This window comes from Bufo gargarizans, chromosome 3 (assembly GCF_014858855.1).
Source record: "Bufo gargarizans isolate SCDJY-AF-19 chromosome 3, ASM1485885v1, whole genome shotgun sequence".
NCBI lineage: Eukaryota > Metazoa > Chordata > Amphibia > Anura > Bufonidae > Bufo > Bufo gargarizans.
This window is the reverse complement of record NC_058082.1, coordinates 114,881,348-115,025,526: the sequence shown is the minus strand read 5'-3', so window position 1 is coordinate 115,025,526 and position 144,179 is coordinate 114,881,348. Positions and strand designations below refer to the sequence as shown.

Genomic DNA, 144,179 nt, shown 5'->3' with positions numbered 1-144,179 from the left:
ACCTAGGATCAAGCCCACAGGAAAACAGAAATAAACAGACTTATCTTGTGGATGCAGCAGTAAAAGCTTCTAGCATCATCACACTCCAGGAAGTTGTATAAACCGCAAGGTAAGGCAGTATGGGGAGGAGATATATAGGGAGGCAATCACTGCTAATAGATGACAGCTGGGAGAGGGAGGAGAGATGTCAAAACGAAAGCAAAACAAAAGAAGATCATGCAGAAGGTACTGAAGAACGTCTAACAGAACTTCTCAAAGATCTGGTGGTGACATATACAGGTGCAATAATGTTTTGTAACATAATAATCATGGTATAATGTGATTTGGTGTACTCACTGTGTTATGTATAGGGATATGATAATTATGTGCACAATTGTATGAATACATTATTATGTACTATGGCACTATGCACTTTTCATGGCACTTTACTTTTGTTTTTTATGTTAAATTATGTATATTTATTCATGATTCATTGTACATGAACTTTGTGTGTGTATATATATATATATATATATATATAAGGAAAAATGATGGCGGCACAAGAAAAAACAAGAAGGGTGCTAGGTCCAGGGATGTAGCAGCTTACCCCGTCAAATAAAGATGAAACACGGACAGCACTCCAGATAACAGATAATGGTGTTTATTCACCCATGTAGATGGCAACGTTTCAGCTCATGCACGAGCCTTTTTCAAGCCTTGAAAAAGGCTCGTGCATGAGCCGAAACGTTGCCATCTACATGGGTGAATAAACACCACTATCTTTTATCTGGAGTGCTGTCCGTGTTTTATATATATATATATATATATATATACACATACACAATTTATATATTTTCCATAATTTTTTCTTTTCTCCTTCTGTTTCTTTCCTTTTTTCTTCTCCTTGGGCCCCTATTAAAGCATTTAGATGGTTTTGTGTATGTGTTTTTTGTATTGTGGCTACAGAGACAGCTAACACTATTTCTGGCCACTATATTACTTGTACTGTATCTGGCATTTCTTAGCAGTTTTCCCCTGTGCATGCTGAATGTCTAGTTTGCAGTTCTTTATATAAAATAATATCAAGGATACTGCGAACTACCTCACCGGCTACTTCTCTGATTCCCCTGCCTTAAAATAACCGCAAATATACAACTAAATAAAATCTGAGATTACCTTGCTACTGGTTTAGTGGCGTGTACTTTTTCTTATATGCAGTGTTGGATCCAGGGTACATCAGGTCTGGTATCTATACTACGGAGCGTGCCCCGGCCAAAAGGAGTCTTTGTGTGCAGCAGGTAGTGCGGTTCTGCTGCAAAACTGCAGCACAAGATAGACCAATAGAGAATAGTGGGTTATGAGTGCCAGTGGACTATAGAATTGAAGTTTGCAGTTCTCCCAGAGATGGTGGGTGGAGACTAGTTGCCACCCACTGCACACAGAACGTAGAGGAGAATTTACTTCCTAACCTTCTCTTCTTATTTACTCAGAAGTAGACCCAGGATTATGGAGGATATTAGAGAGAATTACTGACCTGTATGGTTGTGAATAAAACACTAGGGCTGAGATATAAACTTCTTATTTAGCTGGAACAGTCTCTTTGGTGTCTCTTCTGGAGTTCTGTCTTACTTTGCTCCTGCTCACTCCTCCCCCATATGCTCTCCATAGACTTGTATCGACATGTGCAATATGATCCTTCAGTGGAGCTGATCTGTCCTGGACAGACACAAAGCATATTTTTAACAGAAAACCAATTAACAAGGTGGGCGGGGGGGGGGGGGGGTGTAAACAGCTTATTTAACGAGAAGTAGACATTTCTTTCTGATAACATATATTACAAAGTTTTGTATGGTTGCTTTTACTATTGATTTATACAAAGGTTGTATGAAAAATTAGTGAACATTAGATAAGTTGTAGATAGCTACAGATTACTATTAGATACTATCTGGGACAAAGACATAAGGATGGTGAAAAAGTATATATGTAAGGATAGAATTATCTTTCTTCTAACTTTAATGAGGAGTCATTCTTGGAGGATAAGATTTCTAATATGTATGCATATATTATTGAATAGCTGGATGTATTTTTATCCTTGCTGATAAATGTAAGAAATAAAAATAAATAAAAATATTGTACTGGAACCTCTTTAAGACTGCCCATGTTTCCATACAGTAAAAATCTACATGTGTCTATGTAATTTTGACAGACACTTCAAAATGCAGTGTGAAAAGCGCCTATGACATTAGCTTCATCATATTTTACAAAGGATTAGGCTAGTCTGATTTAGAACTGTTTAGACAGTCATCAACATCCAGCTGGTTGGTAGTATATTCTGCAAGTGATGTTTTTCATCCTTTTTCGTCCTCATAAAACAAACGATCTTTGATCTGATGCCTGGAACTTATCCTATCCATCTACAGACTTAAAACAGGCAGAGTATTGGCAAATTGATTCTGCAAATTCAATCAACTCCTTTGAAGAGCAATCACACCACAAATCCATTGATGAAGGGGAGCAGTAGCACCCTCCTGTGCACATTAACTGCGCTATATTCGGCCACCTAGCTGACCGATTCATGTTTAACCCCTTAGGGATTGGGCTAATTTTCACCTTAAGTACCAGGCCATTTTTTGCAAATCTGACCAGTGTCACTTTATGTGGTGATAACTTTAAAACACTTTTACTTATGCAGGCTATTCTGAGAGGCTTAGAAGTAAATCTTGAAATTTTCAAAAACCCACTTTTTAAAGGACCAGTTCAGGTCTGAAGTCACTTTGTGAGGCTTACATAATACAGGGAGTGCAGAATTATTAGGCAAATGAGTATTTTGACCACATCATCCTCTTTATGCATGTTGTCTTACTCCAAGCTGTATAGGCTCGAAAGCCTACTACCAATTGCTGCTGCACGCAATGTTGATGGTGAACAGATCAAAACACTGACAGAATCCATGGATGGCAGGCTTTTGAGTGTCCTTGCAAAGAAAGGTGGCTATATTGGTCACTGATTTGTTTTTGTTTTGAATGTCAGAAATGTATATTTGTGAATGTTGAGATGTTATATTGGTTTCAGTGGAAAAAATAAATAATTGAAATGGGTATATATTTGTTTTTTGTTAAGTTGCCTAATAATTATGCACAGTAATAGTCACCTGCACACACAGATATCCCCCTAAAATAGCTAAAACTAAAAACAAACAAAAAACTACTTCCAAAAATATTCAGCTTTGATATTAATGAGTTTTTTGGGTTCATTGAGAACATGGTTGTTGTTCAATAATAAAATGAATCCTCAAAAATACAACTTGCCTAATAATTCTGCACTCCCTGTAGAAACCACCAAAAAATGACCCATTCTAGAAACTACACCCCTCAAGGTTTTCAAACTGATTTTACAAATGTTATTAACCCTTTAGGTGTTCCACAAGAGTTATTGGCAAATGGAGATGAAATTTCAGAATTTCAATTTTTAAACAAATTTTCCATTTTAATAATTTTTTTCCTGTGACAAAGCAAGGGTTAACAGCAAAACAAAACTCAATATTTATTGCCCCGATGCTGTAGTTTGCAGAAACACCCTATATGTGGCCGTAAACTACTGTACGGGCACACGGTAGGGCGTAGAGGGAAAGGTGCGCCATGTGGTTTTTGGAAGGCAGATTTTGCTGGACTGGTTTATTTACACCATGTTCCATCTGAAGCTCCCCGATGCACCGCTAGAGTAGAAACTCCATAAAAGTGACCCCATTTTGAAAACTAGGGGATAAGGTGGCAGTTTTGTTGGGACTATTTTTAGGGTACATATGATTTTTGGTTGCTCTATATTAGATTTTTGTGAGGCAAGGTTACCAAAAATAGAAACTCTGAAATTTTATCTCCATTTGCCATAAACTGTTGAGGAACACCAAAAGGGTTAATAAAGTTTGTAAAAATCAGTTTTGAATACCTTGAGGGGTGTAGTTTCTTAGATGGGGTCACTTTTATGGAGTTTCTACTCTAGGGGTGCATCAGGGGTTCTTCAAATGGGACATGGTGCCAAAAAAATAGAAGGCCATCAAAATCTGCCTTCCAGAAACCATACGGCGTTCCTTTCCTTCTGCGCCCTGCAGTTTGGTCATACAGCAGTTTATGACCATATATGGGGTGTTTCTGTAAACTGCAGAATCAGGGTAATAAATATAAAGTTTTGTTTGGCTGTTAACCCTTGCTTCGCTACTGGAAAAAAAACGATTTAAAATGGAAAATTTGCAAAAAAATAGCTGTTTTGGCACCGTTTTTTTTTTTTTTTTGACCGTGCTCATCTAAGGGGTTAGGTCATGGGGTATTTTTATAGAGCAGATTCTTATGGACGTGGCGATACCTAATATGTCAACTTTTTAAATTTATTTTAGTTTTACAAAATAATATTTTTGAAATTTTTGTTTTTTTGTTTTAGTGTCTCAAGTCTGAGAACCATAGGTTTTTTTTTTCAATTGACCGTGCTCATCTAAGGGGTTAGGTCATGGGGTATTTTTATAGAGCAGATTCTTATGGACGTGGCGATACCTAATATGTCAACTTTTTAAATTTATTTTAGTTTTACAAAATAATATTTTTGAAATTTTTGTTTTAGTGTCTCAAGTCTGAGAACCATAGTTTTTTTTTTTTCAATTGTAGAGGCCTGGATGATCGGGGCACGTGTCACACTGAGTAGTGGTGTCCTTCCGTATCCCCCTCCTGTGACAGTATGGGGGACCACACCTGGAAAGTGTTGGCCAGGGACGATCCGGGCACCTCCAGTTCCCGAGGTACTCCGCCCTGCTCTTTCCCGGTCAGAAAAGATCAGGGCCTTGAGGACTGCCTCATAGAAATTAAGGAAATTCCCTGTGTTGCCAGTGCTCCGGAACAGCACAAAAGAGTTGTACAAGGCAACCTGTACTAAGTAGACCGCAACTTTTTTTGTACCATGCCCGGGTTTTGCGCATGGCATTATATGGCTTGAGGACTTGATCAGAGAGATCAACTCCTCCCATATACCGATTGTAGTCGACGATACAATCGGGTTTGAGGACCGTTGCAGCGGTACCTCGCACAGGGACAGGGGTGATGCCGTTACTGTGAATTGTGGACAGTACAAGGACATCCCTCTTGTCCTTATATCTTACCAGCAACAGGTTTCTACTGGTAAGGGCACGGGTCTCACTCCTGGGGATAGGTACCTGGAGGGGATGGATAGGGAGGCGGCGTTGATTTTTCCGCACGGTCTCACAAGAGGACGTGGATCTGGCGATGAGGCACTGTAACAAGGGGATACTAGTATAAAAGTTATCCACGTACAGGTGGATGCATAAAGTCCCACACAAGTTTCCTGCTAACACCCAGAGTGGGGGACATTCTGGGGGTTCAATACGGGAATCTCGCCCCTCATACACACAAAACTTGTAAGTGTACCCTGAGGTACTCTCACAAAGTTTGTACAGCTTCACACCATATCTCGCTCACTTAGAGGGAACATACTGGCGAAAAATGAGTCTCCTCTTGAAAGCAATGAGAGACTCATCAGCCACGACCTCCCTTCCAGGTACATAGGCCTCCGAAAATTTGGCCCCAAAGTGATCAATAACCGGCCTGATAATGAAGGCATTTCTGGATGGCCTCAAACCGGGTACGTGTCATGGCTGTACTGTAAAGTGGGGTCTGGTAGAGGACGTCTCCACTCCAGTAATGCCTGACACAGTTTTTTTTTTACTAGGCCCATGTGCAGCACGAGGCCCCAAAACGTAATCTCGGCTGCACTGACCGGAGTCCAGCCTCCAGCCCTAGCCAAAAAGCAGCCCGGGTGTTGAGCAATGAACTGTTATTCGAACACGTTCGTTTGCTCCACCATCAGGTTTACAAAGTGGTCACTAAAAAAAAAGACTAAAATAGCCATATTCAGTGAAGCCCACTGTGGGAATCTGTATTCCTGGTTGGCCAACAAAATCAGGAATCGCAGGCTCAAAATGCTCCGGTGGACTTAACTGGTGGGCCGAAAAACTAGTACGAGCCCCAGAGCTTCTCATACTAGTGTGGGCCACAGGGTCCCTAGCATGGCGGTCCCCTTGCTCTGCCGGCGTTGGGGGCTCATCGTCATCGCTAGATGATGAGGAGGACGCGGATGACAAAAGGAAAGTGGGGTCATCCTCGTCCTCACTGGGGCTCTCTGAGTCGGAAGCAAGCTGGGCGTATGCCTCCTCGGCCGAGAACATCCGGCGGGCCATAGGGGAGTGTGTGTGCGTGCGTCAAAATCTTTATTTAGTGTGCGTTGGGGCACGGGTGTTCACGTACTTTGCCCTAAAACTAACAAAAAAAATAAAAAAAAGGCCCAGAAATGTGAAAAAATTAAGTAAAAAATTCAAACTCGCTGATCAGCCATCCGAAAGCTGATCAGCGGTGGGGTGTGCGATGCGCTAACAGTGGCCGGACGCTAAGAGTGCGCCCCAAAAAATGTGTGTGTGTGTGAAGGGGGGGGGGGGGGGGCAAGCTGCAGTACACCTGGGGGGGGGTCTAGGGTCACACAGCTGTGGATCCCAGACACCCGATTAGGGTGATGCAACAGTTAAAAATATATTTCCTGTATTATTCCTGCTGGAAGTTTATAGAAAAATCTAAAGCGGTCTGCAGTAAAGGTACCGCTGGGTGTTACCAGTAGTGGGTGTGTCTGATTCTGTCCAATGCTTCTTGTGTCAGGGCCACCCCCCAAATGGTAACACCCATCTGTACCGTTATTACAAGCTGCTAACAATTCATTCAACGTGTAGTAGAAATAACCAAGGAACGGCACTACATAAGAACAGATGCTCCAGAACTGTTATTACATGGGGAATGTAAGTAGTCAGTAGAAGAGAAAGGTCCTCTTTAAAAAATGCATTAAGTCACTTTGTTTCGCAGCAATATCTCTGGAATTTAGGCAGGCTACTCATATATGTGAGGAACTATTCCAATGTATTAAAAGATAAACAATTATGATAAAAAATGAAAAAAGGAGTCCTAACTGTTGTGAAAACTAAAAGCAATCTTATATAACTAAGTTATTTTATGAGAAGTACATACCTTTAAAGAAAAAGTAGTGGAACGTCTTTGTTAAAAGTTCCATTAATAGAATAAAAAACATGAACTAAATATTTTACTGCATTGTTGTCTGATAAAGAAGAATGGGAAGAATTTTTCTGCCTTTGGCCCTAGGACCATTTTTCTTTTGTAAGACAACTGAAATCTATGGACTGGTTGCTTAGAGTCCCAGTACGCTTTTGACAACACTGAGCTAAGACCTCAAAAGAAGAGTGGACGGCTACAGGGATACAGAGACGGAAACTATTCCTAGGATGAATTCACAGTGTTCTGCTTTCATGGTGTTTTGTTCTATCAAAAACACTGGCCAGAGGTTACTTTGCAGATGATCTTTTCTGCACAAGCATGACTGTGCCTCTGTGCACAAAGTAAGGCCCATGTAGATGCTGATGGAATTGGTATGGAGTAACTCAGATGACTGGCACAGAGCGCTGACCTCAAACTCATTAAAGGGGTCCTCCGGGCTTTTAATATTGAAAGGTCATCAATATTAAAAGCCTGGAGAGCCCCTTTAATCATCTTTGCATGACCTGGAAAGTCAACTGAAGGTTAGACCTTCTAATCTAACCTTGGTTCCAGACCTCATAAATATTCTTTTGGTTGAAGGGGCACAAATTCTCATGGATAAACTCCAAAATCTTGTGGAAAGCCTTCCAGATTAGTAAAATCTTGCCATAACCACAAAAACTCCATATTAACTTCTGTAGTTTTGAAATGGGATTTACAACAAGCTTGTATAGGCGATGGTCGGGCCCACCACCTTTTAGCCATGTCATATATGCAATGGTTTCAAGAGCTATAATCAGATATGGATGTAAGGGGTCAACTTGATCTAGAAAATGTGTCTGACTGCCCTTAATGGCCAGAGAGGGATTTTATTCTGTTTGAGAGACAAAGTTAGGTACAATTGACCAGGGACGTGCACAGATATTTTGAAGGGCAGGGGCTTAAGTAAAAAATAAAAATAAAAAAGGCACTTGTCATAATTTCTAAAAATGTTTGTACCACAAAGCTTACTTTTCTAGAAGTCCTACCTTGTTCTCCATGAATTTTTTGATACTGTAATTGTAAACACAACAGAATCCACAAATATTACTTTTTTGGTTTCACCGTACATATTATGGTAAAATTATGTCATTAGAAGACCCTACAGACTCTAATATGCAAAAAGACAAAGCACTACAACCCCCAGTATGCAAAGGGGCAAAGCACTACAACTATTGTTCCTTTGCATACTTGTTTTGTTCCTGGACTTTAAATTATATACAATATATTACCGGGGCGGGCACTGAGGGCAGACAGGCAGTAAAGGAACTTAGGCAGCAGACGGAGTCACACAGGCCGGCGCTTGATCCCCTGCATTAATTCCGCTGGGGGGTCACGTGATGTTGCAGACGTGCGTCAAGCACGTCCGCTACCCAGGCAGCCCCTGCGCTAGCCTTTAAGGACCCTGTCATCCTGACCCTGCACTGGTGATCGGGCGGACTGGTGAATAAATTGTATCAGTGAATAAATTGCGCTGCCGCCGGCGGGATGAAGGGAGGCATTAAAGGGGCAGAAGGGGGCAGGGGCTCAAGCCCCCTTTGAGACCTATGTGTGCACGTCCCTGCAACTGACCTAGGGGTTTTGTCTTCTCTTCCTCTGTATCAAACAGGCAGTTCTCAGCCTGAAATTCATGGAACTTTTTTTTTTTCAAACAAGGCAACTATGTTCAGTTTATCCCAATTAGAGGGGATAAAAGTGGTCTTATACTTTGCATTGGAATAAAAACATAGATTCATTTGATCTTGTTAACATCATGTGTTCAAATGAAGTCTCAATGCAGAGATTACAGCTGGTCATGCGACTCTCATACAGGAAATTAAAGGGAGTCCGTCATCTAATTTACCCATGTAGAATTGCTCAAATCACATGGTAAGTCACATGCACAGTTCACAAAGTGTACCTTTTATTGCCTTGTCTGCTGCTCTGAAGGTCCAAAAAAGTAGTTTGAAGCCATATGCAAATGAGCTCACAACTGACCAGGGGCATTGTCTATTGCTGCAAGTGTCCAGGCCCCCAGGTGTTTCTTGGCAATAGCTCCTCCCCTGTCTGGCTGTAAGGCAATCTAGTACCCTCTGGAAGTCACTGTCCTCTATTGCTGAAATCCCACGCCTATGCACATCACCGCTGGCCCCATAAAATGCCAACTGTGGGCAATGGCATAGATGTAGAGACTGCGCATTTGCAGGATTTCAGGTGCAGAGGACAGTGATGCAGGAGGATATTGGCTGGCTTATAGCTCTGGCACTTGTGAAATCATTTGCATATGGCTTCAAAGTTAATTTTAGGACCAGCAGACAAAGCAATAAAAGGTGTGAACTGTGCATGTGAGAGACTGATTTGAGCAGTTTAGTAAAATAGATGTCAGGCTCCCTTTAAGGAGAACTTTAACATATACAAGCAGCCGTATCCAAATGGTGTGGCTAGGGAAGGTATATGTACAGTTGCAAGAAAAAGTATGTGAACCCTTTGGAATGATATGGATTTCTGCACAAATTGGTCATAAAATGTGATCTGATCTTCATCTAAGTCACAACAATAGACAATCACAGTCTGCTTAAACTAATAACACACAAAGAATTAAATGTTACCATGTTTTTATTGAACACACGATGTAAACATTCACAGTGCAGGTGGAAAAAGTATGTGAACCCCTAGACTAATGACCAAGAGCTAATTGGAGTGAGGTGTCAGCCAACTGGAGTTGAATCAATGAGATGAGATTGGAGGTGTTGGTTACAGCTGCCCTGCCCTATAAAAAACACACACCAGTTCTGTGTTTGCTTTTTACAAGAAGCATTGCCTGATGTGAATGATGCCTCGCACAAAAGAGCTCTCAGAAGACCTACGATTAAGAATTGTTGACTGGAAAGCTGGAAAGGGTTATAAAAGTATCTCCAAAAGCTTTGCTGTTCATTAGTCCACGGTAAGACAAATTGTCTATAAATGGAGAAAGTTCAGCACTGCTGCTACTCTCCTTAGGAGTGGTCGTCCTGTAAAAGATAAAAAGTAGTGGTTTTTCTGAACCTTTTTTACGGCGCTGAAAACAGGAGGCAAGTTCTCATGTAATATTGTAAAATAGGAAAGTAGCTATTTATTCTTTTGTCAACGCGTTTCAAGGGTGCACCGCCCTCTTTATCAGGACAATAAAAGCATATGTTGAGTCATATTAAAACATCGTCTTTTAAAAAAGTATTTTGGCGCGCAGGCCAGTGGTTTGCTGGGCAGGGAGCTGGTGTGTACAACGTCATACACACCAGCTCCTCGCCCAGCAATCCACTGGCCTGCGCGCCAAAATACTTTTTAAAAGACGATGTTTTAATATAACTGTATTAAGCCTTAGGGAGACTCCCGTTCATCCTTCCTTTTGGAGGAACAGGCTGTCTCATCCCCTTTCTTTTACATCCTGTAAAGATGACTGCAAGAGCACAGCGCAGACTGCTCAATGAGGTGAAGAAGAATCCTAGAGTGTCAGATAAAGACTTACAAAAGTCTCTGGCATATGCTAACATCCCTGTTAGCGAATCTACGATACATAAAACACTAAACAAGACTGGATTTCATGGGAGGCAACCACAGAGGAAGCCACTGCAGTCCAAAAAAAACATTGCTGCACGTTTACAGTTTGCACAAGAGCACCTGGATGTTCCACAGCAGTACTGGCAAAATATTCTGTGGACAGAGGAAACCAAAGTTGAGTTGTTTAGAAGAAACACACAACACTATGTGTGGAGAAAAAGAGGCACAGCACACCAACATCAAAATCTCATCCCAACTGTGAAGTATGGTGGTGGGGGGCATCATGGTTTGGGGCTGCTTTGCTGCGTCAGGGCCTGGATTGCTGATTGCTATCATCAAAGGAAAAATGAATTCTCAAGTTTATCAAGACATTTTGCAGGAGAACTTAAGGCCATCTGTCCACCAGCTGAAGCTCAACAGAAAATGGGTGTTGCAAGAGGACAACGACCCAAAGCATAGAAGTAAATCAACAACAGAATGGCTTAAACAGAAGAAAATACCCCTTCTGGGGTGGCCCAGTCAGAGTCCTGACCTCAATCCGATTGAGATGCTGTGGCATGACCTCAAGAAAGCGATTCACATCAGACATCCCAAGAATATTGCTGAACTGAAACAGTTCTGTAAAGAGGAATGGTCAAGAATTACTCCTGACCGCTGTACATGTCTGATCTGCAACTACAGGAAACGTTTGGTTGAAGTTATTGCTGCCAAAGGAGGTTCAACCAGTTATTAAATCTAAGGGTTCACATACTTTTTCCACCTGCACTGTGAATGTTTACATGGTGTGTTCAATAAAAACATGGTAACATTTAATTCTTTGTGTGTTATTAGTTTAAGCAAACTGTGATTGTCTATTGTTGTGACTTAGATGAGGATCAGATCACATTTTATGACCAATTTGTGCAGAAATCCATATCATTCCAAAGGGTTCACATACTTTTTCTTGCAACTGTATGTGTCACGCTCTAATGTGGTAGGGAAACCCCACACCAAACATAGAAGGAAAAGGGGAAAGGAAATAAGCCCTGAAAACTAGGGAAGGAAGATGGATACCTCCTAGTGAAAACCCTAAACAAAGCCCTGGCTGACTACCAGTATGAACAGACCCCAGAGATAGGTGAGTTCATACACAGGAATACCTAAAGTCCTATCTAACCCTAAAGGACCCTGGTACTAATGACAGGAATGAGACAGCCTGTTCCTCCAAAAGGAAGGATGAACGGGAGTCTCTCTAAGGCCTAATACAAAACAACAAAGAAATGCAAAACAAAGAAAAGTCTAAATAAAATACAAAAGGAAAATGTAACACTTAATTTCCAAGAAGCTATGGCAGCACCAGGAACTTAGCCGAACTCCAAACAACAGCTATCCACAGGTCCAACTTGTGGCAGAAACTATAAATAGGGAAAGCTAAATGACCATAATAGCAACACCTGGAAGTTAAGGGTGTGGCCAGTACCAGAAACAACACAGACGCCTATTGATCCACAAGGTAAACATGTCAAAACAAACCACGTGTTGCCAGTCTCAGATCTCCTGCCACTCACTGTTGCAGTGACGTATGTATGTCTCGGTACGTCTGTGTGTGTGTATGTATGTGTTCCATAAAAATAGAAATAAATACATGGGTTGCACACCCACATACTATGCATTGATCTACTGCTTCTCAGCATCATTTACTGTATGAGACCTTTATCTATTTTTTTTAATCAAAATGCATAATCCCACACATTGTGTCAAGATGACCTCTTTTGAGTAGGTGAGCGCTACATAGCGACCACTGCCAGCGCAACACAGCACCCGCCGTTGCCGTAAGCCTGCTGTCAGACTAAGTCCCCATGGCACTGGGCCCCATCTACCCGCAGGTACAGCGCTACAGCAACCACAATTGAACAGATCTCAGAAGCTCACCTTTCTACATGGGCTCAGAAACTAAACTGAGGCCGAGTAGGTATTAACCCTTGTGCAGGCTCCTGCTAATTAAAAAGGACTGCTTCGACTGGGCCTTCTTTAGCAGTGCTGATACCATGAGAAAACCATAGCACTAAAGTAAAATACAAAATAAAGAACATGGATCGCACATCCACATACTGTGCATAGATCTGCTCCTCAGCCCCATAGCAGGAGTGCTGTTAGGCTGCTGGGTCTCACCACCTGCGGTTAGTGTGTTGTCGCAGCGGTGGTCACCATGTGGTGCTGCCCATAATTTGAGTTTAGACCCATTCATAACAGGCCACCTTGACATGGTAAGTGAGCCTATGTATTTTGATCAAAACGCATTAAATGACTGAATGGAGATAGACATGGCATGTGGAAGTGCGATCTATGTAATGCATGGCATGTGCGATCCATGTAATAAATGGCATGTGGATGTGCGATCCATGTAATAAATGGCATGTGGATGTGCGATCCATATAATAAATGGCATGTGGATGTGCAATCCATGCAATAAATGGCATGTGGATGTGCAATCCATGTAATAAATGGCATGTGGATGTGCGATCCATGTAATAAATGGCATGTGGATGTGCGATCCATGTAATAAATGGCATGTGGATGTGCAATCTATGTAATAAATGGCATGTGGATGTGCGATCCATATAATAAATGGCATGTGGATGTGCAATCCATGTAATAAATGGCATGTGGATGTGCAATCCATGCAATAAATGGCATGTGGATGTGCAATCCATGTAATAAATGGCATGTAGATGTGCGATCCATGTAATGCATAGCATGTGGATGTGCGATCCATGTAATAAATGGCATGTGGATGTGCAATCTATTTAACCACTTCAGCCCCGCTAGGTGAAACCCCCTTCATGACCAGAGCACTTTTTACACTTCGGCACTACACTCCTTTCACCGTTTATTGCTCGGTCATGCAACTTACCACCCAAATGAATTTTACCTCCTTTTCTTCTCACTAATAGAGCTTTCATTTGGTGGTATTTTATTGCTGCTGACATTTTTACTTTTTTTGTTATTAATCAAAATGTAACGATTTTTTTGCAAAAAAATGAAATTTTTCACTTTCAGCTGTAAAATTTTGCAAAAAAAACGACATCCATATATACATTTTTCGCCAAATTTATTGTTCTACATGTCTTTGATAAAAAAAAAATGTTTGGGCAAAAAAAAAATGGTTTGGGTAAAAGTTATAGCATTTACAAACTATGGTACAAAAATGTGAATTTCCGCTTTTTGAAACAGCTCTGACTTTCTGAGCACCTGTCATGATTCCTGAGGTTCTGCAATGCCCAAACAGTAGAAAAACCCCACAAATGACCCCATTTCGGAAAGTAGACACCCTAACTTGCGACAAAAAATAAAAAATTCTAGGAACTCGCCATGCCCCTCACGGAATACCTTGGGGTGTCTTCTTTCCAAAATGGGGTCACTTGTGGCGTAGTTATACTGCCCTGGCAATTTAGGGGCCCAAATGTGTGAGAAGTACTTTGCAATCAAAATCTGTAAAAAAATGACCGGTGAAATCCGAAAGGTGCACTTTGGAATATGTGCCCCTTTGCCCACCTTGGCAGCAAAAAAGTGTGACACATCTGGTATCGCCGTACTCAGGAGAAGTTGGGGAATGTGTTTTGGGGTGTCATTTTACATATACCCATGCTGGGTGAGAGAAATATCTTGGCAAAAGACAACTTTTCCCATTTTTTTATACAAAGTTGGCATTTCACCAAGATATTTTTCTCACCCAGCATGGGTATATGTAAAATGACACCCCAAAACACATTCCCCAACTTCTCCTGAGTACGGCGATACCACATGTGTGACACTTTTTTGCAGCCTAGATGCGCAAAGGGGCCCAAATTCCTTTTAGGAGGGCATTTTTAGACATTTGGATCCCAGACTTCTTCTCACACTTTCGGGCCCCTAAAAAGCCAGGGCAGTATAAATACCCCACATGTGACCCCACTTTGGAAAGAAGACACCCCAAGGTATTCAATGAGGGGCATGGCGAGTTCCTAGAATTTTTTATTTTTTTTGCATAAGTTAGCGGATATTGATTTTCTTTTGTTTTTTTCTCACAAAGTCTCACTTTCCGCTAACTTAGGACAAAAATTTCAATCTTTCATGGACTCAATATGCCCCTCACGGAATACCTTGGGGTGTCTTCTTTCCGAAATGGGGTCACATGTGGGGTATTTATACTGCCCTGGCTTTTTAGGGGCCCTAAAGCGTGAGAAGAAGTCTGGAATATAAATGTCTAAAAATGTTTACGCATTTGGATTCCGTGAGGGGTATGGTGCGTCCATGTGAGATTTTATTTTTTGACACAAGTTAGTGGAATATGAGACTTAGTAAGAAAAAACAAAAACAAAAACAAACAAAAAATTTCCGCTAACTTGTGCCCAAAAAAATGTCTGAATAGAGCCTTACCGGGGGGGGGGGGGGGTGATCAATGACAGGGGGGTGATCAATGACAGGGGGGTGATCAATGACAGGGGGGTGATCACCCATATAGACTCCCTGATCACCCCCCCTGTAAGGCTCCATTCAGACATCCGCATGATTTTTTACGGATCCATGGATACATGGATCGGATCCACAAAACACATGCGGACGTCTGAATGGAGCCTTACAGGGGGGTTATCAATGACAGGGGGTGATCAGGGTAATCAGGGTGATCACCCCCCTGTCACTGATCACCCCCCCTGTAAGGCTCCATTCAGACATCCGCATGATTTTTTACGGATCCATGGATACATGTATCGGATCCACAGAACGCATGCGGACGTCTGAATGGATCCATGGATACATGTATCGGATCCACAGAACGCATGCGGACGTCTGAATGGAGCCTTACAGGGGGGTTATCAATGACAGGGGGTGATCAGGGTAATCAGGGTGATCACCCCCCTGTCACTGATCACCCCCCCTGTAAGGCTCCATTCAGACATCCGCATGATTTTTTACGGATCCATGGATACATGTATCGGATCCACAAAACGCATGCGGACGTCTGAATGGAGCCTTACAGGGGGGTTATCAATGACAGGGGGTGATCAGGGTAATCACCCCCCTGTCACTGATCACCCCCCCTGTAAGGCTCCATTCAGACATCCGCATGATTTTTTACGGATCCATGGATACATGGATCGGATCCACAAAACGCATGCGGACGTCTGAATGGAGCCTTACAGGGGGGTTATCAATGACAGGGGGTGATCAGGGTAATCAGGGTGATCACCCCCCTGTCACTGATCACCCCCCCTGTAAGGCTCCATTCAGACATCCGCATGATTTTTTACGGATCCATGGATACATGGATCGGATCCACAAAACGCATGCGGACGTCTGAATGGAGCCTTACAGGGGGGTTATCAATGACAGGGCTGATCAGGGTAATCAGGGTGATCACCCCCCTGTCACTGATCACCCCCCCTGTAAGGCTCCATTCAGACATCCGCATGATTTTTTACGGATCCATGGATACATGTATCGGATCCACAAAACGCATGCGGACGTCTGAATGGAGCCTTACAGGGGGGTTATCAATGACAGGGGGTGATCAGGGTAATCAGGGTGATCACCCCCCTGTCACTGATCACCCCCCCTGTAAGGCTCCATTCAGACATCCGCATGACTTTTTACGGATCCATGGATACATGGATCGGATCCACAAAACGCATGCGGACGTCTGAATGGAGCCTTACAGGGGGGTTATCAATGACAGGGGGTGATCAGGGTAATCAGGGTGATCACCCCCCTGTCACTGATCACCCCCCCTGTAAGGCTCCATTCAGACATCCGCATGATTTTTTACGGATCCATGGATACATGGATCGGATCCACAAAACGCATGCGGACGTCTGAATGGAGCCTTACAGGGGGGTTATCAATGACAGGGGGGTGATCAGGGAGTGTATATGGGTGATCACCCGCCTGTCATTGATCACCCCCTGTAAGGCTCCATTCAGACGTCCGCATGTGTTTTGCGGATCCGATCCATGTATCCGTAAAAATCATGTGGACGTCTGAATGGAGCCTTACAGGGGAGTGATCAATGACAGGGGGGTGATCAATGACAGGGGGTGATCAGGGAGTGTATATGGGTGATCACCCGCCTGTCATTGATCACCCCCCTGTAAGGCTCCATTCAGACGTCCGTATGCTTTTTGCGGATCCGATCCATGTATCCGTGGATCCGTAAAAATCATACGGACGTCTGAACGGAGCCTGACAGGGGGGTGATCAATGACAGGGCGGTGATCAATGACAGGGGGGTGATCAGGGAGTTTATATGGGGTGATCATGGGTGATCAGGGGTTTATAAGGGGTTAATAAGTGACGGGGGGGGGGGGTGTAGTGTAGTGTAGTGTAGTGTGGTGTTTGGTGCGACTGTACTGACCTACCTGAGTCCTCTGGTGGTCGATCCTAACAAAAGGGACCACCAGAGGACCAGGTAGGAGGTATATTAGACGCTGTTATTAGAACAGCATCTAATATACCTGTTAGGGGTTAAAAAATTCGGATCTCCAGCCTGCCAGCGAACGATCGCCGCTGGCATGCTGGAGATCCACTCGCTTACCTTCCGTTCCTGTGAGCGCGCGCGCCTGTGTTTGCGCGTTCACAGGAAATCTCGCGTCTCGCGAGATGACGCATATATGCGTGACTGTGCGCCAGCCTGCCACCTCCGGAACGCACATGTGCGTTAGGCGGTCCGGAGGTGGTTAATGTATAGCATGTGTGATTAATATAATAAATGGCATTTGGATGTGCAATCCATGTAATAAATGGCATGTGGATATGCAATCTATGTAATGCATAGCATGTGGTTGTGCAATCCATGAAATGCATGGTATGTGGATGTGCAATCTATGTAATAAATGGCATGTGGATGTGCGATCCATGTAATAAATGGCATGTGGATGTGCGATCCATGTAATAAATGGCATGTGGATAGGCGATCCGTGTAATGCATGGCATGTGGATGTGTGATCCATGTAATGTATGGCATGTGGATGTGCGATCCATGTCTTTTTTCTACAGATTGGCATGTTTACATGAGGATACTGTCAGTGTATGTGATTTCCCTGATGGAACAGTAAATGGTCATACCAGTCAACAGCAAGGATATGTTTTATGCAGTGGAGAATCCACAGCGGATCTGGCCAAAAAACACCCGCTGGCTAGTTTCTGCAGTGGTATCACTGTGCATTGCAAAGGTCGAAAGCTGTCGGTCATAACACCTGACATGCTGCGAATTGAACAAATGCAGTGCAAGTCAGTTTACACAGATTTCTAAAATCTCATCCACTTTGCTTGTTCTCTGTAGAGAATCCGTGGGAATTATAGTGTGGTCGTAACCCTGAAGATACAAAGTAAAGGAAAATCAGAACAGAACAATTAGGCCTAGTTCACACGACAGTATGGCTTTTATTGTTTTTTTGCGGTCCGTTTTTCACGGATCCGTTGTTCCGTTTTTAAGTTCCGTTGTGTTTCCGTTTCCTTTCCGTTTTTCCGTTCGGCTTATACAGTATATAGTAATTACATAGAAGAAAATTGGGCTGGGCATAACATTTTCAATAGATGATTCAGAAAAAACGGAACGGAAACGGAAGACATACGGATGCATTTCCGTATGTGTTCCGTTTTTTTTGCGGACCCATTGACTTGAATGGAACCACGACCCGTGATTTACGGCCAAATATAGGACACGCTCTATCTTTCAATGGAATGGAAAAACGGAAGTACGGAAACAGAATGCATACGGAACACATTCCGTTTTTTTTTGCGGAACCATTGAAATGAATGGTTCCGTATACGGACCGTATACGGAACACAAAAAAACGGCCCGTACACCCGCAAAAAAAAACGTTTGTGTGAACTAGGCCTTAGGCAGTTTTAGGGCTCGTCCACACATAAAGGATTTGCTTTAAATATTACATCTGGATTTGCTGTTGAAAATCTGCAGGGGATTACAGGACCAGCAAAGTGAATGGCATTTGTATAAAATCTCATTCACATGCTCATTCCTTTTAAGAACTGTGGATTTGGTGCAGAAAAAAATTGCAGTAAATCTGTTGCATGTGGACATACCCTGACAGACAGAATGGAAGGAATCACCAATACTGAACTGAAGGTATAAAGTGAATCTACCACCAGCGACCTCCCTATCACACTGTTTGCATAGACACATAGCTCCACTTCACCTGATTAGCCCCTTCTCTACCAGTGCCGTACATGTATGGCTCTGGAGCAAAGTGCAAACATGGCACCGCTCGAACGTGCAGCGGGCGTCATGACCGGCGGGTCTCTGCTATGTCAAACAGCAATAATGCCGATCGTGGTCATTAATGCCTTTAGATGTCGTGATCAAGGCATCTAATGGGTGAAAAACGGCCAATGAGGATGCCGGTAATTGATTTAAATGTGCTAGGTCTCTCTGAAGAGACCCAGGGCAATGAAGCTGCAATTCTTATTTTGGTCAGCAGGTGACAGGCCAACATAAGAAATGAGCAATTCTGTACAAATAATGCATCTATAAAATCCATAATTGTTCAGAATAAAAAATAAATAAATAAGGATTTTGTAGGCTCAAATATGATCTTCAAAATCATAAAAAAGTAAAAAAAGAAAAACGGTAAAAAAAAGTTTAAATCAGTAGAATAAAGAAAAAAAATACATAAATAACAAAAAATATAAACATCATGAGTATCACCGTGACTGAAAACACCCGTACTGTTAACATATAAAAATATTTTTCCAATACGGCGAATGGCGTGTCAATTAAAACTACAGGTTATCCGGCAAAAAATGAGCCCAAACACAGCTCAGTAGATATAACTATAAAAAAAAGTTATGGGTCAGAATATGGTGATGTATAAAAAAAAAATGTTTTCTTCAAAGTGATTTTTTTTTTTAACACTATTTAGACATAAAAACAAATACATATGTGGTATAGTTGTACTGACCCAAAGAATGAAGAGCAAAGGTCAGTTTTGCCGCAAACGGAACGGAGTGGGAACAAACCCGTTCTTTCCCCCAATTTCACCCCCCATTTGAATTTTTTTTTCCCGCTTCCCACTACATCATATGCCATATTAAATGGTGGCATTAGAAAGTACAACTTGTCCTGCAAAAAATAAGCCCTCATACAGCTACGTGATCGAGAAAAATACAAAAAGTTATGGCTCAGGGATTTTTGGAAGAAAAATTAAAACGCATAAACCTCTGGTATCCCAAGGGTTAGGCTACTTTCACACTGGCGTTTTGGTTTCCGTTTGTGAGATCCGTTCAGGGATCTCACAAGCGGTCCAAAACGGATATGTTTTGCCCTAATGCATTCTGAATGGATAAGGATCCGCTCAGAATGCATCAGTTTGGCTCAGTTCCGCTTTGGAGGTGGACACCAAAACGCTGTCTTTCTTAAAAAGCTCCATTCCTGAGTTATGATATTTTGTCTTAATATACAAATTAAGTATTTGGGACAATGAAGGTGTTACCATTGCTCTTGTTGTACCCAAGCTCCACTCCTTTCTGTGACCAGCCCCTCCTTCCCTGATTTGATTGAAAGGGCTGGGAAGTTGGAAGGCAGCAAGGGAGGAGCTGGCCACAGAAAGGAGTGGAACTTAGGTGCAACAATACCAATGGTGACGCCCTCATTGACCAAAGCCCTAATTTGTATATTAAGAGAAAGTATTATAATTCAGGAACAGAGCCTCGAATCAAAAGAAAAAGTGCTTTAATTGGGTGAATCACAGCTATGAGTCTTTGCAAACAGCTGGATACAGAGGTAGCTGGTACAGATTCCCTATAAAGGGGTTATCCCATGGTGATGGACCATGTGATTGGAGCATGTGATCTGAAATCACCACAGGTCATTTAGCCGGCAGTTCATCATTAAAGAAGTAAGAAGAGACCTGCAACTACGCGATCAAGAGGAGAAGGTGAGTTAATTATTTTTAACCCTCATTTAACCACCTACTAAGCATTCTGTATTCAGAATACTATTATTTTCCCTTATAACCATGTTATATGAGAAAATAATAACATCTACACAACACCGAACCCAAACCTGAACTTCTGTGAAGAAGTTCGGGTCTGGGTACCACAGTCGGTTTTTTATCACGCGCGTGCAAAACACATTGCACCCGCGCGATAAAAACTGAACATCGGAACACAATTGCGTACCTACTAGCGCAGGTTTTGCCGCAATACATCGGGACACATCCGGACACGCCCGTGTGAACCCAGCCTAAGATTCTGGCCACCAGAGAGGCCGGCACTATTTCCTATAGTGTGCAAGCATGGCCACCGCTTATCACGACCGGCGTGCCTATCACATACGTGACACAAAGGGAGGGAAAAGGGGAGGCTCTGTCCAAGGGAGAGGGAAAGGTGGTGACCCCTATCTCACCTTGAGGCTGGCACCTGACTGCCCTGACGTCCCTAGACGGGTTCCTCACCCGTACGCCGATCGCGTGCCTAAAACCCTGGCTTTCCCTAAGATGAGCCCTAGATAGTGAATAGGGCGGTGGGAACACTAGTCCGCACCACTAACTCTAAAGGAAAACACCAAGGGGAGGACAGACAATACAGACAACATATAATCCCAGGTGGGCGACAACAGAAGACAACAAAAAGCCCAACAGGGATCCGGAGGGTAACACTCTGGAACAACAACCAGGATTCACAGCTCCAGTGGGTCAGTATAGAAGTCCAGGCAGGAAGCTCTATATCTGGCAACCAGAGAAGTGAGAGAGGAGAATATAAGGAGATTGGGAGTGACAGACAAGAAACAGCTGAGGAGGAGAAGCTACGGATCCCCGAGTGAGACAAAAAGGATAGTAAGGCAAACACAGAAAACTATCATTAAGAAACAGCGTAATCTTTAGACATAGAGCGCGCAGCCACCTGCTGCGACTTCCTGACCCCGGGTATAACGGAGTCAGACGTGGCTCTTGACACCCTCGTGACAGTACCCCCCTTTCTACGAGGGGCCTCCGGACACTCAGGACCAGGTCTCTCAGGATGAGAGGCATGGAAAGCCTGAACTAACCTGTTGGTGTTTACCTGTGACGATGGAACCCACATTCTTTCGTCTGGGCCGTAACCCCTCCAATGCACCAGATACTGAAGAGAGCGGCGGACCAGACGAGAATCAACAATTTTGGATATTTGAAATTCCAGATTACCATCCACAATAACAGGAGGGGGTGGCAGTGGTGATGGTTCTAGAGGTGGAACATACTTCTTGAGTAACGACTTATGGAAGACGTTATAGATCTTAAAAGTCTGAGGTAGCTCCAGGCGAGAAGCCACGGGGTTAATGACGGCTACTATTTTGTAAGGACCAATGAACCTAGGACCCAGTTTCCAAGAGGGAACCTTCGACTTAATATTCCGAGTAGATAACCACACATAGTCATTCACTCCTAGGTCCGGACCTGGCGACCGTTTCTTATCAGCCATGCATTTATATTTACCTCCCATATTTTTCAAGTTAGCTTGCACCTTCTGCCATACAGATGAAAGAGATGAAGAAAACCGTTCCTCTTCGGAAACCCCAGAAGACCCCCCCCCCCTCTTTGAAAGTACAGAATTGGGGATGAAAACCATATGCACCAAGAAATGGTGACTTGCCCGTGGATTATTGACGGCGATTATTTATGGCAAACTCGGCTAACGGTAAATATGATGACCACACCTCTTGATTTTCAGACACAAAACACCTTAGATATATCTCAAGGTTTTGGTTGGTACGCTCAGTCTGTCCATTCGACTGAGGATGGAAAGCTGAGGAAAAAGATAAGTGTACCCCCAAACGGGAACAAAAAGCTTTCCAAAAGTTAGAAATAAATTGGGTTCCCCGATCCGAAACCACATCGGAAGGGACCCCATGAAGCTTCACGATTTCACTGAATAATTTTTAATGAACTTTCTATAGAAATTTGCGAAACCCAAAAACCGTTGTAGAGTTTTAAGGTTCTCAGGAAGATCCCAATCTAAAATTGCCTGGACCTTCCTAGGATCCATACGGAAACCTGAAGCAGATAATAGATATCCTAGGAACTGTATTTCCTAAACGGCGAAGACACACTTTTCAATTTTCGCATATAATTTATTCATTCGTAGGACCTGCAGTACCTGTCTGACATGTACTTCATGTGTTTTCAGATCAGCCGAATAAATTAAGATATCATCTAGGTCATATCACTAACCTGCCGATAAGATGACTAAAAATATAATTAACGAAATGTTGGAAGACAGCAGGAGCATTGGTCAGACCGAAAGGCATGACTAAATTTTCATAATGCCCCTCAGGGGTGTTAAAAGCTGTCTTCCACTCATCCCCTTCCTTGATACGAATCAGATTGTAGGCCCCCCTAAGATCAAGTTTGGAGAACCACTTAGCACCCGCAATCTGATTAAAAAGGTCAGGAATGAGAGGAAGAGGGTATGGGTCTCGGATGGTTATCCGGTTTAGCTCGCGGAAATCTAGGCAAGGACGCAGGCCCCCCATCTTTCTTTTTAAACAAAGAAAAACCCTGCAGCCACAGGTGAAGAAGAGGGTCTGATGTGTCCCTTAGCCAGACTCTCGGAGATATAATCTTTCATGGCTTGTCTCTCGGGACCCGAAAGATTATATAACCTGGTCTTGGGTAATTTTGCACCGGGAATCAGGTTAACCGGGCAATCATAAGGACGGTGAGGTGGTAACTTCTGACAACCCTTTTCAGAAAAAACGTCCTCAAAGTCCGAAATAAATGTAGGTAGGGTAGCTATGGAGGCGACTAAGCAATTGCTATTTAAGCAATTTTCTCTGCAATGCTCACTCCACTCCAATATCTCCCTGGCCTGCCAATCCACCACAGGATTGTGCGCTACCAACCAGGGAAGACCCAGGAGAGGGAAGGCCCTCCAGAACGTAACATGAAAGACACTCATTATGGTGGTCCCCTACCCGAAGGTGTAAGTTATGGACAATGTGAGTGAGGTTGAGGAGCAGAATCAATAGCGAATATGGGAATAGGTCTCTGCAGCGTACAGAGAGACAAACCCATAGTGCGGGCAAAATGGGCATCAATCAAATTTACCCCTGCTCCACTGTCTGGCCAGATATAATATCACGACCGGCGTGCCTATCACATACGTGACACAAAGGGAGGGAAAAGGGGAGGCTCTGTCCAAGGGAGAGGGAAAGGTGGTGACCCCTATCTCACCTTGAGGCTGGCACCTGACTGCCCTGACGTCCCTAGACGGGTTCCTCACCCGTACGCCGATCGCGTGCCTAAAACCCTGGCTTTCCCTAAGATGAGCCCTAGATAGTGAATAGGGCGGTGGGAACACTAGTCCGCACCACTAACTCTAAAGGAAAACACCAAGGGGAGGACAGACAATACAGACAACATATAATCCCAGGTTGGTGACAACAGAAGACAACAAAAAGCCCAACAGGGATCCGGAGGGTAACACTCTGGAACAACAACCAGGATTCACAGCTCCAGTGGGTCAGTATAGAAGTCCAGGCAGGAAGCTCTATATCTGGCAACCAGAGAAGTGAGAGAGGAGAATATAAGGAGATTGGGAGTGACAGACAAGAAACAGCTGAGGAGGAGAAGCTACGGATCTCTGAGTGAGACAAAAAGGATAGTAAGGCAAACACAGAAAACTATCATTAAGAAACAGCGTGATCTTTAGACATAGAGCGCGCAGCCACCCGCTGTGACTTCCTGACCCCGGGTATAACAGAGTCAGACGTGGCTCTTGACACCGCTGCTGGATTACAGGTGGTTATAACCACTGGATAAGAGCAGTGTATAATGTGATGGAAAAATAAATCTAGCCAGCAAAGAATGCAATATGGACAATCACAATACATTAGTAAGTGCCTGGTATTAGCTTTCTCTACAAATGCCATTTGCTGAAGTGAGACAACCCCTTCTTCTTCTTAGGCCCAAGAGGACCTGTATGTAATACTGCATTATACGACTCGACTGCACCCCGTTTCTAGATACTTTTGGAAAGTGTCCAGCAAGGGGAAAAACATCTAATGGCACATTAAGACCGACGTTTTAGACGCCGGTCTTAAAGATGACCTTTCATGGGTCCAAACATTGTAAACTATCAGGAAATGTAGAGCGGCGCCCAGGGATCTCACTGCACTTACTAATATTCCTGGGTGCTGCTCCGTTCGCCCACCGGTATGTTCTCCAGCTCTGTATGCTAATTGCTAGCATCGGAGCAATGGGGAGGAGACTGCCCCTTTTCTCAATGGGCGTTCCTTCTCCCTGGCTGTAGCGCTATCCAATCAAAGCGCAGAGCGTCATAGCCAGGGAGAAGGTGATTTTTTTTTCTCTCCCTGGCTGTGACGCTCTGCACTTTGATTGGACAGCGCTACAGCCAGGGAGAAGGAACGCCCATTGAGAAAAGGGGCAGTCTCCTCCCCATTTCCAAAGCTTTTTAAGGACCAGTTCAGTTCTGAAGTCACTTTGTGGGGCTTACATAATAGAACCAACCCATAAATGACCCCATTTTAGAAATGACACCCCTCAAACTATTCAAAACTGGTTTTAGAAATCTATATTTTTTTTTTTTTTTTCTGGCTATGGTCTTGTGTGGGGTCTAATTTTTTTGCGGGATGAGGTGACATTTTTATTGCTATAATTCTGGGGTACATACGACTTTTTGATTAACATTATGTTTTTTGGGAGGTGAGCTCACAAAAATATCTGTTTTGGCGCAATGTTTTTTTTTTTTTTTAAGGCGTTGACCTGATGGGGTAGATCATATGATATTATTATAGAGCCAGTTGTTGCGGATGCGGTGATACCAAATATGTCAATTTTTTGTTCTTCAGTCTCCACCAGAGGTCTTTTAATGACCATATTTTTCGCTTTATAAAACGCACCTACGCTAGGTTTTTGAGGAGGAAGATAAGAAAAAAAATCGTTTTAACCAAATGGTGTGTTTTTGGTGGGTTTAGAACTAATGGGGGTCTGTGGAGGACACACTGTTATGGGGGCAGCTGTGGAGGACACACTGTTATGGGGGGAATCTGTGGATGACACACTGTTATGGGGGATCGGGGGATCTGTGGATGACACATGTATGGGGGATCTGTGGATGACACATGTATGGGGGATCTGTGGATGACACATGTATGGGGGATCTGTGGATAACACACTTATGGGGGATCTGTGGATGACACACTTATGGGGGATCTGTGGATGACACACTTATGGGGGATCTGTGGATGACACACTGTTATGGGAGATCTGTGGATGACACACTGTTATGGGAGATCTGTGGATGACACACTGTTATGGGGGATCTGTGGATGACACACTGTTATGGGGGATCTGTGGATGACACTGTTATGGGAGATCTGTGGATGACACACTGTTATGGGAGATCTGTGGATGACACACTGTTATGGGGGATCTGTGGATGACACTGTTATGGGAGATCTGTGAATAAAGTACTGTTATGTGACTATAACCCCTATCATCCTAAAGAATTCACCATGTACTGCAGTACATTGGTGTATTGTTAAGGATAAGGGGGATTATAGTGACATTAATATAAACACTGATCAGGGGCTATACCATTATTGGCCTGGGTTTATATTACATATGACTATAACCTTCCCCATCCATAGGAATGCACCCATGTACTGTAGTACATCGGTGCATTCCTATAGATGAGGGGAGTTATAGTCATATTTAACACACATTTAATTTTTAGACTGGCCCCTGAGCTGTCGGATACCCAAGATTTTAGGTGACAGGCCAGAGAATAACGACAGAGGGCCAGTAAAACTCTGTTTCTTTCTCTCTCACAGCAGAAGCTGCGGAGCTCTGTAACAGTGGCGCTAGTGGTACGGCAATGGGAGGGAGTAAGCTGATTGGTGGAGGCAGGGAGCAGCAGTAGTTCCCGATGGCGCACACCACCAATCAGCGTTACATGCATGCGGGCGGCAATGCAGAGGAGAAGAACTGCTCTCCTCTCTTCTCCTCCTCCTCTGGTATGGAGCGGACCCGGCAGGCAGATCTGTGGTAAGGACGTGATGGCTGGCAGCATTCAGCATCACTGAATGTTTAACTGTCGCCACCCGCCCCACACTTAATAAGCACGCTCAGGAGCAGGCCGAGGGTGGGTTCACATCAGCGTTATGGCTTTCTGTTATAACATGGTTATAACACAAAGTAACGGAATCCATAAGACGGAATGCAAAACGGAAGCCTTTGAAAGGCATTCCATTTTGATCCTTCATAATAGAAGTCTAAGGGAATCATAACGGATCCGTCTGGTTAAGATTCACATAGACTTCTATTATGACGGAAAGCAAAATGGAATACCTCTTAAAGGCTTCTGTTTTGACTTCCGTCTTATGGATTCCGTTACTTTGCGTTATAACCATGTTATAACGGAAAACCATAACGTTGATGTGAACCCACCTTTAGCAACAGCTCCTGCTATCCTGCAATAGGGCCGGTCTTCTTGATTTGAGGCACATTCGCTTTATAAGACTGACTATTTCCCCCCACTCTGGAGGGAAAAAGTGCGTCTTAGGCTACTTTCACACTAGCGTTCGATCGGATCCGTTCTGAACGGATCCGATCATATTAATGCAGACGGTGGCTCCATTCAGAACGGATCCGTCTGCATTATATTGGCAAAAAAATTGTGAAATTAGTGTGAAATTAGCCTGAGCGGATCCGTCCAGACTTTTACATTGAAAGTCAATGGGGGACGGATCCGCTTGAAGATTGAGCCATATTGTGGCATCTTCAAACGGATCCGTCCCCATTGACTTACATTGTAAGTCTGGACGGATCCGCACGCCTCCGCACGGCCAGGCGGACACCCGAACGCTGCAAGCAGCGTTCGGGTGTCCGCCTGCTGAGCGGAGCGGAGGCTGAACGCCGCCAGACTGATGCAGTCTGAGCGGATGCGCATCCATTCAGACTGCATCAGGGCTGGACGGAGGCGTTCGGGTCCGCTCGTGAGCTCCTTCAAACGGAGCTCACTAGCGGACAGCCGAACGCTAGTGTGAAACTAGCCTTATAAATCGAAAAATACGGTATTATGTTCCAAAAATAAATTTTAATATAAGTAAAAAAAAAAAAGAAATGAAATAAAATATACATGTTACATATGAAAACGATCATCACAAAATACAGTCGGATGCGAAAGTTTGGGCAACCTTGTTAATCGTCATGATTTTCCTGTATAAATCGTTGATTGTTACGATAAAAAAAGTCGGTTAAATATATCATATAGGAGACACACACAGGGATATTTCAGAAGTGAAATGAAGTTTATTGGATTTACAGAAAGTGTGCTATAATTGTTTAAACACAATTAGGCAGGTGCATACATTTGGGCACTGTTGTCATTTTATTGATTCCAAAACCTTTAGAACTAATTATTGGAACTCAAATTGGCTTGGTAAGCTCGGTGACCCCCGACCTACATACACAGGTGAATCCAATTATGAGAAAGGGTATTTAAGGGGGTCAATTGTAAGTTTCCCTCCTCTTTTCATTTTCTCTGAAGAGTAGCAACATGGGGGTCTCAAAACAACTCTCAAATGACCTGAAGACAAAGATTGTTCACATCATGGTTTAGGGGGAGGATACAGAAAGCTGTCTCAGAGATTTCCGCTGTCTGTTTCCACAGTTAGGAACATATTGAGGAAATGGAAGACCACAGGCTCAGTTCAAGTTAAGGCTCGAAGTGGCAGACCAAGAAAAATCTCGGATAAACAGAAGCGACGAATGGTGAGAACAGAGTCAACCCACAGACCAGCACCAAAGACCTACAACATCATCTTGCTGCAGATGGAGTCGCTGTGCATCGTTCAACCATTCGGCGCACTTTACACAAGGAGATTCTGTACGCGAGAGCGATGCAGAGGAAGCCTTTTCTCCGCCCACAGCACAAAAAGTGCCGCTTGAGGTGGGCTAAAGCACATTTGGACAAGCCAGCTTCATTTTAGAATAAGGTGCTGTGGACTGATGAAACTAAAATTGAGTTATTTGGCCATAACAAGGGGCGTTATGCATGGAGGAAAAAGAACACAGCATTCCAAGAAAAACACCAGCTACCTACAGTAACATATGGTGGTGGTTCCATCATGCTGTGGGGCTGTGTGGCCAGTGCAGGGACTGGGAATCTTGTCAAAGTTGAGGGACGCATGGATTCCACTCAATATCAGCAGATTCTGGAGACCAATGTCCAGGAATCAGTGACAAAGCTGAAGCTGCGCCGGGGCTGGATCTTTCAGCAAGACAACGACCCTAAACACTGCTCAAAATCCACTAAGGCATTTATGCAGAGGAACAAGCACAACGTTCTGGAATGGCCATCTCAGTCCCCAGACCTGAATATAATTGAAAATCTGTGGTGTGACTTAAAGAGAGCTGTCCATGCTCGGAAGCCACCAAACCTGAATGAACTAAAGATGTTTTGTAAAGAGGAATGGTCCAAAATACCTTCAACCAGAATCCAGACTCTCATTGGAACCTACAGGAAGCGTATAGAGGCTGTAATTTCTGCAAAAGGAGGATCTACTAAATAATGATTTCATTTCTTTTTTGTGGTGCCCAAATTTATGCACCTGCCTAATTTTGTTTAAACAAGTATAGCACACTTTCTGTAAATCCAATAAACTTCATTTCACTTCTCAAATATCACTGTGTGTGTCTCCTATATGATATATTTAACTGACATTTTTTATCGTAACAACCAACGATTTATACAGGAAAATCATGACGATTAACAAGGTTGCCCAAACTTTCGCATCCCACTGTAATTATCCCGTATGGTGAATGGCATAACAGCAAAAAACAAAAATGTCCAATTCGCAGTTTTCTGGGTCACTTTACCTCCCAAAACAAACTGAAGAAAGAGAAATCAAAAAGACATACACAGTCCAAAATGCTATCAATGAAAAATATAGATTGCCCCGTAAAAAATTTACTTTGTAGACATAAATATAAAAAAAATTACGGGAGGTTATAGACTAGGGTGATACACATAAAAAAAAAATATATTAAAACAAGAAAAACCATAAAAATGTGGTATCGCTGTTATTGTACTAACTGCAGAATTAGGGCTCCTTCACACTTGCAGCAGGACGGATCCGGCAGGCTGGTCTCCCTCCCGGTGTTTTGCCGTATGGCCGGACCGCCGCTCCGTCCCCATTGACTATAATGGGGACAGGGGCTGAGCTCCGGCGCAGCACGGCGAAAGCCGCCGGACTAAAAAGTCCTGCATGTCCGACTTTTTAGTCCGGCGGCTTTCGCCGTGCACCGCCATGCTGCGCCAGAGCTCCGCCCCCGTCCCCATTATAGTCAATGGGGATGGAGCGGCGGTCCGGCGAAACAGCGGAAGGACGGATCCGACAGGGAGACCAGCCTGCCGGATCCGTCCTGACGCAAGTGTGAATGAGCCCTTACTCTAACAGGTCATTTTTACTGGATAGGGAAAACTGTAAGGCCTCTTTCACACGGGCGTCATATTTTTGGCTCGGATAAGAGGCGGGTGCGTTGCGGGAAAATGCGCAATTTGGTACCCAAACCGAACTTCTTCACAGAAGTTCGGGTTTGGGATCGGGGTTTTGTAGAGTGTACTATTTTCCCTTATAACATGGTTATAAGGGAAAATAATAGCATTCTGAATACAGAATGCATAGTACAATAGGGCTGGAGGGGTTAAATTTTTTTTAACTCACCTTAATCCACTTGCTCGCGCAGCCGGCATCTTTTCTGTCTTCTTCTTTGCTGATTGCAGGAAAAGGACCTGTGGTGACGTCACTCCGGTCATCACATGATCTTTTACCATGGTAATGGATCATGTGATGATCGACGTCACCACAGGTCCTTTTTCTGCAATCAGCAAAGAAGAAGACAGAAGAGAAGCTGGGCTGCGCGAGCAAGTGGATTAAGGAGAGTTAAAAAAAAATGTAACCCCTCCAGCACTATTGTACTATGCATTCTGTATTCAGAATGCTATTATTTTCCCTTATAACCATGTTATAAGGGAAAATAATAAAATAATCGGGTCCCCATCCCGATCGTCTCCTAGCAACCGTGCGTGAAAATCGCACTGCATCCGCACTTGCTTGCGGATGCTTGCGATTTTCACGCAACCCCATTAATTTCTATGGGGCCTGCGTTACGTGAAAAACGCACAAAGAGGAGCATGCTGCAATTTTCACGCAACGCACAAGTGATGCGTGAAAATCACCGTTCGTGTGCACAGCCCCATAGAAATGAATAGGTCAGGATTCAGTGCATCGCATCCGCGCGGAATACTCGCCCGTGTGAAAGGGGCCTAAGAATGAAACCTACAAAACTATAGTGGAATTGTGTTTTTCCCCCCAATTTCTCCCCCTTTAGAATTTTTGCCAGCTTCCCACTATATTGTATGCAATAATAAATGGTGTCATTAGAAAGTACAATTTTTACCTCACAAAAAAAAAAACGTGAATGGGAAAAAGAAAGTTATGGCTCCTGAAAAGAAGGAAGAAAAAAAAAAAGGCTAAATTACTGCGTCAGGAAGGGGTTAAGACGCACTTAAAGGGATTCTGTCACCAGATTTCACCTTATTACGCTGGCTGACATTAGCGATGTGCTAATGTCAGCTAAACCTAACTAGCCTATTCCAACTTTTATCTATGCCCCCGTTACGCCAGAAAACTAACTTTTATATAATGCTAATTAGCCTCTAGGAGCAGGGAGGGGGGGTGGCGTCGTTCCTGCTCCTAGAGGCTTCGTTCTCCCACCTTTTTCGCCTCCCTCCAAGTCCTGATTGACAGGGCCTGGCAGCGCTCGCATCTGTCTGCCAGCCCTGTGCTCTGGTGAAATCTCGCGCCGTTCAGTATTCGGTGCAGGCGCGGTGGGGAAGCTGGCAGCCTGCGAGCGTCCTTCCCTCACCGCGCCGAATGCTGAGCGGCGCAAGATTTTACCAGATTACAGGGCTGGCAGACAGATGCGAGCGCTGCCAGGCCCTGTCAATCAGGACTTGGAGGGAGGCGAGAAAAAGGTGGGAGAACGGATCCTCTAGGAGCAGGAACAATGCCCCCCCCTTCCCCTGCTCCTAGAGGCTAATGAGCATTTTATAAGTTAGATTTCTGGCGTAACGGGGGCATAGATAAAAGGAGGAATAGGCTAGTTAGGTTTAGCTGACATTAGCACATCGCTAATGTCAGCTAGCTGAATAGGGTTAAATCTGGTGACAGAATCTCTTTAACCACTTCCCAACCGCCTAACGCGCCGATGCGTCCGGGAGGTGGTTGATTTGTTCCTCCTGGACGCATCGGCGCGTCATCTCGCGAGACGCGAGATTACGTCACAGCCGGCCCGCGCATGCGCATCGCGGGCCGGCATTTCGCAGCAAAGTATTTCGTCAGCAACCTGCCGGCCACGATCGTTGGCTGGCAGGTTGCTGATTTTTAAAAAAAACCAATCAGCAGCCATTTAACCCATCATATTAGTAAATATGATGGGGTTATATGGCTGCTGTGCTCCTCTGCTCCTTCTTTTGGTCGGTTGGTTCCAGCAGAGGAGCACACATCACTGTGAGTACCCACTACACCACACTTAGCCCCCAGATCACCCCTATTAACCCTTTGATCACCCCTTCTTGCCCCTGTCAATCACTAGTGAAAGTCACTGGTATTGACCGTTAGGTTTTAGGTATAGTTTAGGCCCCTTGGTTAGGTAGTTTAGGGATCAGTTAGCGCCCAGCCCACCGCACCGCAGTCCGTTATTCGCTGATTAGCGTATCGCTAATCAGCATTTGTACTTTTATAGTATCTGGAAGTGATCAAAACTGATCACGGTCAGATCTATAATTGTATTAGTGTCACTTTAGTTCTCCCTCCACCCAAAACGCAGTGTTTGCCCGATCAGGCCTGATCGGTCGCCCACACGTGCGTTCGCCCACGCTGCACATTCACTTTACACGCACTGCGGCGATAAAAAAATCAGTTTTGATATTTTTTATCAACCGCAGCGACCTCCGGTACTTCGCTAGCCTCCCATTTGTAAGACAGGCTTGCTTTTTTTTTCTTGGGTAGTCTCAGGGAATACCCCTAAATTTAGTTGCCCACATGTCAAACAGGGGGTATTGCTCTGAAGAGGCCTACAGGCTTCTGACCCAGTCGGATGAGGAGTGGGAACACTCATCTGATGAATCCAGCGGGTCAGAATACGAACCTGTAGAAAGCAGTGGCTCTCTGACCCAAAGTTCGGACGAGGAGGCTGAGGTCCCTGATAGCAGCAGGCGTACCCGGCCCCGTGTCGCTAGACCGCGGGTTGCGCAGGATCCGCTTCAAGAGCAGCAGAGTGGGGCTGGTGCTGTCGGATTACGTGGTGAGGCATACACCAGCAGCCCAGCCCTCCCTGGACCTAGTACCAGCACTGCCGTAGAACATGGTGAAGTAGCGAGCACCAGAAGGGCAGTTGAAGCTGGTACGGTGGCACGTGCAGTAGTGACCCCGTCGCAGCCACCACAAAGACGTGCCCGTAGAGCCCCTAGAATCCCAGAGGTGCTGGCAAACCCTGATTGGCAGTCCCCAACTTCAGCCGCACCTGTAGTTCCCCCTTTCACCGCCCAGTCTGGAGTTCGGGTTGAGACAGCTCAGATCGGTTCGGCCCTGGGATTTTTTGAGCTGTTCTTGACTGCGGAGCTCTTAGACTTAGTTGTGGTGGAGACAAACCGGTATGCCACACAATTTATAACCGCTAACCCGGGAAGCTTTTATGCCCAGCCTTTCCGGTGGAAACCAGTCCAAGTTTCCGAAATTAAAACTTTTTGGGGCCTCCTCCTCAACATGGGTCTAACTAAAAAGCATGAATTGCGGTCATATTGGTCCACGAACCCGATTCATCACATGCCCATGTTCTCTGCTGCTATGTCCAGGACACGATTTGAGACCATCCTGCGTTTCCTGCACTTTAGTGACAACACCGCCTCCCGTCCCAGAGGCCACCCTGCTTTTGACCGGCTCCACAAAATTCGGCCCCTCATAGACCATTTCAACCTGAAATTTGCAGATATGTATACCCCAGAGCAAAACATCTGCGTAGACGAGTCCCTTATACATTTTACCGGGCGCCTTGGCTTCAAACAATACATCCCAAGCAAGCGCGCCCGGTATGGGGTGAAATTGTATAAGCTCTGTGAAAGGGCCACAGGCTATACACACAAATTTCGTGTCTATGAGGGAAAAGATCAGACCCTGGAGCCGGTCGGTTGCCCTGACTACCTGGGGAGCAGTGGGAAGATAGTCTGGGACTTGGTGTCACCCTTATTCGGCAAGGGGTACCATCTTTATGTGGACAATTTTTACACAAGTGTGGCCCTCTTTAGGCATTTGTTTCTAGAACGGATTGGCGCCTGTGGTACCGCGCGAACTAGTTGCGCGGGCTTCCCCCAACGGCTCGTTAGCACCCGTCTTGCAAGGGGGCAGAGGGCAGCACTGTGTAACGAAGAACTGCTCACGGTGAAATGGAGAGACAAGCGTGACGTTTACATGCTCTCCTCCATTCACGCAGACACGACAATCCAAATTGAGCGAGCAACCCGTGTCATTGAAAAGCCCCTCTCAGTCCACGACTATAACCTTCACATGGGAGGGGTGGACTTCAATGACCAGATGTTGTCTCCGTATTTAGTTTCCCGCAGAACCAGACGCTGGTATAAGAAGGTGTCTGTATATTTAATTCAATTGGCTCTGTATAATAGTTTTGTTCTCTACAGTAAGGCTGGGAGAACTGGATCCTTCCTCAAATTTCAGGAAGAGATCATCGAGAACCTCCTGTATCCAGGAGGTTCCGTGGCCCCATCCACCAGTGTAGTTAGCCGTCTACACGAGCGACATTTCCCCAATGTCGTTGCTGGTACCTCAACCCACCCGTCACCCCGAAAAAGATGTTGTGTCTGTAGCAGGAGTGGAATAAGGCGTGACACCAGCTATTTCTGTCCTGACTGTCCTGACCACCCTGCCCTATGCTTAGGGGAGTGTTTCCGGAAGTACCACACACAGGTACACCTAGCATAGGGATCATCTCACCAGGACAGGCACACAGGGCTATTAGGGCCCATTCACTCACAGCTGCTGCAAACGTCTCCTTTCACATGGGACAAAGTGCATAACGCACTTCGCCACATCTTTGGGCGATTTGCGCTTTGCACATTGACCCATGGGGAAGGAGAGGTTTGTTCTATAAAGGTAAAAAAAAAAAAAAACACCAGTAAGCAAACACGTTAATGTTTAGTTCAAAAAGTTAAAGTTTACATGTTCTGTTCCAAAGTTAATAAAATTATTGCGTTGTGGCCTGGTTTTTTCTTTTTTTACCTTCCAGGTGGACCAACCGATCGATTAGCTGCAGCACTGATGTGCATTCTGACAGAAGCATTGCGCTGCTGTCAGATTACACGCAAGTTGGTGTATGCGGCGCTGCAAGACGAGATTTTCTCCTCTGCAGTGACAGATACGTTTGCCAAGGCATACGAGCTGAGGAGGAGGCGGCGTTCCTATGCTTTGGCAAACACTTTGTATATATATATATATATATAAAAAAAAAAAAATCCCGGCAATGATTTATTCATCCACATCAATTGATGCGAATGGAGAAATCTGGTTTGCCAGGGCATACGAGCTAAGTGGGTATGGATGTTGGGCGGAGCTCCTATGTCCTGGCAGACGCCTTTCCCCTCCTTTTTTTTTTTGGCAGAGATTTTTTCATCCACATTGATCGATGCGAATGAAGAAATCTGTGCCGTTCATTTTTTTCTTTCAGCCCAGAGGCTGAACGGAAAAAAAAATCTCATTACCTGTATGCTCAATATAAGGAGAATAGCAGAAACTCCTAATGCTGGCCATACATGTAATGATTGCGGAGACCCTCAAATGCCAGGGCAGTACAAACACCCCACAACTGACCCCATTTTGGAAAGAAGACACCCCAAGGTATTTGCTGAGGGGCATATTGAGTCCATGAAAGATTTAAATTTTTGTCCTAAGTTAGCGGAAAGTGAGACTTTGTGAGAAAAAATAAAATAAAATCAATTTCCACTAACTTATGCGAAAAAAAAAGAAATTCTATGAACTTGCCAGGCCCCTCATTGGATACCTTGGGGTGTCTTCTTTCCAAAGTGGGGTCACATGTGGGGTATTTATACTGCCCTGGCTTTTTAGGGGCCCTAAAGCGTGAGAAGAAGTCTGGGATCCAAATGTCTAAAAATGCCCTCCTAAAAGGAATTTGGGCACCTTTGCGCATCTAGGCTGGAAAAAGTGTGACACATCTGGTATCGCCGTACTCAGGAGAAGTTGGGGAATGTGTTTTGGGTTGTCATTTTACATATACCCATGCTGGGTGAGATAAATATCTTGGTCAAATGCCAACTTTGTATAAAAAAATGGGAAAAGTTGTCTTTTGCCAAGATATTTATCTCACCCAGCATGGGTATATGTAAAATGACACCCCAAAACACATTCCCCAACTTCTCCTGAGTACGGCAATACCAGATGTGTGACACTTTTTTGATGCCAAGGTGGGCAAAGGGGCACATATTCCAAAGTGCACCTTTCGGATTTCACCGGTCATTTTTTACACATTTTGATTGCAAAGTTCTTCTCACACATTTGGGCCCCTAAATTGCCAGGGCAGTATAACTACGCCACAAGTGACCCCATTTTGGAAAGAAGACACCCCAAGGTATTCTGTGAGGGGCATGGTGAGTTCCTAGAATTTTTTATTTTTTGTCGCAAGTTAGTGGAATATGAGACTTTGTAAGAAAAAAATAAATAAAAAATCATCATCATTTTCCGCTAACTTGTGACAAAAAATAAAAAGTTCTATGAACTCACTATGCCCATCAGCGAATACCTTAGGGTGTCTACTTTCCGAAATGGGGTCATTTGTGGGGGTTTTCTACTGTCTGGCCATTGTAGAACCTCAGGAATCATGACAGGTGCTCAGAAAGTCAGAGCTGTTTCAAAAAGCGGAAATTCACATTTTTGTACCATAGTTTGTAAACGCTATAACTTTTACCCAAACCATTTTTTTTTTTTTGCCCAAACATTTTTTTTTTATCAAAGACATGTAGAACAATAAATTTGGCGAAAAATTTATATATGGATGTCGTTTTTTTTGCAAAATTTTACAGCTGAAAGTGAAAAATGTCATTTTTTTGCAAAAAAATCGTTACATTTTGATTAATAACAAAAAAAGTAAAAATGTCAGCAGCAATAAAATACCACCAAATGAAAGCTCCATTACCCTGGGTTCAGACCTGAGCGTTTTACAGCGCGTTCCTACGCGCTGTAAAACGCACAACAGGCAAGAACCAATGATTCCCTATGGGAATGGTTCTCACCTGGGCGTTTTACAGCGCGTACGATCGCGCTGTAAAACGCCCGACGCTCAAACAAGTGCTTGAGCTTTTTTTTGGGCGTTTGTCGCGCGTTCCCGCACATAGATATTCGGGAACGCGCGACAATGTGTGCACGGCTGTCTCTGTATGCGCGCTTGTAAACGCCCGTACAAGCGCGCATACAGAGCGCTCCTTTCGGAACGCTCAGGTCTGAACCCAGGGTAAGTGAGAAGAAAAGGAGGTAAAATTCATTTGGGTGGTAAGTTGCATGACCGAGCGATAAACGGTGAAAGTAGTGTAGTGCCGAAGTGTAAAAAGTGCTCTGGTCATGAAGGGGGTTTCAGCTAGCGGGGCTGAACCGTTTTTTTTTTTTTTTCTTTACTAATAATTCCTACACTGCGATCTCATCATACATAAGCTAATTAATGATTTTCGTTCAGTAGAATTAGTTAAAAATCGATTTTTGAAATATGTAAATTATCTTGCTACCAGCAAGTAGGGCGGCTACTTGCTGGTAGCAGCCGCATCCTCCAATGGTAATGACGCCCCCTCTGCTTGTTGATTGACAGGGCCAGCGGACGGGATCTTTCTCTGCTGGCCCTGCCTGTTTTGATTCAATATCTGGCGCCTGCGCCGCAGCCCTCTTCAATCTGCGCAGGCGCACTGAGAGGCGGCCACTCACTCGGCCGCTCCATCCTCAATGCGCCTGCTCCGATGACGTCACATCTACACCCGGCGCAGGCGCATTGAGGAGCGAGCGGCCGAGTGAGTGGCCGCCTCTCAGTGCGCCTGCGCAGATTGAAGAGAGGTACGGCTGCGGCGCAGGCGCCAGATATTGAATCAAAACAGGCAGGGCCAGCAGAGAAAGATCCCGTTCCCTGGCCCTGTCAATCAACAAGCAGAGGGGGCGTCATTACCATTGGAGGATGCGGCTGCTACCAGCAAGTAGCCGCCCTACTTGCTGGTAGCAAGATAATTTACATATTTCAAAAATCGATTTTTAACAAATTCTACTGAATGAAAATCATTAATTAGCTTATGTATGATGAGATCGCAGTGTAGGAATTATTAGTAACTCAAAACAGTTTAAAAAACGGTTTAATGGGGTGACAGAAGCCCTTTAAGATCGGCACAAATTTCCGTACAGATTTATGTGCATTTCTGCACCAAAATCTGCAACGTATAACAGTGTTTTTTTTGGTGCAGACTTGATGCAGTTTTGCCTCATTGAAAAGGGTGAAATCAGCAGCTAAAACCGCAAACATAATTGACGTGCTATTTAATTTGTAAACCGCAAAGCAGGTCAATTTCCACATGGAAAAAATCAGCTAAGTGTACCTAGGATTAGTGTAATCTCGTACACTTTGCTGGTACAGGAATTTTTCCAAAAGGAATCCGCGGTAAAAAAACGCACATATTCCGCAATGTCGGCAGATAGTTGTTCACACAGCACAATCTGCTTCCCAGAAATGATGATCTAATGTGCCGCATAAGGCCTCTTTCACACGGGCGAGTTTTCCGCGCGGGTGCAATGCGTGACGTGAACACATAGCACCCGCACTGAATCTGGACCCATTCAATTCAACGGGTCTGTGTATGTGTGTGTTGGTTTTCACGCACTTAGGCGTTGCGTGAAAATCGCAGCATGTTCTATATTCAGCAATTTTCACGCAACACTGGCCCCATAGAAATGAATGGAGCTGCGTGAAAATCGCAATGCATCCGCAAGCAAGTGCGGATGCGATGCGTTTTTTCACGGATGGTTGCTAAGAGATGTTGTTTGTAAACATTCTGTTTTTTTCACGCGCGTGCAAAACGCATTGCGCCCACATGATAAAAACTGAACGAGATCACAGGCAAAACTGAACGACTTTGCCTGCGAAATCGCGCATCTTTCACTGAACGCATCCGGACCTAATCCAGACACGCTCGTCTGCAAGGGGCCTAAAAACTTCATTTTTGGGCGCCCTCCCCTTTCAAATTTTGCGTTTGCCACTAAAGAGGTTACAAATTAGCGCCGCGTGCAGAGACCCCGTAGGCCGGTCCTATAGGGACTCCTCGCGTCGCTATATGGAGCCTCTGTACGGCATGGTAGTATGTGACAGAATCTGCCAGGGAACATTCTGATAGAATTGCTGACAATTTATTAGGGTGTGACCCCAAACTGCAATCTGGCAGAGAGCTCAGGCCCAAAACCAGCTCCCTTCCCCCTTCTCTGTGGCTCCCACTGGCCCAGCACCTACTCTCTAGCCTCCTGTACCATGTATCACCCTCCACCGGTTGCCATGTCTACCAAATGCTCAGGCACCCTCAGCACTCCCCCCTCACAGGGCGGTTCTATGGCAGGAGCCGCAGCATCAGCAAAACCGCAGCCTCCAAACCTGGCGCTCCGCTTCCTAGAATGCACTGCGGGCGGCGCATGCGCGGTTCCAGGCTATACTAGCGTGGCAGGTCGCGAGTGCGCAGCCTCAGTCACACGTGGTTCTCCGGTGCTGCTGCTGCTCGGTGCTGTGCGGGAGGCTCCGGCTGCAGGTTCCTGTGCGGCCACGCATCATGTTACCGTTCTCATTGCGGCGTCTGGTCCAGGTGAGTGGCACGGAGGTGGGGGCAGCACAGCGGCCGCCTGTCAGTGTGCAGCATCCTGCCACCAGCTCGCTCATAGGGCAGTGATGCAGTCCCATCAGTTCTGCTAACTTTTTGCACGTGACTTGGTCTCTTTGCCATTATGGAATTGTGAGCGATGATGCGATCCGGTCAGTGTACTCCGCTGCGGTTTATGTTGGCGCTGTATAGAATAGAATATTTATGGTGGCAGCACATTTCTTATGTGCAGGAAGGATTGATGCACTTGCTGCAGTCAGTACTATGCGAGTGCACCCTGTGGGACCCAACAGTAGGGGGTTCCAGGTCTTTATCCTAAGGGTAGGTCATCAATACCCATCAGTGGGGGTCCGACACCTGATACCGCTGCCGATCAGGTGTTAGAGGCCGCGGTGCTCTGGTGAGCCCCACAACCTCCACGCAGCTTACCAGCACAGCGCCATACATTGTACAATGGTCTTTTCTGACCCATCGTAAATCAGACTCGGCATACAATGTCTCAGACTCAGACCCAACCAATCCAGGCCACTTCTCTGGTAAAATAACTGGATTAGTTACTAGTTAGCAGCTATTTCTGGCTGTTATAAGTAAGGACTTGTTTTAGCTGTCTTAGGGCTCTCTCACACTTGCGTTGTTCTTTTCCGGCATAGAGTTCCGTCGTTGGGGCTCAATACCGGAAAATATCGTTGGGGCTCAATACCGGATCAGTTTTATCCCCATGCATTTTGAATGGAGAGCAATCCGTTCAGGATGTCTTCAGTTCCGGACCGGACCGTTTTTTGGCCGGAGAAAATACCGCAGCATGCTGCGCTTTTTGCCCTGGCCAGAAATCCTGAACACTTGCCGCAAGGCCGGATACGGAATGAATGCCCATTGAAAGGCATTGATCCGGATCCGGCCTTAAGCTAAACATCGTTTCGGCGCATTACCGGATCCGACGTTTAGCTTTTTCTGAATGGTTACCATGGCTGCGAGGACACTAAAGTCCTGTTTGCCATGGTAAAGTGTAGTGGGGAGCGGGGGAGCAGTATACTTACCTTCCGTGCGGCTCCCGGGGCGCTTCAGAGTGACGTCAGGGCGCCCCACGCGCATGAATGATGTGGTTGCATGGATCACGTCATCCATGCGCCTGGGGCGCTCTGACGTCACTCTGGAGCGCCCCGGGAGCCGTGCGGACTGTAAGTATACTGCTCCCCACTACTACTATGGCAACCAGGACTTTAATAGCGTCCTGGCTGCCATGGTAACACTGAACGCATTTTGAAGACTGATCCGTCTTCAAATGCTTTCAGTTCACTTGCGTTTTTCCGGATCCGGCGTGTAATTCCGGCAAATGGAGTACACGACTGATCCGGACAACGCAAGTGTGAAAGAGCCCTTAAGGTACTTTCACACTAGCGTTATTCTTTTCCGGCACTGAGTTCCATCCTAGGGGCTCAATACCGGAAAAGAACTGATCAGTTTTATCCTAATTCATTCTAAATGGAGAACAATCTGTTCAGGATGCATCAGGATGTCTTCAGTTCAGTCTTTTTTGCCTTTTCCAGAACACATGCCGGATCCAGCATTTTTTCCCATTGACATGCATTAATGCCGGATCCAGCCCCAAATGTGCCGGCAAAACGGATCAGTTTTTGCGGTCTGCGAATGCTCAGACCGCAAAAAATGTGAAAAAATAAATAAATGCCGGATCTGTTTTTCCAGATGACACTGGAGAGACTGATCCGGCATTTCAATTCATTTGTCAGACTGATCAGGATCCTGATCCATATGACAAATGCCATCAGTTTGCATACGTTTTGACAGATCCGGCAGGCAGTTCCTGCGACGGAACTGCCTGCCGGAATCCTCTGCCGCAAGTGTGAAAGTAGCCTTAGTTATTTGCTTATTTTTTGAAAACATAATTTTTTTTCTTATCTTGGATGACCTTTTGGGATTTGGAACCGATTACTCAACATACAATGGTCATCCTGGAACCAATTAAAGGCGTTGTCCGGGTTCAGTCAGATCCATAAATATTGGGACAGCAACACAATTCTGACATTTTTTTGCTCTATACACCACCACAATGGATTTGAAATGAAACAAACAAGATGCGCTTTAACTGCAGACTGTCAGCTTTAATTTGAGGGTATTTACATCCAAATCGGGTGAACGGTGTAGGAATTACAACAGTTTGCATATGTGCCTCCTACTTGTTAAGGAACCAAAAGTAATGGGCCAATTGGCTTCTCAGCTGTTCCATGGCCAGGTGTGTGTTATTCCCTCATTATCCCAATTACAACGAGCAGATAAAAGGTCCAGAGTTCATTTCAAGTGTGCTATTTGCATTTGGAATCTGTTGCTGTCAACTCTCAAGATGAGATCCAAAGAACTGTCACTATCAGTGAAGCAAGCCATCATTAGGCTGAAAAAGCACAAAAAAACCATCAGAGAGATAGCAAAAACATTAGGCTTGGCCAAAACAACTGTTTGGCGCATTCTTAAAAAGGAACGCACCGGTGAGCTCAGCAACACCGAAAGACCACTGAAATCAACTGTAGTGGATGACCGAAGAATTCTTTCCCTGGTGAAGAAAACACATTTCACAACAGTTGGCCGGATCAAGAACACTCTCCAGGAGGTAGGTGTATGTGTGTCAACGTCAACAATCAAGAGAAGACTTCACCAGAGTGAATACAGAGGGTTCACCACAAGATGTAAACCATTGGTGAGCCTCAAAAACAGGAAGGCCAGATTAGAGTTTGCCAAACAACATCTAAAAAAGCCTTCACAGTTCTGGAACAACATCCTATGGACACATGAGACCAAGATCAACTTGTACCAGAGTGATGGGAAGAGAAGAGTATGGAGAAGGAAAGGAACTGCTCATGATCCTAAGCATACCACCTCATCAGTGAAGCATGGAGGTGGTAGTGTCATGGCGTGGGCATGTATGGCTGCCAATGGAACTGGTTCTCTTGTATTTATTGATGATGTGACTGCTGACAAAAGCAGCAGGATGAATTCTGAAGTGTTTCGGGCAATATTATCTGCTCATGTTCAGCCAAATGCTTCAGAACTCATTGGACGGCGCTTCACAGAGCAGATGGACAATGACCCAAAGCATACTGCAAAAGCAACCAAAGAGTTTTTTTAAGGGAAAGAAGTGGAATGTTATGCAATGGCCAAGTCAATCACCTGACCTGTTCCGATTGAGCATGCATTTCACTTGCTGAAGACAAAACTGAGGGGAAAATGCCCCAAGAACAAGCAGACAGTTGCAGTAGAGGCCTGGCAGAGCATCAGCGTCTGGTGATGTCTATGCGTTCCAAACTTCAGGCTGTAATTGACTGCAAAGGATTTGCAACCAAGTATTAAAAAGTGAAAGTTTGATTTATGATTATTATTCTGTCTCCTTACTTTTGGTCCCTTAACAAGTAGGAGGCACATATGCAAACTGTTGTAATTCCTACACCGTTCACCTGATTTGGATGTAAATACCCTCAAATTAAAGCCGACAGTCTGCAGTTAAAGCACATCTTGTTTGTTTCATTTCAAATCCATTGTGGTGGTGTATAGAGCCAAAAATCTTAGAATTGAGCTGATGTCCCAATATTTATGGACCTGACTGTACCTCCATTTTCACCCAGGCAGCCCCCCTGACTTGAGCATCGGAGGGCAGGCAAAGGCATTTTCAGGAGTTTAGATGACAAACCGGGCTCTCCATGGGGCTGCCAGGAAGCCCGGTGACATAAGTCACTGATGGGCGGGCTTTAGCGCTGCCCTAGCCAGTAAAACGGCTAAGGCAGCGGTAAAGCACGCCCATTAGAGCCGTTGACGTCATTGAACACACTTCTGGGCGGAAGCCTTCTGGCAGTGTGTTGTAAACAAAAAAGCCCTTGCCCGATATAGCGCAGGGCAAGGGAGCGCATCGGAGCTCCGATGCGAACATCAGGTGGGCTGCCTGGGTGAAAATATGGGTATGTACAACCCCTTTAATATTGTAACTTGAGAGACCACTGTATAATTGCTGTGTATGGTACTGCAGCCCAGTACCACTTTCTTGAATGGGACGAAGCTGCACGTAGGCCATGTGACCGATGCACGTGACATCACTGACCGAATCCTCGATTTTAATAAATTTGCATCGAGGATTTTTTTTTTTTTTTTTGTCGAATTACTTGATTCAATCAAACAATTATTTCAGCCCTAAGTCAAACTGAAGCATAAAGAGTAATTGCACTTTTTTTTTCTTTTAATTTTTGATCTGTCATAGGGACATATCAGGAGTGTTGATCGGCGGGGGTCACAGCTCTGAGACCCCCACTGATCGCTAGAACGAGGGGTCAAAAGCTCTCAGCAGAGCGCAGGTTCTCCTGGCTGCTGAGTGCAAGACGTGCTCAGACTTTCTATTGAAACCATCTACAGTCTCGCTTGGCTGAGCGCTTCTGACCCTCCGTTCTAGCGATCGGGGGGGGGGTCTCAGAACTGTGACCCCCCCCGCCGTTCAGCACTACTGATATGTATCCCATATAGCAATACCGTCCGGTTTGAATCACACTGTCACTTGGAGCTGAAAAAAGTCATCAATTCATCTGCACTCGTAAGTGTGTATAAAAGTGTGTATCTAGCGTGGTATTCGTACCAGTTCTTCGGTTAAGTGAGATCTCCCGCTCCTCTGTACGCAACACAACAATATAGCAGGACTTTCTGCTGTGATCTTCCAGGACCTACGTGGCATCCCACGTGGTTCACTGCTTGGTCATGTGCCGCTGACGTCTTCTGCGCGGGGATTCAAATCACCTGTATCCGAATGTTGGTAAATTCGTACGTGATCAATGGTCAAGATGTTGAAAGATACATGCCAAATTAATATGAAGAGCTCCTACGCTGATGATCCCTCACTGTTATTACCAAACGTGTTTCGGGGGGGGACCCCTTCAGTGGTTTTTCTGAATAGTAACAGTGAGGGATCATCGGTGTAGGAGCTCTTCATATTATTAATTTGGCGTGTATCTTTCAACATCTTGACCATTGATCACGTACAAATTTACCTACATTCGGATACAGATGATTTGAATCCCCGCGCAGAAGACGTCAGCGCCACATGACCAAGCAGTGAACCACATAGATCCTGGAAGATCACAGCAGAAAGTCCTGCTATATCGTTGTGTTGCGTACAGAGGAGCGGGAGATCTCACCTAACCGAAGAACTGGTACGAATACCACGCTAGACAAAAGAATCGGATAAAGACGTGGTAACGTACAATCAATTAATATAATGGCACCCCTCTTTTATACACACTTACGAGTGCAGATGAATTGATGACTTTTTCCAGCAAGTGACAACAGTGTAATTCAAACTGGACGGTATTGCTATATGGGATACCTATTCCCCTATTTGCGGCCATTGCAATAACAGATATTGGGACTTAGTGTTAAGAGCGGTATATGATTGCATTCTTTAACTTTTTCTTTTTGCAATTGTGTTTTATGATATGTTTTAAATTGCATGTGATATTGTAGATTGTCATATTTTATGCTTAATTATATAAAGTCGAGTGTGGATACTGACTATCGTGTGTTTGCCTGATATTTTGAGTGACCCCCCTATCCAAGTTTTATACAATATTCACGCACCAGCATTTGGGAGTGCTGAGGGGCTGTGCACCAATCCAGAAGTGGTACAGTGAGAGAGCCACCATCCTTTTTTACTCCTGATATGTCCCTATGACATTTTGAAAATTGAAAAAAAAATTAGTTACTCTTTAAAATGTGGATGTGGTTGGTAGGTGTACATAGCATCCTGTGTGCAGGTCTGAATGTCCTCCCCAGCTGCCTCTGCTCCAACATTTCAGCCGTCTTTATCAAACCAGTAAAAAAGATGGTTTAAAGACTTGCCTAATGGTATCTGGTTGTAACCTCTGCTGTATCTGGCTGCCTGTGAGCCATATGGGATAGTCTGATATACATTTGTGGACAGCAAGTAGAAAACGCCCATGGGTGATTGTGCCCACAGTGTGAGCTGCTTGTAGGCCCTCGGTAATCATTGGCCTAAAAAACTTCCAGTCAACAATTAAAATGGCCTATTCCTCCAGTCACATTCTTGTCCCACACCTGAGCCTGTGGCAGTGGTGAGAGGAGCAGCTGCCACACCTCGTCTCCGGGGCAAATTAGAAGCCTACATGGGAAATCCAGCTAGTAGCCTTGTAGACATTAGGTTGTTTGCCCACCCCATGGAAAAATATCTTGGCGGGAAATTATCATCAAGGGAATATTTGAATCTGTATTTGTTTGTGCCTGGATTGGATTACTTTATGCCACATTTATCAAATGTCACAAGTAGTTTGAAAAAGTTGTCTTATTCTTAAAGGGATAATGCAAGAATGGGGATCTGCTGGACCTGCAAAGAAAAGATGACTTAAGCCTCATTCACACGTCCGTGCTCAAATCCGTGAGCAGATAGTCAGTGATGTGTCCGTGAAGGATCTGTGTTGGGTCCATGTGTCTGTTTTTTCCTGTCCATGTTTCACTGACACTGAACAGCTGAAAAATAATTTTCAAAGCATCTGTGTTGCATCTGGTTTTGACGGACCCATAGACTATAATGGGCTTGAGGGATCCAGGAACATGGTCCAAGATGGGACACTCATTCGTGTTGAAAACACGGACCGTGCTAAAACACTGATGTGTGAATACACACATTTAAATGAATGTGGACGTGTGCTGTCCGCGGAGAACTCGTACAGCACACGCACGTGAAACACTGACGTATGAATGAGGCTTTAGGCTACTTTCACATTGGCGTTTTGGCTTTCCGTTTCTGAGATCCATCATGGGCTCTCACAAGCGGTCCAAAATGGATCAGTTTTGCCCTAATGCATTCTGAATGGAAAAGGATCCGCTCATAATGCATCAGTTTGCCTCCAATCAGTCTGCATTCCACTCTGGAAGCGGACACGAAAACGGCCAAATACCATAAGAGGGACTGAACTGATGCATATTGAACAGAATGCTCTCCATTCAGAATGCATAAGGATTAAATCAGTTTTTTTTCCCCTCACCCGTGACGGCACTCATGCGGACTAGTGTTATTCTTTTCCGGTATTGAGTTCCGTCCTAGGGGCTCAATACCAGAAAATAATACTCTTACCGGTAAAAAAAATGTTCTTGAAACCCATGCGACTAGGACCTCCCATCCAGGACAGGAAACTTGAATAAAATGGTTCACACCCCCACCACACCTCAGTTCAAGTTTCCTGTCCTCCTACCGTTGCTTGGTTCTCACCTGGGAAGGTCTGGGTCTACTAGACCATAAAGGGACCTATCCCTGGTGCCGTCAGTCCTGGGGGAGCCCCTGTCTGGACCTGCTCTTCCTCCTGCCTCCTTCCAAGCCTTATTGGTGAGCCGCTGTGGCAGTGTTCAGGTGGCTCCTGGTCCATTGCAAGATGGCGGTGCATGCTTCTCTGGCCTTCTGCGCATGCCTGCCGGGACGGCCCCTTCCGGTCTAATAATGTCATTTCTGGGCACTGCCAGATGAGGTGTGGGCATCCTCATGCTTTGGATTAGACGTTTTTGGGCCAAGGTTTAAAAGAAGCCAAGGCGCGTTTTATAAATTGGCAGCCAGTCTTGTGTGCACACAGTGCTGTGCAAGATCTGTGTTTCCACCAGCATGTCGGAACCAGGTGATGCAGGACGCGCCAACCCCCTGGAGCCCTTGAGGTCCACAAGCCCGGTATTGGTCCTGAGTGGGGAAGCCTGACTCCACTATTGGTGAGATTCATCCTCTCCTAATTAATTTGGGGTGTTTCGCTTTATTGTTATAGGTAGCAAAAAACACCAAAGAACTCATCCAGAAAGACTAAACATAAAGAATGTGGAGGATGTAGAGTAGCCTTAGCAACCTCTTATATTAAACCTCCTATGTCAAGCATGTATAGATAAGTTATCTATATAGGTTATGAAGGAGTCTCACAGCTTATCCAGAAATATTAAGGCCTTGGTATGGTCAGAAGTTAAATCTTCTATTAAATCACCTGGTCAGAGTCCCCCAAGGTCTACCTATAATAAGGACTCTGATTCTGATTTTTCTGGGGAGGACAAGGATAAAGAATCCGGCCAGGCCTCATCAGATGATTTCTTCTCTTCAGATGAGGATTCAGTAGGGAGGGCTATTTTTCCACCCGAAGATACAGAGCCTTTACATCCACCATGCAATTAGAGGATGTAAAACAGCATAAATCTATTGCTGACCAGGTTCTTGAGGGATCTCGGCCCTAAAAGGCATAGAGTTTTCCCCGTTCATAAAAATATGGAAGCCCTGATAGAAAATGTTTCATTCCTAATTCTGTAAAGAAAATCTCAGTTTGAGGAGTCGGTAGCGGGCATCTGGGACAGAGCCCCCACGGTAGATGCCCCGGTAGCTAAAATAGCCAAAATATCTGCTCTACCATTTGATGATTTAGGCTGCTTAGGAGATCCGTTAGAAAAAAAAAGCAGACGTCTATCTTAGACGTGCTTGGGAGTCTGCTTCAACAAGTCTTAGGCTGGCCATTGCCGTCTCTTGGGTCTCCAGGTCCTTAAGGCTATGGTTAGATCAGCTGGAGTCGCATGTTAATGACAAAAGACCTAGAGAGGAATTACTATCTTCCCTCCCTACCTGTTCTAAAGCCGCGGACGCCTCTACTGATGTGATTTGTTTTTCCTGCCAGAGCAGCTGCCATGTCTAATGCAGCTAAATGGGCTATCTGGCTTAAATCATGAAAGGGGGATCAGGGTTCTAAGTCTAGACTTTGCTCTCTTCCATGTGAGGGTTCTAGGTTGTTTTGGTTCCTCGCTTGATGACCTCCTAGACAGGGCCTCGGATAAGAGGGGGTTTCCCGGTTCCTCAGACAACTTCCTTTTTTCGTAAATCCCAGGCCGTTTTTCAAAGACAAAGGAGTAGGCAAGGTGACAGGAGAGACGGGGAGAAATTTCCTAAAAGATCTTTATTATTATTATTATTATTATTATTATTATTATTGATGCCAGATCTCAGGTGGGGGAAGACTGTCTCAGTTTCTCCCAGCCTGGAGGTCCATTTCTTAGAACAAATGTATCTTAAGTGTGATAGAATATGATTCAGGCTGGAATTCCTTTCTCATCCACCAGATTTTTGCCCAGACAGCTTGTCTAGAAAGAAGAAATGCTTTGGAGTTAGAAGTTTTCTCTCTCTTGGACAAAGGGGTCGTTTGCCCGGAACCCAAAACAGAGAGGGACAAAGGGTTTTATTCCCCTCTATTCTTGGTGAAGAAACCCAATGGAACATTCAGAGTGATTTTAAATCTAAAAAAATTAAACAAATCTCTGGTCTACAAAAAATTTTGTATGGAGACTAAAAAAATCAACTGTTAAACCACCTCTTCCGGGATTGCTGGATGGCAAGCTTGGATCTGGAGGATGCATATTACCATTTTCCAATCTGTTTCCTCCCAGAAGTTTTTAAGAACAGCAGTCTGGGTCCAGGGAGAGTTACTGCATCTCCAATACAGAGCGCTGCCCTTTGGGGTCTTTACCAAAGTAGTAGCAGAAGAAGTAGCTGCTTTTGTTAGACTGTCTGGAATTGCATTAGTGCCCTATCTTGACGATTTGTTAATAGTCTCTCAATCAAAAGAGAGACTAGAAAAGAATATAAAATTCCTCTGCTCCACTTTGCAAAATCTATGATGGAAAATAAATTGTAAAAAATTATACCTAATTTCTTCTCAGGTTTGCATTTTCTTAGTAATTCAGCTGGACTTCTATCTGCAAATAAGTTTTCTTCCGCTTCCAAGGCAGGAGTCAATCGGGGCACAATTATGGTCAGTCTTCCTTTCTTACCAGTGTACTTTCAGGGAAGCAATGGTGGCACTTGGGCAGATTAAATCAGTGATTCCAGCAGTACCTTATGTACAGATCCACTCCAGAGAGCTTTAAGCAAACATCCTAAAATCATGGGACGGCTCCCCTTATTCCTTGGATCAGAGTTTCCACCTTTCTTCAAAGACAAGAATCTCTGTGTTGTGGTGGACAATTCCAGAGAATCTATCTGCAGGGGTTCCATGGACATTTGTAAACCTAACTATAATTACCACAGACGCCAGCCCTTGGGGTTGGGGGACCCGCTCCCAGAACAGGTGCTGGCAGGGGAGATGGGACTTGAACACGAGGAAAGCATCCTCCAAGTTAAAGGCTGTAGAGATGGCACTGAAGTTGGCTATACCAGAGGTAAAAAACAGGAGGATTTTCTTCTATTCCGACAATTCTAAAACAGTGGCCTACATAAACCATTAGTAATAGACGGGTTGGCACAGGACTGGAGTTAGGGTATGCCTTCCCTCCATTTTGCCTTATTCCCCAGGTTTTGAAGAAAATAGAAAGAAAGGGGGCCTTGGTTATCCGGATGGCTCCAATGTGGCCAAAGAGGTCCTTGTACTCCAGTCTGCTAAAGTTGGCAGTAGAGCCTCTGTGGACCCTTCCGTTGAAAGAGGATCTTCTGTACCAGGGTCCGCTAGTCCATCCCAGCCCAGAAATTCTCCACCTCTGTGTGGATTTTGAAAGGGAAGTTTGGTCTAGAAGGTGATTATCCGCCAAAGTAGTCTCCACTATGCTGAAGAGTAGGAAGGTGGTTACCTCAAGAAAATATAACAAAGTTGGAATGTTTTTTCAGCCTTCTTAGGGCTCTTTCACACCTGCGTTCTTTTCTTCCGGCATAGAGTTCCGTCGTCGGGGCTCTATGCCGGAAGAATCCTGATCAGTTTTATCCTAATGCATTCTGAATGGAGTAAAATCCGTTCAGGATGTCTTCAGTTCCGTAACGGAACGTTTTTTGGCCGGAGAAAATACCGCAGCATGCTGCGCTTTTTGCTCTGGCCAAAAATCCTGAAGACTTGCCGCAAGGCCGGATCCGGAATTAATGCCCATTGAAAGGCATTGATCCGGATCCGGCCTTAAGCTAAATGTCGTTTCGGCGCATTGCCGGATCCGACGTTTAGCTTTTTCTGAATGGTTACCATGGCTGCCGGGACGCTAAAGTCCTGGCAGCCATGGTAAAGTGTAGCGGGGGAGCAGCATACTTGCCATCCGTGCGGCTCCCGGGGCGCTCCAGAGTGACGTCAGGGTGCCCCACGCGCATGGATGACGTGATCGCATGGCACGTCATCCATGCGCATGGGGCGCTCTGACGTCACTCTGGAGCGCCCCGGGAGCCGCGCGGACTGTAAGTATACCGCTCCCCCGCTCCTACTATGGCAACCAGGACTTTAATGGCGTCCTGGCTGCCATAGTAACACTGAAAGCATTTTGAAGACGGATCCGTCTTCAAATGCTTTCAGTACACTTGCGTTTTTCCGGATCCGGCGTGTAATTCCGGCAAGTGGAGTACACGCCGGATCCGGACAATGAAAGTGTGAAAGAGGCCTTAGGACATAGCCCAGACCCCTTTAAGTCTCCTGAAATAACAAAGATCCTAGAGTTTTTGCAAGCAGGGCTAGACAGGAATCTTAAAGAATCTACATTGAAACTCTAGGTAGCTGCTTTTTTTTCTTTGATTCCAGATTAGCAGATCATCCATGGGTTAAAAGACCGTTGGCAGCGTCGAGAATGCACCCTTCTTTAAGACCCTTGTCTTCCCCCTGGGATTTGAATACTGTCCTTTCAGCCCTTTCGCAAAAGCTGTTTGAACCATTAAGTGAGATTTCTATTAAAATGCTTACTTTCAAAATGGTCTTCCTTTTAGCTATAACATCTGCTAGACGGGTTTCAGAAATTCAGGCTTTCTCTGCCTTTCCTCACTATACTACCATTTTAGAGGACAAGTTGATTATTAGACCGCTTCCATCCTTTCAGTCTAAGGTGGACTTTTAGTCTGGAGCCCTAAGGACAGAGCTCAATACCAGAAAAGAATAAAGTTAGTGTGAAAGTACCCTAAATGACAAAATACAAGAAATCATATAAGTATTTGAATTAGAGGAAATGAGAAAACAAGACTACCGTATTTTTAGCCCCATAAGACTCACCTAGGTTTTAGAGGAGGAAAATTAGAAAAAAAAATATTTTTCATTATACCTCAGGTCAGACCCCTAATGGTAATAAGACCCTCAATTAGACCTCAGATCAGAGCCCAATATAAAGACCCCCTCCCAGTCAGACTTCAGATGAGACCCCATGCCTTATATCAGCCCCCTGCTATATCTCATAACCCCCAGCCATGTTTTATCAGCTGACATCCGAGGACCAGGAAGCGGTGAGCAGTGTCGAGTTCAAACGAGTATAAGCGCAAATGCTGAAATCTTCCTGTAGGGGCTGCATATCACATTATGGATAGGTATAAATGAAAATAAAGCTGGTAGACGATGGCAATAGCCAAAAATGGAGAAAGACGGCAAAAACTAAAAATGGGGCAAAACGTGTAAATATGACACAAAAATTTGTTTGGGCTGATCCTACAATAATGTGATAAGGTGTTAATTACAAAACAGTCATTAGATGGTTCACTGTGGATCGAGGTTAAGGATGACAATGTTGCGACATATTATGAGATGCATCCAATTTCACAAATTGAGACCTATTGGCTAGACTATACTCTGCCGGGTCCCTTTGATAGAAAGAATGAAACTCTCCTAGTTGCCATGGGAAGAGAATAGTGATTTGAGGAAGGTGATTTGGTCTCCTGAGGTCTGTTTGTATTAAGTACTGTGTGGACAGGAAGTGTTACCTCTAGACAGGAAGTAAATGTGACACATGGTCAGAAAGTATTAGAAGACTGGTGCTGGTAGGAGGTTAAAAAGAGCTCCTTTTGTGTCCCCAAATCTGGTACATTTCCTTAAGGGTCCATTCACATGTCCGTAAGTGTTTTTTAAGGTCTGCAAATTGCGGATCCGCAAAACAGACACCGGCCATGTGCGTTCCGCATTTTGCGGACCGCACATGGCTGGCACTAAAATAGAAATGCTTTTTCTTGACCGTGTCTGCTGACAAGAAAAGGACATGTTCTATTTTTATTTTTTATTTTTTTTGCGGGGCCGCGGAACTGAAGTGCAGATGCGGACATCACACTGTATGCTGTCCGCATAATTTGCGGCCCCATTGAAAATGAATGGGTCCGCACCCGTTCTGCAAAATTGCGGAATGGATCTGGACCCATTTGACAGACGTGTGAATGGACCCTAAAAATAGATAGGCAACCAGACTGTTTTATAGACCCCAGATAGCCATAGCTTTTTGTAAACCCCTGACAGCGCAGTACATCGTCCTCTGTGCCCGCTCAGAGCATTTAAGAAATAGGTTGCATGTGAGGATGAATGTTTTAATCAACATTTCCTCTGCGTCCGGTGCGTTCTTCAGTTTTCCTGATGGATACAGAAGGGTTAATACTGATGCTACCTGAGTGGCATGCACAGTGAGAATTGGCATTGTGTTATCTGCCGGAGTAAGTGGCTGGAAATGGGTTTATTAAGATCTCTTCGGAGACACGGCGCGCTCCGTTGACTTTATAGCCCAATTTTGTTGGCTTTGTACCTTGCAGCTGTGTGTGTCTGCACATCTCTTGCATAAAAGCCATTTTCCAGCAGCCACAGCTGGCCGGCCCCGGCCTGACTGCTCCGAGTGTGGATTTTCTTATTATCTGGAAGCGCTGGACCTTGATTGTTAGTACACGCTCCCTATGGGGGGCAGCGGAGCAGACATTGCACCAAGTCACTGAGCCGGAGGAGTCCGCACAGGGCTGGCTGATGTTCTTTGGACTTGAACTCTGTGCGGATTGTGTGCAGAGCCCTTCTGTCAATGAGTAGCCATCGATAGAGGCGTGTGGCGCCCAGGCTTCATGTCATTGGATAGCACTTAAAGAGGAGTTGTCCCCTCTCCTGACAGGTCTGTTGTAGTAACTACATGCATTCCCCATGTAATATCAGTTCTGGAGAATCTATTCCTATAGCTCTGTTGTGCCATTCCTATATTATTTCTACTAGAAGTTTATGAATGGATTGTCAGCAGTCTGCAGTAAAGGTACAGATGGGTGTTACCAGCTGGGGGGGGGGGTGTCCTCGCACAGTCTGACACTGCTAGCACTCATAGGACAGAGTTGGACACACCCACTACTGGTAACACCCAGCAGTACCTTTACTGCAGACCGCTGGCAATTTATATGCAAACTTCTAGCAGGAATAATACAGGAATGGCGCAGCACAAAGGGATGAGTAGATGATCCAGAATTGTTGTTGCATGGGGAATGCAAGTGGTTACTAAAACAGGCATGTCAGGAGGGGGGGCACGTCCTCTATAAATATGCCCAAATCAGGGCATCACCCACATGCCGCAGAGTGAGGGGTCGTTCACACAACCATTAGTGTTTTGCGGTCTACAAATCACAGATTCTGGCCATGTGCAGGGCGTGTCACTGTGCGGACCCATTAAATGGCTCCATGGTCTGTATGTTGAGGAAAAGTATAGAACATGTCTTATCTTTAGCGGCTCGGCCGCACGGATGCAGACGCACATGGAGGGCAAAAACAGACATGGGGACCAACCATGGGTGAAGTATGGATACATTATTTGGACACCGCAATGTAAAGGAGGCCGGTGTGCGGGCTGTAGCTTGGCTCTGCTATATCTGTGTTAGGATACAGTGCAGCACTTTGCCGTTTCAGGTTAAATATTACAGATACCATACTTTTCTGAACTTTGCTTTTCTCTTATCTCTGCATTTTTCACTTCGGAACAGCTGTTATGTAAAGGCTCTTCCACTGTTTGTTTCTCCTATCACTTTTCTGTAGGTGTAAAAGTCGACGAGTTCTGTATAGACATCATTCAGCTGATGCAATTTCGGAAAGGCGATTTCATCATCTCTAGATCCCTTAGGCTGGGAGGGAGGCTGAGGCGATTACATATGCGTGGCATGTTACACTAAGCCTTTTTGTTTCTGGGCTGGATCATAAGCTTCTAGGCACTTGCAACAGTAAAGTTTTAAAAGTTAGATGTTTTATGTGGTTTTTTTTTATTTTTTTTTATTTTTTATTTTTTCTTTCTTTCTTTTCTTTGTGGTTTTGACCAGCAGGCTTTCCTCTGAAAGAGAAAATAACAGCTCTGTCTTACTAAACGGCGTCTCCGCTCACAGTAACGGGCTGCGGTCGGTCTGGGTTTGGCTATAATGGGTTTAGAATAAATTGAATACAGGGTGTGCGCAGCATCAACCCCTTCCTCGCCTATCTTCACTTTCTGCCCACCACCGCTTCTCCACCCAGCAGTTTGTATAAAAACATTTACTAAGACCGTTCCCCCCCCCCCCCCCCCCCCCGCCTTCTTTTCTCCCTGCTCTGCCGTAAGATATATGGTTATTGTATGACGAGACGTGCAAATCTAAGGCAGTGCCTGATTCCAGACGTAAATGTTAATACATTTACCCCCGTCCCGCTGCACACGCTGTTAAACTGGCTGTGGTGTGGCAAGATATTAAAAGGGACTAAATTTACAAGTCCCTTAATAAATAACCCGCTGAGTTTTAGGGTTTGGCCACACGGTCAGGTTTCCTGATTCAGTTTTGGAAACCAAAATCGGAAAAAGCATATAGAAAGTATAAGGCCTCGTTCACATGACCATATGTGTTTGCGGTCGGCAAAACATGGATCCCGGCCGAGTGCATGAGGCCATTTCCTTGTCTGCAGATCGGACAAGAATAGGAGATGTTCTATCTTTTTTATCACCTTAAAAGGCAATGAAGGAGGGATTTTTAGTACCCGAGGTCCCTTTCCCAGAAAACACTACAACCTCAGAATATGGTGCAGAACTAATTGTTTCCATTCACATGAAGTACAGTCCAATACTTTCAAAGAAAAAATTTATAAAACACACAATGACCATAACCCATGTGGATAGCAGGAGCTGGGACCAAATCCGGAAACAACGCACAATGCGACTTCTTGTTTTCTGACAATTGTTGGATGGCGGCAGTGGTAGTCTTTTAGGATCTATAGACTTTAGGAGCCAGTGACATCTTTCCAGGAACCAGTCTGATAATTGGCAACAGAATTTTAATATCCGGGCCTTTTTGGAGAAACACTGGTCGGACATCATTGCTACTAGTGCTCAGCGAAGTATTGAAACATTCTATTCAGCTGCTTCGACTAATTTTACAAAATAATTTGCTTCTTGACTAATTACTTCATCACAAAGCGCATTTCTTTGTAAGTAGTGGCTGTAATGACACTGTACCCCTCCGATGCCGCGTTTATAGCTGATCGCGGCATCTGACAGCAGCAATACAGTGTAAAATAAAATCATACTTGCCTCCTCCGTTTGGAGCGCAAAGAGCCGCCGTGCACAAGATTTCATGTGAGATCTTCAATCAAGATGGCGGCGGTCGACTCTTTGCGCTCAAACGGATGAGGTAGTATAAAAAAAAAAAAAAAAAAATCATAACTGCCATTTAGGGAAAATAGATTTGCTACCACGAGGAAATTCAGCTTCATGGCGAATAAAATTTTTAATTAACTTAAAATAGAAGTCCACTTCGTGGTGTTCGATTCGCTCAAGGCTAATTGCTACCTCTGGCGGAATTTAGAGACATTTTGAAGAGACCTGCTTTTTGCCGGATCTGTATAGAAGGGATATGATACACTTCTAGCATTCAATTTTTCTGAGTCGGGGGTTAGGTTGATATTCTGATAGACATTCAACCAAAAGTGTGTACATAAAAATAAAAAACTCCAGAAATTTAAATTTAAGTGCAGCAATCGTTCTGTCCTTACATGACTGACCGCCATTTCTTTATCTATACTAGCCTTTAAGAAGATGCTGCCATGTGCGAGCCCAGCATACAAAACCTGCATCTCAAGCTGGGAACCAGTTATGGAATGGGCAGGAAAGCTTGGCTGAAAATGACCCTGAAATGTGGGACCTTGTACAGAAGGAGAAGGACAGGCAGTGCCGTGGACTGGAGATGATCGCCTCTGAGGTAAGAGTATTTTGTTGTGCTCACTGTTAAGTTATGTACCCAAAATTCATGTTTTTCTAATCTTTGAGGGAACATTCTTCCAGTTTGTGGATATTTGTTAGGATGTTTTAAATCCTTGGCATGTGCAAGACATTGAATGCATTGATGGCTTCTTAATGGAACTTTGAAATAATACCAAAACTTGCCCATGGTCCTTGTCCGTTGCCAGGGTTTTCTAAAATGCTCCTGAAAAAGTAGAGATCTTACAGGAAACATGATTGATAACTTCCCCTTAAGGCTAAAGCCAGTTGTTGGGAAGGAACGCTTCCTTCCTGACAGCCGGGTTGCTCCTTCAGTGGAGGAGACCACCGCATTTATATGTAGCTAGCTATCGCCTCCACAGTTTGAGGACGAGGGATTGCGATTGCTCGTCCTCCTACAGCTGTATTGTCTCTGGGCAACAGATCACTGTTTAGACCGCACGATCTGCTGCCCAGAAATGATAATTTAGGTGCCTGCATCAATGACAGGATCACTCGCTCATCGGGTAACCAGTGGCACATTTAGATGGGCAGATTGTCAGGAACAAGCTTCTGCAGGAACCCAATAATCTGCCCAAATATCAGGTCATGTAGATCTACCTTTAATCCCTCATGCTTTTTGTTGAAGGAGCAGAACTTCAATATAGGGATGTTCCCAGAAAGTGCACACCACATATGTTTCTGATAGATTTAGGTCCACCTGCTACATCCAGGTGAAGAACGAATGAATGACCATGCACGTGGGCAGTTCCTCCATTCATTTTGGGGGAGTTTTGGAACAGTCGTATGCTTGGCTTGCCACCTCTCCATTCATCCACCGTCTGTTGGTGGAGGCCAATGGCTGGTTGGGGTGCCCTGTTCTCCAGCCATCGATGGCATGTCCTGTAGATGTGTAAATATCCATGTTGAGAATACTAATTGTAAAGGGCTGAATCTTATATCTGGTTTAGTGGACTGAGGAGGAAGGGGCTCTCAGCTGTAGCAGCCAGTAACCTAAGGGCTTATACAGATGAGCAATGTAAAACGCGTCCATACTCCATGCAGTAAAAAAAATTATATATATATATATATATATATATATATATATATATATATATATATATATATATATATATATATATATAAAAAAAATTTTTACACACACACACGTACTTTGTTTTCGAATGATGCAAATGCGTCCGGGTCTTTAGCGCATGCACACTTGACCACATATGTGTTGGTCTGTCGGATGATTCATTTATGGGACGCATGCGCATCCGAGTTTCTTAGACGCTGACTTTGGCAATGGAGTCACATCGGGAATTTGTAAGTTGCTTGATTATGTGCTTGTATCCATGTCCATAGTCATGTGACCTGGCCACTCCCCATGATAGAAGTGTGGTAGTAGCTTCTCATTTTAACCAGTTATCTGGGTTATTGCACAAGTGCACTTTATATACATGAATTTTGTATTTATTCACATATATTATAATATACAATTGTATCACAGTTCTATCTTATGATTATCCACTGTGTTCACCAGACTTGCATAGGTACATGTATATATTTCACTTTATTTTTTCATATGTCACTTGTACAGGCATGGGTTAATGCTAATTATGCTTGATGATGTCATTTCCTCACACTATATAAGTATGTTCAGTTTGCATTGTTACATTGCTTGAGAAAGGCTTCATGTTGGAGCCGAAACGTTGCGAACCCATTGACTTGAATGGGAGACTGTATTGCGAAAATTGTACCAAAGCAGTACATTCCGCAGTTTTTCTCTGTGCGGAAAATTGGACATGTATATTGGCCTATTGAATGTGATGCGGATGTGAACATTGCTTACCTGAATGAGCTCTTCTAACCAAAGACAGGTATAAACCAAGCTCCCTTTGTAGTGACCAGAACAAGGCTTGTAGAGAAGTAAGGGATAAGCAGTGCTGTATCAGAAGAACGGCGCGCTGTTCCCACAAGAGAGATTATGAAATCATTCAGTACAGAACCTTTAGACCTGAAAATAAAAAGTGAAAAGGTGCACATTCATTTCCCATTGTGGTACCTCGGCCATGGTGTAGTTATGGAAAAGGTTTATCAGCCCCAAAGGGAGGTTATGTTGTGTTAACAGCAACGTCAATTGCAAATCCTTCAACCTAAAAAGAATATCTGCATATCTCCATGTACTGTGCAGTCACCGATCTCGGATTGTCTTGCATGTCGCCATTTGAGCTCCTCCAGAAACTCTTCCGTCTGTGTAAATATGTGGCTGCGTTGTTTGCATTTTGCCTTTTTAGGTTTAATATACTTTTATTCTTTTGCACGTAGAATTCATACGTCACAAAGGTCTAATATTATGTAAAAATATTTCTTAATAGAATTTCTGCAGTCGAGCGGCTTTGGAAGCACTTGGTTCCTGCCTCAACAACAAATACTCTGAGGGCTATCCTGGAAAGAGGTGAGTAACAGCACCCAGTGATATTGTTCACATTAAAGGGCTTTTCCGAGATTTTTATATTAATGACCTATACTCGGGATAGGTAATCAGTATCTCATCGCCGGAGGTCCGACACCCAGGACCCCCTCCAATTAGCTGTTTGAGAATGCCGCAGCGCTCCTGTAAGTGCCACAACTTTCTCGCAGCTTTCCCCAGGCTGAGTGACCACACGTTCACTGGTCACATGGCCTAGGACCAGCTCACCGATACCAAGCACAGCCGCTATACAATGTACGACATTGTGGTTGGTGAGCTGCGAGCTGATCGGCAGGGGTCCCGGGTGTTGCACCCCCACCGATCAGATACTGATGATAGGTCATCAGTATAAAAATCCTGGGAAACACTTTTAACCATGAGAGATGTACTGAAGATAGATTTGGTATAGTGATTTGATAGGCAACTTATCACCTTGAGTAGTGACACAGGCTGATTTCAGCAATATGTCACTCATCTGCGAATGATATGGGTGCGGAGCAATTGCTGTTAAATTCTGGCAGCGCCTATTGGTAAAGAGTCACCCACCGCCAGAGAAGAGTCCGGCCAGCGCCTCCCTACCCCCTTCATCAGATGCACATTCCCCTACTTGTAAACGTTCAGTCATCGGCAGGGAAGGATAATCTGGACTCTTCTCTGTCGGGCGCTGCACAGAACATCAGCAGATGAGGCACAGCCTGTCCGTCACTACCCGAGGCACGCAGGTGAGGTATTCGTATTTGAATTTTTTTTTTTTTTTTTATACAATTGAAGTTAATAGGAAAAAAACTGCATTCATCTGCTTAAGTGTCTGGGCTGATTAAATTTATTGTCCTGTCCCAAAAATTATCCAATACCAATATGTTTTTCTTTTGTTAACAGTGGAAGTCAATAACAGTACAGTGCAACTGCATAGACATTCATGGGGCATCCGTTTCTTCCAGAGAACTGTTCCCTCTGGCGACCCACTGGTTCCAGCGGGCGGTCACTTCTGGGCTAGCCTGCCGCACTTTTACTGTACTGACAGAGCAAACCTCGCAGCGTACGCCTGCTCTGCAAGGGAGGCGACTCGTGGCTCCGCCTGACCATGACTGGCGGGTTTCTTCTCTGTGCATAATGTGGAGGAGGGTAGAGGTATGAGTCCCAGCACTGGCTTGCGCTGCAAGATTTTACCTTTCGTTACTGTAAAAGTAATCGGCGGGTCTGTCACCATACTTTAGTACAGGAGAAAGTTTCCCTTTAGAAGTTGCACACTGTTTCGTAGTAGAATGATGAAGTGTCACTTTAAGTAGCTTTCTTGGTTTTATTAAAGAGGACCCCTCACCTCTCCGGACATCAGTTTTAGTAACTACTTGCTTTTCCCATGTAATAACAATCCTTTTCATATCTCTGTATGTTGCTCCATTCCTCTGTTATCCCTGCTAGAATTTTATGAATGCATTGCCAGCAGACTGCAGTCCAGATAGTGGTTACCAGTTAAGGGTGTTTCCCTGCACAGTCTGACATTATCCAGTCAGTGCTGCTGGTGTCAGACTGCAGGAGCTTTTAGCAGGAATAATAGAAGAACAGCACAGTGTACAGTTATTTGAAAAGTTATTACATGGGGAATGCAAGTAACTGCTAAAACAGACATGTCAGAAGAGGCGACAGGTCCTCGTTAAGGGACAACCGTTTTCACGTCTAATGTGCGGCCGGAATTACTGAAGCTGGTGGGAATGGACCTTATTAGTCTCTTGTTAGTGCTGCCTTTTCTTCATCCAATCGTTGTTCTTCCCTTGGCATGAGCGCTGGAGATGTCTGGAAACCTTTCACACCTTTACGCTCCATGAAAAGCCTGACCTTTTAGCTGCTCTGTTTACACGCGTTAATGGGAGGATCCGGTGTCTGGGCGCCTACCTACCGTCTATGTCTGGCCAACTCTGTTGGACTTGGCCATACACCTCAAGTCTCTGTGTTTTGCTCACTCATCTGCAGTGTTGGCTTATCTTCATTATAAGTTAGATTACCGAGTAGATTATCAGTGTGTTCTCCTTCCACCCTCCTCCAATCAGAACCACACACTTAAAGGGGTTGTCTAGTTTCAAAGAACAGAGAATAGATGATTACTTACCAGACAGATCCCGCACCGCTGCTCCAGTACACCCAGCCGGGTGTACCTGGCTGCAGCAGTGACATGACCTCAACAACATGTGATTCCCGCAGCCAATCACTGGCCTCTTTAGTGCGCCACTGAGGCCAATGATTGGCTGCAGCGGTAACATGTTGTCAAAGTAAAGTCACCACTGCAGCCAGGAGAACCAGGTAAGTAATCATCTATTCTCCCCTGAGTTGTCCAGTTTGAAACCAAACAACCCCTTTAAGAGGGATCCAGGCTGCATATCAATAACTTGACTGCTTTCTGCCCTGAAGCCTAAAAATGACATCATGTAGTACATGGCAGTACCTTTCTAACAAAGCTCGAATCAGACCTGTACCACACGTGGGTCCAGAGATCTCCACATTCACTGCTCCAATTGCTTCGCTAGATTATCCTCAGCGTGGCACCTCAAGGGGTGTGTCCTTTCTGCTGCAGCTCTTTACCTGTAACGGCCACAGCTTCAAACAAGATATGGCTGGTGACAGTTGATTTAAACTGAGCGTGTGCGACCACCTCAGTGAGGTCGATGGAGAAATAAAAAATAGCGGAAAAAGAACAAACAGCGGGTGGCGCTATACAGATAGATTTTCAGTGAATAACTCTGCGGCTATACAATTTTTTTATTTTTTTATTCCATGCAATTATGAAAGTATTCAGATTCAGTATCTGGTTTGAAAAATTTAGAATATTTTTTATGGCACAGGCCCCTTAATGTTTAATTATTGAAGAGGCAGTCAACAGCTTCTGTCTGTCTTTTCCTCAGATATTATGGAGGGGCTGAGGTGGTGGATCAGATAGAGTTGCTCTGTCAGCAGCGAGCATTGGAAGCCTTCAGACTGGACCCAGGAAAGTGGGGTGTGAACGTGCAGCCGTATTCCGGGTCTCCCGCCAATTTTGCAGCGTACACGGCTCTGCTGCAGCCACATGACCGCCTCATGGGGCTCGATCTTCCAGATGGAGGGCAGTAAGTATGCATTACCTCACTACGTTGTGATTAATCCAGAGACTTAAAAACCAACTGTGTTTGTTGCATCAGTGATTTTGCATCAGGGCATGTTTGAGAAGAAAATACTATTCCTGTCGCAGTTACCATCTGGTTTACCGCGCCATTTATAGTTAAGAACCTTTAAATGTCTTGTTTGTCGTCACCTTTCAGTATCACAATGGCTACAAATACACATTTCAGTATAGTTTGGTGATATGCAGTGCAGAATATTCTGTACATCTTAAAGGGGTTGCCTCACTTCAGCAAATGGCGTTTATCATGTAGAGGCACTTACTAATGTATTGTGATTGTCCAGATTGCCTCCTTTGCTGGCTTGATCCATTTTTCCATCACGTTATACCCTGCGCGTTTCCATGAATATGACCACCCTGCAATCCAGCAGCGGTGGTCGTGCTTGCACGCTATAGGAAAAAGTACCAGCCTAAGCTGACTCCCACGGGCAACCAGTGTGTCCAGCACCTTTTCCTGTAGTGTGCAAGCGCAGCCACCGCTGCTGGATCGTAACCTCTGAATACAAGCAGTGTATGATGTGATGGAAAAATTAATCTAGCCAGCAAAGGAGGCAATCACAATACATTAGTAAGTGCCTTGTATTAACTTTCGCTACATGATGATAAATACTATTTGCTGAAGTGAGAGGACCCCTTTAAGAGTCAGTTTACACTTCTAAGTGGCCGGGCAATGAGAACTTACATGTCAGTAGAAAAGAGGAAAGTTTGGTGACACTGGTTACCTGGCTCTGGAATAGATGCGTATTAAGGGGTAGATCTATCAGAACTAGTGTAAAGTAGAAGTGGCTTAGTTGCCCATAGCAACCAATCAGATTCCACCTTTCATTTTTCCATGCTCCTTTGGAAAATAACAGGTGAAATCTGATTGGATACTATGGGCAACTAAGCCAGTTCTCCTTTACACCAGTTTGATAAATCTCTCCCTGAGGCTTGGAAATGTTGACTAAGGCCTCTTTCACATGAACATATTGGTTCCATTCCGTGCATTGGGGACTGCAATTTGAATGGGTCCGTTCCACAAAAGACGGAAGCATGGATTGGAACCCCACGGATGCGGAATGCACATGGCTGGTGCCCCATGTATTGTGGAACCGCCATATGCGGCCTGAAATATGGCCACGGGAGCACTATGGCTGTGTGAAAGGGCCCTAACCAAAAGGTTATAAATCGCCTGTAGCCTCCAATTAGTTAATGTGTGTGCGTTCATGCCAGCTGTCAGTGACTTGCATTGCGGTTGCGTCATATGAATACATAGACGCCTAGTACTTTGGTCATTGAAGCTTGGGAACAATTAGTCACCCCCGCCCCCATTCTGGGAGTGTGAGAGGCGGATGGGTTTACTGAAACTGTCGCAGCCTGGCCAGTTAAACTGTGTGTGGAGGGGAGGGGGGGGGGGGGTTCAGCTCCCAGAGGTGGGACCTGCTCTAATCAGACTTCTATAGCGTATTCTGTGGTTATATAAATGTCTCCATATATTTTTTATTTTATATTTTTTTCTTTTACAAAAAATAGGCTACATTTGCACCACAGTGGAAAAAAATGGGCATGAAAAATGGACACCCTTAGGGAGAATAATCATCCGCCAGTCTTGATCTCCCTGTGCTGGAGTGAGATGCTCCTATTTTATTAAGAGGCAGATGCTTCTTAGCAAATCGGGATCATCTCTGTCCGACCAGGCACCAAAAACTGAAGTGACTTCAGTTATAGTAAATCCAGTGGGCTGAGTGAAGCTAAGCCACCCCATTTTCTAACCGCTTCGGGAAAAGTGGCGAGAAGCCTAAAAAGTCGCAAATTATGGAGCAGATGTGGCATAGACTCTTTTTTAATGTCCGTCGCTGTCCTTTTTCATGGCCATTTTTGAACCATTTCTGCATTTGTTTTGTCAATTTTTACGGGTTAATTCAATTTCCATTTTTTATTTTTTTTTATCCTAACCCCTGCAGTGCCATCTGTATGTATAATGTCCCCCATAGTGCCTCCCCAGTAGAATTAATACCTCCATTAGTGGCCACCAATATGTATAATGCCCCTCTTTCTGCTTGTGTTTTAAAAAAAAAAAATATGTATCTGCTTAAATGCGCGGGGACACTCGCTCCTCACTGAATGTTAGCTGAACTGCACTCCCAGCATGATGTCAGTGCAGGTCATTTCCTGCAGCATCCAGTAAGAAGTGAGCGTCCCTGCTCGTTCAAGATAAGGTGTGGTTTTTTTTTATTTTTATTATTTTATATATTTTTTTTTAACCCGTAAAAGGCCCTTTGTATCATTTTTAACAGACATTTAACAGGTGCACTCCTGTCTAAATGACTATGGGGGAAAAAAACGGTCCCATTGATTTCAGTGGGGTCTGTCTGGCCAAACATAGGGCATTTCCTATTTTTTTTAATTTTTTTTACAGCCGCTATTCACTGGCTGTTTAAAAATAAGAAAATGGCTGTGTAAATAACCCCATTCACTTCAATCGATACTAAAAAAGGTTTCATTTGCGTGAATGTAGCCTTAGGCAGGGACCTTCACACTGCATTGAAAGTTCATGTAATAGGTGGCATTGCTTTAGCGTCTTATTTTAACCTCACAATATCTTATTTTTCCAAGCTTGACCCATGGGTACATGTCTGATGTGAAGCGCATATCTGCTACCTCGATTTACTTTGAATCTATGCCTTACAAGCTAAATGTAAGTACTATGAAAGGAAAGTCACTTCTGTTAGCCTTATTAATGCTGGAGGACAGGGGAGAACATGACTAGCAGGTGGAGATTTTTCAAAACTTCTGCAAAAGAAACATGAAAAGTAGTTGCAGCATGGCCGCCAATTGTTCCAAAGGGCACTGAAAAATCAGTGGTGGAATGTGCTCTGTTGTTGCTATGAACACATGCATGTGGTTATCTGTTCACGTGATCTGCTGATCCATAGATTACAATGGAATCAGTTCGGCCTTTTAGTATCATAAATATGCCAAAATATTTATTCTTAAACAGGTTTTGCCAGAATTGGGTTTTTTTTTTTTTTAACCACTTCCCATCTGGGCCATTTGCCCCCTTCCTGACGAGGCCTAATTTTGCAAAACTGACATATCTCACTTTATGTGGTAATAACTTTGGAACGCCTTTATTTATCCAAGTCATTCAGAGATTGTTTGCTCGTGACACATTGTAGTTCATGATAGTCATAAATTTGAGTCAAAATATTTCACCTTGATTTATGAAAAAATCCCAAATTTACCCAAAAATTTGAATTTTTTTTTTTCTAAATTTCAATTTCTCTGCTTTTAAAACAAAGTGATACCTCATTTATTACTTAACATTCCCCATATGTCTACTTTATGTTGGCATCATTTTGGAAATGTCATTTTATTTTTTTAGGACGTTAGAAGGCTTAGAAGTTTAGAAGAAATTCTTCAAATTTTTAAGAAAATTGCCAAAACCCACTTTATAAGGACCAGTTCAGGTCTGAAGTCACTTTGTGGGGCTTACATAGTAGTTACCCCCATAAATGACCCCATTGTAGAAACTACACCCCTCAAGGTATTCAAAACCGATTTTACAAACTTTGTTAACCCTTTAGGCGTTCCACAAGAATTAAAGGAAAATGGAGATCAAATTTTTAAATTTCACTTTTTTGGCAGATTTTCCATTTTAATCAAATTTTTTCTTTAACACATCGATGGTTAACAGCCAAACAAAACTCAATATTTATTACCCAGATTCTGCGGTTTACAGAAACACCCCACATGTGGTCATAAACTGCTGTATGGGCACACGGCAGGGCGCAGAAGAAAAGGAACTCCACATGGTTTTTAGATGCCATGTCCCATTTGAAGCCCCCTGATGCACCCTTACAGTAGAAACTCCCAAGAAGTGACCCCATTTTGGAAACTAGGGGATAAGGTGCCAGTTTTATTAGTACTATTTTTGGGTACATATGATTTTTTGATCATTCATTATACTTTATGGGGCAAGGTGACCAAAAAATTGGTTGTTTTAGCACAGTTTCTATTTATTTATTTATTTATTTATTTTTACAGCGTTCACCTGAGGGGTTCAGTCAAGTGACATTTTTATAGAGCAGATTGTTACGGACGTGGCAATACCTAATATGTATACTTTTTCTCATTTATTAAAGTTTTACACAATAATAGCATTTTTGAAACAAAAAAATTATGTTTTAATGTGTCCATGTTCTGAGAGCTATAGTTTTTTAATTTTTTGAGAGATTTTCTTATGTAGGGGCTCATTTTTTGCGGGATGAGGTGACGGTTTTATTGGTACCATTTTGTGGGACATACGCGTTTTTGATCACTTGGTGTTGCACCTTTTGTGATGCAAGGTGACAAAAATTGCTTGTTTTGACAAAAAATTTTTTTTCTTCTTTTACGGTGTTCACCCGAAGGGTTAGGTCACGTGATATTTTTATAGAGCTGGTTTTTACGGACGCGGCAATACCAAATATGTCTATTTTATTATTTTTTCTATTTTTAACATTTTATTTTTTTTTTTTTTTATTCCTTACTTGGGGACTTTTTTTTTTACATGTGAAACTTATTTTTATTTTATTTTTTCAACCCTTTATTTTTTTTTATTTTATTTTACACTTTTCGTCCCCCCTAAGGTCATACAAGACCTCTAGGGGACATTTGCTTCACTTTTTCTTTTTTTTTTTTTCACTGTTGATTTCTCCTGTAACTGGGGCTGACATAGTAGCCCCAGTTACAGAAGAAATGCACCCCCCAGAGAGGCTGTACAGCGCTGTACAGCCTCAATGCAGGGCTGATCGAGGTCTCTGAAAGACCTCACACAGCTCCTGCACTCTCCGGTCCCGGCGCTCCGTGAGCGCTGTGTCTGCAGCGATCTGAAAGGCAGGGACACCTGGGAACTGTCCCTGCCTTCTCTCTGGGTTGCCCTGCTGTCACTGACAGCGGGCAACCTGATCAGCAGCTGCACGATTAGCGTGCAGCTGCTGTTTCTGAAAGGACGTTTTAAAACGTGCTTTCAGAAATAGAGGTCCACCCATAGGACGTTTATATCCTATGGGCAGACGGAAAGTGGTTAATAAACCAGTCCACTTAGCCGGACCTGTAAAGGGAAGAAGACTTACCTGCTTCCCGGCGCTGGCTACTCGCTGTTTCGCCGAACACATCCGGCTTGCCAACGCTGCAGCCAATCGCTGGCCGTGGGGTTGACCTGATGAAATGGTCAACGCAAGGGAATCCGGTCACCACTGCGTCATGTTAAGCTGAGAGATGGCTGACAGCGGCATAAATTCTTCTCCCTGGGGAGAACAGATATACGCTTAGATGACCCAAGCGGGCATGTATAGGGGGGACAGGTTGCTGGCAGGCTTTTTAAATAATTTCTGGAGAACCCCCTTTAAGGCCCCATGCACACGGCCGTGTTTCACAGCCGTGTGCGTGCCGTGGAACCGCGGCCTGGATCCCTCCTGAGAGCAGGAGCGCACGGCGTCACTGGTTGCTATGACGCCGTGCGCTCCCTGCTGCTGCCGCAATGCAGTAATACACTGGTATGATCTATACCAGTGTATTACTGTACTGTGCCGGCAGCAGGGAGCGCACGGCGTCATAGCAACCAGTGACGCCGTGCGCTCCTGCTCTCAGGAGGGATCCAGGCCGCGGTTCCACGGCCGTGTGCATGGGGCCTAAGAATCTAAACCAGAAGTCAGTAACCCCTGGCAGTCAAGCTATTAAACTACGACTGCCCACATTCACAATGGCTCAGCTGCTAAACCGCGCAGGGCACGGGCTCTTTTGTTTTCAATAACACACTGCCGGGCGGTAAGTTCCGCCCGGCAGTGTGTTCGGTGACGTCACCGGCTCTGAGGAGCGGGCTTTGGCTCTGCCCTAGCCGTTTTACTGGCTAGGGCAGAGCTAAATCCCGCCCATCGGTGCCGGTGACGTCGCCGAGGTTTCTGTTAGCCCCATGGAGAGCCCCGGTACGTCACCGGAACTCCTAAAAATGCCTTTGCCCTGTGCAATTTAGCGCAGGGCAAAGGAGAGCATCGGAGCATGAACTGCTCCGATGCTCCTGTCAGGGGGGCTGCCAGGGTGAAAATGGAGGGATGTCCGGGTTCAGCTCTGAACCCGGACAACCCCTTTTTAAGTAGCCGGCAGTGAGTTTCTAATGATGATTTTCTTACTGCATTCTGATGAGGCAGAAGTATGAAAAACGTTTTTATCCTCCATCCGCGCTATTTTCCAGTCATGCTTGAAGTCAATGGGGCAGGGTCCTCCTTGCTTCAAGTCAAGGTAACCGCGCCCCCTTCCCTGCCCCTTCTCCTGTGACTGACAGCCGGCTGTTCGGCAAAGCCAGACGGCTGTCTGGCATAAGTGCGGTCAGTCACAGCGAAGGGGCAGGGAAGGGGGCGCGGTTACCTTGACTTGAAGCAAAGAGGCCGCTGCCCGCTTGACTTCAAGTCTGACTGGAAAATAGCGCGGACGGAGGATGAAAGAATGTTTTTCATACTTCTGCCTCATCAGAATGCAGTAAGAAAATCATCATTAGAAACTCGCTGCCGGCTACTTAAAGCGGTTTTCCAAGTTATATTTATTGATGACCTATCCTCAGGATAGGTCATCAATATCAGATCGTCGGGGGTCTGACACCCGGCACCCCTGCTGATCAGCTGCTTGAAGAGGAGGCGCGCACCATGCCAGCGCTGCCTCCTCTTCACTGTTTACCTTCTAGCCGTTGCATCTGCAGTGGTGAGCAGATGCTATTGAAATGAATGGGACGGCTTGGGTGTAATTACACCTGCTCACCACTGCAGATGCAACTGCGAGAACGTAAACGGTGAAGGGGAGGCAGCTGTGGCACGGCGCGCGCCTCCTTTTCAAACAGCTGATCAGCAGGGGTGCCGGGTGTCAGACCCCCGACGATCTGATATTGATGACCTATCCTGAGGATAGGTCATCAATATAACTTGGAAAACCCCTTTAAAGGTACTGCTGGCGGATTGGGATGGCTTTTGCCGCTAACAGGTTCCCTTTAAAACATCATTTTTCTCAGCAACGCGGGCACATATGAACATGGGATCAACTTCAGCTGCCAAGCGGACATGTAACAGGTCAGTCCAGTTTCATAGGGAGAAGTCTGCTGAAAGATGCCCTTTAAGTGAAAATGACCCACTAAAGATAAGTGAGTATGTTGGCAAAAATATAAATGATAGACTGGAAACATTAAAGGGGTTGTACAGCTTTTGATCACTGATCTATCCTTTGGTGGGCAACACCCGGCACCCTCGCTGATCAGCTGTTTCCTGCAGGCCCAGCAACATCACCACTGTCGTCACTGGCCTAGGCGAGGCTCTGCCCTATTGAAGTAAAGGGGGTTGCTGCTGATCGGCGGGGGTCGATTAGATGCTGATGATCTATCCCAGGGATCGGCAACCTTTGGCACTCCAGATGTGGTGAAACTACGACTCCCAGCATGCACACTTGCTTGGCTGTTTTCAGAACTCCCATAAAAGTGAATGGAGCATGCTGGGAGTTGTAGTTTCACAACAGCTGGAAGTTGCTGAAGGAAAGATCATCCGTAATCAAAAGGTGTAGAACCCCTTTATGATCGGCATATGAAAAACCTGAAAGCTAGTACAAAATAAAGAATAGTAATAAAGTGTGACAGCGAGAAATAGTCAGTTGCCATAAAAGCAGACCCACACACAACATAAAAATAAAAGCCATTCCCAAATCGATAAAAGTAAACTACGCCAGCGAGAGGGAAAGATGTGGTGGTTAGTTTACACTGAAATGCAGATGATCGCACTCCCCCTCCCCCACATAAACATTTTCCTTCTGAAGGAAAGGCTCACGGATTCATCAGAAGGACTATTATGGAGAATAAAGGGGAGAATATCTCCTCGGTGGTGCTGGATCATTTGTGGTCATTGTAATAAATGGAAAGAAATAATCGTCTTTCCAACAGTCTCCGTTCTTCCGAGCCTGCTCATAATGTCGCCTTTGTTCTCCCGCTGCTTTTTGCTTCCCGGGGGCTATGTTGTGTCTTTTATTACAGAACACAAATGTAAGGTAGTTAGAAAGTTTTCTTTTTAGACTGAAGATGACAACTGGAGAAAAACCTGTTGTGTCCAGATTCTAAATAACGCTGGAACGATTGTAATGGCATTGGGAAGTTCTTGTAATTCAGTTGTGGCACCATCAGGCAAGCACAGGTTTCAGCACCCCAGCTGTTCTTCGTGACGCTGCGGAGTCGGAATGGCACCATATACAGCATTGGGGGAAAAAGTCATGGCACATGCAGATATGCGATTATATGATAAAGGAAGTATTTGTGCACGTCATTGGGGAAAATGCTCTGTCCAGAAAAATATGGCTGCTTTCTTAACCTGGGCATGAGTGTGAATTTTTTATTTTTTTTTATGTTTTATGTGTGGTAGTTCGGTGGCACTGGGCTGCAATACTGGACACCCCCAAAGAACCAGGGTGGAATTTTAAGTTGTACTTTAATCTTTAAGGCTGTTCTCCTATCCCCCAATGCCAAAATGACCAGTCCCCTCATACTGGTCATACTTACCCCCCCCCCCCCGCACCCACTTTGCTTCTGATGCCTGCATGGCCGCCGCTGCGTCTCCCCGTCGTGTGGATCAAAACATCTGGCTATGGATTGATCCCGTTGCGGCCTGCTTTTGGCTACCCACTCGCCTCTCTGTCAGCGGATGTTTTGATCCACATGTCTGGGAGATGCAAAGGCGGCTGTGCAGGCATCAGAAGCGACGCGGGTGTAAGTATGACCAGTATGAGGGGCCCTGACATTTTGTGGGCCATTATAGGGGTTGGATACCCCCTTTCAAGAAAGCACTGAAGCTTCTTCCTTATTTGCCTCAGTCCATCTACCTGCACTAGTGAAGGGTGATGCAGCTTCATCTCAATCAAGTGAATTGGCTGAAGCTGTAATACCCTGTACGGCTTCTATTAGGTAGACGGTGTGCAGTTCAGCTGCCCCATTTAATTAAAGGGGTTATCCAAACCCACAAATGTCCTGGCCCCTCACACAGATTGTATTTCACTCCCCGGCACCTGCATCGCTCTTTTTGCCCGCGCGGCCGTTGCTTTATGTCCCCGTTTCGCGGATCAAAACATCCAGCTGTGACTCGCTAGCGTCACCCGCGATGGTAAGGAGGCTCATTTCCGTCATGGCCTGCTATTGGCTGCCCGAACCGCTTCCCCCCGGCGCCGGATGTTGTGATCTGCACGATGGGAAGATGCAGCTGTGCGGGCATCAGAAGCGACGCGGGGTAAGTACAATCTGTGTGAGGGGCCTGAGCATTTGGGGGGGCTCCAGCACTTGCCCCGACACCTTCTTGGGTTAGGCTTGGGTGCCAAGAGTTGCCTATCTGATTCTGATGGCTTCTCAATATGCTGATTCCAGAGACCATGGTGAACACAGTGGATGTTATGATTTCCTAAATTTTATAAGGTTTAGAAGTTTGTAAAAACCCTTCACAGGCTGGCAGACCGCCCGCCACTGAGGGACACGTTGTAAAATGCCCTTCTTTTCCATCATGCCGAAATATATCTCATATCTGAAATGTTTGTTATTCTTTCAGAAAAAAAGATTTGTCATTTGTCTGATATCCATCTCTCTATAACGTAATCTCTAGAGATACGGTATATAGACATGCACACAATCTACCATGTACTACCCACACAAACCAGTAACAGCGAGGACTGTACCTTTCCGCACCCGCCGCCTGCTTTCTCATTATGTCATGAAGCCTCTTTAGATTGCAGACAATGAGCTGTGATTGCAGAGGTAATAGTCATTCTGTGGATTTGGATCTCCTCCATTTATAAAGTCTATTGTGGTGGTTTATTTTCGCGGTGGAATTGATTTCTGACAGTGTACGCAGCACTTCTGCAGATCCCACTTGCCGGTCTGTGGCGGACGGTTCATCGGAAAAGGTATCTCTGTTTAAGAACACAATGTCATAGTATTAGAAAAAAACTTGGCTCTAGAGTCAAAATTGTGTATCTACAAGTTAACGCTAGGGTGAGACCCATATGATTTAAGGTGCGTCTACACCGCGATTCTGGCTGCAACACGTGTCGCACCCATAGGAATGAATGGGGCCACAGTTGACTCGCCTGTTTGCTGCGACCCCGGCACGCAAATAGTAAAAAAAAAATCAAAAACTGCTGGAATTCTTGCGATTTGTATGTAGCAGTCGAAGCAAACATGCGAGTCAACTGCGGCCCTATTCATTCCTATACTGCGATCTTTGGTCGCACAACAGCTGTCACGGCCAAAATCGCCATGTACACGTACCTTCAGGGTGCTTTCATGCAATCGGTTATTTTCAGGAGTAGAGTCTGCAGAAATAAGGTATAACTGAAAGATCTGCACCTGTTCTGTGTTTTTGACCCACACCTGGTTTTCGCACACAATGACCGTTGTTTTGTCACTTCAATGGGTCCGCAAAAAATATAACATGTCCTATTCTTGTCCGCGCTTTGCGGACAAGAATAGGCATTTATATTGAAGGCTGTGCGTGTCGTTCCGCGAATTGCGGAACGCGCACGGAAGCCATCCGTGTTTTGCAGGTCCGCGATTTGCGGACCGCAGAAACACACCACAGTCGTGTGCATGCGGGCAATCACTGATTGAAATCACTGATCAAACACTGAAGTGTGAACTAGTCTTTGACTGTGTGAAAGCAGCCTCGGGCCTCATGCACACGGCCATAGTTTCAGTCTGCATCCAATCCACATTTTTTGCAGTTACCCTTAAAGGGGTTTTCTGGGACCAGCATATTGGTGCCCTGTGAATAGGTCAATATCAGATCATTGTGGGTCCAACACTCTGCAACCCCTTGGGTCCAGAAGTAAACCGTGTATGCAGCCAGAACTGTGCAGTGGCTGCTCTTGGGTACTGCAGCTCAGCTTCTATTCAACCAGGTCATCAATCTTGGTACCAGTAACCGCCTTTAAGCTGGCACAGAAAAATGTCAATGGACATACCAGGGTTTAATGCTATTTCTAGAGCAGTGGTTATCAGAGTGTGTGATATGATTTTATTCGGCTCTATAGATAAATAGCTGCAGTGAAACATAAAATTAGTATTCAGCACAGATGTGGCCATTTGTATGATGTTCCTTAAGGCTGTTTTTTTTTATTTTTTCTATGCAATTTTTCAAGCCAGAGTTAAGAACGGAACATAAGTGGCCTGAATCTTCTAGACTCCTGTCTTTGGCCTCAAAAACTGCATCAAAAACCTAAATGTGGAAATCCAGCCCAAACAAATGGTTCAGTAAAATTCTTGCAGAGAGTAAATATTGTTTGCTGATCTCTTCGGTGTTCGGCTGGTGAGCAGCTGCGGATGGGTCCGGTGTAACAATATAGCATTGCTGACTTGAAGCGCTGGGCTCGTGGCTTTGAACCCAAGGGCATCATCCACATTTGGAGTCTGTATGTTGGAATTAAGACTGAGCCTCAAGGGGGTGAGGAGCCAGCGTTGGTGGTGACCCTCTGTACAGCGCTGTGGCATACGTTGGCGCTGTATAAATGAATATTTGTGTCTTTCTAAAAACATGGGCAGACTAGGAACTGGGAAAAAAAAGATAAGTGGCCCTATGTTGTAGGTGGATCCGTTGACCAGGTGCTTGAGTACCTGATGCCCCAGCATTAATGATGAAGGCATCAGATTGTATGTTCCTGCCCGGCAGGAATGAAGAGGGCTCGAGTGGCCCCCTGGGCATTGGCCCACCGGCAAATTTCCCTGTAGAGTCTGTGGCCTGCCCCTCCGTCTACACAGAAGCTGCAGTCAGACAAAGATGGGGAACATGACTGAGCTCCTGGGACACGTAGAGAAGATTTCTTTATAGATTTCTCAGTTTTAATTGTAATATAACACACAATAGAACCAAAGCAAGGAAGAATTGCTGGGATATTGGTTTAGTGGTCTTTTAAAGCGGTAATCACAAGAGGTCCCATGGCCATCACATACGTATCACTCAGGCCAACCATGGAGCAAATTATCTTCACAGGAGGGGTTTTACTGGTGAAATCCAGAGAGGCGGCGACATTTGTATTTGAGTTTTCATTGCTTCATTAACCTGATAACGACCATGTACAATACACGTACAACACTTCTGTTTTTTTAGGATCATATGAATGTCCCAGTAAAAGAACCCCCCCCAAAAAAGTTTGGGAAATGTCCTCCGAGGTCTTTACGACCTCTTGGGCTTCATTCACACATGCGTGGATTTTCACGGACCTCTCTGTCTCCTCTCTGTCTCCTCTCTGTCTCCTCTCTGTCTCCTCTCTGTCTCCTCTCTGTCTCCTCTCTGTCTCCTCTCTGTCTCCTCTCTGTCTCCTCTCTGTCTCCTCTCTGTCTCCTCTCCTCTCTGTCTCCTCTCTGTCTCCTCTCTGTCTCCTCTCTGTCTCCTCTCTGTCTCCTCTCTGTCTCCTCTCTGTCTCCTCTCTGTCTCCTCTCTGTCTCCTCTCTGTCTCCTCTCTGTCTCCTCTCTGTCTCCTCTCTGTCTCCTCTCTGTCTCCTCTCTGTCTCCTCTCTGTCTCCTCTCTGTCTCCTCTCTGTCTCCTCTCTGTCTCCTCTCTGTCTCCTCTCTGTCTCCTCTCTGTCTCCTCTCTGTCTCCTCTCTGCATTTGGCAGATAATAATTATGGTAATCCTAATTGACCAAAACAGGAAGTTTATTCTGATTTAATGTCAGATATTGAGAAAAACATGCATGCGTGTCTTTTTATATAGTGTATGTAAACTTCTGGTTTGTTAACATAAGACTATTTAAGAAATAAGAAATTACAGTAACAAATTAGGGAAACCATTTTAAAAGTTGCTGTGAGTTAGCAAATTTAGAGGATAAAGAACTATAAATTGAATGTTTTTTTTTTTTTTTCCCCACAGTTTTATATCCTTCTTTAAAAAAAAAAAAAAAGGGCTATTGGCCGTTAAACGTCACACATGCTAGCTAAATCGAAAGAGTGTCTGGTCTTCTGGCCAGGTCATTAAAGGGAACCTGTCACCGGGATTTGGGGTAAAGAGCTGAGGACATGGCTTGCTAGATGGCCGCTAGCACATCCGCAATACCCAGTCCCCATAGCTTTGTGTGCTTTTATTGTGTCAAAAAAGCGATTTGCATATGTATTAAATAGTCTTTTTTTTTTTTTTTTTTTTTTTTTTTTTCCCCCCACAATAAAAGCACACATAGCTATGGGGACTGGGTATTACGGATGTGCTAGCGGCCATCTAGCAACCCATGTTCTCAGCTCTGTACACAAAATCCTGGAGACAGGTTCCCTTTAAGTGGTTAAAGCCTATGGCTGTTGGAGAGAGAGTCAATTAAGCTGCTCTTCTGTGGATGTACTTTATATGGCATCTGTCAGCAGATTTGTACCTATGACACTGACCTGTTCCATGTGCGCTTGGCGGCTGAAGACATCTGTGTTGGTCCCATGTTCATATGTTCCCGCATTGATGAGAAAAATGATGGTTTTATATATGCCAATGAGCCTCTAGGAGCAACGGGGGCGTTGCCATTACACTTGTAGGCTCTGCTCTCTCTGCAACCTCCACGCCCTCTCCACTTTGACAGGGCCAGACGGTGTAAACGTCATCACACCGTGCCCAGTAAATTAAAGTGCAAAGGTTGCCACAGTTAGAGAGCGCAGAGCCTCTAGGTGTAAGGACAACTTCCCAGTTGCTCCTAGAGGCTCGCTTGCATATATTAAAACATCATTTTTCTCTGCAAATTGGGCAAATATGACCGTGGGACCAACACAGATGCCTTCCGCTGCCAAGCGCACATGTAACAGGTCAGCCAGTGTCATAGGTACAAATCTGCTGATAGAGTACTTCCACTGCGGAAGTATTAATGTTTTATACTTTTAGATACAGTTTTTTTTATGCATCTAATTTTTTGCATTGTATCTCTTTCCCCTGTCTGGGCAGCATTAGCCATTATTGCTTGTGACTTTTCTTACCCAAAATAAGTGATTTTGTTTTCTTGGGTAGCAAATAGCAAGTCACCTAAAAGACTATTAAATCAATTTTGTTCCATGATGTCATTCACAACTCATTCCTGATATTATGTATGACTCGCAGCCTTCCAGGTATAGTGTTCAGTTTTTCCTGCATGATATGTGCCTCCATAAATAAAAAAATACAGCATTTCTTGGCTGCAGCTGACATCCCTCCCCTGTCCTTAGGTTCATTAGCCCTCCGGAGCCAAATATTCTGTCATATATCCGTTCAGCCCGGGTGCTCACCTGCCTTTTCCAATGCTGATCATATTGCATTGTTTGCAATGACTGATCCAGTGCCCTAAATGACAATCGGCTAATACCTGGCTTTGATGTCACCAGCATTAATACTGGCTAACACTATACTGTAGTTGGTTGGGAAACCTATATTATAAGTAAGATTAATGTGTCCTTCATTAATACCTGGATTTTATTTCTAAGCCAGCCACTGGGTTGATTGACTATGACCAACTGGAGATGACAGCCCGACTCTTCCGCCCGAAGCTCATCATCGCCGGGACCAGCGCTTATGCAAGACTGATTGATTATGCCTGCATGAAGAAGGTATGCAGAATGTACCAGTATGTCTTTCATGTGACAGTTTAAAAAAATAAATAAAATTATGTTGAGATACAATTAACTTATTTTTATGTACTTGATATTATGTGTTATGCGGACACCAGTTTCTGTATCTCTGGATTAAGGCAGGCTCATAAGAAGTCTTTCCTCACCACCATCTCGACTCATGTCACCTATGGCTCACTTGTTAATGCGGTATGGCTTTTTACGTGCATGACCTTTCCTGTATTTCCAATGTTCTGCTAACATTTTATTAAAGTTGTTGTTGTTGTGGAAATTATTAATATCCTGAAACAAAAAATAACATCAGATACCACATCTGTCGCTCGGACCAGCCCTAGAGCAAAATACGTTTGCTACTGGGTTCAGATTCTAGCTAGGTAATACAGGGTGGCTCATGAAAAGGTACTGTAGCCCGTATAACATGATGAACGAGCAAGTGGCTTGTTTTATTTTTTTTATTATTTTTATTACCCACAAGTCATAAAAGACGCTGAAAGTGGTCCCCGTTCACATCTCTGCATCTTTGGGCACGTCGGATTATGTTGGATGATACGGCTTGTGATGCTGCGGATAGTGTTTGTGATGTTCTCCTTGAGTTCATCCGGGGAGGTGGACTCACTATTTATTTATTCTGAAAATGTGCACCAAACACCAATTTTCTGGTGGTGAAGTGGTGTTTCCTTAGTGAAATGGGGATTTCCAGCGGAAAAGTACCTCATATTCTAGGAATTTATGTGACCTGATAAATAAAACCAAGCTTCGTCCATCATGAAGTGCAGCAATAGGTCCAAATGGCTGTCGGCAATGATGGTCAGCAACCAAGTCCAGTACGAGTCTAGCTTTGTCAGACTCTTTCAGCTCCTCCACACACGTTATCCTGTATAGTTTCAGGTCCCGAGATTTTACCTCTTGCTGACACGTCGTTTGTGATAGGCAGCTTGACTTGGAGATATTAGAGGTGGGCTACCCTGTATATATGTATCAAGAGGTATCATTCCACAGTATGCTTGTAATATCTCATAAATGCTTTGTCATGGTAATAGGCAACAGTAACGGGAAGCCAAGAGAGAGCTGTAGTGGTGCAGTAGGCACCTGAGCCCCGTAGGCTATGGTCCTGAAAAGATGATGGGTGGGCACACCAGAGGGAGGAGAAAACATGTCACATGTAGCCAGTCTGGTATCATTACTGTACAGCAAGTCATCAAATAGAGCAAAGAAATAGTGGACTGCAGTGCCATTTTGTGATGCCAGCGTGAGCTGCTTGATCACATCAGAGTGGCATACCACCCACCCAGCATTAAGGTTTGTTCTGAGATCTGAATACATGTTTGGGGGTCTGGTTTGGGATCTAAATGAGTTTAGGGTTCCGGGGGTCTTCATTTTTAGGTCTGGTCTGGTGAATTTCAGGGTCTGGTTTTTCCACTAACAAATGATAAATCTTGATCTAAATAGTTCTAGAAATTTTGCTAAACTTTTACAAGGCAGCATCTTTACTGTTGGTGTTCAGCTTAGACCTTTACCTAACCACAGATCCAGACAAGTGGATCTTTACCAAATCTAGATAAGTACCCCTAATCTAGGGGAAAGCTGGTCTGTGAGCCAGTGAGTACCTTATAATTCGATGCTCTAGGAAAGTGAGACTCTACAGAGGATGTGACATTGAGTCCAACTTGAGAGCGTTGTGTTCCCTTCAATATTTACCCGCACACCATCTAGATTGTAATTACACTGCCCCGCCAATACAGTGTCCCCTCTCATTCTGATGTCAGGTCATCTATATCCTGACACTGCACAACCCCTTTATGGTCCCCTCTGCTCACTACTTCCGAGTCCCGACACGACACTCGGGAGATGCCTGCTCAGCCAACCACTGCCTGAGACAGGTCAATGTTTAGGTTCGTGATTGATTCAGCAGGCATTTCCTGTGTGTGGGTGGCACGGATAGGTAACTTTTGGCATGGCGGGGAATCGGTGAAGGTTGGTAATGCGTGGTTTTTTTTTTATTGGGGGAAGGAAAAAATAAAATAAAAATACATATGTAAAAGAAAATGTAATCCCCACTGGACACCCCCTATAAGTGGAGTGAGAGCGCGCTAATATGGTTTATTTCTTCTATTCTCCTCTGCTTCCCCTTCTGTGGAGAAACTCTTTCCGAGCCCATTAGTAAGACTGGCTCATGCTGATGGTATATCCAAGCTAATATAGCATGTTTATCTGCAGTGAGTACCTGGGGGACCTGATTCATGCTCGTAGACTGCTGCACCGAGTCTCTGATGAAATTCTCATCTGAATGAGGTGACATCTTGGCCGTGTTAGGTCTCTCATTGTCTTCAGACCCTTTGGGTATAAATCATTGGCCAGAAAAAGGAGCTTTAGTTATTTTAAGGAAAGCTTTGTCAGTCTGGGCACAGAGAGGTCTCCACCTGAAAGCCACCAGTCTACATCTCTCAGAAGACTGAATTAAAACTAACTTTACAGCTGAGAAATGGAGGCAGAACCGGTTTTAATTCTGAAGTGGTAAAGCAAGGACAATTGTTAGAAGAAAAATCCAGTTAGAGGGGAAGTGTGCTTGCGCAGAGGATTTCTGTAGTGCAGGAATTGGCCGTAGCCACCTGGAATCTGAGATGTTGGTGATTTGTATAAATGTTTCTCGCCCAGTTTCCTTGGGGAACACAGAAGACCTTGGGTATAGCTCATCTCCATAGGAGGCGTGACACTAAGTGAAGACTGTTAAGCCCCTCCTCCACAGCTATACCCTCAGCCTGGAGAGAGAGACTGCCAGTTTTTTGCTTAGTGTCCAAGGAGGCAAGACACTCCCTGCTCTGCAGGGCTCTTTTCTCCTTGTTTAAATTTTTGATTTTTACTTTTTTCTTTTCTTTTTGTTCCAGAACATCAGGGACAACAGAGACGCACTAGACCTCTCTGTTTCTCCCGGGGTTGAGCTGCGCCAGTGCCGGTCATCCGCACTGCTGCCTCCCCCACAGAAGGCAAGGTGGACCAGGGCAGCCCAGCTCCCCTGCATCCCGCCAGCGCAAGGGTCGCCCGCACGCCAAGTCCCTCTTCCAGCGTCCTGCCACTACGGTGCCAGTAGCTGAAGGGGCGACCCTGCTGGAGTGGACCGAGGGTGAAGACGGCTGTGGTAAGAGAGTGGCTTCTCCAGCCCTACGTCCCCCACCCCCCACCCAATGGTCTCCTGCGTGCCTGACCCCCCCATACTGGGCCTCTGGATCCTTCCCCTGCTGGACCTAGGCTGGCCCCTGGGTGCCGCAGTGCGGCAATCTGCTCCCTGCCTTTTTTTCCTGGCCTTCATAGGACCAGGATACGGCGATGCAGCTAGTGGCTGTCGGCCGTCGCCTGCCTTCTCCTCACGGGCATCCCGTCTCTGGGTCACGTCCCCATCTCGCCTGATCACATTGGGCCTTACCGGAGTGTGCAGGACGCTGCAGTGGAGTAAGGCCTCGCCTCCGGCCAGCACTTATATTCCGGTGCGGCCGGGCGCCGCGAAAATTAGGCTCCGCGGCCAGCAAGCCGCCATTCCGGCCCCTGTCTCGTCCGGCGGCGGGGTGGGCTCCCGCGGCCGGCAAACGTCATTCCGGCCCCTGTCTCGTCCGGCGGCGGGGTGGGCTCCCGCGGCCGGAAAACGCCATTCCGGGTCCCTGTCTCGTCCGGCGGCGGGGTGGGCTCCCGCGGCCGGCAAACCGCCATTCCGGGTCCCGGTCTCTTCCGGCCGGCGGGGTGGGCTCCCGCGGCCGGCATTGGGGACTATGCCCCAGCGGGTGCCGGTCGGCGGGGCTCCGCAACTTTGGTCCCATGCTTCGCGGCCTGCTGGGCCGCATTTCCGACCGGCCCGCGGGGTGGGCTCCCGCGGCCGGTTTGTAGCGGCAGGTCCCGGCGGTATAACGGGCCGGGCGCCGCAATTTAGCCCCCGGCTTCGCGGCCTACTAGGCCGCAATATTCCGGTCTCTGGTGGAGGGGGCGGGAACTTCTCCAGGCGCGAATTTTTCCCGCCTGGAGGTTCCTCCGCCCCCAGGGGATCGCACGCCGCCCTCCAGGCCGGATTCCTGTTAACCCTTTGGGTACAGGCCGGCCCCCAAAAAATGGGTCTGTTTAGTTGGCCCCCTTTTTTCTCCTGCCTCTCAGGTGCCCCTATATGGTGGCTCCCCTTTAGCCTCAGAGGCTGTGTTTCAATAAATAAATAAAAAAAAAAAAAAAAGAATATATATGAATTCAATAATAATAGATCATGATTTCTATTAGACTGCGCAGGACGCTGCAGCCTCATCAGTAATGCTGCAAGTCTGCGTGACCTCTTTCCACGGGCGGCATGGTGTTGCGCTCCCAGCCTGCGTTGCTGCTAGGGCATTTCCCCTTTTAGGCGGTTTTCTTGCCTCTTCCAGGATACGGCGCTGGCCAAGTGCGTTCGGCCCTTCTGTAGGCAGCATTCATCGTCTCTCCAGTTATGGTGCCTGCCATGTGCATCCCCCCCCCCTCCTAGGCGGGCTACTGCACTCTCCCTGGCTGGCCATGTGCATGACCCCCTTCTTAGGCGGAATACTGCATCTTCACCGGATACGGTGCTGGCCATGTGCACGACCCCCTTCCATAAGCGGAACGCTGCACTCTCTGGTTTTGCTGCCGGCCATGTGCGTGACCCCCTTCCGTGGGCGGAACGCAGCACTCACTGGATTCACCGCCTGCCGTGTGCGTGAGCCGGCCATGTGCGTGACCCCCCTTCCTGGGCGGAACGCAGCACTCTCACTGGATCTGTTGCCGATCATGTGCATGACCCCCTTTTTTAGGCGGAATACTGCGCTCTCACCGGATACGGTACTGGCTATGTGCACGACCCCCTTCTATAGGCGGAATGCTGCACTCTCACTGATGTGCTATGTTGTATTTAGGTACTATGTTATTATGCTGCACTCTCACTGGTTTCGCTGCCGGCCATTTCTTAGGCGGTATGCTGCACTCTCATTGGATTCCCTGCCGGCCTTGGGTATGCCTCCTTCCCTCAGGCAGCTTACATACATCCCTCTGTCTGTGGTTGTTTCCTCGCAGGTACGTCACTGACCATGTGCGTGTGCCCAATACATGGAAGGGTGCTTGCACTCTCGCTGGATCCGCTGTCGGCCATATGCATGACCCCTCTTCCGGGGCGGTGTACGCACTCTTGCTGGATTCGCTGCCAGCCAGGGGCTTGCCTTCCTTCCTCAGGCGACATGCACGCATTCTTAGTGACTGTGTTTGTCTCTCGCCAGTACGTTGCTGGCCATGTGTATGACTCCCATGCATGGCGGTGTGCTCGCACTCTCCCTGGATGAGATGCTGGCCATGTGCTTTACCCCCCTTTTTTTCTGGGCGGCATGCTACACTCTCACCGGATACATTGCTGGCCATGTGAATGGCCCTCTAACAGGGGTGGAACGCTTGCACTTCCATTGGATACGGTGCTGGCCTTGTGCGTGACCACCTCTCATTTCAAGGGCAGAATTTGGCACGCTCATGAGATTCACGGCTGTCCTTATATGGCTGTGCTGGACTTGTACATGTCCCCCTTCGTTGGCAGAGTAGTTGCACTCTAGCTGAGTTCAGTGTTGGGTGCATTGTGGCACACTCACTTAATGCTGGGATACCCTGTGCATGTTCCCCTTTCGCTAGGTGGACCTCCTGCGTTCCTGCTGGTTTATAGGGTATGTCCTGCTTCTCTGAAGTAGGTACGGCCTTAGGCATCACTTCCTTTTGGGACGGGCCTTTGCACTCTTGCCGACTGCTGTTGACCTGGTACAATTCCCCCCTTTCGGGGTGGACTGGTTGCGTTCCATCGCATGCTATGCTAGGTTTGTGCATAACTCCCTTTCAGGTTGCACTTGCAATTCCGTACATGCTGTGGCACTCTGGGGCGGGCCCCCCTTTTTCTAGGTGGGTTGGCCTTCTCGCTGCTTACGGGGCTGCTCGTACGTATGCCTCACCTGCTTCCTGCGGCATACCTTTGTTTCTTGGGATGCGATGCTTGCCGCGAGCCTTGCACTCGTCCCTAAGGAGTTCATTCTGTCCTCCTGACCGAACAGGTTCTATTGCTCTCTGCTGCACCGAGCTGGGTGGTGCTCATTCATTTCGTTGGCTTTTCATTCCAGGGAGTGTTCGTGGGTCCTAGATGCATGCCCATTCGTCCTTCTGCGGCATTGCTTCCCTGCGCTGGGGTCACATGGTCGAGAGTGCTGTTGTCTGCAGCGCCTCTCGAATTCATCGTTGGCTCTGGCAGGACTGCGGTTCCCTTGCCTGCTGCAATTTCCTCCTCTTCGGATGCAGTGTGGTATGAGTCCTTCCTCTTGGCGCCTCTACGCTTCTGTCTGATCTGCTACCAGGTTCGGGCTGCTCTTCTCGGGAAGGTCACCCGACTTCTCTTGGGTGCTCGATTACCCGGGTCCGGAGGACCTCCGCCTTGGGTTCTTCACGGTATTCGCCTTCTGCGAGGCGGTGGACTGGGCGTCTCACAGTATAGTGGGTTCTGCTTTTGAGCTGTCCTATGGCTTCCCTGTTGCCCACTCCTCCTCCTCCTTTTGGTGGGAGGATGTTATGCCGGTCTCTGTCTCGACTACCTTATCTCGCCGGCCTTGTTTGGCTCCCGCTCGGTACAGATCGCTCCAATGTGGCTTCCCGCCTGACTTCAGAGGCTGTTCTTCGTTGTCCTCCCTTCTGGGGAGAGCATGGTTGTTCATGTGGATGGTTCCGGTGTTCCTTTTGGCCTCGTACTGTCTCCCTTGTTCACACTGGCTGTATTAGCTGTGTGCCTATTTACCGAGTCTACCGCGTTCTGTTCTCCCGCTGAGTGCAGATTGCGTGGCCCATTCTAAGACGATGGTCCTGCTGTAGACTTACCTTCTCGATAACTTGGGGGGACTACCTTTTCATTCCAGATTCTCCTGATCTCCCACACCGGGACGATACGACGTGGTTACGTCAGCATGGACTTTAGCCTGTCTTCTCCTGGCATCTGGCGGATCGTTTGGGTTCTTTCCATCTGTCCTTCTGCTTCCCCATTCGGGTGGATACGGGATAACGTTGTTCGAGGGCCGATGGGACTATTTTTGTCGACCCTTCTGCCTGTGCTGCTGGTCTGCGCCTGATCACATTGGGTTTTTGCCCGCTTGCCAGGCGACTCTAGCGGGTTTGCTACTGTCCACTCCTGGCAGTGTTTCGTCCAGGATCTGTCGTAGGGCTTAGGTTTTTTTGTCTGGGGTTCTGTGGGAAGCTGTGCATTCCCCACTCTGAATTTCTCTCCCCATGGTTCGGTCTTTTACTTGAGGTGTCAAGTGTCGGCGCTGTTCTTCCTCTTCCAGCGTTCTCGGCCCCCTGGGCCTGCCAAGACCTTCTTCCTCGGAGTGGCTCTTTGGTTCCTCTGTGCTGTCCTTCGGTACCGCCCTGGGGACTTTATACTGAGCTCTCGGTGCTCCAATCTTGTCCTTGGAGCCGTTACAGAAGTTCTCTCTACCCCTTCTGTCCTGTACGGTTGTGTTCCGTATCAGTCGTGTCTCTGACGGGTGCCGGAATGGTCCTTTTTTTGTTCCAAGCCTTCTGTCTTTTCCAGGACAGGGCTGTTCTACATCCCGTTTCTTCCTTCCTTCCTTCTGAAGGTGGTGTTTGCCTTTCGCTTCAACACCTCACCTGTTTGGGCCTTGCCGCTTTTACTTGGGGTTCTCCGACTCTTGTAGCCGTTCAGCCTCTTGGGTTTCCAGGAGGTCTGTGCATAGGGTTGACTGACTCCGGGGTGTTTTTCCTCCGCTTGATCAGTTTGGCTATTGCTGAGGTTACCGCACCGAGGGCAGGATTCTGTCTTTGGTGTCACCGTTCATTTCGCCAGAGCGGTTGGTGCCTCCTGGGCCGGAGGCATTGGGCTTCGGCCATGCATTTGGGCAAGGCGGCCACGGGTCTACCTTACGCGCCTTGCCGTGTTCTACAGGGTGCATACTCTGACTTTGGCAGATGCTGCCTTGCCCCGCCTGGGGTTGCGGGCGGCGGTTCATTGATGCCTTTCGGGTGCTTCACCTTGGGCTGTGGTCCCTCCCCCTTTTGGACTGCTTTTGAACGTCCCAAGGTCTTCTGTGTCCCCCAAGGAAACTGGGTGAGAAAACGAGATTTTTGTATTACTTACCAGTAAAATCTCTTTCTCGCTCTTTCCTTGGGGGACACAGCACCCACCCATTCATTGTTTTTTCTCTTTACGGTTTCCGAGTTTTTTGTTACCCGTCGGGTTGTTGGCTTGTTGGTTCCTTGTTGGACTTTGCCTTTTCTCACTGCTTGGACACGCAACTGGCAGTCTCTCTCTCCAGGCTGAGGGTATAGCTGTGGAGGAGGGGCTTAACAGTCTTCACTTAGTGTCACGCCTCCTATGGAGATGAGCTATACCCAAGGTCTTCTGTGTCCCCCAAGGAAAGAGCGAGAAAGAGATTTTACTGGTAAGTAATACAAAAATCTCGTTTTTGTAGTTGATATTGAACAGATTAAAAATGAGTGGAGTTGCCTTTACAGTTTAGTCGTGTGAGTATCTTCAAGGGAATCTGTCACACTGATCTTGGACCAGCAGTAGGCAACCTCCGTCACTCCAGCTGTTGTGAAACTACAACTCCCAGCTTGCATACTTCCTCTACTCTTCTCAGACGGCTCATAGAAGTGAATGGAGCATGCTGGGAGTGCCGAAGGTTGCTGGCCACTGATCTACACTAATACATGAGTAGTATTGCAGATAAGGAGCCCAGATCGCGATATTTTATTTTCCTCTTACCCCCGCTGTCAGCACTCAGAGCTGCACTGAAGTACATTGTCAGGACTGCTGTCCTGTTCTAACATAATAGAGATTCGTGTGCATGCACAGTAGTACTGACAGTGTATTTCAATGCTGCTCTGAATGCTGACAGCGGGGCAACGAGAAGCAGTAGGAAAACTAAAAATAATTGAGATCTGGACTCCATATCTGCAGTACTAATGTTTTACTGTAGATAATGATACAAAATCAGGATGGCAGATTTTGTTTCATTAGGACCCATGCACCATACTCTCTGGGTGTTGTATGTTACCTAGTTAGTCCAAAATTGGGGCGTCAGATTCCCTTTCAGTAGGACGCATGTTGTATGTTGCGCTGTCACCTTTTCTGCCCAGTGTGCGGTAGCATCCTTCCAAGTCCAATATAAAACTGGGATGGGAGATCATAATTGGGGATCCTCCATGTTTGTAAGTCCAGTCGCTGTTGGCAGCATCTAACCTTGGCAGTCCAGTAAGGTGGTCCTGCATGCAGTTTTGTTTCTTTCTCCCGGATTTCTTTCTTGGCTCTGTCTGCGCTATATTGGCATTCCCTGTGTTCTGCGGCTTGGTCTCTGCACAGCAATAGGCTTCCTGATTTCAGGCAGCGCCATAGTGAATATATATTTTTGTCAACATTTCCTCCATCCCCCTCATAGTACTATGACATACGCTGGGATTATCAGCCATCCTCACAACTTGGTAACTTAGAGGGTCTATTTTTTTTTCTGCTTCTGAGAACTGCTCCTGCTTTGTTGGAATTGGTGTAATGTAGAACTGGCTTAGGCTACTTTCACACCAGAGTTTTTACTGGATCAGTAAAAACGCTTCCGTCGTGATAATACAACCGTCTGCATCCGTTATGAAAAGACTCGGTTTGTATTATCTCTAAAATGGCCATGACCGATCCGTCTCTAAAACCATTGTAAGTCAGTAGGGATAGATCAGGTTTTTGTGTTGTGTCCGAGAAAACTGATCCGTCTCCATTGACTTACATTGTGAGTCATGACGGATCTGTCTTGCTCCGCATCCCAGGACGCACTCAAAAATGCTGCTTGCAGTACTTTTGTGTGCGTCATGGAGCGCAATGAAACGGAGCGGAATACATTCTGGCGCACTCCGTTCCCTTCAGTTCATTTTTGTCCCCATTGACAATGAATGGGGACAAAACTGAATGGTTTCCCCCGCTATTGAGATCCTATGACGGATCTCGATAGCGGAAATGTGAAAGTAGCCTTAGATGCCTATCAGATTCCACCTTTCATTTTCCAAAGGAGCTCTTTCCTTTACCCCATTTTTGATCTCCCCCAATATGGATTTACCCAACTTTTGCTAATAGAAAACCCAATTTCACCCCATTTTTACTTCACACTACTAGTTTTGATACCTGGGATATCCCACAAGCATTGGGGGAATTTCAGCCTACCAGAGTATCTGTAATGGCTGGTACGCTGCACTGTTATAGACCTGGCCTACGTTATTGGTGCTCATGTATTTGTCTGAGGTACATAGGAGCTGGTATCCATGACTTTTATCCATACCAGCAGGGGCCACACATACATTTCAACACTGGCAGCCATACCGTATGACCTTTTTTTGACCGCTTGCCGTACAATGGCCGCTGCAGACATAATCCAAGATGCTTGCTTATGACCTCTTCTTGCTTTCAGGTATGCGACGACGTGAAGGCGATCCTCCTGGCTGACATGGCGCACATCAGTGGTCTTGTAGCGGCAGGTGTGATTCCATCTCCTTTTGATCATGCTGATGTGGTCACCTCTACAACTCACAAGACTCTCCGAGGAGCCAGGTAAAAGGAATAACCTGTCGTACCAACGGAAGATGTTGGCGATGGCCGGTCACCTCTCCTGACATCTGTTTTAGTCACTACTTACATTCTCCATGTAATAATTCTGGATGATCTATTCTGTCCCCATTTCTCGGTTATTCCTGGTAGAACTTTATAAAGGAATTGTCTGCAATAATGGTCCTTTGGGGTGTTACCAGTTGGGGGGTTGTCTGCGCAGTCTGACACTGGCAGCACTGATTGGATAATATCAGTTTGTCCAGGTAACACCTAGATGGACCTTTTATTAGAGACTGCAATTTGTGTGTAAATTTCTACTAGGAATAATGAGACTGTCACATTGTAGAGTCATAAGAATAGCTGCTCAAGGATTATTAAATGGGGGATGCAATTAGTTACTAAAACACGTCAGGAGAGACGACAGGTCCTCATTAAGTTTAGACTATATTGTGGATGACTATCTTTCCTCTGTGCCTTGTCTCAATAAATTCACTAGCAAAATGAGGTGTTTTTGTTAAGTGTTGTGATAGTTTATATGAAATCTGTCTCCAGCGACCTCCCTATCGCGCGGTTTACTTAGACACACAGCTGTGGTTCACCTCATTGAAACAGTTTTTCTTTTGTTGATCTGAGGCTCTATTCCGGAGTTATGATAGTTCTTCCTAATATGCAAATTAGACCTTTGGTGCAATGAAGGCGTCACCATTTCTCTTGTTGCACCAAAGCTCCATTTATTTCTGTGGCCAGCCCCTCCCTCGCTGTGTTGATTGACAGGTCTGGGGCAAAGCAGCCAGGGTGGGCCTGGCCACAAAGGAGTGGAACCTGGGTGCAACAAGAGCAATGGTGACGCCCTCATTGCACCAATGGCCTAATTTTATACATTAGCAAAAAAAAAGTATCATAACTCTGGAACGGAGCCTTGTATCAACAAAAGAAAACCGTTTTAATCAGCTATGCGTCTGTGCAAACAGTTGGATAGGGAGGTCGCTGGTCATAGATTCTGCAAGGAGCACGTTAGGACAGGAGGAGCTGAGCAGATCAATGTATAGTTTTGTGGGAAACTGATTCAGTAATCTACAATTTTGGAAGTTAAAGGGGTTATCCCATGATTAATGTAAAAACTGAAAATCAAACATCATATAGTAGATGACAACCTCTTTCAAACAAAGATAGAACCAGCTCTGTGCCCCACATGGATCCAGAGATCTCCACATTCACTGCTCTACTAGCTTTATATCAAGCTGGCAGATCAAGGGGAGTGTCCTTTCTGCTGCAGCTATAGAATTTTCTTATTCCACATTAAGGGCACAAATGCGTTAAACTTTTTCTCCTACTAGTGTCCATATCCTAAGGCTATATATTGATATTGCCTCTATAGTTAGGTTGCCATGCTGAAACGTAGAGGCATTTATTTTAAATGGCCACAGTCAGCGTAGCCCTAGGCTGACATTTCGCCAGTTAAAGGGGTTGTGTCAACTGGGACTTTGCTTGCAAATCCTGGTGATGTGTCATCAAAGTCAGATAGGTGCAGGACCCACCTCTGAGACCCACAGGGATCTCCAGAACTTGCCTCCAAAAGTGAAGGAGAATACACCCCGCACATGCACGGTTCTAAAAACAGCCGAGTAAATGCAAGCGCGGCCACCACTCCTTTCACTTGAATGGAACCTCCCTCCGCTCACTTCGGGGGTCCCTTTCTGTAGAGGTGAGGGCAGCACTTATCTAACATTGGTAGCATATTATAGCGATATGCCACCAGTGTCTAAGGTGAGACAACCCCTTTAAAGGGCATCTGTCAGCAGATTTATATCTATGAAACTGGCTGATCTGTTCCATGTGTGCTTGGCATCTGAAGGCATGTGTGTTGGTCCCATGTTCATGTGTGCCCACATTGCTGAGAAAAATGTTTTATATGCATATGAGCCTCTAGGAGCAATGGGGGCGTTTCCATTACTCCTAGAGGCTCTGCTCTGTCTGTAACTGTACTTTAAGTGACAGGGCCAGGCGGTGAAAATGCCATCACGACTTCCTGGCCCTGTTGGTTAAAGTATGGAGGGTGCAGCACTTACAAAGAGCGCTGAGCCTCGATGTGCAATGGCAACGCCCCTGTTGCTCTTGGGGGCTGATTTGTATATAGTAAAACTTAATTTTCCTCAGCAATGCAGGCACATATGACCACGCGACCAACCCAGATGCCTTCAGCTGCCACACGCTCATGCAAAAATGATAATCTTTAGGATACATCCAGACAGGATAGAAATACAGCATTAAAATCTGTGCTGAACCCTTGGCATGCAGATTATGCTGTGGAGTTCACCATATGCATTGCAAAGGGTGAACTCTGCGGTGGAGATCTACGGCATACTTTAACACGGCTAGTACGGATTCCATGCAGATTTATTTTTTTCTGCAGCGCATGGATGAATGATTCACCGCTCCTGTAAACGCAATGCCACAGCGCATATTCCTCACTTTATCTGCCCTGTGGACACATACCCCTAGAACACTGCTAGTAAAATCATTAAAATAATTTTGAAGTAACCCTAGGATGACTGGCACGTGATCACGCTGGATAACTGAACGTGTGGGACTTTACATATGTTTGATTGGGCGGACTACCGGTGACTAAATACATGGTCACCTGGCAGCTAGCGGCGCTCCTCGCTCTGTTTTCTATGGCGAGCTGCAAGTACATATTGTTATTTGATGGATTCTAACAATAAAAAGGTAGCAGGATTTGCTGTCAGCGGTGGTTTCGGTTATTATAACATTGACGAAATGGTGAGAACACTGCCAGCATTTCTTCCCGCTGCTCTCTTCACCTTCCTATCAAAGCAATTAGCAAACAGGTCCCAGCTCACGCATGTCTCTGCCCTCGCCTCCCCTGTTTTTTTCTGATCTTTGGAGTCTTACTTTATTATTATTTTTGGCACCTCTCTTGCTTCCGTCAGTTTCACACCCTGGAGTGGAGCGTGAAGCACAAAACGGTGTGAAACTGAGCAGCAGGGCTCCTCAGTCCTCACGCTGGGCTTCATTCACCCTTTCCCTGCACCAGAGATCTGTCGGATGCTACCTACTGCTCCTACGAAATACTTCTTGTCTGCGAATTGAGACGCGACCAGCGAGGCCGCGGTGCCGTCTTATCTACAGAAGGTGGCAGATCGGTGACCGAAGCCTTCCAAATAAGGAGCCTGTGGTCAAGTCCTAGTTATGTAATTATATTATTGATCAAGATGGTACGTGGAAGGCAAAACAGGCCTTCTCTCGTTATGTACAGTGATTCACTTTGCTTGCTTTTTCATCTTCTTGGGCCGCCGTACATTTCTTTATTTCCAAGCTTTCCTATGATGTAGCCTGGAGAAAGTGTGCTTATAAGAAAAAACAGTGCCCCAGCATACAAAATATTGAGCTTTTATTTCTAATATAGCTTATGATGGGTCCCTGTTCAATTTCTTCAGGACTGAGCTCTGACTATCTGTTCTCCCACACACGTATTTGCTGAAAGTACCTGTAGTAATAGAAAAAACAGCAGGTCTCTGGGAATTTAATTGGAAAAAAATATATATAAAAATAATATAAAATGACTAAGGCCCCTTGCACGCGGGCGTCACTGATTTTTGTCCGGATGCTTTTCAGGAAACCTGCGCGAGTGTGCACGCAATTTCGATCATTTTTGTCTGCGGTTGCGTTCAGTTTTTTTCCGTGAGTGCAAAGCGTTTTAATGCGTTTTGCACGCTCGTGATAAAAAAATTGAATGTGGGACCCGAACCTGGACTTCTTCACTAAAGTTTGGGTTAGGTGTTCTGTAGATTTTATTATTTTCCCTTTATAACATGGTTATAATGGAAAATAATAGCATTCTTAATACAGAATTCTAAGTAAAATGTCCCTTAAGGGATGTGGTGAGCGTGGTGTCGTCAGCGCAGGTCCTGCTGAATGAAGATATTATAATCTCCTTAGCAACCATCTGTGAAAATCGCATTGCATCCGCACTTGCTTGCGGATGCAATGTGATTTTTTTTTTTTTTCACGCAACCCCATTCACTTCTATAAGGCCTGCGTTGCGTGAAAAATGCAGAATATAGAACATGCTGCGATTTTTGTGATGCGTGAAAAATATTGCTCTTGTACACAGCCCCATTGAAGTGAATGGGTCAGGATTCAGTGCGGGTGCAATGCGTTCACGTCACTCATTGCACCTGTGCGGAAAACTCGCCCGTGTGAAAGGGGCCTAACTGTTTCGATTCCTGTTCTGCTCAGAAGTCTAGGAAAACTGAAGAGCAACCAGTGTGACTGCTTACACAGGGGTCCAAGGAGTAGATTTGACCAGGAGATGGCAGAGTAGGGAACCTAAGGGTAATCCTTGGCGAGATTGCAGAATTGCAGCTTGTTCACACAGTCCCTGTTCGTTCAGTGATTTTGAGCCAAAACCAGGTGCGGCTCTAAACACAGAACAGGTGCAGATCTTTCCCTTATAACTTATGCCTGTGGAGGCTCCAGGCCTGGTTTTGGCTCACAATCAGCTGACCAAACGCTGACGTGTGAACGAGGCTTTACACAGGGTCTCTTAACGCTAAGGAAGGAACATTTTAATCAGGGCCTCCTGCAAATTTGCTTAATTTTGCAATAATTTTTTATCATTTTAGATGCTTTGGGCAGTGAAAGCTAAATGTAGACCCGGTCTTTTTTTTTTTTTTTTTTTAAGTGATTTGTCTTTTGTTCTTCAAAAGAAACTGAATTTGAATGAATTTGCAACCGGCTCTGAGGTTACAGCTGTGGTTTACTCTGAAATGCTGCATTTTCGGAGAACGCACAGTTTAAATACTGGCTGGGAGCTAGGTCTTTCTATGTGTGTGTGTGTGTGTGTATATAGAGACCTTTCGGACAAGCTGAGCTGTGCGGTCAGCCACCCAGATGACTCTTCTTCCCATTCCCGGATCACTTTTTAGTTTTTAGCAGTGTTTTCTCTGAAATTGCAGTATTTCATAGTAAAAGCTGTAACCAGGGAGCCTATCAAGATATCGTGCTGCCCGTGGTTCTCTCTAAAGGGCATCTGTCAGCAGATTTGTACCTATGAAACTGACCTGTTCCATGTGCGCTTGGCAGCTGAGGGCATCTGTGTTGGTCCCATGTTCTTATGTGTCTGCATTGCTGAGAAAAATGATGACCTGACACATATGAACATGGGACCAACACAGATGCCTTCAGCTGCCAAGCGGACATGAAACCAGTCAGCCAGTTTCATAGGTACAAATCTGCTGACAGATGCCATTTTAAAGGGATTTTCCGGGATTCTAATATAGCTGACCTACCCTCAGGATAGGTCATCAATATGAGGTCGGCTGTGGTCCAACTCCTGGGTCCCCTGCCGATCAGCTGTATAAAGAGGTCGCGGCCCTTGGTGGTCACTTGGTCCTCTTCCTAGGCCATGTGACACACAGTTCATGACACGTAATCTCAGTCCCATTCAAGTGAATGCAAAGCTCATCCGCCGTGGGTAGGACATCAGTACAATTATCCCAGAAAACCTCTGTGAGCTCAGCCTTGTTGTTTTGATCTTTCTTTAGGTCTGGACTGATATTTTATCGTAAAGGCGTGAAGTCAGTGGATAAGAAAACTGGAAAAGAAATTCTTTACAACTTTGAAGATAAAATCAACTTTTCGGTTTTCCCTTCAATCCAAGGAGGTCCTCACAATCATGCAATAGCAGCAGTAGCAGTGGCCCTAAAACAGGTGAGACCTAAGGCGTTGTGAACTCCGACACTCTGCTCCAGTCACTGTATCTGGCATATATGCCGGCTTTTGACCGGACAAAAAATGGTAAATGCAGGCTTTTTGTCCCGGCTGGAAACCACCTGATAGAGTGAACTCCAGAACAGACTACCGGAGATCGCAGCGCAGATGTGAACACCGCCTAAGCAAATTAATATTAACACCTCACTTATCAAAAGTGGAATGTTTTTTCCCAAGATGCTAAAACCTCATGTCTTGAAAAAATATTATTACATATAGTCCTTTCACATAAATGCATGATCATCATGTAACGTTACGCACCATGGGGGCGACTTATCAAAACTGGTCTAAAGGAGAACTGGCTTAGTAGCTCATAGCCACCAATCAGATCCCACCTTTCATTTTCCAAAGGAGCTGTGAAAAATGGAAGGTGAAATCTGACCATGACCGTTCTCCTTCATACTAGTTTTGATAAATCTCCCCCCATGCCTTGTAGAGCAGGAGCAGCTCTTGCCAGTGACTTCACTATGGCTCATGGCTTTATCATGTCCATGTGTCCTATTAAAGGGGTTATCTGAGACTAAAAAAAATGTCCCCCATATGCTCTGGCCCCTCACATTGAATCTACTTACCTGGCTTCCTGCGCCGCTCCTAGTCCCCGCACTGCCGCAGCTGCTTCTCCCCGTGCACGGATGAAAACATCCGGTGGTGACTCTAGGGAGGCTTGGCTGCCCTCCGCCATAACCCCCTCCCCCCCAACACTGGATGTTTTCATCCGTGCATGGGGAGAAGCAGCAGTGGAGGAGATTTTTTAGTCTTAGATAACCTCTTTAAGTCACATTGCACATTGACAAGGATTGTCCAGTTTAGATGTCCCATTTAAAGGGATTGAACCCGGACATATCCCCATTTTAACCCAGGCAGCCCCCCAGTTCATGCTCTGATGCTCTCCTTTGCCCTGTGCCGCTGAATCGCGCAGGGCAAAGGCATTTTGTGGCGTCTTGGTGACTAACCGGCTCTCCTTAGGGCTCCCAGGCAGAGGCTTCCGCCCAGCAGTGAGCCCTGTGACTTCACCAGCACTGATGGGCGGGCTTTAGCACTGCCCTAGCCTGTTAAACGGCTAGGGTAGCGCTAAAGCCGGCCCATTCGAGCCGGTGATGTCACCTAACACACTGCTGGGCGGAAGCCTCCGTCTGGCTGTGTTACTGTAAATAAAAAAGCCCTTGCCCTGCGCAATCCAGTGCAGGGCATGGGATGCTCAAGTCAGGGGGGCTGCCTGGGTATGCCCGGGTTCAACTCTGAAACCGGACAACCCCTTTAAGGGTGCTTTCTGCAACTTATTTGATTATTCTATCCTGGTTAAAGTTGCTCCTCTCTTTCTCTACTACCCTTGTCTTGGGTCCATAATCAATGCCGCATAAGTGACAGCCATTCTATCTCATTTCTTGTTACTGTACTTATTTCTTTCCGTTTAATAAATCACCATATAGTCATGTGCTGTGACTTGTCTCACTGTTCATCTAACACTATTCTCCTAGGATGACTAATCTCCATCATGATTTATACATCCCGGGGTTTCAATATATGGATTAACGATGGAATGATAATTAATTGCCTTCTTTTTAATCAAATTGTCATTTGGAACATTAATACCTTGTATTTCTTGAATTTTAAAAATTAAAGGGGTTGTGTCACCATTAAAGGGTTTCTGTCACTAGAATTTTCAGTATTATACTGGCTGACATTAGCGATGTGCTAATGTCAGCTGCACCTAACTCTGCTATTCTTGTGATTCTCCGTGCCCCCGTTACTGTAGAATTCTTACTTTTATAATATGCTCTTGCACCTAGAGGCTCCTGTCTACCACCTCAAGTCACACCTTCCAAGTGTTGAGTGACAGGGCCAGGCATCGTTCGCATCCTTCTGCCTGCCCTGGGACAATCTCGCGCCGTTCGGTATTCTGCGCAGGTGTGGTGAGGGAAGGACGCTCACAGGCTGCCAGCTTCTTCACCGCGCCTGCGCAGGATACCGAACGGCATGAGATTTCACCAGGGCAGGCAGAAGGATGTGAATGATGCCTGGCCCTGTCAATCAACACTTGGAAGCGTGACTGGAGCCTCTAGGTGCAGGAGCAACGCCCCCCCTTGCTCCTAGAGGCTCATTTACATATTATAAAAGTAAGAATTCTGCAGTAACGGGGGCACGGAGAATCATAAGAATAGCAGAGTTAGGTGCAGCTGACATTACCACATCGCTAATGTCAGCCAGTTTAATGATGAAAATTCTAGTGACAGAAGCCCTTAATGGTCACTGGGCCTGCGGTAAACGGTCAGGGGGCTGCTGGAGCGGCGCTGCCTTCTCAAACAGCTGATTGGCGGGCGTACCGGGTGTCGGACCCCTGCCGATCAGAAGCTGATGATCTGTCCAGAGGATATATCATCAGTTTAAACAAAGTGCAGAACCCCTTTAAATATTATTTGAATATAATTCAGAATAAAAAAACTAGTTACTTTCGTAATGTCCTTTGTTGCAAAAATGCTCCAGTTGTGAGATACTTTGTACAGCAACATAATGGCACCCCTGGTGTTTAATCTGTATAGTAATGTACACATCCACCTATTGTACTGAGGTGGTCGCACAAGCTCATTTCCATCCTTTAACTGCCAGCAGCCATATCTACTTTTTAGGCCGTGAAAGCGTCATCATTCCTGTCCCTGTCAAAGTGCATAGGGTGCACCAGTTGCAGTGAGATCTGAGCTTATAGTAGTAACGACGTCCCTGTTGCACCTAGAGCAGGAGTCTCAAACTCGCGGGCCATTTGCAGCCCTCAGTACAATATTTTGTGGCCCGCACCAATGGCCGGCCTGCGCAAAAATGAATGAATGAAAAAAAAAATCAATCATCTGACTTACTGTAGTACTGCTGCAGCGCCGCGCCGCCCGCCCAGCCTGCGAGTGCCGTCATGGCAACACACGGTCACATGGGCTCAGGGCAGGCCACGGGGGTGTGACAGGGTGAGTGAGCAGCGCCGCAGCGGCGGGAAGCAGCCAGAGCAGAGGGACTGTCAGAGGCGAGCAGTCTGACACAGCCACAGCGGTCAGAAAGAGATTGAATTGAAGAGTCGCAGGCAGCCGGCAGGAGAGTCAGGACAGGTCAGGTTGTGTTATGTTAGGGTAGCGAGTGTCATGTGAGTGACAACACAACATGGATGGCATGGAGGGGGAGAAATATGATAACGTGGATGGGGGGGAGAAATGTGACAAGATGGAGGATGGAGGGAGCCAGAGGGGGAGAAATGTGACAACATGGAGGGAGTCTCTGGCAGCAAGGAGTAGGCAAAAGATGCCATGTTCAGAATAACTGTTCATGATCTTCACTCAATGTTCTATTCATGTTCAGGACACTTCATGTTCAGAAGAAATAATTAAAACTGTTAATAATGACATTTGAGGACTTTTATATTTTTTTGTGAAATCCCTTATGCGGCCCAGCCTCACCCAGACTCTGCCTCCTGCGGCCCCCAGCTAAATTGAGTTTGAGACCCCTGACCTAGAGGCTCATTTGTTTACATTAAAACATAATTTTTCTCAGCAATGCGAGCACATATGACCATGGGACCAACACAGATGCCTTCCGCTGCCAAGTGCACCTGTAACAGGTCAGCCAGTTTCATAGGTACAAATCTGATGACAGATGCCCTGTAAAGGAAAGATTACGTGACTGCTTCCCGGTGCCACCTCCTTCTCCTCCAGGCCTGCGATGCCCTGCTAGGCTCCCTTGATGTCAACATCCAGTTTTACATCCCCGCATCCAGTCACTAGCCGCAGCGGAGACTGGATCCCCTTGTGTCATGTAACCATTTGTCACCAGTCACCGGATGTTGACATTGAGGGAGGTCTGGAGGAGAAGAAGCAGGGAGCCAGCACGTGGAAGCGGGTAAGTGATCTTTCCTTTACAGGTCAAGTCTGGATCCAGCCATCAGAGCAGCTCTCTGACAGATTCACTAAGAAGGATGCAACGTCTGCAGATACACCGAAAGTGAAATCTGCAGAGGAAAAACAGTTGAACATGTTAATAAAGACCAATTGGAAGAGATGTCCATAGCCTTTAAAAATGCCCAAAAATGCTTTGAAAAACACGCGACTACAGCCAAAAGGTGTCTTTCTGAAGCTGCCCAGGCTATATATGTCTGGGGTGTAAATCTGTGTTCGCACACACATTGTGACCCCTTTCTACCGCTTCACAATGCAGACGCTCGGATATCTTTTAATAAACCCTTTCCTTGTTAAATGGAATAACGCTTTCCTTGTGTGTGAAGCACCTGCTGGCCGACAACCACAGAGCAGGTGATTCCAATAGGAAATTCAGTTATTAATCACATTGTGACAGCGCCCGAGAATACTGCAGAACCAAAACAACCGCCTCACCCCCAGAAACCATTAATTGCTGACTGCAGGGACAGACAGATCCCTTGTCTGAGAGGAAGTGGCTATAAAAAGATGGAATCTGCGGCTTCTGTGTTGATTTACTAATTAGGCCGGGTTCACATCACTGTTTCGTTTTCCGTTTTTCTGATGCATAAAAAAAACAAAAACGGATCCTATACTTTAAGCGCCTGTTATGCTCAGTTATGCACATTTTGCATTTCCATCTGACATCCGTTATTTTAGACGGAAAAAAAGAAATGCTTTATGCAAGATTTTCTTTTTTTTCCATCTAAAATAACGTACATCTCAGACAGAAATGGCTGAAACAGATGCCAAATGTGCATAACCGCATAACCCCTTCCTGAGGTATGACCTACTACTACGGAGAAACAGAATGCCCAGAGTAATTTCTTTTTTTTAAATCATTTTTTTTTTTTTTTTCTGTGGACCCATTGAAGTGAATGGTTCCGCATACGGGCTGCCAAAAAATAAATGGAACGGACACTGAAAACAAATATGTTTGTGTGTATGAGCCCTTAATATGGAACACAGTTATTTACTTTAGACATTTCAGCAGGGGCGACAGGTCCTCTTTAAACCTCCTGCCTCTAGTTTAGTTTTATTTACTGGGGCAGTAAATTGCTATACATTCATGTGACCACTGCAGGTTAGGATCACTGTTGAAGCCAGTGATTGGCAGCTGCGGTCACGTGTATGTAGGGCACCTCATCACTTAGAACGAAGACTGATGGAACAGTCGCAGCCTCTGCGCTGGGGCGGCGGGGAATGAGAGGGTTAGCAATGTTTCATTTTTATTATTATTATATAACATATTCTGCAGTTTGTGTACTTGTCTTCCTTTTCATGGGGAACACTCTCTTTGGCTGTGGTTGTGTTCTGGTTCTCCATAGTTCTAAGAAAAAATACAAAAATCTTAGCCTTCATTCTACCCAGGTTTTTTGTCTCTAACATTTCCAGATTACCTTGTGAGGTTTTTCTGTTTTGTAGAATGCTTCAGATTATATAGCGAATCAAATAATGATGCAAAGAAATTTTGTTTTCGACTCCACAGGCCAGTTCTCCGATGTTCCAGCAATATGCCGTGCAGACGCTGAAAAACGCCAAGGCCATGGCAGCCTCCCTGCTCCTGAAGGGTTACACGCTTGTGTCAGGTACAGCGATTATGCAATACCCCCATCGGCTTGTGTCTTCTATTCTCATATGTATAAGATTTGCCTGTTTTCAGTGTTGTAAGTTTAGGGAAAGGGGCCTAGATTCATTAAGGGGAGTTTATCATGAGGGGGAATATTTAAAGTCAGTTTTGCTTGAGTCTGTTACTTTATGCCACATTCATCAGATGTCGCACGTTTGATAAATTTGTGTTATCCTTAAACCGAACACTTTTGTCTGGAGAAGGTCCACCAGTTTTCCTACTCCACCCTCGGTAATCTGGAGTGAAACTCATTAACATAGCTAACAGCCACTTTCAGTCCATATTTCAAAACTGGAGTGAATGGTGTAAAAATACAAAAGGTCACTAAATTTTGTGCGCAAGTGAGCCAAAAAAGTTGTAAAAGCCTATTTTGCGACTCTTTGAAGCCAGAATTCTAGATTTGAAGGCGTGATGAATCGGGGCCATTGATTTTTATTTGGGCTTTGATCGTATAGTTTCCATCTCTTTTCAGGAGGTACCGATAACCATCTGGTTTTAGTAGACCTGAGGCCCAAGGGTCTGGATGGAGCCCGGGCTGAGAGGGTGCTGGAGCTGGTGTCCATAACCGCCAACAAGAACACATGTCCTGGAGATAAGAGCGCTATTACTCCTGGTGGCCTAAGGCTGGGTAAGTCTATGAAATTGTCTGTGCCGCAACCAGGAGCAGAAACTATGACAAATAATGGACAGTATCTACATTTTAAGTTTCCCTCAGTTAAAGGGGTTGTCCTATTAAGACAACTTATCCCCTATCCACAGTATAAAGGGATACGTGTCTGAACATCAGTCACTAGAATGGGGGCTATCTCCAGATTTCCTATAGAGTTGAATGGAGCGTTGGATATTTATGCGTGTCTGCCACTCCAATCATATGAGGAGCACGGGTTCCCCTTTCTCATTACTGCCGGTCAGGCATGTATGCCCTAGCCCTGTGGATGGGATAGCTTGTCTTAATAGGACAACCCCTTTAATTATGGGGTCAGAACCCCTCCGATCTGACATGTATCCCCCCCGTCCAGTGGATAGAGGATAAGTTGCCTGTATATGGGACATCCCTTTAAAATTGCATTACACTGATTGATGGACTATGAAGAGATTTGTGTAGATAAGCCCTTTAAATGAAGCAACGCCTCCAGGGTGCTATTGAGTGTCCTTGGGCACGCAAACGATCAGCTCAAGATGGTGCTGCTGTCAGGGGTCCAGCCGAGTAAGGCCTTGTCCACGTTTCCGTATTCACTTTCAAGTCCATGAAAAAAAGGATTGTTTTATTTGTGAAAATGTCCATGAAGGATCAGTTTGGTCTGTGTCCTCCCTTTTTTTTTTTTTTTTTTTTTTTTTTTTTTTATAGCCTCCTTGTGTCATCCGTAATCCACGGACATTGCTGACCTGAAAAGTAATTTCCACAGCATCTTTTATTAGTCTTCAGTGAAAAGTGGATGCACCACGGACGTCACACAGATGCCATCCGTGTTGTGGCCGTGATTTTCACAGACCCATAGACTTTCAATGAGCATGTTTGGTCTGCATCACGGATCAAAGTAGTGTATGTCTTCGTGATTATTTTGTTTACTGACCCCTGGTCAGTAAAAAAGCTGATGTGTGAACAGGCATTCAAATCAATGGGTACGTGTGCTGGCCATGGAAATGTGAACGAGACCTAAGACCTATTAGCCCCCCTGGGTGGTAGAAATGGCATCCAAGCGGAAAAAATGCAGCACATGTATTTTCCCACATGATGAGTTCAGTGGGAGCTGCATAAATTCAAATGCAGTCAGCTCCCCCTAATGGTGGCTCCAGGTAGCCAATGTTTTATAATATTCGAGGACATGTCAGCTTTCTGGACATGTTTATTTTAGTATATAATTCTACTCCCTATACTGTAACAACTATGGAGTGTGTGTGTGTGTGTGTGTGTGTGTGTGTGTGTGTGTGTGTATATGTAGATAGAGATAGATATCTCTATCTATATATTTATATCTCTATCTATATCTCTCTATCTCTTTTTTTTAATACATTTTTTTTTTTTTTGTGCTGTTCCTCTGTTATTCCTACTTGAAATGTATGAATAAATTGACCGCTAGGTGTTAATGTTCTGACATGTCATAATGTACAAATAAACTGAGAACTGGGTATTACCTCCCCTACAGTCTGTCATAATCACATAATCAGCGCTGAATGGGCATTGTTGGGCTATGGGGGGAAGCAACCAATTGACCAGGGGAATGGTTACTCCAGTCATCAATTTGTGCATACAATTCCAGGAGGATTAACAGAGGAGCAAAAGATGCTCAAGAATTATTTCATGGGGATTGCAGGTATTTTCTGAGAGTCATGTCAGGAGAGGTTAGAGCTCCTCTTAAAGCGACACCTCAACAATTTTTTATATATATATATATATATATATATATATATATATTCTTTTGCCTATTCGTATAGGGCATCATATAAACCAGTATGGTGAAATTACTCACCATGCACCTCTTCTAGGTAATATAGCCTCCATTGGGGTCCGCAGGTTGGTCACTTGATCAGGAAACTGACCGGTTTGCTTTCGGGTAGACCAGTAGTGTCCTTTTCTATGCAAGTCTATAAGGGCCTGGATGGGAGTCTCCTAGACAAGTAGACCTCCATTCTACACAGTAGATTCTGCGTGAATCGGCAAGTCAGTTTGGGTCACGTGACTGTAGGGAGACTGTTTTGCATAGTGGATGATACCTTACTGCAATTTCTATGATGCGGTCAAAGTCTGAGTGTCCCTTTTAAAGAGATGAAACATATCCGCTTTCAAAAATGAATTTGAGGGCTGCCAGCAGTGAAGTTCCCCCATGATCCCCTGCATTTCTGTCACTGAACCTTACTGGTAGCCTCCCAACTGACCAGATATGACTAGATTTGATGTTTTGTCTCACAGATCCTTTACTTTTTCTGCTGAAAACACAATTAAAAGTAATTATTATATACATCTGCACCGATTTCACTGTTGTACGGAAGGGCGTAAAAAATAATAAGACTGGAAAAACTCTCCAATGTTTCCCTGGGGATTTTGGTGATGTAAACATAAATCCTTGTACATGCTTTTAATAGTTGTAATTGTTCATAAAGATGCTGCAGTTATCATCCATCTGCTGGATTCATCCACCTAGCAATTACAGCTTCACGCTGCTGACTCAGCAAAGTGTAGATCAGGCAGCCCTTCAAATACGGGCAAGGTGCAATTACCTAGAGAATGCGGGAACACTTGACTCGTGTGGCACCTGGGTGACAGCTGGGCCAGATGTACCTAAGGGTGCTGCCACGCAAGCAGGTTTTTTTTAATGCAGTTTTTGAATCTAAACTCAGGGCTGAAACATAAAAGGAGAGAAAACTGCTACATCTCCACTTAAAAAATATTTATTTTTATTTTTTTCTTATCCACGACTGTTTCATTTACCCGGGAACCTCGTGTCACAAGCTGTTTTGTGAGACTGTCAGGGCATGTTCACTTGGAGTTTTCTGTGTGCTGAAAAGTTAAAAACTGATGTGGAATCGCTTCAAGATTATTATAATTTTTTATTTATTTTTTCTTCTTTTTGGATGCAATTTTTATTCCAGCTCAGTTTTTTGATTTGATGACTAATCCGCACTAAGAATGTATGTGGCTTCTATTTTCCATGCCACGATTTTAAAAACCACGATTGGGGGGAAAAAAACAGCGCTGTGTATATATGAACCAGCAGGTTTCCCATTTCAGTCAATGGAGATGATTGGCATGAAGTTTTAGTGCAGTTTGTGGGTGCAGAATCTGCACCGAAATCCAGCGTGAGAAACCTCTATGTGAACATATACCCTCACCGTTTCATCGGTATCAGTCTTGCCACTGATGTCACCGGCTTTAGTTAAAAAAAAATAAAAAATAAAAATGCTTAACTCACTTTTCCTAAAATGTAACTGGGTTTCACCAGAATATGCAGAACGGGTGTCTACCGCTATTTGTAGCGGCTTTCTGAGACGCACACTGACATCTGGAAGACGTGATTGTGGACGTGCACGTGAAAAATATCTACAGTAGCAGAACCTTACATATTGGGTTTGGTCTTTGGTGAATGGAGTGAGCGAAGAATAGATGGGGAGTGCTGCAAGCTCTTTCTAGATCATGTGTGCTGCTTACTATTTTAGTTTTAGGTCTTTTTTCCAAGGAATGAGTGAATTATATGAAGCTACAAGGCAGCGTTATCTTGTCGTTCTTCTTTAGGTGCCCCTGCTCTCACCTCGCGCAATTTTAAAGAGGACGACTTCAAAAAAGTGGTTGATTTTATTGACGAAGGAATTGCTATTGGACTTGATGTGAAGAGCAAGACAGGTACGTGAAAATAGGTATAAGGGATCTTTCACACGAGGAGGTTCTTGTGAACGCATAGCATCCGGACTGCATCCTGACCCATTCATTTGAATGGGTCTGTGTACATGTCTGTAGGTCTGTGTACATGTCTGTATACATTTTTGCATTCTGGAAAAATCGCAACGTGTTCTATATTGTGCATTTTCACGCAGCCCTGACACCATAGAAGTGAATGGGGCTTGTGTGAAAAACAGAAGGCATTCATATGTAATGTCTTTTCTACGCCTGCCTTTGTTTCCCCCTGCACTGGTGGAGAAACCTAACTTATGTCGATGCTCAGGCGCACCTCTGGCAGTCCGTGCACCTTGACCCTGGGTTCAGACCTGAGCGTTCTGAAACGAGCGCTCTGTATGCGCGATTGTACGGGCGTTTACAATCGCGCATACAGAGACAGGCGTGCACACATTGTCGCGCGTTCCCGAATATCTATGTGCGGTAACGCGCGACAAACGCCCAAAAAAAAGCTCAAGCACTTGTTTGAGCGTCGGGCGTTTTACAGCGCGATTGTAAGCGCTGTAAAACGCCCAGGTGAGAACCATTCCCATAGGGAATCATTGGTTCTTGCCTGTTGTGCGTTTTACAGCGCGTAGGAACGCGCTGTAAAACGCTCAGGTCTGAACCCAGGGTGAATACTAAATATTCCAGCCCCGACTAGAGTAGTTTTCATTCTGCTTTTATCCTGTTTCCAGCTGTAAAAGATGGTAAATGTGGTGGGTACGATTCCCTGGCCCGTTCCATGCTGCGCCCCATCGCTGCACAAAAACACCAGTTTGACAAAATGTCGCACAGGTGTTCGAAAAGTTGCAAAACATGGTCTGGCGACCTCTTTTTACACCAAAAACCAGTGTAGCACCCAAAATAAGTGACCCCCTTTTTTTCTTTTTTTTTTTTTGGTATTGATAATTTTTGGCCAATAGGCTTCTCATTCAGATTGACCAGTGCACAGACAACGCTAAAGCTTCTGGTCTTGCATTGTGTTGTGGCCTACCCATGTGTAATATTCGGTGCCATAAGATGTTCTGCTAAGCCACAAAGCATACTGCCCGCATATGACAGTGCTGCATCTCTATAGAGATCGAGCTTAAGAGGTTCTCCAGGAATTAAGAAAATTAAAATACTCAAATATTACTTTATTATAAATATAGTCTCAAATACCTTTCATTAGTTATAATTGCTCGTTTTGTCTGGGGAACAATCAGGGCAAATAAAATGGCCGCTGTACTATTAGTTCACACAAAACCTGTCCTGATCACACATGAAGACAAGTTACTTTACAACACTGAGGTAAAGAGCTGCCTCGTCCTCCTCTCTACTTGTCAGGGATTATGATCCTGAATACAGCTGATAAGAACTTTAGCTTAATCTCTGGGGAATTTAGTTAATGAGGGGACATGAATTACAGAGAGGACGGACAGGACAGACTGTGGTAATGGAGACTGTAAACGAGAGTTGCTGCTCATTAGCCACACAACCCTCCTCTCATGTCTCATCTCCATTCACACAGAGATTCACCTGTATTCAGGATCATGATTCCTGACCAGCAGAGAGGAGGATGAGGCAGCACTATGGCTCATTGTGGTGAAGTAACTAGTCCTCCCGCTGGCCGTGTCTGCAGTGTAAATCTTGTCCCGTTCAGTATTCGGCACATACGCAGTGAGGGAAGGACGCTCGGCGGCTGCTGGCTTCCTCACTGCGCCTGCGCCGAATACTGAACGGTGAAAGATTTACCCTGCAGACATGGCTGGCGGGAGGAGAGCAGCGCTTCCCTGGCCCTGTCAATCAGGAGAAGGGCGTGAAAAGAGGAGGACAAACGGAGCCTCTAGGAGCAGGTGCAACCCCCCCCCCTGCCCCGCCCCTAGAGCCTTATTAGCATATTATAAAAGTTTTTTTGTTTTTCTCAATAAAGGCTATAGGCCGTGAGATCGCACTAATATAATTATGTTTAGCTGATATTAGCACATCGCTAATGTCAGAAAGCTTAATACCCATTCTTGAGGTGACAGAAACCCTTCAAAGGGGTATTCCCATCTCAGCTATTCATGGCTACGGGAATACTTAGTGGCATCCAGGGTGGCCAGAGGTATAGAACCAGCTGCTTGGCTGCACTGCTCTGTTGCCATATGTCCCAAGTTATGGAAATGGTGTAGTTCACTGGACTGCTCTGTTTCTGTGGCTTCTCGTCTACGTAAGGGAACAGCGTAGCATAGCCCACCTGGCTGGCTTGTAACTCCAGGCACCACATGTGCAGAAAAAAGGCAGATGTTCTGATCTGAGCTGGGAATATCCCTGCCATCACTTTCTAAGCCTATTTATCCACTGACTTTTCTATAAATACTTTTTAATACATTAATAATGATATTAAAATCAATTCTGAACGAACTATCGGTTCAGAGAAAAACCTAAAATAAATGTTCCCGCCATATAAGTAAACGCACCTTAGATGAGTCCTGTCTCCTCCATCCTTCAGAGAGGAGTCCAGCGTTCCCTGACTCTTGGTGTGCAGCCGTGCCCACAAACGAATAAGTCACCCCCTCTACGATTGCTCCTCTCCACCCCTTCTCTTCCAAGTCTCGCAGCTGCGCAGTATACATTATATGATCAGTGTGAGGTGACTGGTTCTGCACATGCGCGGGATTTGGGTCTGGAGGAGGGTAGGATCTGTAGATTGTCACTCATGTAACGGGAGGTGGGGTTAGGAATGGGAAGTGATGAGGTAAGCATTTAATTTTTCTGTCCACCTTGCTGAGGTGGATGCACGTGCTCAGTTCCACCATTCAACTGCCATCAGCCATATTTACAGTTAGCAGTTGTGACCGTTACAGGGAGAAAGCTGCAGCAGAAAGGACATGCCTCCTTAGGTGCCAGCTTGATATATCTAGCATAGCAGTTGGAAGAATAAATGGGGGAGGCTCTGGTTCCATGTGGCGTTCAGGTCTGGTTGTAGTTTTCTCAGAAAGATATTGTCATGTACTATATCATGTATCATTTTAGTTTTTCTACATCATGGGATAGCCTCTTTAAGCTAATAGCTGGGGTTTTAGTATCTTGTGTACACTGCGGGTGGCTTGTGTGAGAATTTTACTTTAAGGAAAGCTATTTAATTGCAGGATTACTAGTAGCAAACCTAAACACTTCTGTAGACAACAAGTAGTTTCTAGGTTCCTGTAGGTCACTGGAAGCCACTTTCTCATCTCCTACAATAACAAATTCTTCTGTGGGAAACCAAACAATTTGACGCATGTTTCACGTGAGGTCAGGAGATTAGTAAAGCAGTTGATCTCTTATAATCTGCCTTTCTCTTTTTCCCAATATCTACATGATACTTTGGCTTTGCTTGAACTGGATAATTAATCTTACAACATATTTTCAGACCAAGAAAGTCTCTCTGTTCGATGTATTATAGTGAAAATGAATGACCATCTAATAGCATATGAAGACTTAAAGGGACACCTCTTAGGGTAGTTGCACTCAGTGGAGGAGATTTATTAAAACTGGCTTAATTGCCCACAGAAGCCAATCAATTTTCCACATTTCAGTTTTCATTTACACCAGGGTTATATGTTTTAGGTTATAGAGATGCGGACATGCACGGCTAGATCGCCGCTAGCATGTCCGCAATATACCTGTCCCATAGCGCTGTGTGCTTTTTATTGGGTTTTAAAAAAAAAATGATTTTAGAGATATGTAAATGAGCCTGGTAAGGTGCCCAAGGGGCTGTACTAACCTTCATGGTGCCCAGCCATCCCCCCCTGTGAAGGAGCCCACCACCGCCTGCGTCCTCCGAATCTCCTCCTTGCTCACAAGGAGTGCTGTAATCTCGTGATGCGTGAGCTTGCGCATGCGCAGTTCCTTCCCTGAGGCTGATGCCAGCACAGGGAAGGAACACTATACCGGCACTGGGCATGCACTCTAACTGTGAGCAAGGAGGAGATTTGGAGGACGCAGGCGGTGGTGGGCTCCTTCACAGGGGGGATGGCTGGGCACCATGAAGGTTAGTACAGCCCCTTGGGCACCTTACCAGGCTCATTTACATATCTCTATGTAATCATTTTTTTTAAACCCAATAAAAAGCGCACGGCGCTATGGGACAGGTATATTGCGGACATGCTAGCGGCGATCTAGCCGTGCATGTCCGCATCTCTATAAACTAAAACAAGGTGACAGAATCCCTTTAAGGAATCTATATAATATATGATTCTAACTAATTTCTGAAATTTTGTTCAAAAAGTGAAGTGATGTTCTAATCTATTGTGATGCACCTGTAAAAGGAAGAACTTCAACTCCTCCTTAATCCTCTTCAGGTTTTTTTTCTCCTAAAAAAACAGCTGCGTCAAAAACCACAGTGGCTCATTTACATATCTCTAAAATCATTTTTTTAACACAATAAAAGCACACAGCGCTATGGGACAGGTATATTGCGGACATGCTAGCGTCGATCTAGCCGTGCATGTCCGCAGCTCTATAAGGTAAAAAGAGGTGACAGAATCCCTTTAAACACAGTGATGTATTTCTTTGAATGTTGATGACTATGGCTTCCAACTAATGAAAACCCAAAAGTCAGTATTTCAGAAAGTTGTAATACTATGAGACCAATTAAAAAAAGATTTTTAATACAGAAATGTTGGCCTATTGAAAAGTATGTACAGTATATGCACTGAATACTTGGTCAGGGCTCCTTTTGCTTGAATTACTGCATCAGTGCTGCATGGCATGGAGGTGATGATCCTGTGGCACTGGTGAGGTGTTATGGAATTCTCTATTGGGTTTAGGTCAGGCGAGTTTGCTGGCCAATCAAGCACAATAATACCGTGGTTATTAAACCAGGTATTGGTACTTTTGTCAGTGTGGGCAGGTGCCAAGTCCTGCTGGAAAATGAAATCGGCATCTCCATAAAGCTGGTCAGCAGAGGCAAGCATGAAGTGCTTTAAAACTTCCTGGTAGACGGTTGCACTGACTTTGGACTTGATATAACACAGTGGACCAACACCAGCAGATGACATGGCTGCCCAAACCATCACTGACTGGAAATTTCACACTGGACCTCAAGCAACTTGGAATGTGTGCCTCTTCCCTCTTCCTCCAGACTCTGGGACCTTGATTTCCAAATGAAATTTTAAATTTACTTTAATCTGAAAACAAGACTTTGGTGAACTGAGCAACAGTCCAATTCTTCCAGTTTCTCCTCGGCCTAGGTAAGACTATTCTGACATTGTCTCATGAGTGGCTTGACACAAAAAATATGACAGTTGTAGCCCATGTCCTGAATAAGTCTGTGTGTGGTGGTTCTTGAAGCACTGACTCCAGCAGCAGTCCACTCCTTGAGAATCTCCTTCAAATTCTTGAATGGCCTTTTCTTGACAATCCTTTCAAGGCTGTGGTTATCCCTGTTTGTGCACCTTTTTCTAGCACACATTTCCATTTCGTCCACCATGACGGCTTACTATGAGATTGACCCTTGACCTCTGTAGGGGCAGGAACACACAGAGTTTAAAAGGCCACCACACTCACCCTCAGTGTTTCCTGTCCCTACTGGGGTCAACCACACAGAGCCCTCCTGGTGGAGGTGAAGAAAGTTTTTTTTATTTTAGAAATACCTGAGGATTTTTGTCCTCTCCCCCTGCCCTCCTGCGGTCTGGTCCAAAGCTGGGCAGGGGATCCAGATGGAGGCGATCTCGCTTCTGTTCCAGGAGCCTGTATCCCTCCCCACAGTGTGGTCCCCCTTCCCTACATTGAGGAAGCTGACCGCAGGGAAGCAGCATGCTGAACGCTGACTCTGTGGAAGCCTCAGCATTACTCCCGGCGGCTGGGGGCGGAGCTTGGACGGGCGCACGGCGATAACGTCAGTCGCCGGGCCGACTACTTGTGGCGGCAGATTCAAACAGGCAGTGGCATCGATCTGCCTCCGGACGCATAACAGCACCTATGTCTGCTCCTGAAGCCCTGGACGCCCCTACAGCCCAGATGGACTCTGAAACTCCCTCGGCGACTCCAACAGTGAGTTCCCCTGTGGGGAAAAGACAAAATAATGTATCCTTTTGACTTTACTTGACTCTTTTGTCTATTGATACCTGGCTGCTCCTCTCTTATAGGGAGTTAAAGAGCCCAAAACAAGGTCTAAAGTACAAAGATGTGCAACTTGTAATAAAAGGCTTCCTGAGAATTATAAAAAGAAGCTCTGCCAGAGTTGCATTAAAGATCTTATAAAAGAGGAGCAACCGTCAATTTTGTCTGAGGTCAAAACACTTATTCAGAACGAAATTAAGTCCTCCTTGGCCTCCCTCAGATCAGTCCCGTCCACACCTCCTACAAAAAAACCTAGATTATCCACCCCATCCTCCTCTGTTTTGGAGATTATGGACGAGGATGCCTCCACCTCTAGACAGAATGTGGATCTTGACGTTCTATCAGAGGGTGAGATAACGGAAGATAGTAAAAAATACTTATTTTCTTCCGAGGATATGGAAGAGCTATTGGGAGCTGTCAGAGCGACCATGGGCATTGGGGAGGTGAAGAAACCGAGGTCCGTCTTAGACGAGATGTTTTTCCGATGAATGAAAATTTAAAGGACATGATTTTAGACGAGTGGACTGACCCTGAGAGGAGACTGGGTGTATCTCGTGAATTCAGAAACAGGTGGTTGTTTGATCCAGCGGACGTCAAATTATTTAATGAGACCCCCAAAATAGACATCCAAGTAGCAAAAGTAGTTAAGAAGACTTCCCTCCCATTTCAGGACTCTTCTCAACTACAGGACCCAATGGAGAGGAAAGCCGACTCTCCTAAAAAAAAAATCCTGGGAGACTGCTATGTTTGGGGTCAAAACCAACATAGCCGCAACATCAGTCGCGAGATCTATGTGTTTTTGGCTCAACGAACTTGAAGAACATATCAAAAACAAGACACCTAGAGAGGAAATATTGAGCTCTATCCCACTCCTCAGGTCTGCCACGGCCTTCTTGGCGGATGCCTCGGCGGAATCAGTGAGGTTCGCCGCTAAGGATGCGGCCCTCACCAATTCTGCAAGAAGAGCTTTGTGGATGAAGGCCTGGGGAGGGGATAGAGCATCAAAAGCCAAATTATGCTCCATAGCATTTTCTGGGGAATACGTTTTTGGGCCTGTATTAGACTCTATCCTGGAAAAGGCGGCAGACAAAAAGAAGGGGTTCCCGGAAGAGACCAAAAAGAAGCCCTTTCGTTCCTCCGACCCTCAAACTAGACCCTATAAGGGCAAAGGAAAGGGGGGTAGATGGACTTACCAGAAGGGGGGAAAAGGCAGAGGGTTCCTTCTTAACCCCGAAAACAAACAAGCAGATAAACAATGACGCCAGAGTAGGGGGAAGACTGCAGAATTTTCTGTCCCAGTGGGAGTCAATTACAAAAAATCCATGGGCCCTAAACATAATTCGGGGTGGTTAGCGGATAGAATTTTCCTCAGCCCCTCCAAAAAGGTTCAAAATAACCTCCCACAGCCCAAAAATTATAGAGAAGATCTGGCAGGGTATCCTGCAACCTTTAGACTCAGGCGTTGTGACAGAAGTCCCAAGTTCAGAAAAAGGAAGGGGTTATTATTCCAGTCTATTTCTGGTACAAAAACCATATGGTACCTTCCGCACTATTATAAATCTAAAAGAATTGAACAAAGCAGTGACATACAGAAAATTCTGAATGGAATCCATAACATCCATCATTCCCCTGATCAAAACAGGAGACTTCATGATGTCCATAGACTTAAAAGACGCGTACTATCACGTCCCCATAAACAGATCATCACAAAAATTCCTCAGGTTTGCCCTAGCGGACAGCTCAGGAGTTGTAAGACACTTCCAGTTCACCGTGTTACCCTTTGGAATCTCATCTGCACCAAGGGTATTCACAAAACTAGTAGTAGAAATGATATCCCCCCTGAGAGCAGAGGGGATAAAAATTTTCCCATACTTGGACGATTTTCTGGTCCTAGGATCCTCGGAGCTGGAGACAACCAGCGTTACCAGAGACCTGATGCGCAGGTTTTCAGACCTGGGGTGGGTGATAAACCTGAAAAAAATCTAATTTAATCCCCTCAACCAAAATGAAATTTCTGGGGGTAATCCTGGACTCGGTCTCCCAGGTGACATCCCTCCCTCGGGAAAAAATTGTCATTTACGGAAAAAACACAAAAATTCTGAAGCCAATCCCAGTGCTCCATTCGCAATGCCATGAGCCTCCTAGGCACAATGACCTCCTACATAACAGCGGTGTCTTGGTCTCAGGCCCACACCAGGATTCTCCAATCTTGGATCCTGAGAATCTGGGACAAGACAATGCTCTGTAGAGAAAAAAATCCCCATCCCGAATCAGGTAAAGTCAGATTTAAAATGGTGGACGAAAGAGGAAAACCTGCAAGAGGGTGTACCCTGGGTAAAAGATCCGGAGATTCTAATTTACACGGACGCAAGTGGTACAGGATGGGGAGCAAAAATAGGCTCGCTAAATTACCAGGGCACTTGGTCGGACGCCATGAAAAAATGTTCCTCAAACCACAGAGAACTGGGGGCAATCTGGGAGGTGCTGAAGGTAGCACAGGACAAGGTCTCCAGAAAACACCTAAAAATCCTCTCGGACAACGTAACAGCCGTGGCATACCTGAAACATCAGGGGGGCACACGATCGTCAAGCCTAAAGGAATTGGCGGGAAGAATATTTTCCTGGGCGGAAAAGAACGTTCTATCCATCACAGCTATCCACCTAAAGGGTACAGAAAACATACAGGCGGATTTTCTCAGCAGAGTAACCATAGATCCCGGGGAATGGGCCCTAAACTCAATCGTATTCGATCAGATTACCAGAAGGTGGGGGAACCCCAAGATAGACCTGTTTGCATCAAAAAAGAACGCAAAGGTCCATCCCTTTTTTGCTCCCTAAACCCAAGAGACAACCCTTGGGCGACAGACGCATTTTCAGTCAGGTGGTCTTGGGATCTAGCCTATGCCTTCCCCCCCTTGGCCATTAATACCCAGGGTGCTGCAGAAAATAAGATCAGACCCGGTAACTGTAATACTGGTTGTCCCTTACTGGACAAAAAGGAATTGGTTCCCAGTGTTAAAAAACTAGCTCTGGAAGAACCCTGGATAATCCCCCCCCACAGGAGGACATTATTTCTCAGGGTCCGATTCTTCACCAGAATCCAGGTCTTTTCAGACTATCAGCCTGGATCCTGAACGCGAAATCCTAAAAAGCAGAGGGCTATCAGAAAAGGTCATTAACACCCTTAAGTCCAGCAGGAAAGAAGTTACTTCTGCAATATATCTTAAAATATGGAAAAAATATTGTAGTTGGCTAGGCCAGACTCCTTCCGTGAACTCTTCTCCAAATATTAAAAAGGTGCTAGACTTCCTCCAACGAGGGTTAGACCTGGGCCTTAGACAAAGTACTCTCAAAGTACAGATCTCGGCCTTGGGGGCTTGTTATGATAGAGACCTGGCCAGTCATAGGTGGATAAGGAGGTTTATAAAAGCTGCCTCAAGATTGAGACCTTCCCTAACTCCTAGGACGCCTCAATGGGATCTAAACTTGGTCCTAAGAAATCTTACGATTTCGCCTTTTTCTCCTATACAGGATATATCTCTAAGGCACCTATCTTTAAAAGCAGCCTTCCTAGTGGCAATTACTTCAGCCCGACGCCTGGGTGAAATCCAGGCGCTGTCCTGCAGGGAACCATACCTCACTATCTTCCCGGACAGAATAGTTCTACGTTTAGACCCAGGTTTTCTCCCAAAAGTGGTGTCTGACTTCCACAGAGACCAAGAGATCATCCTTCCATCCTTTCCCAAGGACTGCTCATCACAAGATCAGTTCCAACTCCTGGACGTTCGAGATACTATCATACAATACCTAGAGTCAACAAAGGAATTTAGGAAAGATGATAACCTTTTCATCCAGTATGCAGGTCCAAATAGAGGAAAAAAGGCTTCCAAAGCCACGATCGGCAGATGGATCAAATCTACTATTATTTGCTGCTATCAGAAGTCGGGTCTAGATAGCCCCACGAATATAAAAGCTCACTCTACAAGAGCTATGGCGTCTTCTTGGGCAGAAAAAGGAGGTGTCTCCCTAGACAAGATTTGTAAAGCAGCCACCTGGTTGTATATAAGTACTTTCATCAAACATTACCGAATTAACGTGTCAGCTTCTGCGGATTTAACCTTCGGTCAGAAGGTTCTACAAGCAGTTACCCACCCTGTCTAATTATCTGGTAGTTCTCATAGTAAGCCGTCATGGTGGACGAAATGGAAAGACCGTAATTAGACTTACCGGTAATTCTGTTTCCTTGAGTCCACCATGACGGGCCAGATTCCCCCCCCTGAGATTTAAGGAGGGGTTGAGTATGAATTAATACTGAAGAAGAAAAAAAAAGTGTATATTCATATATTGCCTAGATTAAGGCTACACCCACTTGGTAATTTGGAAAGCACTGAGGGTGAGTGTGGGTGGTGGCCTTTTAAACTGTGTTCCAGCCCCTACAGAGGTCAAGGGTCAATCTCATAGTAAGCCGTCATGGTGGACTCAAGGAAACAGAATTACCGGTAAGTCTAATTACGGTCTTTTTTCCTTCCACTCAACTTACCATTAATATGCTTGCTGTGAACAGCCAGCTTCTTTAGCCGTGATCTTTTGTGGCTTACCCTGTGATGTCAGCAGTCTTCCCCATGATTTTGTAGCTGACTGAACCTGACCACTTGAAGGCATAGGAAACCTTTTGCAGGTGTTTTATGTTGATTAGCTGATTAGAGTGTGACACCATGAGTCTACAATAGTGACCACTTCAACGCTATCCTAATTTTCTGAGATACTGACTTTTGGGTTTTCATTAGCTGTAAGCTATAATCCTCATCATTTAAAATAAATAAACGCTGGAAATAGATCACTCTGTGTGTAATGAATCTATAGAATATTTGGTCCTCCACTTTTTGAATTGAATTGCGACACCTGGGACCCTCACTGATTAGCTGTTTTGAGAAGGTAGCAGCGGTCCTGTGAGCATCGGTGCCTTCTCGTGGCTTACCAAGCAAACTGCCGTTCATTATATAGTGGCTGTAATTGGTATTGCAGCTCAATCCATTCACTTCTGTGGGGCTGAGCTGTACCTAAGCCACGGGACCGATGAACGTGTCGTCACTGGCCTAGGAAAAGCTGTTAGAAGGCTGTGGCGATCACAGTAGCATCAGTTCCTTCTCAATACTGATTGGTGGAGATTCAATGTGTCAGATCCCCACCGATCAGATACTGATGACCTATCTAGAGGATTGTTCATCAGTTAAAATGCACCTGTATGTTCCCTACTCCTGGCTTTGGCTCCAAAACCAAAGTGGTATTTAAAAAAATGAATAAAACTGTGCGAAACCACCTCTGGACTATCAGTGATGTGGTAGTCCAAGACAAACCTGCTCTAGATCAGGAGTGGTCTTCTCAAATTGCTGTTTTAATGCTGTTGGGTATTTAACTTATAAGCCTCGGAACACCAATGTTTTAAATATTTTTTTTTTTTTTTTTACTGTTTACAGCTAAACTGCAAGACTTCAAGAACTTCCTTCTCGAGGACCAAGACACAGTACAGCGCATTGCAGATCTCCGTCAGCGTGTAGAGAAATTTGCCCGTGCCTTCCCCATGCCAGGGTTTGAGGAACGTTAAACTCTGACTTGTTTCTGAGAAGACGGCTACCTTCATTTTGCCCTCTACCATCTGTACCAATTAACTTGGACATGCTTTCCTGTTACTTACTATGCATTACTCCTTCTCCAAACAGTTTTCAATTTTTGAGCTTTTTTTTTTTTTTCTAACAGACTTCTTCCAGCAGATTCTATTTTCCGTGTTAGAGTCGGCTATAGGACTGTATGGACAGATTGTGTAGCCACAGCAGTGGATGTTCAAGTGGCATTTTTAGGCTTCATTGTCTGACTGTCAATAAAAGCAATAGCATACATTGTCTGGATTCCATGCCTATCTTGAAATTAGACTGGCCAACGTATACCACCTCAATGTAATACTTTGCTACCTGCAACATAACCACCTTTTATTTTTTTTTGACCTTTACTAAGTAAGGCTCTTGGCATAATTTTGGTATTTTATAAAATCTGTCATGGAGACTGTTCATGGAGTAAGCTTGTTAGTGTATTGTAGACAAAAATGTAGTGTGCCTCCAGTGAAAAATTCAATCTTCAGAGTTCTTAGATCCTCATATACAGTACCTTTTTTGTGAAGTCTTTTCCTTCCTACTTAGCCATTTTTGCTGCAGATCTCTCGTCCCACGTGACTCATCCCACCTGTTATTATTGTCAATGTTGGGTTCTGTCCTCCTGGACTTTGGCCACCATGTATAACTGAGGCCACAAACCCGTGACCAAATCAGAAGACCGATATCTATCAGGTTTTGTCATGGTGTCCGTTTTCTTACCCAAAAAAAGTATCCATGCTGCCTCCAACACAGATTTGAACACAGCCTTACAAATGCAGTAAAGCTTTAGCCTATCCCCAGTCAGTCTCCCAATCACAGCTGTAGCCTAGCCCAAGTTAGTCTCCTAGCTCACAATACACTTGGAAACACCTCATTCATTCTTCTTCCCTCTCGCTACAGAGACCATTTCCTCGAATTAGTGCCAATGCTGCTGGGATCACAGGACTTTAGCAAGTTCAGTCTACAGACACTCAAGAAGTATATCCTGTTTGTGCAACATAGTGCTCTAGCAAGGAGGAAGTAAAGGCCTGCAGCAATTCATGTCCTTCTCATTTGTTCTTTATTCAAATGAATAGTGTGTGCATCCTTCAAGTGAATATGGCTAATAAGTACTTTATGCTACTCAATTCCGGATTGAAAACTTCAATTTACACACTGATGTGATTTCCTAAGAGTTTTAGGTAGTTCACTGGAGGTATGCTTCTAGCCTGGAGCTGCACAGTGACATGAGGATTGCAGTGTTGCAGTTAAACATCGCATCTAATGAGTGTCAGTGACTATGATGCAACAGCCACAAAAAAAATCAAACTGTGGATTTCTGGTGGCTGGTCGCAAGTTGTACATGACTTTGTCATCTTGGACCACAATGCAAGGCATGTGTGGCCTGCAAAATCTCAGAAATTTGGCTTTTTTTCACAGCCAAATCCTCTTTTGTAAGTTTTTGTGGCCACGTTTCTGAAACTTGCTGTTCCGTGACACGATGTAGCCCAAGTCTTAACCAGGTTATATTTTTAGCACTATCAGTCCGAGTATGTATATACTATGTAGAATTAACTTGTGCCAATAAAAGATATGCTATGTGTTGTATGTGACATCTATATGTGAAGCTGATTGATAATTGGCTAAAAACAGTATTGTCATTCTAATTACCTCTAGAGTACTATGCCATGATGCACCATTGAGTGCTAATGTCTAAAAGGTACCTTTTTATCTCTCCCGCCATTGCTCTGTTGGCTTGGCGCTTTACGGGACAGAACTGACACTGACTAGGATGGCGACATTTGATTTATTATAGCTCTTGGAATTCTGACTGCGAATCAGCAGATGACGACTGCCTCCTGTGTCCAGCTTTTGGAAAGCATTCCTATAAAATATCATATTCCTTTTATAAAATGAAGCTTACGGACAGAATGAAAACCCATTAGTGAGTGTTGGGCATTATGACACGACTATCTGTTTTGCAGTCAGCAGATTGCGAATTTGCAAAATACAAATGCATTGCCTGTGCCGTCCACGTTCTATTTTTGCGTAACCCCAGACTTCATTGCCTGCATTTTTCAGACATATTCTATAGTTTTGCATAGCGTATATATACGCATGCAGAAAGCACACGGATGATCCATGTGCTTTCTGCCTCCGTATGTCTGTCATGCAAAAAAGTAGACTGTTCTATTTACTTGGCTGAAAAATGCAGACCACAGATTCATTGAAGTCAAAGAGTCTGCAAAAAATGCAGACACAACATGAATGATATCTGTATTTTGGGGATCTGCAATTTGCCGACTGCAAAATGCATACAGGGGTGTGCATGCGGCCTTAGAAGGCGGGAGATTAAATAGTCTGTTCCTTTCCAGATAATATGCATAAAGAATGGAGCAATAATTAATACACATGTGAATTATAATACAAACAATCTGTTCATCGGTTTCAAAAATACTCATTTTAATTGATGGTATTGGCAGGCTGCACACAATTCTAGCAAAATCATTATTAAAATACTTGTAAAACCCATGCCTTGGCAGCCTGCCACCCTCTTGCTAATCTTAAAGGCATCTTTCCTGTCTGGAGCCATAGTATGTGACGTGGTGCTTCTCTCCTCCTCATGCAGGGCTCACAGCCATAACTTCCCATCACAGCCAGAGAACTATTATAGCAAAGCAAATTCAATTTGTTAGATGAAATCGTATTTGCCCCGAGGCTGTGGCTGTGTTTCGTCCATGGAAGGAGCAGGCAACAGCTTGGGAAGTAGACTCCTCGCATTTTTGTTTTTTAAATGATCCCGGCGGTCAAATTAGAATCGATTAACAAACAAACGGAGTAAATGTAATGAAATGAGACTGGGTATTGGCGTAATGTTCCCATCTGCTCGCTGCCTGGAGTGACACACACAGTTCTGTGTTATTAACCCTTTTTGCTGTAAGGGGACAGCAGTATAATGCTCAGCTGGCCTGATTAGGCTCTCCTTCCAGGAATGGAAATTTGACCAACGTGGGCTGATAAATCCAGGCGTATGCTTCTCTACTATTACCTAAATAAACGGTGAGGATTGGTCTATATTTTCATAAAATCAGAAGTTTCCATTCCGAGTGTCCTCTCTGATGTAATTCAGGTATATTAACAGAAAACATATTTTTTTGATAGCGCTGTAAAGGCAGACTTCTTAATTGCAGCAAGAATTGATTATGAACATGCATTTTCTATTCATGTTAGATCTGGAATTGACATAGGAGCTGGGCATGTCCTTGCCTTATATTGCATGTTTCATAATGAGATCTGTAACGTGAATAAAAATTAATATAATAAATTACAGTCTGTCAATCCTTATTTATCATGAATCCGTGGCTCCCAGATGGCAAATGAATACTCTTCAATTTCTCATGTTCTCAGGGTATTTCAGTTGCAGTTTAGGGAAGTTCTACACTCTCTTTTTGATTTCTCACCATTTTCAAGATCTCTGTTTGCAGTCTGATGCAGGAAGAACCTTTTATTGTTGACAGTCACTGAAGAAAATTCCATCATGGTCTTGTTAACGGCGATATCCACATCAGAGTTGAAAAGCTCAGATAGTCTTAACAGAAATCAGTTTAGCCCCTGTACATTGGTCACGTGACCAGGACAGCAGCTGGACCACACTTACTTTGTTGTGATGATCAGTGGGAGTCTGAGCCCAGCAATCAGGTATTGATGCCCTACTACTGGTATCGTCTGCCATGCAATACTTTTTTATTTATTTATACATATGAACCTTATTCCCATCTCAGACACTGATGGCATACTGCTAAATAAGACCTACTCTGCAGAATGGTGGTATTTCTGATCACGGTTCCTGTGGCAGCCTTGGGCCCTCTGTAGGATCTAAGGCAGGCATGCTCAACCGGCGGCTCTGCAGCTGTTGCAAAACTACAACTCCCAGCATGCCCGAACAGCCTACAGCTATCAGTCCACAGCAGGGCATTGTGGGAGTTGTAGTTTTACAACAGCTGGAGGGCCGCAGGTTGACCATGCCTGATCTAAGACAGTACCGCCAATCGGATATTGTCTGTTGTGTAAAACGGCGGGTACCCAGTAGCTATGGCGCATGCTCAGCTCCATGTTTGAATGCTGGACTTATTCCATATATGTACAGCGGTTGTGGAGCTTAATTTAAGTGATGGTCTAGCATCAGGATAGGCCATTACTAGCTGATTGGTGGGCACCCTATCCCCCACATCTCCACCGATCACTCCAAAAAAAGCTAGACAACTCCTATAAGTATCAGTGGATTGGGCATTTGGATTAAATCAGAGTGATTTGCACTTTGCATAATCAATTGTTAATCAACCTGTTAGGCCAGACGCACACGAGCGAGTTCAATGTGAGAAACTCGCAGCATGTGTCAGTGTGACATCCCATTCTGGCCTCCCCTCCTCTGACCGGATCGCACAGCATCCCTCAGGGTTACACAGCATTATAAATCAGTAAAATGCTGTGCAATCCTGGCAGAGGAGCGGAGGCCAGAATGGGACCTTGCATAGATGCATGCTGAGAGTTCCTCGCATTGAACTCTCTTGTGTGTCTGGCCTTATTTTGTCCTTTTCTGTTGTGGCGTTTGACTATGGATTTAAAGGGAACCGGTCATGTGGATATTTGATTATAATCTAACTAATTATATACAATCATTAACTACTATCTAGTACCTTAGATATATTCGCTTACTGGTGTGATAGATGGTTGAAGAAAACCACAGAAACAAGATAATAATGCACTTATTAAAGCAGATGCAAGCACTATATATGGACTAAGTCCTCTCCCTGATATGATAATGTCTGAGACACTTAGTCGATATATTTTGATCAAAACACATCTAAGCCCGCCACCAAGCGTCAAGGTGGTCTCAGGTCAGGCGGGTCCTACGCTAAACCTACCTAAGCCGTTGGGCTTCTATGTTCAGGAGCGCAGACCCCGCACATATGGTGTGCTGCTCCTAGTAACCTCCATGTGCATCAAGCAACCAATGGGAGGAGGAGCAAGCACAGCCATATGTACCACCTCTTTTATCTTAGTTTTTTCTGTGATTTTTTTTGTTTATGTGATAGATGGTTACCTCATAATATACACACAAAGATGCTGCATGCTAATGAGCTGATTTGACTCCAGCGTGATGTCAGTGAGTCCAGCGTTTTTTTAATTCAGAGCTAAAGCCACTCCCCTGCCCACCTGCTGCTGATTTATATAGAAAATAACGGTCAATCAGCAGCAGGTAGGCGGGGAGTGTCAGGAGCTCCTGAATATTCAGGACTCCTTATGAGCTGGAGCTTTTCAATACAAGATGTTGGCAGATTGACTGGGTCAATTAAAGAAAGTGACCCAGCATTTTGCTAAGAGAATCAGTCACTTATTTATGTTGCCCTTAGTTAGCACACCATAAAACTGGTGACAGGTTCCCTTTAACTTTGTACAACAAAAAGTAGCTAAAATTCCCACATAAAACCATGCAGATTATTCTGCAGGTTTTCAATTTATTTCCACAATTCTTTTCCCCCCACTATGTATAAAATTGAATTCTCGTACACAGCCTTATTACAGCTCTGCTTTCTATGTAGCACATAAAATAATATAGAAATATATTCTATGGGTGCATGGACCTCCTTATGCCTCTGATTTCATAATCTTTTTATAGCAGCAACATATTCTACAGTCAATTGGAGGGTGCACGTACAAAATAAATCAGACATGAGTATAAAACTAATCAATTCAAACAGGAATGAGGGTCCTGCTTGCAAAACAAAAACCTTTTTTGTAATTTAATTTCAATAGACTTTAAAGGCTATGTACTCCTTTTTGGAATATTTTTATTTTTTTATGATTTGTATTTTACTTAGTTTTAGCTAAAAATAATTTTTTCAATTGGCCTTTATTAAAAATATTGATCCGTTCTGTCACAAAAGGTTAACCGTTTTTCTAGCTGCGTGACTGGTACTTTTACTTTGCGCCGGTCAATAAACCTGATCTCTAAACTACTGAGAGGTCATTAATACTTATTTAAGCCACATTCTTATCAGTAAGATGAGAACTGAGCTATAATGAGTGTTTATAATGTCAGAGAGCAGAGACGAGGAACCCATCAGCCCCCATCTGATGAAAAAGACAAAAAATCCAGAAGGTGCTACAAGGGCATCTCAGTTCTGTGCAGAAAAAAGGCTCCATATTAATAAAGACAAATAAAAAAAAAAATTTTTACTTCAAAATAAGTACAATGCAATAATAAAAAACAAACATATGGATATATAGACAAATTTAAACTCCTTTCACAGCATGCCCTTTATGTTATGGATTGATTTGCTGCAGAATTTTGGTGTGTATCTTTACCTTTTTTAAGCTTTTTGCTATCCAATGCTCTTGAAGCACAGTACCTATATGTGAGCATCTTTGCTAGATAGGAGTATAGAAATGTAACTTTAGTAATATACAAAGGTTGTGGCACATTACCGTGCTCAGCAGAAATTATAGTCTACTTGACCGGAGGAAGTAAAGCTACATGTTGGAAATGATTTCGGACTTTAGAAAATTCTCTGTGAATCCACATTGCAAGAGGCTTTTAAAGTGAGCTGAGAATGGATCCAGCACCATACTCTGAATGGTATTTAAGAGGACAGATGCATTTTAATTTAAAATTAGAAGGGGTTAATTGAATATAGTCTGATAAGTGCTGCCTGATTATAGCTCTCAATTTAAGATTAATCCCAGTAATATCCCAGCTTTGTATCGATTTCCTTTAGCGGGGTTAACGCTTCTAATCATTGGTTTATTCCATTCAGCTCAATAGTAACATTAATCATAGTAATTAGTAGTTTCAGGGAGTGCAGAATGGAAGGTTGAATAAGGGGCAAATGTATTCATTGAGGGGAGCGTGAGCTGTGGAAATATGAAATCATTGATTGGAAACAACCGCCAGTGCTGGTAGTATCGGATCAGAAAGCATGGACCTAGGGATCATAATTACTACGTCTCTGCAGATGTCACTAAGTGAGGCCAGGCTGGCTGAAAAAATGCAATCTGCAGGCAGCATGTTATAGAGCAGGAGAAGCTGAGCAGATTTATATACACCAGGGGTCAACAACCTTTAGCTCTCCAACTGCTGTGAGCCTTCATCCCTCAGTATTTCTACTTGTTCAGCTTTCCTTTTAGCCCCCAGGTAGTATTGAGCGAACTTGTGTTTTGAAGTTCGGCTTACAAGGTTATCTAAGAATTCCTTTATGGATTCTGCTATCACGGACCATAAGTTATGGTCCATAGTAGCGGGATCGATAATGGAATTCTTATATAAACTGAACCTTTGTATGCTGAACTTCAAAACACAAGTTTGCTTATCCCTACTCCCAGGTGAATGAAGCATTCTGGGAATTGTAGTTCCAGAACAGCCAGAGTGCCGAAGGTTGCTGATCCCTAATATACACTAAATATACTGTATCAGAGTAACCCTTAATCCAGTCTCTAATAGATCTTTTGGCGCTTCAAGATCTACTGAAGTAGGTCCTCTTCAATACAAGTCAAGAACGTTTTAACCGGATCCATGCTGCCTCCTATTCAAGAAACAGATAAGCTCATCTGATATGACCCGTCCATGGTAGACCTGGTTACTGCAAGCTCCACAGTCAATCACCTCACATCTCTCCCTCGGTGTCTCACTCATGCTTCCAATCTCTTGGATTAGCTGGTGGAAGGGGGCTCTTTTGTGGGGATTGCAATAGGCCCAGGTGGCCTCCTTTCATTCTCCTGGGATTATTAATTGAACTTCTTACAGATATGGACAAAATTCTGGTCATGTCTAAGAACTAAAAAGACATGTCAGATCGCAGGGAGACTGGCCTGCACTTGTGTCTTTTTAATTCTCAGATAAGACCAGTATTTTCTCCATATCTGTAAGAAGTTAAATTAATAATCCCAGTCTCTGCAGGAAAGTCTGACCCTAAAGTAGCAGTGAATGAAAGGAGGTCATCTGGGACCATGCAATCCCCACAAAAGAAATGGGAGTGAGACACCAAGGCAGTGATTGACTGTGGAGCTTTGAGTAACCTGGCCTACCGTGGAAGGATCGTATTGGAAGTTTCTTTTACCTGCTCTATTTCTGGAATAGGAGGCAGCCCAGTTACGGTTAATATATAGTTTTGTATGTAAAGATTCAATACAACTTATTATTGTAAATTCTTTATCATTTTTTTTTGGGGGGGGGGGGGGAAGGGAAGGACCATGGAAGGGTACATAAAGGAAAAAAGTGAAGGCAGAGACGGAGGGAATAAGAGGGTTTATCATTACATAATAGCCAAGTGTGTTACACCGAAACAGCCTCTGATGAAGAAAAAAAATAAATTGAGAAAAAAGAATCCTGTGGGAAAGAGGTTGTAAATACTGTAGTGATGAGCAGCAGGTGCAATATTCTAATTCACGATGTTTCGTGATATTTTTGCTAATTCAAGACTTCGTTCTATTCGTACAATGCTATTCTATTGTGAAAAGTAGTCATTGAAATATTCGTGCGCATGCACATTTTTCAATAAGATAAACTATATGAAATAATGAAGAATATTCTAATTCAGTACTGACTAAGATATTTTAGCCTTCTCACATTGGCCCACAAGTAATGGTCCATTACCGGCCTGCTTTTTACTTGTGGGCCAATGTGAGAAGGCTAAAATATCTTAGTCAGTACTGAATTAGAATATTCTTCATTATTTAATATAGTTTATCTTATGGCAAAAATTAGCAATGAAATATGCGCATTAATCGAATCCCGTAAGGGCGTTAAGCAACTTTCCTGTTGGGTTGGCTTGGTAGAATTGTCGAATATGTAGAATATAGCGCTATATTTGTAATCTGAATATTCAGGTATTTTTTATTTTTTATTTTTTTTTCATCTGAACCCATTACATTTACTATCACTAATGGGTTCAGATGAAAAAAAATAAAAAGATTTGTTTTTAATAAATATATCAATAAATTCTAAATATTCGCAAATTATCGAAGTGCTGATATTCGCGAGAAAAATTCACTATTCGAATATTCACGCTCAACACTAGTTGTAAAATACAATCAGGTTAGTGTATAAAATGTGGGTCAAGGTTGTCAACAAATTTTTTCCAATTTCTCCAGATCAGTTCAAATTTGTCATAAGAACCGGCAGAGGACCAACCTCTGGAGTAGTAGGAAAGTCCAACATCTGGCTATCAAAGCTTTAGTGGTGTCTAGTAAGAAGGACATTGCTAAGGAAAGTGAGTTAGTTTACATTGTCTAAAGGTTGAGCAGCACTGTCACTGAAGTGAGGGGGATCTCTCTTACCAGGTTCCAGATGTTGCTCCAAAATCAGAAAACAGCTTAGAGATGTGTAAAAAATCACAGATTTTCCTTTCACATCTCCAACATGTAGGAGGATAATTATCAATTATGTTTAGTAGTTGGGGCATTTTGTAACATCTAGAAACAATCTTATAATTAAGTTCTTGGAGTCTAATTAAAATGAAAAAGGATTGCAAATTTTTAGGCTGGCTTATTTGTGATGTTGAACTCCCTATTTTCTATCATTGATGGCGTATTGAATCTGCTGGTCAAGAGTTTATATAACAGATATCTTAACAGTACAAGATCTATTACCAATCTATTATCACTTTGCTAATTATGTTATTTGATGACTATGTATATTGAGGCAGAAACATCTTATGGCCTCAGTTAATAAAACCTGTAATGTTTTGTTTAAGTTGCTGTTCTGTCTGATCTCAAGATGGTCCATTCGCCTATTATCATTCATTGACCGCAGTCCCTGTGTAAGTGTGTATACAGAGATAGCTGTCAGTCACCTAGAAGAGGAAGAGCCTTAAAAAGGCTGTGCAAGAATTGGGGGGGGGACGGGGTTGCAAACCCCCACACTTGGGCGAACCTGTAAAGGGAAGATGGCTTACCTGCTTCCTGGTGCTTCCCTGCTCCTTCTCCTCCAGGCCTGTGATGCTCCGTTGTACTCCCTCAATGTCCTCATCCAGTTTGACATCTCTAAAAATGATCACATGATGCAACGGAATTCAATCTCTGCCATAGCCAGTGATTGGCTGCTGTTGTCACACTGGAAGTTGACGTCGATGGAGCCCAGTGGATCATTTGTAGGCCTGGAGTAGAAGGAGCCGAGAGCAAGTTCCAGGGAAGACAACATTTCCTTTACGGGTCTGGCACAACCCCTTTACAGAGGTTGTTTGGTTTCAGAAGAAACAAATCTCAAATCGGCAATTTAAAACTGGTAAGTACATACCGGGCAGGCCCCAGATTTACCTGGCTGCAGCAGTGACGTTACGTTAACATGTGATTGCAGCACCCAATGACTTACCTCAGCAGTGCATTGAAGAGGCCCAGTGATTGACTGCAGCAGTCATATATTGTCAACATCATGTACTTTCCAGTTCTTTATTGCAGGCTGATCCCTGATTTAAATGTATAAATTCCGAGTTTAACTGGATGTTTTCCCAAGCTATGTATCAATCTGCTCCACTCCTCCTGTTCTATAACATGCTGCCTGCAGATTGGATTGCATTTTGTGGTGATAGGTCCTCTTCAAATACTAGCTCCCATATATCTGCTTAATGGCTCTTCTGGGGTGTCGGGTATGGGGAAAAGGGAAGTCCTACCTTCTAAATGGCCACAGTGTATTGTAGCTTAATGTTGTCAGTGTTAGGTGGGTTCTTACAGTGCAGATTTTAAAGTGCATCCATCAGCAGGCTGAACCCTATTATGCCTGGTCTGTTAGGGTTGTGGTTGCTGAATAAAAGAATACCTTTATTGTGAGAATTTGGTACTCTGTTAGGCTGGGTTCACACATAGGGTTAATCTTTTAATGTTAATGCAAATAAGGGCTTAAGTGCACCAAGGGGCGGTCAGAGCCCCTCAATGCACTTTTGCTGTGCTGCCCCTCCCCTTGATTGACAGGGCTGGCATCATCCGTGTCTTCTAACCTGTCCATATAATTCCACCCCTTTGCCATACACTATCAGCACATCTGCAGTGCTTAGCAAGCAGCAGACGTACGCAAAATACCCAGCATTATTGTCTACTGACAGCCCCTCCCCCACTGGCAGCTGTATTATCCCCTGACCACCCATCCTAACTGGCAGCAGTATTGTCCTGTGACAACCTCTCCCACACTGGAAGCCGTGTTATCCCTTGACGTCCCCCCTTCTTTCTGTAACAGCTGTATTGTCCCCTTTACAACGCCTCTGTCTGGCAGCAGTATTTTCCCCCTGAAATCCTATCCCTCCCTGGCAGCACTACTGTCACAATGTCTAACCTCTCTTTCAAGACAGGAGCAGTGAGGCTGGAGTTGGAGAGAGATGGCTTCTTCTGCAGTTCTTTTTTTTTATGTCAGGGGGGGTGAAGGAACTTTAATGATGTTATCACAGCTTCTGCACTCTCCTAACCTCAGAACAACACCATTGTCAGTGCAGTTCCTTTACTCTTAGTTCAGGACCTGTGATTATGACATCTCAGGTTCTTTAGTTTTCTAAGCCTCCAAACTGCACTAAATATGCAGAGTTTGCATCATCAGTGCAGTTATTTTTCAGTCATGTTCCCTGAAAAATTGGACCATTAGGCAGATTCCTAGTCTGAACCTGGATAGTGTCTTGACAGTGCCCCGGCAGCAGGTCTCCCCTTGGCAGTTTGGCATCTAGATCAACCGCCCCTCTGCCCCCCAGACTACGCCACTGTGACCCATAGAAAACTTGCATATTCTTATGAAGTCCATAAGTGTTCTAGGTAATGAGCAAGGAGAACATATAATGTGATACGCTTCAATGACTAATGCTGAATTTTGGAGGCAGCATATGTTCCTGGTCAATATATTGGTCCAAGATATTTTAGCTTTATCAGTATTAAAAAGGCAAAGAAGGGTGAGGAGGAGCACTGTCCCTAGTCATCAATAGCATGCAAGGAGGCACGTTTCAAGGATTTTCACCATCTGCTCAGTGTCACAAGCTTCTCCTGTGCTGTGAGTGTATTTAGCTCTCCTCCCGGCTTGAGCTTTTTGCTCCAAACACGGACAGCTGCTCAGAGGTCCTTTAGGTCCTCAGAATTTTACAGCTTACAGTCTTTCTTTAACTCTTGTCATGCAATACATTATTGTATAGCATGCTCCCTTACTGAATTTACAATTACAGAGGGAGGGGAGCTGAATTTACCATTGTATTCTTATTATTGTGTACCATGATAACTCCAACCTGTGTTTTTTTAGGTATTGTGAAACTACAATGCTCAGTAGGCCCCGACAGACCTGGCGAGTTTTACAACCGCTGTAGATCACTTCTCCTTATTAATAATATTTACAGGATGTGCATGATGAAGAACATGAATGACGACGATATGTGAAAGATTGCAGACTCCATCTGTGGTTGCTTGTCTAGACTGTGTCATTTATACTATTATGTTGTATAACTTTGTTCTCAGTACTGGAAACAGTGGTTAAGTCTGACTTGCTTATTTGTTTCTAACGAAGCAAACACTGTCTTATTATTGTGATCAGTCACAAATTGTTTTAGTCTATCCTGGGAAGTACAATTTGTTCTCCAAATGTCATATCACTAGGGAATAAAATGTCTTCTGCTTCGTGACAGATAGTATATGAAGTGTATTTATTCACTGGAATGAACACCCTGCTGCTGAGATTGGAGCTACCATATGTTGCCTGGGGCAGATTTGGCCTGTCTCAGAATGCAAGTCCCTTAAGCTTGCAGATTGTTGAGATTTGACTGTGTGATGTACACCATTGCGTAACCTTGCTCTCTTTCCTTACCACTGTGCATTACTATCCACTAGGGATGAAGACTTTACTTCTCCACTGGGAGAAGTTCTTCTCCACTTGACAAAGTTGCGCAGAACAAACTCTGTTTTCTTAGTCGGAACATGGAGTCACTATATACAGTATCTTGAGGAGTCTATGCGAACATTTTAGGAATAGTTGTGATCTGTCAACTTTTATTGTCTTGAAGAAAGGATCATTTCAGCTCAGTGATTGTCTTGTGTAATGGAAAAATCTGAGATAAGAGAAATGGCTGGTCATCTGAGTCATGCTTTCCTGTCAAGTATGGGTCCAACCTTTAAATACTTCTCTGGCTCAATGGGTGGGTGATGTACCATACTCCATGTCCTAGCAAAGGTAGGAATTACTTGGCGTGACAGCTTTGAGACCCTTCTTCTGCAGAATTACAAAAAGGTGATGCAATAACTTCTATATCAAACATTATCATTAGATCTGTGAAGTAATTAGTTGGACAGAACAGGTATAACTATTGCACTATGAACATCCAAGCTACATCTTTGGACATACCAATTGCCAAATATTTGCTATTTAAAGAGGACCTTTCATTACAATAAAAAATCTAAACTAAGTATGCTGACATGGAGAGTGGCTCCCAGGGATCTCCCTGCACTTACTATTATCCCTGGGCGCCGCTCCGTTCTCCTGGTATAGGCTCCGGTATCTTCAGATTTTCGGCTCAACCGGGAGGAGCCTTCTCTTGTTCTCCTGGGCGTCTCATTCTCCCAGGCTATGAGCTGAGCGCTGCGATTGGCCAGCGCTACAGCCTGGGAGAAAAAGACACCAAGGAGAACAAGAGCAGGCTCCTCCCGGTTGAGGCAAAAATCTGAAGATATCGGAGCCTATACCGGGGGAACGGAGCGGCGCCCAGGGATAATAGTAAGTGCAGGGAGATCCCTGGGTTCCGCTCTCCATGTCTGTATACTTAGTTTAGATTTTTTATCGTAATTAAAGGTCCTCTTTAACTTCTCTCTTTTGCTATCAGTCATTTTTAGCAGTGTTGACCCAATAGCACATTGGCCATCAATAGAGGTTAAAGCACATGCTGACAGATCTATCATTCAGCGGGAGATAGTGAGCTCCTGCCAGCAAGAAAGAAATCGATCATTGGTTTATGACGGAGTATGTTTATCACACACATATACTAACTGAGCACTAAATTTACTTTTAAAGTGAGCTACAATACCTAGCTGCATAAACAGTATAATACTAAGGGCAAAAACGATATGTCACAGCCCTATTAAAAGCCTCATCCTGCCCGGTCTCCACCATTTTCCAGTGAACTAAGCCTAGAGACAGATGTGACAAGTGCTAGGGAAAGTGATTAGGAAAGACTTTTATTTGAAAAATATTAGTTTTCAACAGTTCAGGGACAGCACTGAGATGGTGTAGGTAGATAATAGGGAGACTTTATCCACACTATAGGGAGAGAGCAGGGGCCAATTGAACAGTGTAAAGCTTGGCTAATACAGAAGCCATTCTATTACACCTTGCTGCACTACTTGAGGTTAAAATATGTTCTAATACTACTGATTTTGGGGTGTTTATATTCTTTTATACATAAGTAATTCTGTTAATCCTTGATTCTATAATTGGGGTAAAATAGCAGTTTGATACTACTGATTTTGGGGGTTCACATTGATATTTTGCATAAGTAATTCCGTTAATCCTTGATTCTGGAAATGGGGTGAAATTGCTGCCTGATGCTACTGATTTTGGGGTGTTCACGTTCTTTTATACATAAGTAATCCTTGATTCTGTGGTGAAATTGCGGCCTGATGCTACTTATTTTGGGGTGTGCATGTTCTTTTATAAATCATTCCGCTAATCCTTAATTCTGTAATTGGAGGGAAATTGCAGCCTGATACTACTAATTTTTGGGTGTTCACGTTCTTTTATACATAATTAAATCTATTAATCCTTGATTCTGTAATTGTGGTGAAATTCTTAATATTAATATATTAAGTGGATTTATTTAGAAAAAAAAACTTTCTATTTGGTTATTATGAGCAATGCTGGAATTTGTAGTTTTCACTTGTTTTTAGAAATGGATTAAAGTGTAAAGGCATGAACTAAATAGTGGCTCTGAACTCTTCAGTGAGAGGGATGTATAGAAGTGTATGGTTCACAATAGATTATTTCTGCTGTGGGTTACATCATTCCATCTTTCTAGCCAAATTTATTTTTAAATGAAAAGTTTATTACCCTTCTAATTATCTGATTCCCTTGTACATTCAGATAAGAAATGTCCCAGAGCACTTCCTTCCTAAAATCCAGGAATTACTCCAAAACTCTCTATTCCTTGACCCATCATATCTTAAACATCTGCAGTTATGACAAACTCTCACACGTACCATACTTTGTTATGAGACGTCTTGTCCTTCCTCATTACACCAGCTTCCCTGGTGAAAGAAAATAAATATTTTCTGACATGGGAAATTAGAAGACGCTGCTACCCAAGTGAGTGAGTGAAATTTATCTGATCAAGTCATGCTTACTAGTGTTGGGCGAGCATGCTCGGCCAAACACTAGTTCGGCTCGTGCATCATGATGACTGGCACATTGCGGTGTTCGGCCGAATACCGCGTGTGCTCGAGCGCTCAAGTCTCCTTCCCGCACGTTTGTTGGCTGCTACGTAGCCAATAAACATCCAGATAAGTACTGCCACTCACTGTAATGCCATAGCCATGTTGGCTGCTGGCATAACAGTGATTGGCTGGCTGCAACACGTCATCGGGTGCTATATAAGATAAGATGCCTTTTATTGTCACTGTACAATACAATGCACAATACAATGAAATGTTGTTTGGAGCAATCCTAGATGCCATGGACCGAGGAACAAGAACTGACAGATATAGCACCCGATGACACGTGTTCGGCTCAGTATTAGTCAGGGAAAGCTGGAGAGCAGAAGGGAGAGAGAGTGTAGGGATTGAAATGGCAATATTTTAATTTTTATACTTGTTATAGACCCAAAAGTCCTTTTAAGGACTATTGTGTGTGGCAGCAATATATATTTTTAGCGCAACTGCGCTAAATAGCTTGCAATTGTTTGGCAGCTGTAGAAGGGACATTATCTGCGCTACATCTCTACAGGTGCTACTGACGCCAAGGATTGCGGACCCTACTTCCATCAGGGTTTCCGCCATCACCTACATTGGTGGCTGCAACCCCTCCTTCTCCTCCTCCTCCACTTCCACCTCCACCTCTGAATTATCATCTTTCAGCACCAGTTAGACATCAGTCAGGAGCTGGAAGCAGTGTAGCTCTGCAATGGGGAAGCAGCAACAGGCCGGGCTTAAACTGATCTGCTTAGGTGACAAACAACACACCGCCGCAGAGCTATGGCAGGGAATAAGGGACCAGGCTGGGCTGTGGCTCTCGCCACTCAACTTAGAACCAGGCATGATTGTGTCTGATAATGGCCGTAACTTGGTGGCGGCTTTGGAGCTTGGCAAGCTCACACATACCATGCCTAGCCCACGTGTTCAACCTAGTGGTTCTGCGGTTTCTCAAAACCTACACTAGTTTGCTGAGCTACTGGTGAAGGTGCGCTGCGTGTGGGCCCATTTCCGCAAGTCATCGACAGCTTCCGCTGGTCTGGCAATGCTGCAGCAGCGCTTGAAGTTGCCAGCTCACTGACTGTTGTGCGATGTGAGCACATGCTGGAACTCCACGTTCCACATGTTGGCCAGGCTTTGTGAGCAGCAGAGGGCAGTAGTGGAATACCAGCTGCAACATGGTCGTCACCTTTCCAGTCAGCTTCCGCTCTTCACAAGCGACGAGTGGGGATTGATGTCTGACCTCTGTGAGGTTCTACGCAACTTTGAGGAATCAACACAGATGGTGAGCATCGATAACACTATTATCAGCGTAACCATCCCACTTCTGTGCCTATTCAAACGCTTGCTGCTCACAATTAAGGCGAATGCTTTGCATGTGGAAGAGGTGGAAATGGGGGAAGAAAGTACACAGGGTGATAGCCAGACCACCCTCAGTTCGTCTTCTCAGCTCGAATTGGATGATGATGAGGAGGAGGAGGAGCAGGAGACGGTTGGCTCCGCTACAGAGCATAGTACCCATAGAAGTTTTACAAACCGGATTCCAAAAAAGTTGGGACACTATACAAATCGTGAATAAAAAAAACTGAATGCAATGATGTGGAGGTGCCAACTTCTAATATTTTATTCAGAATAGAACATAAATCACGGAACAAAAGTTTAAACTGAGAAAATGTACCATTTTAAGGGAAAAATATGTTGAATCAGAATTTCATGGTGTCAACAAATCCCCAAAAAGTTGGGACAAGGCCATTTTCACCACTGTGTGGCATCTCCCCTCCTTCTTACAACACTCAACAGACGTTTGGGGACCGAGGAGACCAGTTTCTCAAGTTTAGAAATAAAAATGCTCTCCCATTCTTGTCTAATACAGGCCTCTAACTGTTCATTCGTCTTGGGCCTTCTTTGTTGCACCTTCCTCTTTTATGATGCACCAAATGTTCTCTATAGGTGAAAGATCTGGACTGCAGACTTGCCATTTCAGTACCCGGATCCTTCTCCTACGCAGCCATGATGTTGTGATTGATGCAGAATGTGGTCTGGCAATATCTTGTTGAAAAATGCACGGTCTTCCCTGAAAGAGATGACGTCTGGATGGGAGCATATGTTGTTCTAGAACCTGAATATATTTTTCTGCATTAATGGTGCCTTTCCAGACATGCAAGCTGCCCATGCCACATGCACTCATGCAACCCCATACCATCAGAGATGCAGGCTTCTGAACTGAGCGTTGATAACAACTTGGGTTGTCCTTGTCCTCTTTGGTCCGGATGACATGGCGTCCCAGATTTCCAAAAAGAACTTCGAATTGTGACTTGTCTGACCACAGAACAGTCTTCCATTTTGCCACACTCCATTTTAAATGATCCCTGGCCCAGTGAAAACGCCTGAGCTTGTGGATCTTGCTTAGAAATGGCTTCTTCTTTGCACTGTAGAGTTTCAGCTGGCAACGGCGGATGGCACGGTGGATTGTGTTCACTGACAATGGTTTCTGGAAGTATTCCTGAGCCCATTCTGTGATTTCCTTTTACAGTAGCATTCCTGTTTGTGGTGCAGTGCCGTTTAAGGGCCCGGAGATCACGGGCATCCAGTATGGTTTTACAGCCTTGACCCTTACGCACAGAGATTGTTCCAGATTCTCTGAATCTTCGGATGATGTTATGCACAGTTGATGATAGATGCAAAGTCTTTGCAATTTTTCGCTGGGTAACACCTTTCTGATATTGCTTCACTATCTTTCTGCGCAACATTGTGGGAATTGGTGATCCTCTACCCATCTTGGCTTCTGAGAGACACTGCCACTCTGAGAAGCTCTTTTTATACCCAATCATGTTGCCAATTGACCTAATTAGTGTTAATTGGTCTTCCAGCTCTTCGTTATGCTCAAATTTACTTTTTCCAGCCTCTTATTGCTACTTGTCCCAACTTTTTTGGGATTTGTTGACACCGTGACAATTCGAATCAACGTATTTTTCCTTTAAAATGATACATTTACTCAGATTAAACGTTTGATCTGTCATCTACGTTCTATTACAAATAAAATATTGATATTTGCCATCTCCACATCATTGCAATGAGTTTTTATTCACAATTTGTTTAGTGTCCCAACTTTTTGGGAATCCGGTTTGTATTCCATCTGTTCAGCGTGGATGGGTAGAAGAGGATGAGGAGATTGAGAGTCATCCTCCTGATGAGGACAGCAAAGTCTTGTCTGTTGGGACTCTAGCACACATGGCTGACTTTGTTAGGCTGCCTTTCCCGTGACCCTCGCGTTGTACACATTTTGGCCAACACCGATTACAGTTTTTTCACCCTTCTCGACCCCCGCTATAAAGAGAGCTTCTGTACGCCTTGGAGGTGCTGGCCTGCCCCGCCACCAACGTTTTGTCATAGCGTGTATTTAGTGCTACTGGGGGCATAATAACTGATAAACGTATCCGCCTGTCAACTGAAAATGCTGTATTCTCATGCACCTCTTCCACCACTAAAAAGGGCATATCGTTCAATCTCCCTTTTCTCGTCCTCCTCCATCATATCAACATGCTTATTAGGCTGCCCTCGCTCCTACTGTTTTAGAGGGTCAGCTCAGCAGCGGGCCCGCACCCATAATATTTTAGAGGGTCACCAGCAGGCCCTCACCCATAATGTTTTTGAGGTTCACCAGCAGGCCCTCAACCATAGTGTTTTAGAGGGTCAGCTCAGCAGCAGACCCTCACCCCTAAATTTTTAGAGGGTCAGCATTGCAGCAGGCCCTTGCCTACAATGTTTTTTTAGATGATCAGCTCGGCAGCAGGCCCTCACCCATAATTTTTTTAGATGGTCAGATCAGCAGCAGGCCCTCACCCCTAATGTTTTTGAGGGTCACCAGCAGGCCAGCAATCATAATTTTTCTAGGGTGTGTATGATGCCCTCCTTTATGTGTAATAAAAGGTTTATTGAAGTGCCGGTTCCTTGTGGTTTTTGGAAGCCCTTTCCCTTAGTGCATAGGCTTTATAAGTGTAGGAGTCCCAGTACCTGAACAATTGTACCACAATGTGAATGAGGCCCTCCCTTTATGTGATATACAGGTTGTATTAGAGTGCCTCTTCCTTGTAATTTTTGGCAGCATTTGCACTTTATATACAAGTAAATGTACAAGAAAGAAAGTTTTCCTTTAAAATCTATTTTATCTTTGGTTTTGTGTGTATTATTGTCAGTCTGTAAAAGTGGCGTACTACTCGGACAACATCGTTCCCAGCAGCGACCTGGGAGTCCAAGATGCATCCAGACATCCCCCCATGCTGTTCCCGAACCATTTCAGTTTTGTTTCCATCAATTTCTGTCCTTTTACTATGAACCAGACACCCTGCCCTCTTAAGAGCAGGGGGTTCCTGGTTTAATGCCTGGGTTCTCTCATTGACTTCCATTGTGCTCGGGTGCTCTGTAGAGCACCCGAGCATCCCGAGGTGTTCTACTCGAGCACCTGAGCACTTTGGTGCTCGACCAACACTAATCCTTACCGTAGAAACCTAGCCTAAGCTCTTTTTATACCAGGGTTAGGTCAACCAGGAGTCAATTAGGCTTCTATGTAAACTTCAGAAAACATGTATATACAAGTACATTATAACTAGAGATTAGTGGATTGATTCTAAAATTTGGAACAAATCAGAATTTTGTGTGATTCAATTCAGGAGAATGGCAATGAGAGAGAGAGAGAGAAACGGAGAGAAAGATACTTTTCCAGACCGACAATAAGTTCGGGTTGAATTTATTCTGACCTTAATCGGATGGGCAATTTGGCCAAATAGAATCAGAGCTGAATTGTAAGACATTCACTAATCCCTAATTTGTAACATCTGTCAGCAGATTTGTACCTCTAAAACTGGCTGACCTGTTCCATGTACACTTTGCAGCTGAAGTCATCTGTGTCAGTTCCATGTTCATATGTGCCCGCATTGCTGAGAAAAATTACGTTTTAATATATGCAAATGAGCCATTAGGAGAAACGGGGGTGTTGCCTTTACACGTGGAGGCTCTGCTCTCTCTGCAACTGCTGCGCCCTCTGCACTTTGATTGACAGGGCCAGGCAGTGAAAACATCAGCACGCAGTTGCAGTGAGAGCGGAGCCTCTAGGTGTAACAGCAACGCCCCCATTGCTTCTAGAGGCTCATTTGCATATAGTAAAACATGATTTTTTTCAGCAATGCGGGCACATATGAACATGGGACTAACACAGATGCTTTCAGCTGCCAAGCGGACATGTAACAGGTCAGCCAGTTTCATTGATGCAAATCTGCTGACAGATGCCCTTTAACCACTTGCCTACCGCCACACGACTTTATACGTCACGGTAGGCTCTTATCTGTAACCTGACGTATAAAAGCGTTGTTACTTCGCGATCTGCCAGCGGCCCGTGCTGCCGCAGATTGCTGTGAATGCACTGTCATTAGACAGCTGCGGTCACAGGGAGGTGTGCCGTGGCCAGCGGTAGAGGTCAGGCAGTAATAGACGCTTGTAGCATCCATTAGACAAGCGTCTAATTCATTGTAAAATCTAAAAACCGTTGTGGCGGTCTTGCCTAACAAAAAGTGCTCCGTCTGCTGGCTTTAAAATGAAATGTCATCCTGAAGGCTGCGAATTAACCTATTCCTGCCTCGAAGTAAATAATACTAATAAATAGATAATAAAAAAATGTATTAAAAATACACTTAAAATGTCCAAATTTCCCCTAGATGAATAGCATGAAAAAATTCACTTTGAAGGGGCTTGTTGCATTTGGCGCTGTACAAGATTTTTCTGGCAGTACGGTGCTATAGAACCAGCAATAGAAAAATAGGCCACCAAAATCCAAAATGCGCTTCAGTCTTATGAATTTTTGCGGCAGGCCTAACCAGTAGATAAATTACATAAATAGCGTCCATTTTCAGGGTACAAGCGTATGGGAAATGTTTTGTCTTGAAACCTTTTGTAATAGTTAGAAAAAAAAATGCTAAGAAAGGAAAAAAAAAATTTTTTCATAATTTTCAGTTTTTCATTAAATATTTTTTTAAAATATTATATCCATCATCTAATGGCACAGAAGGATGGTCTAAGGTGTCCCGTGAAAAAAAAATTCAAATACATGTAGGCTGGCTTAGAAACTAGTCAGATATTTGCTGTTCGATAGACGCATTGCTACAACTGAAAAACTGGCCTGGTAAGGAAGGGGGATAAACACTCCGGTAATGAAGCGGTTACAGTCTATGATGAGAATATAGTTTATACAAGTTTTTAGCTCATCACAAACAGGGATACGTAACTTAATAAATATGAACAAGAGGGATTAAAAGGGGTTTTCTAAAATATTGTTTTACGTTATTCAATAGGACATACAATTACATTCTGTGGTCATGGACCTGCTGCTGAGATGTCCAATAGTTCCACCCTCAGTCAGTAAGGGTATGTTCACATACTGCAAATTTAGAGCAAAAAATTTGCTGACTAAGCAATCCATTCCAATAGAGTTTCTGAAAGTCCTATACAAATGAATAGGAAAGTCAAAAATGTCTGCAATAAAACTACTGTTTTCCTGCAAGTTATGCAAGTTATGCTGAGTACCCCTTTTTGGCATAAAGCCATTTTGGTCTGGGTGGATAATGGTGGATATGACCCGCGACAGCCTTCTAGCCAGAGCTTTGGATAGTATCTTAGCATCCGTGTTTAATAAGGAGATTGGTCTATAAGAGCTCAATTCTGCCGGGTCCTTATCCTTTTTTAAGATTAAGACAATGAGAGCCTCCATCATGGAGTTTGGTAGTCCCCCTCCCTGTGTTGCTTGGGAAAAAACCTCGAGCAGCTGAGGAAGAATCACATCCCTGTACTTACGGTAAACCTCGTATGGCAGGCCATCCAAGCCTGGCGATGAGTTCCCCGAAATAGACTCAAGGGCCTCCTGCAGCTCTGAGAGAGACAATTCCTCTTCCAGATATTTTATTTGAACTTCATTTAAGGTGCAGAGTGGAATTTTCTCCAAGAACCGCATCGCCAGTTCAGATGTCAAGCCAGAGGAGGGTTTATATATCTGAGCAAAGTAATACAGAAAAGTATTCCTGATTCCTTCTGAATCTGTTATAGTTTCCCCCTCTGTATTCCGGATCAAGGTAATAGATTGATTTTTCTTATCTTGTTGTGAGATTATTCTAGCTAGAAGCTTACCCGGTCGTCCAGACTCGGAAAAATAATTTAGCCCCTTAAAAAATACCCTATGGTTTGCCTTCTCTGTTACACAACTCTCCAGGAGGCAGCTGGCCTTCTGCATCTCTTCCCTGTTGTGCTCAGTGGGTTGCCTGGTGAATCGCTCAGTTGTAGATGCTGCAGTCTTAGCCAATTCCTCCTCCTTCCTTTTAAATGTTCTCTTTAGTGCAGCAATCTCACTTATAAAGGTCCCCCTCAAGTATGCTTTCAAGGCATCCCATACCATATTGATGTTTGCCGAGGGTAGATTCACCTCCCAAAAGGAAGAAATCAGCAGTTTAATAACTTGATGATTTTCCATAATAGTGAGCCAATATGGATTCAGCTTAAATCCCAGCCCCCTAATATCCTTGTTCTCCCCAGTGCAAACCTCAATCAAAACGGGCGAGTGGTCTGAGATTGTTCTTACTCCATATCGCATCTTGCGGATATTACTCAAGTTACACTCATTAGTAAATGCTAAATCAATCCTAGACATTGCTCTACCGCCCCTGCTGACACAGGAATACACTCTCTTTCCTCCGCCAAGATGTTCCCATATATCCACCAGCCCTACTTCCAAACAAAACTGAGACAGCGGGGAGTTACAAGAATTCCTCCGCCTTTCTGTATCTGATGAGAATCTATCTCTGTTGGGGTCCATGACCGCATTAAAGTCTCCCATCAAGATCAGCCGAGATTCTGGTCTCCTTTCAGAAAAGAGCATCAACTGGGTCAGTGGATACATTGAAAATGGCGGGGGTATATAAAAAAAAGCGAGGATATAGCTGCATCCAGACAGCTCGCCATGAAGGAAGATGAATCTACCCTGATCATCCATATGGGATTTTATAAGGGTGAAATCTATCGAATTATGGATAAGAACTGAAACCCCCCTGGCAGAACTGCTGAAAGTAGAATGATAAGATTGAGAATACCATCCCGTTGTCAAACGGGACACGGTTTCTTTAGTTAAATGGGTTTCTACTATGCAGATGATTGCTGGGAGATATCTTTTTACTGCATCCATAATCGCCTGTCTTTTTACTTTTTCCCCCAGCCCTCTGACATTCCAGGATACCATTCTAATAGACATCAATTACAAGAAAAAAAAAAAAAAAAAAAAAAAAAACCTGCCTGCAAAGTGGGTAATCATCCCCCCCCTCCCCCCCCCCTTCTCCGTTGATTCGCCCGGTCTATTCAGCGAACCTCTAACCTCCGGCCGTTCTCCCCCATTCTAGCCCCACCCCCCTCCCAACCCTCCGGTAATGAAAGTACACAATGTCAGATGCCCTTTTGATCCATCCACTCTAGCACTTGTTGCGGTGTCTCAAAGAAAAGGGGAGTCCCATTGTGAATCACTCTCAGTTTCGCTGGGTACTGTAGAGAATATTTAATCTCCTTGGATGCCAGGCGTTTCTTTATCTCTGTAAAATTTCTTCTCTTTTCCTGAGTTTGCCGAGCAAAATCAGGAAAGAAGAGCAGCCTTGTGCCCTGATATTCAATGGGTGTCAATTCTCTTGCTCTTCTCAGTATCATATCTCTGTCTGAGGACAATAATAATTTCATTATAATTGCACGCGGGGGCCTCCCTGGAATAGGTTTCCCTCCTGGGATTCGATGAGCTCTTTCAATTTGAAGTCCCGATGAGAAGTTATCGCTACCTAGGCTATGCAGAACCGCGTCTTTAAGTTGTTCCTCTAAGTGTCGACCCTCCACTCCTTCTGGGAAGCCAATTATTCGAACATTATTTCGCCTTGACCTATTTTCAAGGTCCTCTAACTTATTTTGAAGTACTTGATTTTCTGAGGCGAGAAGCATAGTTTTAGATTTTAGCATGTCCATGTCAGTTTGCAGAGAGGCAACTGTTTTTTCCATATGCAAAACTCGATCACGGATCTTTGCTAGGTCATCTCTTATTAAGGATATATCGATCTGCATTGACCCCAATTGAGCGGACATCCCTTGTACTAAGCTGCCGTTATTTTCCACGGCGCCAAGGATTTTGTCCAAAAGAGATGGATCGTATTCGATTTGTGTTTGTGCAAGGAGGCCTTCCTCCCCCGTCTCCTGATCTGCATCCTCTAATCCGTCCTCAGACTGATCAACTTTTTGAGGAATTTTGGCGAATTTTCTCAGATTAGCAGAGGGATTCGTTTTTACTAAGTTCTTTTCGAATGGGAGAGGTGATTTCAGGAATTTGTCAATTCTGTTTTCTGGAGTTTTAGACCCCACCTTGATTACAGAGGAATCAACTGAACGTCGCTTTGGGGCCATTCTTTCATAAGAAGAAAGTTTATTCTCTTTTTTTTTTTTTTTTTTTTTTCCCCCCTCTCTCCTTTTTTTTCCCTCTCTTTCTTCCCCCTTTATCCTTGTCCTCTCTTTCTCTCCTTTTTCTTTTTTTTTTTCTCTCTCTCCTTATTCCTTTTCTTTATTGCCTCTCCCCCTTTTCTTTCGCCTTCTTATCCTCTTCGGCCTTTTTCTCTATCTTCTCTTTCTCTTTTCTTATCCTTTTATTTATTCATTTATTTATTCCTTTTCTTCTTCCCCCCCCCCTTTTTATCCTTTCGCCCCTACCTCTTCCCTCCCTTATTCCCTTCCTCCCCCCCTTACACTCCCCCCCCTCACCGGGGACGAGAAAAGGAAGGAGAGAGCGGGTAAGCAAAGAGAAAAAAAACAAAACACCTCCAGTCAAAAAGAGGGGGACTATGTCCTCCGTGTGGCAATCTGAGGGAGGAAGAAAAAAAAAAAAAAAAAAAAATGAAAAAATCCTGCACACCAGGGATGGAAAGGCTCAGAAAAACTTAGAAGAGGCAAAAATAGGCTATATATATATTTTTTTTTTTTTTCTCACGTGTCCGGAGAGGAAGTCCTACTCGTAGGGCACTCCGCAGCTGATTTCCAAATATCGAGGGCAGACGAGAGGGATGGCAACAGTTCAAAGTAGAAGGCACCAACAAAGTGGGAGCCAAGTAACAACCAGTCCGCAAGAAGCAAGCAGCAGGTGGAGAGACGACCCAGCAGCACACAATCCGGGCAATCAATCAGCTGAAGCCCGCCTCCAGAGCAGAGCCAGACGGTCCGATGACAGTGCAGAGCAGAGCAAACAGCAGGGATAGAAGCGGAGGATCCCACCGCACAACGGCTGACAAGCGATGAAAAGCAGCTCACCAGGCAGCCGGACCCAGAGGGCAGGAGGTAAAAGCCTACAGCAGAGAGAGGAGATAGCGCCGGGTCACAGCACTATCCATCAGCTATTCAGCATCAGCTGTTTTCGGATAGACGCGAGAGCCTGGGAGGAGGAGGCCGGTGGAGGGGGAGAACGAGACGCGACGTATTCACGTCATCACGCCGTTCCTCGTGGGGTCTCAACCTCCCCTATTTTAGGGGTTACTTTATGGCCTCCCAATTATGTCTTTTTAATGACTGGGAAAATAGCCCTTTCTGCAGTAGAGTGGTGAAAGACTCAGGATTCTCGGACTTCTTTACTGTATTGGAGTCTGATTATCTAGTAAACACACTGAGTGGGTACACACTGTTCTGCAGAATGGCTATGAGGACTTGGATGGCCATAAGGAGATGGTGTGGAGTTAAGGCGTCACTTATTTGTACCCCATTGTGGCACAACTCTAAGCTCCTTAAATTAAATGACTTAAATTGCTGCCAGTATTGGAGGAATAAAAATGTTCAGTATCTACACCAAGTGGTTAGTGAGGGACAAATATTGCCCCTCATGGAACTAAAACAAAGGGCAAACTTAGGTGAGGTGGTTTGGTTTCCATATTTTCAACTAAGGTCAGCACTATCTTGTACGTCGGATAGCCAATTTTTTATTGATACCCCTTTATTTCTACACGATTTAATTTGCAAAAAAACTGCCACGAGAATTAAAATATCACACTGCTATAAACACTTAATGAATATTTTTTTTTCGGATGTTCTCTCTCCAGGACAGAGAGCCTGGTCTTCCTTACTTTCAGAGGTGGGTTCTCCAAGTTGGGAGAACATGGGGGATAGTTTAAAGTTGGTTTCACACAATTTTAATCACATTGTTGTACAATTTAATATTTTGCACAAAATTTATGTGACACCCATATGGCTATACAAAAGAGGCCTTAGGGCCTCTTCCGATTGCCCACGCTGTGGCGACCCCGGGGCAGATCATTTACACCTGTTCTGGGACTGCCCCACGGTGAGCAGATACTGGAGTCTGGTCCAAAACAATCTGGCTCACAAACTCAACATCTCTATCCCTTTGTCACCCAGGATATGGGTCCTGGGAGACTTATCGGAGCTTAATTGCCAGCCTATAAAACGCCAACTGCTGATAAAGGTTATGTTTTTGGCTAGGCTCCTGATCACTAGATTATGGTTTTCCCCTTCTGCTCCAGAGTACAACAACTGGTTGGGCCTGGTCAAGAAAGTGAAAACTTATGAAAAGATTCTGTACAAACAAAGAGGATCTTACTTGAAGTGGAAAAAACTCTGGAAAGATTGGAACAGGGTTAATTAATCAGAACCTTTTTCCCCCCTAGGCTCTCTATGAAGGATTTTTTCTTTTTTTTTTTTTTTTTTTTTTTTTTTTTTCTCTTCCTGCAAAGTGGGGTTGGGTGGGGGGTTGGTGAAGTGAAATTGTAAAAAAGAAAAAAAAAATAAAAAAAAAATACTGTTTTCCTTATCCTGAGTTTCCACACGTGTTAATCCCCTTTAAGAAAGAATTAAAGCAAATAATATCATTATGTGATCTGCTGAGTAGAAAAGTGCGTATGTGCACAGGTGGTCCTGCGGTGCTGCCGTCTGCAGGTTACCACTTTGGCAAGCTCAGTTTTAGATAAGTGTGATATGGTTAATTGTCAGTTTACTTCTCTTTTTTTTCCCAAGGGCTATGATCCTGTGATATAGTGCCCACTGACATGCTAATGCTTATGTATATGCTTGTTAAATTATGTATGTGCTTGTGCAATATTGCTTTAGTGAAAAGAAAGAAAAAACATTTTTTTCTTAGATACTTGAACCAGTATAATACATTAAAGAAATGTTGCACATAAAACTAGGTGCAAATCTCTTTTATTTGTAGAAGTGCTGTACTTGCCTTGCAATAAGAAAACATGTCCAAAGGTGTCTAAAGATTAAACTTGTACTGGGAGATGGTGTTGAGGGGAGGAAGTAGAGTGTTGAGCTTGGACATATATACTGTAGGCTTGGTCATTTTGATGATGCTTTTTTTTTTGGAAAGAGCTGCCCAGTCTTAAGGAGTGAGCCAGTGAGTCCCTGCTCCTCCCAACCCATACAGAGTCACTGGCAAACTTGCCTGTAGTAGTGGACACATGGGTTAAGCATCAATGTAAAGAAATAAAAACAGCATCTTATCTGCTGTTACAATATTGTGTTTTTGATGTGTATATTCTAGTATTCTTAAGATTGTACAATCGTGAATTTTGGTGCAGCATATCAGAAGCATTCTACAGTACTAGTAAAGTGTATGGCAGTTTAGGAAATCTTATCCACAGGATGCGCATGTGCCAGGTCCCTGTCACTCTAAGTGGCACAAGTTGAGGAGAGCTTCATCCACTGCCATCAGCCCCCCTGAAATAAAAGCAATACAGATGGGAAATTTTCCTAAATAGGCTTGTGACTCACTTAATGGCATTGTTTATTTTTCCTTTGACTATGTAGCTTCAGTACTGTATAGTTTACAGAGTTGATATGTCGTTACAATTAGAGATGAGCGAACCAATCCAGATTTGTTTCAAGTTCGGTTAGCAGAATTTTTGTAAAAGTTTGATTCAGACACAAATTGGTTCGGGCCAAACCAAAGTTGCTGCAGTTGCCCTGAAAGTTAGTATATAACCCCTGTTATCCCCCTGGGACTCAGAATTTTTAGGAAAACTTGATATCCCTTTACGTTATTGGGGAGCTTCTCCCCAAGCTCTAGAATGCATTGACAGCTATAGTAAATGATGTCTGAGTGACACATTGCGTCGCTACATGTTATGCTTTTTCATGTTCCAAAGCCTGCAAAAATTGTTCCTGTGTTTAAACAGCCATAGTATGTGATTAAGGGTCCAAAAATTATGCCTTGACAGGGTCGAAATGCATGGCCATTCGACACGTACAAGTGTTGACTGTCAAAAGCAAAAAGTGACTTGTTTTGAACAAGCTTAAAAAATTCTCCCTTTTAATTGGGGACAGCTGCTGTGCAGTGTGGATGTGGAAAGGGTATAGTACAGATATAGTGGCATGCAGCCACAATAGTAGCGGCAGCAGAAGCAGCATAACATGGAATATACATGCTAGTAGGCTGTAAACCCTCTCTGAGATGACACTGGAGGCTGGGCAAGAAGAAAGAAAGAGTGTGCTGTGGCCGTTCAGGCCACTGTTCTTAAGAAAACTGAAGGTTCCCCATTAGGAAGTGGCAGTGAAGATTAATAGAACTCCACTAAAAGCCTTCTTTGGGGCTGCAAGGAGAAGCAGGAGGAACGCTGTGACCCCTGGCTCCACGACATGGTTTTGTACTCTTCCTGCTGCGACTGAGAGGAGGAGTGAGCCATCTAATCCACAATCCCATGCTATTTCTTCTTAATGATAATGTTGCACCTTTCCGAAGCCAGCAGGGACAACTGCGGCCTACTATTTCTGTCCGGATAGTTGGTGGTGCTACCACCTACCCACATTTTGGCTCTGGGTCTTTCGTTTGGAATCTTTCCGTAGCCCGAACATTTTGGGGCCTCTCAGATAAGGTTGTGTATTACCCCATATATTGGTGTAGTAATCACCTATAGGCTGC

The 144,179-nt window shown here is 44.6% G+C and overlaps 1 protein-coding gene across 1 annotated transcript; it reads left to right on the top strand.

Annotated features, from left to right (window-relative positions):
* Nucleotides 1–39,425: 39,425 nt before the first annotated feature.
* On the top strand, nt 39,426–118,121 carry SHMT2 (serine hydroxymethyltransferase 2). Its single transcript, XM_044285041.1, has 12 exons — nt 39,426–39,572; nt 56,362–56,535; nt 58,913–58,992; nt 61,905–62,105; nt 64,754–64,835; nt 76,609–76,731; nt 87,216–87,355; nt 92,920–93,085; nt 98,585–98,684; nt 99,198–99,353; nt 102,957–103,064; nt 114,644–118,121. Exons 1-12 carry the CDS (start codon nt 39,540–39,542, stop codon nt 114,769–114,771), a joined length of 1,491 nt encoding a protein of 496 aa, XP_044140976.1. The 5' UTR covers nt 39,426–39,539; the 3' UTR covers nt 114,772–118,121.
* Nucleotides 118,122–144,179: the final 26,058 nt, after the last annotated feature.

What these genes read in the sequence shown, in the direction of transcription:
- SHMT2 (XM_044285041.1), top strand. Translation starts at nt 39,540, where the DNA reads ATGTTACCGTTCTCATTGCGGCGTCTGGTCCAG. An exon ending in TGGAGATGATCGCCTCTGAG is followed by an intron (nt 56,536 to 58,912) that starts GTAAGAGTATTT and finishes ATTTCTTAATAG; the next exon opens with AATTTCTGCAGTCGAGCGGC. An exon ending in ATTATGCCTGCATGAAGAAG is followed by an intron (nt 76,732 to 87,215) that starts GTATGCAGAATG and finishes TCTTGCTTTCAG; the next exon opens with GTATGCGACGACGTGAAGGC.